General features: G+C 36.3%; 1 protein-coding gene, 2 long non-coding RNA genes and 2 pseudogenes across 3 annotated transcripts; 2 read left to right on the plus strand and 3 right to left on the minus strand.

Moving 5' to 3' along the window:
* Positions 1–5,429: 5,429 nt before the first annotated feature.
* Positions 5,430–108,325, plus strand: LOC129250045 (zwei Ig domain protein zig-8-like). The gene is made up of 5 exons (XM_054889691.1): positions 5,430–5,490; positions 66,752–66,935; positions 104,691–104,806; positions 105,443–105,653; positions 107,933–108,325. The coding sequence occupies exons 2-5, from the start codon at positions 66,824–66,826 to the stop codon at positions 107,989–107,991; spliced, it is 498 nt and encodes a 165-aa protein (XP_054745666.1). The 5' UTR covers positions 5,430–5,490; positions 66,752–66,823; the 3' UTR covers positions 107,992–108,325.
* LOC129250569 (uncharacterized) lies at positions 53,095–53,749 on the minus strand (annotated as a pseudogene).
* On the plus strand, positions 88,192–88,680 carry LOC129250046 (uncharacterized). The gene is made up of 2 exons (XR_008582800.1): positions 88,192–88,320; positions 88,380–88,680. It is a non-coding gene; the product is annotated as an uncharacterized LOC129250046 (long non-coding RNA).
* LOC129250047 (uncharacterized) lies at positions 93,197–93,609 on the minus strand. The gene is made up of 2 exons (XR_008582801.1): positions 93,557–93,609; positions 93,197–93,497 (listed from the first exon to the last, which is right to left on the minus strand). It is a non-coding gene; the product is annotated as an uncharacterized LOC129250047 (long non-coding RNA).
* Positions 108,326–112,228: 3,903 nt separating the features above from the next.
* Positions 112,229–114,573, minus strand: LOC129250570 (uncharacterized; annotated as a pseudogene).
* Positions 114,574–144,179: the final 29,606 nt, after the last annotated feature.

Genomic DNA, 144,179 nt, shown 5'->3' on the forward strand with positions numbered 1-144,179 from the left:
TGTGGTTACTAGTCGCCAACAAGATCCTCACCAAATAAACCGAAAGGGAATTATAGTGGTGGCGTACGCGGACGACATAGTGCTTATGGTTTCAGGAATGTTTCCAACCACAATCAGTGAGATTATGGAAGGAGCTCTGGTATTACTCAGCAATTGAGCCACGGACTGTGGTTTAAGTGTAAACCCGAGAAAAACTGAACTGATGCTATTCACCAAGAAAACCAAGGTGCCAAACTTTAATCTCCCAAAACTAAACAGCGTCAGCCTCACGCTAACCAAACAGGCAAAATGCCTAGGGTTTATCCTGGACCCCAAACTCAGCTGGAAGTCCAACGTAGAGTACAGGGTAAAGAAAGCAAATATAGCACTTTACACGTGTAAGAGAATGTTGGGAAAAAAATGGGGTCTCCAACCAAAACTATCCAACTGGTCCTACACAGCCATTGTAAGGCCAATACTAACATATGCGGCACTAGTTTGGTGGCCTGCAACAGAAAGGAAATACAACAAAACTAAGCTGAACAAGATACAAAGAACAGCGTGTATCCTAACTACAGAAGCGCTTAGCACCAGTCCTACTGAAGCGCTCAATGTACTAACACATCTATTGCCATTAGATCTACACATTAAAACAATAGCTACTTGCAGCGCTGTGAGACTCAGAGACATAGGAAACTGGACAATAAGGCCGTACGGTCACAGTAAGATCCTCCTACAGGGACCCCTCGCTGCTCAAAAACGGATCAGACTACACAGTCCCCGACCTCAACTTCAAGAAAGGCTTTACGGTATGCTTTCCACCGAGAGCCGAGTGGAGCAAAGGAGAGGTGATTGGAAGACACGATATCGAAATTTATACCGATGGTTCTAAGATGAGCTGTGGTGTGGGAGCTGGCTTCCATTCGAAGCCACTCAACCTATCTCAATCAATTCGTCTTCCTGATTATGCCATCGTGTTCCAGGCAGAACTTTTAGCGATCAGAGAAGCATGCAAATCTCTAAAACTCTACAAGGAAGTTGGTGCAAGAGTAGCTATCTTCTTAGACAGTGAAGCAGCTATTAAGGCCTTAGACTCCAACTACATTTCATCCAAGCTGGTCCTACAGTGTAGAGAGGAGCTAAAACTGCTCAGCCATTGGCTTGAAATTACCCTGATATGGGTTCCCGGTCACAGGAACATACGGGGCAATGAGATAGCGGATGAGCCAGCAAGAAAGGGCTCGACACTAGACATAGCAGAGGCGGTGGTAGTCTCCACCCCACTGAACACACTAAAAGCATCCATTGCTTCATACTATCATGCTTTAGCCGAAAGAAGATGGAAGCAAATACCTACATGTATTACAACAAAAAACACATGGCCGTCATACAAAATCCAAAGGACGAATGACCTGCTAGGATGTTCTCGGCCAAACATTTCACGTATCACTGCAACCCTTACAGGACATTGGAAAGTAGGGGATCATACAGCTAGACTCAATCTACCCTTCAATCCTATCTGTAGAAGCTGTCAAGCGGAAGGGGCGAAGGAAAGTCTGTTCCACTATTTATGTGAATGTCCGGGACTAGCCAGGGCACGACTCCGATTCTTCGGTAAGCCTTTCTTACAGCAAATTAAAGAAATCTCAGACATAGAGATAAAGGATTTGCTGCTATACTTGGACCTCACTAAATGGATCTGACTTGGAAACAAAAAAAAAAAAAAAAAAAAAAATACCAACATCATCTTCACACGAGATAGTGGTAGTAAAACGGTGCTGGTCACTAATTAGGAGCATTTTCAGCTCAGAAATGTTCAACCACCTCAACAACAACAACAACAACAGGCGCGTGAGGGAAGATGTGGTGCCCTCATTTTATGAATAAACAAGTCTTGCTTTAAGAAATATGCGCTTGCGTTTATGAATGAAATAGCTTTTGTTGTATTAAAGGACATTTTATAATGCTGCTTCTTCGCCTATGAAGGTATTAGGTGTTTGTAAATACAATATGTGGAATATCAACTGGCGGACCGAAAATTTCAGTGTATAAGTAATAAAAAAAGGTCATACATTTTTCTTACCATAACTTTTATAAATAGATAAATACAAATATGTATGTATGTACATGTACATATATGTGTATATAAGTCAGGTGTTACCGGCTCCGATAGCAGCACCGCATTAATCTTTTTCTCCGTCAGCAATTGGTCTAAAAGGCCCTTGCCGTATTGCAGTGGTTGATATTAAGGGGGAAGTCTACTGTGACAAGGGAAAAAACAGGCTTATTTTCCGGATTTTATTTCTAACAAAATATTGCTCGTACATAAAATCTATTTAAACTCTTATCTTTATTATATATTTAAGTTTTTGAAAAAAAAATTTTAGTATAGGACTATGAATAAGTTCGTGTGGTTTTTTTTCGAAATTTGAAACTTTATTGACGTAAAATGGTTACAAATTTAATATTCAAAGTATTGTCCATCGCTTACTACTACTTTTTCCCATCTTTCTGGCAATTCACGGATTCCCTTTGTGAAAAATTCGGTCGGTTTTGCCGCAATCCACGAATCGATCCATTTTTTGACTTCATCGTAATTACGGAAGTGCTGGTCAGCCAGGCCATGTTGCATCGATCGGAAGAGATAGTAATCGGATGGCGCAAGGTCTGGACTATACGGCGGGTGGGGTAGGACATCCCATTTGAGCGTTTCTAAGTATGTTTTGACCACTTGTGCAACATGTGGCCGAGCATTGTCATGTTGCAAAATAACTTTGTCGTGTCTATCGGCGTATTGCGGCCGTTTTTCTCGCAGTGCTCGGCTCAAACGCATCAATTGTCGTCGGTAGACATCCCCCGTAATCGTTTCATTCGGTTTCAGTAGCTCATAATACACAACACCCAGCTGGTCCCACCAGATACACAGCATAACCTTCAGGCCATGAATATTCTGCGCCGACGTCGATGTTGAAGCATGGCCAGGGTATCCATACGTTGCCCGACGTTTTGGATTGTCGTAATGGACCCACTTTTCATCGCCAGTCACAATTCGATGCAAAAAACCCTTTCTTTTGTGCCGTTGAAGCAGTTGTTCGCATGCCATAAAACGGCGTTCAACGTCTCTTGGCTTCAATTCATACGGCACCCAATGGCCTACCTTTCGGATCATTCCCATGGCTTTTAAACGTTTGGAAATGGTTGATTGATCAACTCCCAAAGTTTTTGCAACCTCTTCTTGCGTTTGAGCCGGATCTTAATCGAGCAATTCCTCCAATTCGGTATCCATGAACTTTGGCGGCGCACCCTCGCGTTCTTCGTCTTCCAAGCCAAAATCACCACTTTTAAAGCGTGCAAACCACTTCTGGCACGTTCGCTCAGCTAGAGCATGCTCACCATAAACTTCCACCAAGATACGATGACTTTCGGCTGCTTTTTTCTTCATATTAAAATAATGAAGAAGAATTCCCCGCAAAAACACATTATTTGGCACGAAATTCGACATTTTCAAGTGTGGTAAAAATATTGTTGTTTACGCTTCAAATAAAAAACTTATACTGACGTTTGTGCCTTACGACAGTAGCTCTCCAATGAATGTTTGGAAATGTGGATCGATGGAATAATAATCAAGTTACGCCATCTGTTGTAAAACCGCACGAACTTATTCATAGTCCTATTAAAAATATTCAAAATGGCCGCTGTGGCACTTCTGCAAGCGCAGGTCCGCTTTTCTTAGGTGCCTAAACGGTGTACATGAAATCTTACGTTTCGGTGATCTAAAACAAAAAACAAAATATTGTTATTATATACATAGTATTGACTCTCGTCTGACGTAGGATTATGTCGATAAAAAATTTTGGCGTTGAAAAAAAAATTCTTGAATTTTTTTTCTTTTTTTTGCCTAAAATTGATGTTACTATTGTTTATAACAATTTAACAAATAACGATATCAAAAAAATCCTATGTCAGACGAGAGACACTATTACAGAGAATATATAATTAAATTTTTAAGCTGATTCATTTATCAGAACTCGAGATATCGTGTACACCGTATACAAAAACTTAGTTTCGAGAAAAATGCGTTGAAAGTTTCATGTGCCGCAGGTACGCGCTTTGGAGCGCTTCGGGAAAAGGTCGAAATTTCAACGAAGAAAAATTTAGCCAGCTGTAACACATATTGTACCTTATTTAAGGGGGTTAAAAGTATTTTTTAAGCTAAGAAAAAAAAAATCGATTTTTTGAAAAATTCACAGTAGACTTCCCCCTTAAGCTGTAGTAGTGTCATGGTCTTCGCGTTAGTTAATATCATTTGGTGATGTTTGAGAAAAAATAATATATTTTGATTACATCGAAATGTGCACCCTTTATTCATAATCTTTAGACTGACTAGTTTACATAAATCTTAGTGCTATTGGTACTATTGAAACGCGTCGGTCGTTATCTGTTTACTAGTAGGTAACTATTGTTTGCCTTAGTGACAAGTTCTGTTGCTTTGGTGTTGTGTACATTGTTATCATACAAGGTTAAAGGGCATATTGTCGTTTATCGACATTTTGTTTGTAAACAATAATCATGTGTATATATATGCTGTGTATATATGTATGTATGTGGTGGATAAATTTATATACATACATATGTGCCTTTGAACTGACGTCGTTAGCTCTCCTCCCTCTTAAAACGGAGTGCTATGCTATGCTGAAGACGGTTCATTTCGATTTCATATAATTTGTCATTTGTCTTTGCCTGTGAAGCATTCTTCTATTTTCATAGTACAGTCGTAACCGAACTGTTAACCCGTACGGTCGCATTTTTCCCGCTTGTGTTATTTTGTATTATTCGCACACTAACGTTTCGCGCAAACTAACAAAGCATCGTGTTTGATCACTCGAAGTTTACTATTTGTGCCTGGCCGCATTCTTTTGTTTATCGCACGCGCTTCACACACATATACCATACACACTCACTTACAACTAACAACAACTTCAATGCCCCCCGGGGTCAACAAACTTGGAGACAATAGGTTCGCCCTATTGTCCCCAGTCCAGAGAACGAAAAGGAAAAAACCCAAATATTCAACGCTGGATCTCTTCCCGGAACTACCGATAACAAAAAAGGATGACCCGAAGTACCTTATATTCAAGTCTCTGCACGCCAACAAAACACTTGCATCCGCCTCCTGCTTTGTTGTATACAAAGGTATACAAGCTATTAGCAAAGAGGTAAACAACATTTCGACACTACGCGATGGTAGTCTTCTACTGCGCGTAAGAAACCACAAAATCGCTGAAAAGTTCTTGGCAACAAAATATCTTCTCGGTGCAGGTGAGGTCGAAGTTACTCTTCACGCCACACTAAACTCCGTTAAGGGCACGATATACGCTCCCTTCATCTGCCACCTTCCGGATGATGAAATAATTGATGGCCTCAAAGAACAAGGTGTATCCGCTGTGCACAAATTTACACGACTAGAAAAAGGGTCCCGTGTAAGTACCGGTGCAGTGCTACTAACATTCGGTAAGTATACACTTCCTAGCCGAATAGAAGTCGCCTGGCGTACCCTTGACGTTGGCGCTGCAAAAATTGTAGTCTGTTAGGACACACAGCCAAACGGTGCAACAATACTCCAGCTTGCGTGGTTTGTAGCCTCTCTCCCAACCACTCCTCCCCTGTAGAATGCTCTAGAGTATACTGTGCTAACTGCGCAGGGGAACCTCCCTCATCATCGAATACTTGTCCCAAGTTTATTGAATCAAAAGAAATACTTAAAATTAAAACTATACATAAATGTACCATAAGAGAAGCCATCACCACTTACAAAAAACAACTTCCCAGCAAATCTGCCTCCTCCACTTCGCCCGAGTGGCAAATACTGGTATAAAGAACGACAACACCTCAAATATAAAAAAACCCAATAGTACATCTGCCACTCCCACTTTTGCCAGAGTGGCTAATACACCATCCAACAACGATAACATATCAAATATAAACAAAATTAATAACAAAGAAAAAATCTCAAACACAAAAAATTCAAAAACAAATTCTACAAAATCATCCTCCAAGAATAATTCATTATCCCATGAATAACTTCTTGAAAACTCAAAGCAGACTGCTCTTTCCACCTCTCACAACTTGAATCCTTCCCCTTCTACTCCTTTCTCACCCATTTCTCTCAATTAATGCCTTGAGCCCCCTTGGAGGATCTCCCTCAGCTAATTCTTGAGGGGGATTAATTGAAGATGATATACTCAGTTCCAACTGCGTTATTCTTAAAGATGGTTCCCCCACCCACTTCGCCACCCACGTTACTTTCGCACATATTGACCTTTCACTCTGCTTTGCATCACTCTGCCCCACAACCGATTGGCACCGCATCGATGACTTACACGGTAGCGATCACTTTCCCATCCATATTTAAATATCCTCTCCCCGACGCTCACCCGTCCATAAACACAGAATAGTCTTCAAAGCAGACTTAGCGGACTGGACCAAATTCGAAAACTACTGCCTTCTCTACTCCGAATCCTTCCCCTTTTCATCCAACATCAACCAGGAAACCTCCAGACTACAAAAAATCGTTCGTACCACAGCTCACCAAACTATCCCTCAATCCTCCGTCAAACTACTCAAACCATTCCCTTTCTGGTGAAACAGCGAACTCTCGGCACTAAGGCTAAATAAGCAACGAAAACGGCAACAGTTTAAACGAAATGACTTACCGATAAACCTAGTCACCTATAAGAAACCAAACGCGCTTTTCGGACGCAAAGCCAAAATTGCCAAAACCGATTGTTACCAGAAATTCACTAGCAGCATCAACTCCTCTTCCGAACCGAAAAAAGTGTGGGCTTATATAAAAAGGCTATCTGGTTTGCCCTAGACTTTCCTGGTATCTTCATTCTAACAATCTAATCCATCCAAATCAGGTAGCCTTCAAAAAGGGCCAAAGCACTATCGATGCTCTCTTACATCTAGACCAATTCATATCGCCTTATCCAACAAAAATCATGTTTCGTTACTTTCACTCGACTTTGAAAAGGCCTTCAATCGTATTGGCTTACAGGTCATCCTAAGGCAACTCATCAAATGAAAGGTTGGGCGTCGCATCTACAACTTTGTTAAATCCTTTCTTTCCAAAGTTCTTATTTCCAATATTTCCCACCCACTCTACCTCTTGATAACGGCACTCCTCAGGGCTCACCCCTATCGGTCCTTCTCGTCACAATAGCATTTGACGAAATAAGCTCTATCCTGTCTAATTTCCCCAATATCCGGCATCAAACATATGCCGATGACATTCTCCTGTTTTCAAAATTTTCTGACCTTAACTCGACAGTTTCTACTTTCGAGGAAATTCTCTCCATTTTATCCTCATGGTCCTCTTCCTCCGACGCTTCCATTTCCTTTACTAAGTCCAAGTTACTACATATTTGCAAAAAACATAATTGTAGTTTCCCAATACTCACATTCAGCAATACAAATATGCCATGCTCACATACTCTCAAGTTTCTTGGAATTGTACTAGACAGCAAATACTCATTTAAATACCATTGCCAGTACCTCAGAGATAGACTGATAACGATTTCAAACATTGTAAAATACTTGTCCTCCAAGCGTTCATTTATTGTCCCAGCTTTACTGGTCAACGTTGTAAGAGCTCTTATCAGTGATGGTAAATGATTTTTTGAAAAATCCCTACACAGCCCAAAAAAATTGCCTACTTTTCCCTACGCTTACAAAAAATTTTCCGTACAAAATTCCCTACATTTTTTTCTCTTGTGTTTACACTATAATCAGACACTTGCAACGTCAAAATTGAATTATTTGCATAAGTTTTGGACTTGGTGCTGATTTGCCACTTTATAATAAAAACAAATTTTATTTCAAATATATATAAATACACATATTCATCATATTATAAACACTAGACCGGGTCGATTTGTGGGGAGGCAAAAAAATCGCCCATTGCTCTGTGAAAATCATATTCTAGGGATCAAAATAAGAAACTTTGCCGAAGGGACCATACCTCTAAAACGAATTCTGATGTCCCCCAATCTGGGTCGAACTTTTCAGTTTCTTTTCTCATGTAAAGGACAAAAATGGTGATATTTTGAAATGATTCTATGGAAAACCCCCCAGGGGAGTTCCAGGTGGTGTGCCACTGGCATTGGTGGATCGGCCGTCCAAAGTTAGGGGGGGTCGGTCATACATTTGGACTCGATTGGATCACTCTAAATGGGTCAAAGTGGGATTTTTAGTTCGACCCAAATTGGGGGACATCAGAATTCGTTTTAGAGTTATGGTTCCTTCGGTAAAGTTTCTTATTTTGATCCCTAGAATACGATTTTTACAGAGCAATGACCGATTTTTAAATCGACCCGCCCTAATAAACACATATACATACATATAAAAAAAGCTCAGCAAAAAGACTAAAAATTAGACTTTTTCATTACATTTAGTTTTGTTTAAAATAAGACAAACTTAAAAAGAAAACATAACAGAGTTTTTATACTAAGATCACAAAAATTAGTTTCAGTTCGTTTTCTAAAGCTAAGTTACTAATCAAAACAATACAAAGGTTTGTATTTTGTACTCATTTGCTTTTCGCTAAGGAACATAGTGTCAATATTAAGAATTCCTGAGTTCTGCAGATACCATTTTCTTGAAATGAGATTCATTGCATTGAAATTTGCAGCAATCTTGACTTTCGTCTTGCAAAAAAGAACGAATAATGCAAACCGGAGTTAAAACTTGATGACTGAGCTTATTCCTTTTTTTGGTGCGAACATCTGTTACGATAGAAAAAATTCTCTCGGAGTCTGCATTACCATAAGGTAAAGATAAAACGAACTTCGCTACTTTAGCCAAAATAGGAAAAACAAAATTGTAATTGAAATTTTTAAGTTTACAGACTTCGCTCCAAAACTTTTCAACTCCCATCTTTAAAAGGTGAGATTCTTCGTCTTCAGAGAAATTGAACTCAAACGTTCTCCACTCTTGTAGGAGAGAGTTGGCATACTATTTTACAAAAGTTCTCAAATGTGAGATCATTTTTGTTTCCTTTTACTGCCATTGCAACTTCTGGATTTAAAAACTCAATTTCTTTGAATAGCTCAGTTTTGAGCGGTAATCTCCTTTGTATCTCTTCCAAAGCAGTAATAGACAATCAGTTCTAATTTTGTTTGCAGCCGTTTTTGGAACAGTTTTTAGGAGCTCGTTACATGCATATCCGAGAAAAACTTCCTCAAGCGGTAGAGAAATATGTGGCGATCTAACAGCACAAGTAATGTTAAGTTCAGACTTTTTAATAAAATTTTGACCTAAGCCTAAAAATATTTTGATTGATTCTCGTTGGAGTACCTGTATTAAAGGTGCTTTCGACTGAAAAAGTGCGTTTAGAGTATTGAAGTAATTGAGTACATACTTGAGAAAAAATAAATATAATAAACCTTATTGCATTGGTAGTTGAGCTCAAATAAAATCGCCTCTGTTGATTTTAATTTGTCTTGCGTGACAGCTTGGTTAAAAAATGCCAATAATACACTTTCGACGCATTTGTGATGAGAGAGCCACCTGGTTGTACAAGTCCGAATGATTTTCTTTTTCTTCTCGTTTAGCATTTCCTACAGAGCTTCTAATTGCGCGCATCTTTTGGAACTTCCCGAAACGTACGAACCGATTTGCCGCAAAAGATCTTCAGGTCCTCTGGGTAGCGTTAAACAAGTCTTACTTGCAATAATTGCAGCAGAATGACTGATGCACTTTACAACTATATCATTTGGTATGTCCCTAATTAATCTTGATGCAAGGGAATTATGCTGTCCGATCATTACACTGGCACCATCGCTGCACATACCTCGCTTTCCTCGTCGAAAAAACTCACCAGGAGACACATATGCTTATTGAGTCCGATGTCTGTGCTCTCATCGACCATTATGGAAAATTTGTTTACTTTTAATTTTTTTACTAATAGGACTATGAATAAGTTCCTTGCGGTTTTACAACAGATGGCGTAACTTGATTATTATTCCATCGATCCACATTTCCAAACATTCATTGGAGAGCTACTGTCGTAAGGCACAAACGTCAGTATAAGTTTTTTATTTGAAGCGTAAACAACAATATTTTTACCACACTTGAAAATGTCGAATTTCGTGCCAAATAATGTGTTTTTGCGGGGAATTTTTTAATATGAAGAAAAAAGCAGCGGAAAGTCATCGTATCTTGGTGGAAGTTTATGGTGAGCATGCTCTAGCTGAGCGAACGTGCCAGAAGTGGTTTGCACGCTTTAAAAGTGGTGATTTTGGCTTGGAAGACGAAGAACGCGAGGGTGCGCCGCCAAAGTTCATGGATACCGAATTGGAAGAATTGCTCGATCAAGATCCGGCTCAAACGCAAGAAGAGGTTGCAAAAACTTTGGGAGTTGATCAATCAACCATTTCCAAACGTTTAAAAGCCATGGGAATGATCCGAAAGGTAGGCCATTGGGTGCCGTATGAATTGAAGCCAAGAGACGTTGAACGCCGTTTTATGGCATGCGAACAACTGCTTCAACGGCACAAAAGAAAGGGTTTTTTGCATCGAATTGTGACTGGCGATGAAAAGTGGGTCCATTACGACAATCCAAAACGTCGGGCAACGTATGGATACCCTGGCCATGCTTCAACATCGACGTCGGCGCAGAATATTCATGGCCTGAAGGTTATGCTGTGTATCTGGTGGGACCAGCTGGGTGTTGTGTATTATGAGCTACTGAAACCGAATGAAACGATTACGGGGGATGTCTACCGACGACAATTGATGCGTTTGAGCCGAGCACTGCGAGAAAAACGGCCACAATACGCCGATAGACACGACAAAGTTATTTTGCAACATGACAATGCTCGGCCACATGTTGCACAAGTGGTCAAAACATACTTAGAAACGCTCAAATGGGATGTCCTACCCCCCCGCCGTATAGTCCAGACCTTGCGCCATCCGATTACTATCTCTTCCGATCGATGCAACATGGCCTGGCTGACCAGCACTTCCGTAATTACGATGAAGTCAAAAAATGGATCGATTCGTGGATTGCGGCAAAACCGACCGAATTTTTCACAAAGGGAATCCGTGAATTGCCAGAAAGATGGGAAAAAGTAGTAGTAAGCGATGGACAATACTTTGAATATTAAATTTGTAACCATTTTACGTCAATAAAGTTTCAAATTTCGAAAAAAACCGCACGAACTTATTCATAGTCCTATTAAATTGTCTTTTTCTTCTTTTGCCAATACATTTTTTACTATGCTGGTGCACTTCTTTCCTCCGAGTTCACAATTTTTTATTATTTCCGAATTCGGCACGATTTCTTTTAATAGTGGGATTAAATGGTCCACCACTTTCAACGCGACATTATGCTCAGCGAAGAACATGCTAAGTCTTATTTCGAAATTTTTTGAACCATTTGGTTTACTCGGATTTTTCTTAAAAAAACTGTTTATTTTAGGCATCTTTTTTATTGCCTTCAATTTTTTTTTGTGCATTTTTGTTTCAGCGTGCTTCTGCAAATCAGACTTGCCGCAGTTCAAAACTTTGTCGCACGCAGCGCATTTGCATATAAATACATCGTTAGCCACAGCTTCCAACCAGCCACTGAAATTGTCGTCGTCAAGCCACTTGTTTTTGAATTTATGTTTTCTATGTTTGCATTGCTTTTCTTGGTGTTCCTCCGAAGAGTCAGTCGAAGAGAAGCAGCTCATTTCTGTAAAATATATGCATTTTAAATATAAAAATAGCTAAAATTAAAATAATTGCAAACTTACTTTAAAGAAAACGTAGGACAACTAACAATTATCGCGCGAAGAAAAAATTCCGTTAGCGTTAACGAAGAAAAAAATGGCAATGCTGCCGTATTAACGCTTTTAAAAGTATGCTGCCATAAGGAAAAAAGTCCGGCATGAAATCTTACTGCGGATTTTTATTTTAAATGAACTTTTTTAATTTTTTCCGCAATTTTAAATTTTTTTCTGTTCTTCTTGAAAATTCCCTACATTTACAGAATTTAAAAAAATCTGTCCTTCTTTTCCCTACACCCACATTTTTCGACAACAATCCCTACATGTAGGGAATTTTCCCTACATTTACCATCACTGGCTCTTATCCTTTCTGTCATCAACTACGCTCTTGAAATCTACGGTCATCACGTAAAAAAAAATCTAAAAATGCTTGCGGCGCCATATCACACTGCTATTCGCAGAATGAAAGACAACATGGAGGAGAGTATCTGCAAACTTTACCCTAAGCTCACCCTCGGCACCAACTTGACGCTTCGTAATGCTTTCTACTCAGCTACATCTCGTAACCGTGTTCCAGAGAACGTTAATGTATAGAGAAGTCTCAATGACAGGAACGTATGGAATTTCGAGGGGTACTCGTCTTGCGAAGGCTAATCACCACAGACACAATTTTCACTAAAAGTTAACTGTAAGGGGCTGAATTATATAAATTTAGCAACAGTCGATAAGAATTTGTTGGTGATTAGAAGCAAAAAATGTAAGGTAGCTTTTTAATATGACCTATATATTTGAATTTTTTCCAAATCATCCAAAATTATAGTATATATGTACATAATTATTTCTGTCTAAAGGTAAGAAGGGTGCTCTGTAAAACTTTGTTGAATTCCCTTCAACCAAATCTAAATCCTCAATAGAAAACGCTTCATTACCAGGCACACAGAAATATGACATATGGGCATTTCTCCAATGTCGAATGCGACATTCGTACGCATTCAAAGTGAAAAAAAACATATACCAAAACATTATTTTATTTTGACAAAAGGCGAAAGCTATAGCACTTGATTAGCACTATGAATAGCATGCGACATTTTGTTCCATCATACTTTTTATGTTTATTTTTTTACTTTTTATGTAATTAGACATGCAAAAGATGATTATAAATGATTTTTAATATCGTCCCCTTAGTATTAAAATAGCCTATAAATTTTTTGATGTTTTGAGAAAATGAATTTCAAACTTTTTGTCGAAAGTAGCTCTCACTCAAATCTCGTTATGTCTGTAAATATTTATTATTTTTTTACTGACGTTTTGACCCACTTTGTGGAACTAGAATTTGACAAAATTTTGACCACATATAAAATCGACGATGGAGAATCCAAAAATTCAATAAAAAAATATAAGCCTATGAGCACATAGGCTATTGTTATACTACGGGGACGATATATTCAATATATTTATTTTCACAACCAAAATTATAAACTTAACAAAATATCTTCAATAAAGAAAAACAAAAATAAGTATATTAATCTTATATACTATGTAAAAACAAAGAACGGAAACTAACTTAACTGAGAATAGTATTACTAATGTCAAATAAAATTCTTTTAATGGAATATGCAGTCCTAGCTGCTCCTAACTGTTGGCCATCGCAACAAAACGAATGCAACTGGGATATACCTGGAATATTTTTCACTTCCTTCCATTTTTCGTCCAACTTATAATAAAGAGACAAATTTTCAATTTGAGCAGATGGCATAAAATACATTTTAATTCCATTTGTGTTGTTTTGTGCGCATTGATATAACGATAGTACATCTGGTAAAACAACGTTTTTAGATTTTGTTATTTGCCACACTTTTCTTTTAATGACGGCTCCAACTCCATCAACGGCTCCCTTTCCGTGAGAACTGGCATTACTAGTCATTAACATAAAGCGCTTAGCTACTAATTTGCCTTCAATTATAATGGCGTCTTTCTTTCCCGAAGCTTGCACACTAATATTATCATTCTGATAAAAAGCATTGATGGCAATAATTAGGCTTTCTGGTACGGTTCTGCTGGATTGGTTAACGTTTTTCTTTTCTTCAAACTGCTTATATTTTTTTACCAGGACTTCAAGAACTTTTAGCCTTCTGTGCATGTCTTTTGGCATCGCTTTCTCCACTTTTTTAACAGCTTTCGCCAAGGTTTGTCTACATTTGTAAGATGCGTTTTGGCTTTGACGTGCATATAACATTCCATTTTCTAAGAGTTTTTGGCGCCTCTCTCGTTGTCGTATGCGATTATATTTCCGTTTTTCTTGAATTATATCTTCTTTGCCTTCACCCAGTGCTCTCCACGTCTGTCTAGCTTTCCGCATTCTTTCCTTGTTTCTTAATTTGTAGTTTTGTAATTTTGTTTCATCATCCTTTAACCTTTCTCTCCACCGTTTACAGTTCGCCTTATTTTTCTCGCCGCCGTTTTTACTCATCTACATTCAAAAATTTTATATTTTGTATTTACATATGCTAATAAAGATATTTTCGAACGAAAATTTATTTTGAATCTGTACATTTTACACTTACGATGTCGCACGATACAAGCTTTAAATAAGTAAAAAGAGCAAAGCGCTGATTATTTTCCAGCAAAGTTTTGTTTATTTAATTAGCAAAAAAAATATCTATTTGCTCCTAATAATACTGATAACAAATGTTCTTTTTCAATGTCGCACGAATTTTGTATTTTACTCAAGCGGCAGAGAAAAAAAATAAATGAAAGAATAAAGACAACTTTTTGCTTGAAGGGCTTCTCAACAACTGATTTATTATAATTTCAATTATTAATATACATTTAGACTTAAACTAACGTACATATATATTTGCTTATTCTGCATTTAATATTTATTTTTACAAAATTGTTGTCAATATCTTATTCCGCATTTCCTGTCCCACACTTTTTCAAGTAAGTCAAACTGTTGCAAAACAGGAAATGCTTTTCCAATTACATTTACTTATTGTTCATTATTTTATTTACAAAGTCATCAATTTCGTCTGTTTTACAATGTGAATTTAATTTTGAAATTGAATATGTAACTTCTCCCCCCTTTAGATTAGAATTCTCCTGAATTCTTTTGTTTAGATTTATTTTAATATATTTTAGTTTTGTTCTCCAAATGACAATTATTAATATTATTGTTAAAATTAGAAAGAAATTACACCCGTATATGATTTTGTTATGAATTTTCAAATTAGATATATTTTTGAAATTTATTTTATTCTCTTCATCTATTTGTTCGAATGTAAGTTTTTCTGTAAAATTTTTTATATTGTCATATTGCAATCTCATAATATTTCCTTCGAATTTTTCAATCCAATTAGAGTAATAATAATCATTAATTTTTATTGAACAATTGTTAAATTGGATTGCGTAATTTCCGTTCAAAACAGTGTCATTTATGTTACATGTGTTATTTACAAATAAATTGAATGCATTTTTAACTAGAACTGTTTTTTCGTCTAGTGCTATAATTTCTAATTCTTTACTTGATATTAATTTACAATTTTTTGTTATTATACAATGAGTGCTGGGTTTTAGTTGTCTGAAATGTTTATTTTCTTCAAATTTCATAATTTTATCTTTATAAGTAAAAACTTCCTCTATTTCTGCTTCTATTTCTTTTTTTCTTATTTTTATTTGTAAGAATGATTTTGGAATTTTAATGCTTAATATTAGATAGGTATTATTAAAAGTTGCTATTCCTAGTTGTAAATATTTTAATTTATTGAAATCAATATCATAATTGGTAATTTCCTCATTTGTTAGAATATTTGGGTGAACTATACCATATTTAGCTGCGACTACATTGTCTTGGATTTGTTCTATTTTACTTTTTATTAACTGAATTTTTGTCATCTGTTGTAAGTACATATGTTGTTGATTTTCTTCGTCTATGAATTTATTTATACTGTTAAGTACTTTTTCAATTTCTTTCCTATCATCTTGTACAATATTTCTTATTTGTTTCATTGCCAAATTAAAATGTTCATTTATGTGTATTTGTTGATTCAACATTTCGCCCGTTTGTGTTAAATGTTTTTGAATTGTCTGTCTGACGTCATCGTCCATTGTGCCAAATGTCCATTTAGCTACAGTACCTATTGCGTTTACAAGTCCTCTCTTATGTCTTTTTTCTATTGGTATTAATGTCATTAACTTATTTCTCGCTTCTAATAATTCTGTTTGTAATACATTTTTGTTAATTGTCTTTACTTGTAAAATATTTTCTGTCATTTCATTAATAATATCTTCTATTTGTTTAACGTCAATTATATGGAGTACTATATCTGTATCCTTAACTATTTCCTGAAGTCCTAACTGAATGTGCGTGAATCCTGTTTGGTCTTTTAACTCAATTGTGGTCAGTTCTCCTTTAATTGTCGGTGTCGAGGTCATTATTAGTATCAGTATGGTCATTATCTGTAAATTTATATTGTCTTTTAATGTTGCATGGATGAATATTTTCTAACAGTCCTTTTTTATATTTAGGTTGTTCTTTGTGCCTAACCGCTTTGTAGTTCTTTATGAATCCCTCACGTCTTTTTTCTTTATAGTCCTCTCTTTTTAAATTAAGTTTATCAATTTTCTTTCTTTTGCATTCTTCTAAGTTTTGTTTAATTTTTCCTAGATCTAAACGTCCTTCCTGAACGTCTTTTGGTGCACATTTAATACTCGAATGATACCTTTCGTTATAATTTCTGATTGTTCGTTGAATTAATTGTTGGATAGGTAAATTTTTATTAGTTTGGTACAAAATCCTAAACTTTTCTGCCATCGTATTATGAAATCTTTCTATATCGGCATTTCCTGTATGGCTGTTGGGCTTAGATAAATGTAATTCGATTCCTTGTTCTGTTAGAAATTCCCTTATCCTTATTGTCTTAAATTCATTGTCTGCTATTATTTTATCTGGTTTTCCTATTTTAGTGATATGTTCTTCTAGTTTTTCTATTATAGTCATGTGATTTCTGTCATTCAATGGATACGCTGCGCCAAATTTTGAAAATTTATCTATAGTCGTCAAAAAGGTAAATCCTTTGATTACGTATGTATCCATATGTATGATTTGGTTTTTATCTGAAGGAGTTTCTGTGTAATGAAATTTATTTTTAATCGGATGTCGTTCATACTTTACTTCTTGGCAAATGTCACATTGATTAATTACCACTTGGATGAGTTCCATGAGTTTTGGAAAATATATTATATTTTTGATTTTATTATAAGTTTCTTGTATGCCAGAGTGCATACTCTCTCTTACATGATACAGTGATATTTGTTTTACTGCTTCCACTTCAGTTTCAATGTCCTGTGCTCTCATGGTGCACTTAGTAAAATTAATCTGGCTATCGTTTGAATACATATCTATAAGCTTCTCTTGTACTATATTATAGTTGTGTTCGGATAGTTCCGAAAATATCCCTATTTTCCCTTTTGAAATGTATCTTCTAAAAATGTCTCCCATTAGGTTAAAGTCACTTTCTGCAATAAAAATAATTCTTTTCCCATGTACTTCCTTAAATTCTTCCGTTTTATTATTTGTTAATATTATTTGGGTTTTGTACTTATTCACAATTTCTTCTTTTATAAAAAAATGATCACCCAATTCTTCCTCGGCTGAATGTACTGTTGCCATTGTAACATCATCTTCTATATTGTTAACTGAAAAAAAATTTAAAATATTGGTATTTTCTACCATGGTATTTTCACTCCCCGCTTTTTCTGAAATAGTGTCCTCACTATTTTCTAGTCTACTTAAAAAATCTGCCACTTTATTTTTTATAATTTCACCACGTTCTTCATTAATTAAATGATTTAATTGAAACCTTTCGAATTTAGGATCACCAGTTTCAAGCATGTAAATTTGGTTAAATTTATGTGGGTTATTAATAAAATAAGATATTTTTCCATTTAGTGTTATTCGTCCTTTTTCTATATTTATTTGGGCATTTAAAAAGTTTAATATATCGATACCTATAACGAAATCATAAGTTCTCCCTTTTAATGGGGTGATCTTCCAACGAATCCTGGCATTGTTAGGTAAATTAAATTGCTCCGGGCTTTTTGTGTATACTTCATAATTTATTGTATCTTTATTTGTTAATGTACTAAATGTTATGGGATATTTTAATTTATGTATATCAAAATCATTTATTTCCTTATTAATTAAACTAAAACTGGCACCTGTATCTATTAGTGCTACGTATTCTTTATTTACGATCTTTAATGTTATCTTTGGCAGGCATTCAGTGGCTGCCTCGTAAAAAAAATGGTATTATTAATTTCAGGTCCTTCTGGGCTTTGCCTACCTAAATTTAAGCGATCTTGGCCAAACTTATGATTAGGGTGTCCTGCCACTCGAGGATTGTTATAACACCTTTCAATATTGTCCACTTCCATGGGTTCCATGCGGTTTTGTCTAGGCGGTTGCCAGCGAACTTGGTTGGAATACGGCCTAGCGTGTCCCATTTGTGGTACACGTTGGAACTGTCTTGGGGTGTTATTATTTCTTGCGTCATTTTGGAATCTGAATCTTCCCGAATTATTTAAAGGATTATTAAAAGCGTTTTGCTCTTCGCGCCTATACAAATCATTAGTCCACTTATTTCTTTCTTGAAATTGTCGGTTATTTCTTTCATCCCTATTTTGATTATTATATGTCCTATTCTGATTATTATACGATGTTTTATTATGAAATTGTCCCCTATGTTTTTCTTCTCTTCCGAATCTCTTGTATTCGGGTCTTATGCATGTGTCTTCAAACCTTCTTTGATTCATTATATACAAAATATCTTTTAATTGTCTTTGTTCGTAAATTTTGTCGAGTAATGTCCCTTGAGTCATCTCTTTTATAGTATTCACTAACAAGCTGTCTATGTTTGTCAAGTCTATGCCAAGTTCACCATTATAATATACAATTAACTCGTCACTTTTATACTTAATATTCTGAATTACAGTAATTAACTCACTCACCGTATTGACTCGTAGATTGGCAACTTGCTTGTAGATTTCATGAGGCTCCGTGTCTGGTTTATACCTCAATTTCAGTGTGTCTTTAATTAATTTCCAGTTGTCCGGTTCCGGGAAGTTGATGATTGCGTTTTTGGCTTCTCCTTGGATTGTTTTGTAGTATATGGTTCGTACTGTTTCTTTTCTCTGTCCTTCATCTTCGAGCGTTGATATTAAATATTCCACGCTGCTGAAGAATGAATTTATTGTAATGTCTCCATGTCCTGTAAATACTGGTAGGTGATTGATGGTCTTCAGTATTCTGTCCAGTTTGTGTTGGTCTTGTTGCTGCCTTTGTTGAAGATCTAGATAGGCCAATCTAAGCTGCTCGAGTTGTTGCTCCCTTCGTGCGAGCTGCTCTACTAGATCTACCGGTGCCATTTCCTGTTGGGCCTGCTCCATCCTTCTTTTATCGAATTCCTTCTGCCTGGCTTGTCTAATTTTGTACTTTTCTTGTAGCTTTTCACTTGATTATCGTTTGGTGGCTAGTACACGAATTTCTGTGTATTCACTGCACTATTGAATAACCCTATATTTTGTGGTGTCCACTGTTCTTTGTAATGAAGAATTGTTCACTGCACTTTTATCGTTAGTGGTGTTCAATTTTTCTTTTTATTGAATCAATGTTCACTGCACTTTATTTTTTAGTGGTGTTCACTTTTTCTTTTTATTGAATCAATGTTCACTGCACTTTATTTTTTTAGTGGTGTTCACTTTTTCTTTTTATTGAATTAAGTTATACCCTGGAGGGTCCGGTCAACTTCTGAGTTGGCTACGGATTCGCAGGATTAGGATTTGGGTGTTATAAAAAATTTTGTTTATTCACCGCACGTAATTCGTTTCACTGGATCCTTTTACTTATTAAAGGATCCTACCGACTGCGCCAATTTTGTATTTTACTCAAGCGGCAGAGAAAAAAAATAAATGAAAGAATAAAGACAACTTTTTGCTTGAAGGGCTTCTCAACAACTGATTTATTATAATTTCAATTATTACATTTAGACTTAAACTAACGTACATATATATTTGCTTATTCTGCATTTAATATTTATTTTTACAAAATTGTTGTCAATATCTTATTCCGCATTTCCTGTCCCTCACTTTTTCAAGTAAGTCAAACTGTTGCAAAACAGGAAATGCGTTTCCAATTACATTTACTTATTGTTCATTATTTTATTTACAAAGTCATCAATTTCGTCTGTTTTACAATGTGAATTTAATTTTGAAATTGAATATGTAACTCACGCGACATCGAGTTATACGGTAAATCAAAGAAAAAATTTACCGTAATTGGCAATCGCATCGTTCCTTTTACATTTTTCTTACATTCTTTACATATAAACCGAGATTTAAAAAAGCAAATGTTACGGCATAATATATCTCATCAAGATCATTAATCAAAACAAAACATACAACAGAAATGTTTAAAACGGAACTTTTGCACTGGTTCGACTTTGCATTTGAATATTTCAAAATGTGGTCTGTACAAATGTAAAATTTGTTTACATTAGTTACATTTGATAGATTCCCTATAAAAATATGTTAAAACAACATAATTTTATAGACTTGAAATTTTTTGGCTTCGGTTGACATTTCTGTCGAAATGCCCATATGCAAATACAAATATGTGAATATATATTCATATGCGCATATATATATGCTGTGTATATGTACATATGTGCACTTACCACAGCAAAAAATATTACGGTAAAATTTCTCAAGAAATCCTGCGCGCATTCATGGGCACAGCATTGTATGTACAGTAACCTTGAAATGTTTACAGGCATCTTCAAATGCTCTAATTTCAGAGTAAGTTTCTAACTTTGCAGATATATGCATATGTTTTTGTGCACTTTTTATCAATTCAAGAACTACATACGTAAAGTAATCTACTAATTAAATATTCATCTATGAGAGAATATAAAATAATTGTTTGGAAATTTTTGCCCTAGTATTGCAATGTCCGACACAGAACATTTTCATACTACTTATGTAGTTCTTTGCAAGTTACTGTATGCTGTATGCGCACTTCACGCACAGCAGCCGCGGTTGTCGAGCATTTAGAAAAACATATTTACATATAATACATATATTGATGCATACATACATATGTATATACGAAACCGCGGGCACTCGACTTGACAAAAATTCAAGATTTACCAAATATTGGCAAATAATTCTACGCGAAATATTCCAATATTGACTATTTTCGAATGGTCGAGAAAATTGGCATATGGGCGGCTCGTTTTATGAATGAAAGTACTTTGCTCGTAGATATACATATGAGCTCGAATTTATCAATGAATTTTTTTATGATGAGTTTTTGTTGAAACTGTTCGGCGCCGCTGCGACTATTTTAGGCTGTTCAGCACCATGGCAACTAGAATGATGGCCGCTACACCTGCGCCTATGAATGCATTTTGTTCTTGTAGTCGCTAGGCATATAATTTTAGCTTTGAACGACATTCGGAATTAAAGAAATAAAGTGAGTGCCCTGCGTGTGCGGTTGTATGTACATGCATATGTGTATGGCTATGTTCAGAAACGCATTATAATGCGCAGTACTTGCAGCGCTGGCAGCACTGTCAATGTGACAATTCATGCAACTGATAGATTTGTTGAAAAATTGCAAATAGATTTGTTGCATTTATGAACGCGCTGTGCAGTAAAATGGAATTGTTACTAAGTTTGGTCATGGACGATGTATGTATGTGAGGAAAAAACCGATAGTCTTTTATTAAATGTAAGAAAAAAAACCGTGTAAAGCTTTTTTTTATTCGCTTATATGTGATGAGTAAATTAGAAAATTTTCGCTGGGCGATGTTTCTATCTATTTTTAAATCTTTATTAACTTTTTTTACTTCATCTACGACCTTAGCCCAGAGCACGCTCTTTTTCCTCCTTCCCGACGTGAACTCGTTCTCCATGCTCAGTCGGACTCTGAGCAGTAATTTTATCTCCGATGTACTAAAGTAATCACTAAAACCAAGAAAAGTATAATAAAATAAAGTTTAAATATCGTATTTTTCATCAATTTTTGTATTAAAAGCTAAAATAAATAATTAAATACCCACTTTTCATCAGACATTGTACTAGCGTATTTATTGGCAGTGTGAAAATTTTTGCTGCAAATAATGCACGACTTTTGATACAAAAATGACGTTTAAGAACGCGTTGCATTTGCAGTACTGCCATATTTGCATTTTTGAACGCACTGCTCACTCTTAAATGGTATGTTGCGCATTATAATGCATTGTTGAACATACCCTATATTAATAAGCCTTGTTTTGCTTGAATTCAATTCACATATTTATATTTGCATATGCCATCTTCCTGTGTGCCTTGTAATGAAGCGTTTTCTATAAAGAATTGGTTTGGTTTGATCAATTATATATGTATATGTCAAAACACATATATGTATGTACGTACATAGGCTAGGGCATCAAATGTGCATACAGTGCGCTCGGGAAAACGTCAACTAATTAAAACCACGAGTGTTGACGTTTAACAAATTGTTGACGATTATGAATGTAGAAACTTTTAATAAAAAAACATATTGATAGTGTGCTTTAAACGTTTTTATTGACTATAAACTTAAACAAAACATAAACAAATACAAAAAAGGAACAAAAAAAGGTTTCAGCCTAACTAAAACTAAAGGAACGCATTTCAAAAGAGATCACATTTCACATACATACTTATGCATCTAAAAAAATCGGTTTTTTTTTCTGTTGTTTTTTCCTTTCCAATACTTGGAGGAGAGCTTTCTCTCGTAAACGTCTTAATACATTTAGGTCATTTTGCTCAACATTCTTGCATTAAGCCCAATCCAAAGCCCGGTTAAATATTTCGACAGCTTCGTTTGGTTTTATTGTCTTTACATTTGTACTCGTATCTAAATCGTTGTCATCATCATCGGTCACTTCTAACTCCTCAGCTTCACACGAATTAGAAACATTACCCAGTAGAAAATCTTCATTCCACTTTTGAATGGATGATACTGTATAGTCAACCTTAAAAAATGTATAAAGTTACTGGTCGTGTCGTTAAAATAATTTTAAAAAGCGACAAACCTGAGGGTAACAGCTTTCATAGAATCTACTAGATCTGATTTTTTTGCTGTTACCATGATAGAAGACTGTTTCTATAATACAGCTTCGTTATTTTAATTGCGTTTTGATCCATTGGTTGGATAAGTGGGGTTACATTCGGAGGAAAGAACATTGCAACTATGTTTCCATCTTCTGTTTTAAGCTCTAATTCACTTGGATGAGATGGAGCATTGTCTATCAGAAGGAGCGCTTTAACTGGCAAGTCCTTTTTTAAAAGAAAATCTGTTACCTAAAATTAGAAAATCTTAGCTATTAAAAGCGATATTTTTTCTGTGGCAGAACAAATATTAACCTGTGGCACAAAGGATTTGTGGAACCAATCGTAGAAAATAGCTGATATCATCCATGAGGACTTGGAACTCTTGTACTCAGTTGGGCAGTTAAAGTTTTTGAAAATGCGTGAATTTTTTGCCTTCCTAATCACCAACAATTTAAGCTTATGATTTCCGGAAGCATTAGCACAACATAAAAAAGTAACGCGTTGTTTTTCTGTCTTTACGCCCGGAGCAGTTTTTTCGGCACTTGATACGTAAGACTTTTCTGGCAAAATTTTCCTCTTTAGCCTTTTGTTTGAGCGCTAATGCATTAACCGGATAATGCTCTTCTCTCTGCTTTACAAACCATTGATACAGGCGCTTTTCCATTTTCGGCAACTCTGATGCTCTTAATGTCTTTCTTTTTCCCGGGCCGGAAAGCGTATTATTGACACAGTCCAAAATTTTATTTTTTTTCATTTTCATCTTGCTAATTGTTGATTTTGAGATACCATATTGTTTTGCGAAAGCTACCGCACTTGCAGCCTTTTCTAATAAAACCAAAATATTTGCCTTTTCTTGTAATTTAAGCACTTTCGGTTGTTTTGAACACATTTTGGTAATGTGGCACTTACGAGAACAAAAAATCAACTGAACATAAAAAAGACAACACATTGAGATGGAATTATTATTATTAATTATAAGGGGAATACCCGAATTCTGAACTAATTTCATGAAATAAATGTGTGTGTGTGATCAAAACTGTGTATTTTAACTGTTGCTTAATTCAAAATCTTGATTTATTTAAAGTTGACGTTTTAGAGCTTTGTGGTTTGGTTGACGTTTTAGAGTAGACAATGTAAAAAATTAAGGGTTGACGTTTTGGGATGTTGACGTAAACTAGTGTTGACGTAAACTAGTGTTGACGTTTTCCCGAGTGCACTGTATACGCACATGCAAATATGTAGATGCATATGCAGAAGAGAATTGTTTTAGCATTTGTTAGGCATATCGATCGGATATTACTCCCTAATTATTGCATGATATATGAGGTAGGTCATGGTTGCTTCAGTGCATACATATGCGTGCAACACTATATTTACTAAAGATGCAATAGAACTTAGTTGTCCCATACAAATACTATTCTTTAAAGTTTTCTTTTATTTATTTTAAATTTCATAGTTTTATACTATCTATAAAATGCATACATATGTATATTATTCCCTGTAAGAAATGTAAATTGAAAAAAAAATTCGTTTGGCAAAGGAACAAATGAATGTGTCAAGAATAGCCAATTTGTCTTTATTCTGTTTTAAAATTTATATTTTATAAAACTTTTACAAACCCAAACCGAAAACTTATAATTAATTAAAAAATGAGTATACGGGTGTCAGGAATATCCAACCTGCACATTCAACGAACCGACGACTACTCCCCTCCTTTTGAACGTCAACCAGCGAATGCCCTCTCACAAGCAAACTGTCGGTGACAGCTCGGCTTTTCCTGACATGGACGAATCATCGTCGTCGTCGATACCATCAAGTTCAGGAATTAATGCACATCACGGTTTTATGTGATCCACACTACATATGTTGCAATAACGTCTTTGTGTATGCGTTGAGTCTGGTAGATCTTCGATAATTATCTGTCGTAGTTAAGTACTTTCATAACAATATATGGTCCTTTAAATGCGGAATCCAGCTTATGGGGGAGACCTGTTGCATTTGGAACATGATCAATGACCTCTAAGTCGCCAACATCATATTTTTTTTGGAGTTTTAAGTCTTTTGTCATAACGCTCTTTCCACTTATTTCTCGCTGCCATGATATGGTTTGCTACTTCATCACGTTTCACCTCGATATCTGGATTACCTTTATCATCATCGTTTATAGCTTGTATCATTCGGTTGTATGTTCATCTCTAGGATTGAAATAAAACACAAGTTCATTAGGCGTGTATTTTATTACCTCATTACGTTGGGAATTAATCGTCCATTGGATGTTTGGAAGCATTTTATCCCATGTTTTGGCCATTTCGCTCATACATTTCAAAGCGTTGATAACTGTTTTATTTACGCGTTCGGCCTGTCCGTTAGCCCTCGGTGTTCGTACTGCAGTTCGAAGTGAACGCCGCACCTCGATCTGACGTTATTTTAAGTGGTTGATCAAAAATGGCCATGATTTCTTCTAATGCTTTTATGACTGGTTCAGTTTTCGTAGTTCTGACTGCCTTTAGTATTACGTACTTACTGAATCCGCATACAACTATTAATATGTACGAAAACCTTGATTTGCTGCCTTGGAATGGACCCACATGATCAATAAAGATGTGCCTAAATGGGATCGGCAACACATCGCTTACGTGCATTTGGCTTTGAGTTTTACCTCCCTTCATTTTATTTAAGCAACACTCTTCGCAAGCTGCTATGTATAATATGATTTGACATACCTCCTCATACGTGGAAACCAAAAATATTTGCATAGGCGCTGTAATGTTTTTTCTAAAGAAAAATGTCCAGAGTCATCATGACATGACTTAACAACTCGCCATCTTACTGCCTTTGGTACTGCTAGTTTCATTTCATTTTTAGCCTTTCTAAATAATCGACTGTTATGCATCGTATAACCGGTTTTCATTTGCTTAATTGTAGCTTCATCTGCCGTTTCTTTCCCTGTAATTATATCGCTTATTCGTTTTAAATTTTCATTTTGGAGTTGCATTCAGTAAATCCAATCATCTGTTGTGCCTCGGTTAAGTTTCAGTTTTCTGCAACAGTGTTTGTACTTTTCGATATTTCAACAGGCGCTCGATTAAGTGAGTCTGCGTGCTGCATCTTAGACCCACGTCGATATTTACATGTAAAATCAAATTCTTGTAGTCTTAGCCACCACCTGGCAGTGCGCGGCTTCAATGCTGTAGTGGACTTAGTTATTGCATTTGCATTGCAGTCCGTTCGTGCAACAAATGGTGTGCCGACTAATTAAACTCGTAATCGTTCAAGTGTCTCTACGATCGCCAATACTTCTAATTCATGTGATGGATAGGTAGACTCAGCAGCATTACATCGTCTGCTGTAATAGTGTACCGGTTTCCAATTCTCGCCTTCTAGCTGTAACAACACTCCAGATAGCCCTACGGAACTAGCGTCGGTGTGTACTTCGTGGCTCTTTGTTACGTCAAACAAAACTATCCCCCGCTGAGTGCAAAGGGCATGTTTTAATTTTTCAAAAGCTGTGGCATGTTCGTCTGTCCACACGAATGTTTGTGCCTTCTTTAGTAACGTTGTTAGCGGCGTAGCGGTACTACCATAATCTGGTATAAACTTCCTGAAAAAACCTGTTAAGCCAAGGATCGACGGACTTCACTTACATTAGTGGGTTGAGGAAAAGCTTTAATTGATTTTGTTTTCTCCTCACCAGGCTTAATACCCTCTTGGCTTACGACATGGCCTAAGAATTTAACATGTCTTGACATAAAAGTACATTTACTTGGTTTTAGCGTGAGACCAGTATTTCGTACTGCCTCTAAAAACTCGGCTAGGACATCAAACCTTCACTAACATTCTTTGTTTGTCTCGGTTTCTCAAACCACGTACAAGATGAATAATCATCTGATGAAATACCATTGGCGCATTTCGAAGTCCAAATGGCATTACATTATACTCGTATAACTCCTCAGGCGTCAAAAACGCTGTGAACTTCTTGCTCTCCTCATATAATGGAATTTGATAATATAATATGCTGCAGTCATATCAAGGGTGGTGAAAAACGTTTTACCTCCAAGCTTTGACAACTGCTCTTCTACTATTGGCATTGGAAATTGTTTTTTTATCGTGACCGCATTAAGTGCCCTAAAGTCAACGCACATTCTATCTTCCCCGTTTGACTTCTTCGCTATTACAACTGGAGCTGCGTAAGGCGATGAGCTCTGACGAATTATTTTGTGCTTAAGCAAGTCGTCAATTATCGTGGAAAGTACAGGTCTTTCATGCATTTCATCTTTGCTTAACGATACGTCAATATTAAAACCGTTTGCAGTATTTTTCTGTATTTGCATATTTCCCGACTGTATAACTAATGAACAATCTTTTTGACACAAAACATCTCGTCCAATGAACAGATCGCATGGCATAAACACATCGGGTACTATCTGCAATTTCGTATTCAGTGCGCCGCCTTCTATAACTAATTTTACTTCAATTTCTTCTTTGCTTTCAACGCTTGCACCCCCAAATCCCTCTAACTTTCTAACACATGCTTTCTTTTCCGCATTGGTTGGTACTTTGGATTCGGATATGATTGATGTCGCGCTGCCAGTATCGATAAACGCCGAATACTGGTCGCCATTCAGCAAAATACTTTACATTAACGGTAGATATAAATTTTCTCTAACTACCTTCGCAACCGTTTATTTTTCATAGCGGCAAGACTTAGAATCGTGTCCCACCTTGTTACATTTTGCGCATCTTTCCTTTCTTGGAGGCTTTGGACATTTTGCTGCAATGTGTCCATACTCGTTGCAATTAAAACATTTTGCAGATTTTTTCTCTGGAGTAACATTTCGTGTTACCTCGTTTGCATTTCTATTACCACTATCTGTACCTTTGAACGCACAATATATGTACATCTGCTAAACTATCAAGGCATCGCAATAAATCGTTACACGTTAATAATTTCATTGCCATAAGGGTGCGTGTTAAATTACTGTCATTTAACCCCCGAATAATATATGTGTAATACCAGCCAAATAAAACACGCTTTTGAGTCTATAAATTTAACTTTTATTTCCACACTTTGTAAGCTACATTTCACAAATCATATGTCAACTCAACTGTCCAAAATGTCATTATTGCTCTCAATCGTGGCGCTCTCAGTTCTGCTCGAACAGGGTTGCCACATCCCTCCTTTGTTCACCAGCTTGAGCTTTAACCTTTGGCCCGAAGAAATAGTTCCGTCAAACCCAGGGGGATCAGATTGTTCAGAGTTTTGTGTACCTGTGGAAGAAATAGAGTCCGGAGGAGCGGCTACCGAAACAGGTGCTTCGGGAGATAATGAAGAACTGTGAGACTGGGTCCCCGTGGTGGGTGGAATTGGTGGTATTTTCTTTAAGTGTGCTACATTTCTCATCAGTGTTCGACCTCCACCAAACAACTTTACTACGTTTCCCTTCCTTTCTATAACCTCATATTCTGTGGTGTCGAAATTAGGACGAAATTGTGTGGAAACACGACATTTTTCAAGTAAACTTTGTTTCCAACTTCTGTATCTATTTCTTTGGCTCCTCGCTTCCTATCAGCAGTTTCTTTTCCTTTCTGTTTACTCACGCAATCTCTGTCTCTCTCTACCGAATCCGAAACCTCTCCCATTAAATCCTGGATACTTGGTATTTTATCACGGATTACCCGGCCGAACATTAATTCAGATGGAGAAGTACCTGTGCTGCCATGAGGTGTCACATTGTACATAAGCATGAAATTTTGTATTGCTTCTTTATAATTTTCTTTATTTAGGTGGGCTATTTTCAGTCGCTTAACAAGATTTTTATTCATATTTTCTACCTCGCCATTTGCCTGTGGCCAATATGGAGGCGTTTTGATTTGTTGGATGCCACACGTCTTACAATACTGCTGAAATTCCATGCTTATGTACTGCCTTCCATTGTCGGTTCGTAAATATTTAGGAAACCCAAGTCTACTGAAAATTTCTTTCATTGAGTCGATAATGATCGACCGCAGAAATTTAATCTCCATATATCTGGAGTAGCAATCTATTAAGACAAGTATATATTCACTATTCGGAAAGGGGCCCAAAAGGTCTGTGGCTACACAAATCCATGGTCCTGTAGGAAACTGAGCTCTACTCATTGGGGCTGGCTTTAAATCTCTTGATACTAAAATGCAATCACGGCAATTCTTTACAAATTTTTCTACCTCGCGATCTATTAGTGGCCACCATACCTTCGATCGTAACCAACGTTTCCTAACAGACTCCCCCGGGTGGCCTTCATGTGCCAATTCAAGAACTTTCTGACGCAATGTGACGGGAATAATAATGCGTGTCCCCCTCAAAAGAATCTGGCCTACAGTTGAAAGCTCAAATCTAAGCGGATACAAGTTATTTGAAGATGCTGCTTCCCAAGAATTATTATCCATACATGACATTGCGTCGATAATTTCTTCATCGCGCGTGCTTTCCTCTGCCACTTCTGAGATGGACATCGACACAGGAATAGAATTTTCAATAACTCGCAAGATGTTGTGTTCTCCCTCTAAGTCAAAACATTGCGATTCTGCTGGTTGACAAAGCCGGGATAAAACGTCCGATATGTTTTCTTTTCCAGTTTTATAAATTACTTTAAATTTGTATGCTTGCAAACGCAGAAGCCACCTCTCGATCCGGGCTGGTGGTTTTGATGTGGGCTTAAATATTGCTTCCAGTGGTTTGTGGTCGGTGACTAGTTCAAATTCGAGGCCTGCTAGGTAGAAGTAGAATTTTTCAACTCTCTGCTTGGAAGTATCGCTGCTCTACTTTTGATAAGCTCCTACTAGCAAATGATATAATGTTTGGCTTCGTTTCTTCTTGCAATTGGACCAGTACAGCTCCTAATGCCACTTTACTAGCATCAGCGATCAAACGTGTCTTTTTGTTTGGATCAAAGTACGACAACTTAGTGACTTCCACCAACCTCAGTTTAATATCTTCAAACGTCTTCTTCTCGACCATGCCCCACACAAACTTTTCTTTGATGAGAAGACGTCTCAGCGGCTCGGTGCGACTGGCTAAATCCGGGATGAACTTGCCTACATATGTAACAAGGCCTGGAAAACTCCGAACTTCTTCCTTAGTGACCGGGTCACGAAATGTGGTTATCGTTGTTATCTTCTCTGGGTCTACTTCAATTCCCTTGTCGGATAAAATGTGACCAAGGAATTTTAATTTCTTTGTTTTCCAAATACATTTCTGATGGTTTAGCAGAACGTTGTTTGCTTTGAAAATTTCGCAGACTTCATTAACATTTTTGTCATGTTCCTTCTCATCACTACCGAAAATAATGACGTCGTCTATATAGTTCATAACGTTTGCACAAGGTGATAATAGCTGTTCTAGCCTTCTTTGGAAGATTTCTGGCGCTGAATTAATTCCAAACATTAATCGTTTATAGCGAAAAAGTCCTCGAGGCGTAATAAATGTTGTAATTTCTCTACTGGTATCATGAAGCTCGAGTTGGTGATAAGCGTGTTTAAGATCCTACCGAGAGAAAAATTTGGCGTTTCTCAATTTCGGATAATTTTCGCGTAAAATTGCTCTGTTTGCCAAACGCATGTCCAAACATAGTCTAATGTCGCCGTTTTCTTTAAAAGCTAATACCATCGGTGATATCCAGGGGCTGTAACCTATCACCGGTTCGATTACGTCTAGGCTTAGCGCTTCATCAAGTTTAGCCAACACTTTTTCTTCCAAAGCTACCGGAATACGTCTCATTGGCTGTTGTACAGGTTTTATCTCTGGGTTAATAGAAAGTTTGAGTACAACTTCTTTCCATTTCGGAAATGGTTTCAAAGGCTCAATATGGTTTAGGTTGGAACCAAGTCGTAACACGTTCAGTTTAATTGCCGTCTCTCGGCCAAGCAGTGATTGTTTCCCATTCTCAATAACGAAGAATGAGGCAATCATCTCGGGATTGTTATCAACAGATATAGGAGCCTCAAAAACGCACATTACCTTAAGCAATTTGTCCGAGGCGTAGCTTCTGAATTGGTTATGAGTATTTGAGCGAACGTTGAAAAGCGTAGCCTTTGCTTTTTGTAAATGCAACCAGTCAGTTTGACTTACCAGATTAAACCGAGACCCAGAATCAATTATTACAGAGATCGAATGACCCCCAATTTTCACTTGTATTGTTTCTTCTTCATCGTCGCTTAATATGTTAAAACAGTGACTTTCGAGTTTAGGTTTATCTGCGTCGGAACCGTCATCACTAACCAACCGAATGTTATTATATTTACGTTTTGAGTTTTTAAAGTAAGATTGAATAGAATGTCGTTTTAAATTTGTCCTGCATTTCCGTGCGAAATGCCCTATGCGACCACATTTATTACATTTTATTAGTTTAGCTGAGCACAACGAGCTATTATCAGTATGGCTATTTTGACCACATCTACCACATTCACTACCTTGGGCAAACGAAGCCCGTGCCTGGTATTTAACTTTGTTAACTGAACTAATTCCATCTGTGTCAGATTTCATGGTTTCTGATTGTTGATTTATTTGTTCATCTACTTGACACGCCGCAATGACTTCGTCCAAAGTACGTTCTTTTTCAAGAAGTTTCTTTTTGAGCTTTTTTGATGCCCATGCATCAATAATTTTATCTTTAAGGCAGATTTCTTCAATTTCATGTTTTGTAGTGCCAAAAGAACATTTATTTATCTGCTGACGTAATTTTACAACAAATTTTGCAAAAGTTTCACCTTCGGTGCGGCATATAGTTCTAAACAAATGTCTTTCGAAAATAGAATTTTGCTTTGGAGAAAAATCTAAATGCTTAAATGCTAAAACTTGATAGACATCGTTCTTAGCTGTCTCATTATATGCTTCGATCGCACCTGGCAAAGAGTAAGCTACGGATTGTACTTGCGTACCTGCCAAATGTAAAACTTTGTTTTTCTTTTGCCTTACTGAAACGATATCTTCAGATTCTAAATAAATTTCAAACGCTCGAAGTCATTTTTCCCATTCAATACGCAACGATGATTTTTCTATTCCTTCGCAAAGAAACGGCTTTATATTTAGTTAGCTCTGTCATTCTGTGTGCCTGCCTGAAAAGTAAACAAATTGACATTTCTTATGATTTAATTAATTTAAAAAAAGGAATAACTTTGTTTTGATCATCCCGCCAGTGACTACAAAATGTAACTTATGTATGCGCGCCCTACGGGTACACAATAAACATTGGTGCCGATATATTTTTTTTTCAATAAACAATACTATGTATGTTATCAGCACCTTAATGCTTTTGGCATTTGCCGACTAACTACAATTTACATATCGTTTATGTGTATGTGCAGCCCGCACTTTAGCGCAGCCTCTGACTTTTGTCAGATAATTTTCTACAGCTCGCAATTTAGCGCAGCTTCTGACTTTCGTCAGATAATTTTCCACAGCTCGCAATTTAGCGCAGCTTCTGACTTTTGTCAGATAATATAATTCTCTTTCCACTATTTAATTACAATGATTTTTCCCAATCACACTATACCTTTTTCCCTTGTTTGTTTTGCTTAACTCTCTTTTTTTTCCAACCGGGTCGACGTCACGATAACAATGCAAAGAAAAATAAAACACGAAGCAACTGAATAGCGGCAGCACACACACACAGCAAAAATTAATGCGTGCACGCAAAATAGTTATAGCAATGCTTTTCGCATATACATATTTCACTTTATTTACCAAATTATTTTCTTAAATTACAGTTATATTTCGTTTTTCACTCGTCGCCAATGTAATACCAGCCAAATAAAACACGCTTTTGAGTCTATAAATTTAACTTTTATTTCCACACTTTGTAAGCTACATTTCACAAATCATATGTCAACTCAACTGTCCAAAATGTCATTATTGCTCTCAATCGTGGCGCTCTCAGTTCTGCTCGAACAGGGTTGCCACAATATGTATTGAATAATTCTTCATCAACCTTACCTCGCCTACCAATATTTAACATAGCGTAATAATATTGACAAAAAATTTCACTCGTTAGCCTCTTTCTTCGTGATAATTCCATGTACACTTCTGCCGTACACATTGGGAAAGGAAAATCTGTTTGAAATGCTGATACAAAAGCTGACCATCGTTGATATACGTTTTGTGCATCGAGTCATTCTTTGGCCACCCCTTTCAACTTTGATTGAGCGGCTAACAAAATTTCTTGCTCAGACCATCCTTATGCTTCTCGTAGCTGTATAACTTTATCAAGAAACTGTCGATGTTAAATTCCCCTTTAATGGATCAAAATAAGGTAATAATGCGATGATGTCGTGTACTGCGCTTCTTTTCCATTCACGTTGCGTCATTGTGACTAACAATGGACGATCTACTGCTATTGGTGTACTATTAATATCATGTTCTGATGAACTCCTTGGTATTTCAGCGTGAACCTCTGTTGTGGCAGTTGAATGATTATCGTGGCAACTAACTTCTGCTGGAATCGTTGTGGCGTTCGACGGTGTTATCGTTTGCCTGGTCTGTACTGTCACCAAATCGTTTACAGACTTAGCTAGCCCCGCAATAATGCCACGCATTTCTTCCATTTGCTTCTGCATAGCTGTAACTTCGCTGCTTACCTACAACTCTTCAGCATCAACTTCATCATCACAGTAAATTTCTGTCAATTTCAGAATTTTTTGCTGCTTTATTGCCCATTACCGTCGCACGTTGGTTTTGTAGCAATTTGTTGATTTGATCAACCCTTAAAGTGTTTAATTTGATAATTTTTCTCACATTATAGTGTAATTAACTTTTCTGCATGCAATTGTCATCCAAAAAAAATGAAAAACTGGCTTGCTTTAAATTCTGCAGAAATTCACTTGTAATCACGTTGGTTTTTCTTGAACGTCTACTCGTTGTTCAGCCCGTATAGCTCACAATAAGTCCCCTCAATAGAATTCCAGAACGTTCTTCAATATTGCACCACTACACGTTGTACGTTGCTCTAAAGCCGTTGCAAAAACACGAAACAAAAAAAACTACTCTTGCTTTTTGTTTTTGCGTTCTCGTCGTTTTATTTGTATTGAAGTCGTTGCAAACACACAAACGAAACTTCTGCTTGTGTTTTTACTTTCGTTACTTCGATCGTTGATTCGTTTGCGTTTCCCTTTTGTTGTGTACGTATACAAAGTCAATCGTCGTTGTAACTTTTCGTATGTAACTGTTGCAAATGATCTCTTAAATTTGTTAAGAGACGTTTGAAGCAAGTTCGTTTGCTCTTTTACATTTTGTTCGTTGATTCGCTCTACCCACATAAGATAAAGATAATGTGGGTACCAAGCCACACCGGCATCGACGGTAATACCTACGCAGACAAAATGGCCAAAGACACCACTTTCATCCCGACAGTCACATCCAGCCTCTTCATCAAGAGCGACATATATCGCCTAGTTAACCAAAACAGATGCACCCAGCTGGCTCTTGACTGGATAGATTACAACCATCATTACTCCAGAATCAACCCAACCCAACCCGGACCAAACCTCACTACCCTTCATCCATACCAACAAACATGGTCACACCTTTTATACGGCTCCGAATCGCACATACCATACTCACACATGCTCATCTCCTAGAAAGGGGCCGGACCAACGAATGTCCCTTCTGTATTGCCCCAACAAGCGTTCTCCATCTAATTGGTTTCTGACCAGGACTCGATGCCAAAAGACAACAGAATTTCGCTGGAACTGACCCCACCGCACTTCTTATGAACCCATCTGAAAAAAACATAAGAACAATGTATGGATTCCTAAAAGACGCCGACCTACTCCGAAGGATTTAAAACCGTTCATACTTCCCGGACAGCTGATAGCCTCTGATGCTAGTGCTGCATGACAACCCAGTTTATATAATAGTTATTAACATTGTATGAGCTTAATTAAAATCAAATAAAAAAAAATTTGTTCATAGTATCGGCAGAGATGTACCATACCATAAGATGACTACTGAAATAAGGAAACCCATTATGATAAAGAACGTAAAATGTACTGGGTTTTCTTCAATAGGTATCAAAAATGTTAAAAGATTTTGGATATTGCTGAATTTGTAGATTAAGTTTAAGTAAAGGATGCGGAGTACTTCAAGTTGTTCGCTATGTTGATTGTGTATGATTTCTCTGAGTTGTCGTTCAGGCTTGTAATATGTGATATTATCGATGGTTGTAGATTCATTAAAGTGTATTAATTTAGGGCCTGATATATGCATGTTTTTCCAAGTGTGCTGGTAATCTGTAAAAATGTATCCATTCTCTAGGATGCGGAGTGGAGCATTATTTTCATGGATTGTTTCGCATTGGGCTGATTTGTCCTCTAATATTTTTATAGTACAATTGTCAAAGGGTTCAGTCTTACAAATAAAGTTACTCATATAATTTTTGCATTTGGATATTCTTTGATATTTGTTACATTTTGCGATCTTAGGGTCTAAATTAATTTTACCAGGCTTATGTGCTAAAGGATATACATACATTAAATAGGCTACATTTAGTTTCGAGGTAGGATAGTTGTATATTGTTATAATTGCTTCTTGTAGGTAACAGGTATGAATGTCGGCATATTCTAATATAATATATTAATTATTGGAAGATCTAGAAATCGTACACATCTTTCAAATTTAATGTGCCAAAATAAAAATTATTAGTTTTCGCTAAATTTATAGTGTGGAGTTCATTATAAACTTCTGTTATAACAATGTTTTCGGTTATTGTTTTGGGATCAAGGGTTTCGAGTATTCTTTCGAACTGTGAGTTAATTGTCCTTTGCTTGTAATTATTTTCTATTAGCATATTAAGTGAAACTTTTAGTTCAGGTTGGTTTTCTAGATGATCATTTCATTATACATACTTTCGTGTGGCGCTAGTATTTTTAAAAGGTTAGCTATAAGAAAGCTGTATCTGGATAAATGTGAACAAGGTCGGTTTCCACTAGAACATATTTCCTATTAGTTAAATCCATTATATTGTAGCAAAGTGCGATAGAGAAGAGTAAGGTAAACACTATTCCATACTTTTACATACATTTACTTTAATATTGTCCTTATAGATAATGACTTTTTTATTTGTCGTTACTGTTTCGCCGTTGTCTTTTTGACTTGTCTTGCGTATTTTTGTACGTTTTGTTCCGTATATGCGTCTTCGAATAAATTACGTCTCCTTCTTCGTAGTTGAGTTTTTTGCGATTGCAGTTGTGGTATCGCAAAACTTTATCTTGGGTTTGTTGAAGACGCTCTTTGATGTCATGATACCTCCTTTGATTGAAGAACACGTCCTCGGGTTTATCGTTGGTTAGCGAATGGATAGTTTTGTTGTACTGTCGGACTGCTTCAAATATCTGTTAATCCGGTTCCGAACTGTGTTGATGTGCTAAAACTTTCGCGAGTTCTATGTATAATGGTACAGTGCGTTTGTTCAACTTAACTCTTTGTTGTCGAATGATAGGCTAGAGTTTTGGTATGCGTTATTTGTAGTCGCTTGTATATTTGTTGTGCACATATTCCAGTTAATGTTGACTCGTTATCAGTCATTACAAACTTTGCGTTTGGCTATATTTGTGATAGTATCTCGTCTACGTAATTGTATGGGTCCTTCTTTGATGGTATTTGTCTCAAATGGCAGAATTTTGAGTATTTGTAGGTTGAACTCATGTACAAGTTATTCTTTTGCCGTTCCATGTGATATATTTTTTTTGATCTCTTTGGTTAAACTTCACTTGGAACTGCAGCTAGATTAAAACACTTTTAATTTTTTTGATAGTTATTATTAACACTTCATTAACACTTCACTTATAGAACTATTTAAACTTACAATCCCCCTATCCTGAAAACTAACCGCGCTTAAGTACTTTTTTAATGACGACTCTTTCAGCTGTATCGTGCGCACGATTTGTTTCTGCAAAATGCGAAGCGTCGGCATACAGAAAAAGTACTTAAGCAAGGTGTGGGATAGTCACAGCGGCAATTTGATTTGAATATTTATGTAATGCGAATTCATATGTGGGTATGTTTACCATTATTATTTTCCTTACTAATATATTTATAAGTTTCTGTATAGTTTGTTTGATACTGCTGATACAATATATATGTATTTGTTTTAAGCAATTTATTGCTTCGCGAGATTCTTATTTTATAAAATATAGCCTATACATTATATGTATTTGATTAGGGCAAAGTTTATATTTCCTGCGTGTGAAATTTTCTTATTATATTAAATTTTTTTATTAAAAAAAAAAATCCTGTTACAACAAATATTTCTATACCTACAATTATTTTCTGAAGTATCGTCTAGACATTATATTTATTTCCTTTAGGCAAAATTATACCCCTTATTTTAAAAAAATTGTACATTTTGCTGTTCTTCTTATAGGTGAAAAATTTGGTTTGAAACGATTTGCAAATTCTTTTAAACTTTCACATTTTTTTTTTTTGATAGTATTACTATTAAGATTAATTAATGTCAATGTACATTGTTGATTTTTTCAACTTACATTTAATAAAAACATATAGTTAGCGAATGTTGTCTTTGTGGATTTTTCTACCATTTATCATTACGGCCGTGCCCAAATCTTTTTAAACTATGTTCTGAATGTAAACTTTATTCAGTTTAGTACCCAATCGTTTATTACGTCGGACGAAAACTACGTCACCTTCTTCGAAAAATCGTTTATCATTGTTACCGCGTTTTAGAACTTTATTTTTAGCGGAGATTAGTTTTGACTTAATTTGGTTTACATGAAGTTCTGAAAAAGTATTGATTATATTTATTGGTTTGGCTTCAACAGTGGAATGTATCGTGTTGTTACATTTATAAGTTGCAAGCAGTATGAGTTCAGTAGTGTCAGTTATGGTTTGCTCTGATTTTATGCAGCGAGCTATCTCTATTATGGTGGAATGAAAACGTTCCACTTGGCCATTGCTCTTGCTGTGCAATGGCGGTACGAAAAATTGCTCTATTTGGAAATAATCTCTAAGCATGTGAAATATTGTGTTTGATTGGAAAGATTTCACGTTATCCGATACCAGAATTCTGGTTTTTTTTAAAGTGGTTGAGTAAAATTAGCAATGCATTTTTTATGTCTATTGTACCCCTTGATGATATTGGAAGTGTTATTGCAAGTTTGGAAAATTTGCATATGCATGTTAGGAAATGTTCTTTGTCGACTGAAAAAATATCGATGTATAGAATATCGCCTGGGTATTCCGGAATAGGAGTTTTTCCGATATCCGGTTTGCGTGGATGTCGTCTATATTTATTTTCTAAACATATTTTAGAGTGTTTTGATATCGTCGTAAGGGTTTTCTTTATTTCGGGAAAGTAATATTCATTAATTATTTGTTTATAATTTTCATTACTTGAACGGTGAGCTCTGTTGTGCTCGGTGGTTGCAGTTCTCTATTTGGTCATCCTTATTAACCCTAGAACACACACCCGGGTACAAATGTATCCACTTCAACTTTGAAGTGTTGTAACTTTTGAACCGCTATACCTCTATACCGCTAACTTCGGATCTAGGAAGATTATTTAGTTTTGAGTTCAAATTCAAAATTTCAACCAGATCGGACCATTGGTTCAGGAGCTACAGCCTTCCAAACACATTATATACGTAAACACACACCCGGGATACGTTTGTACCCCAATAGTAAAAATCCTCATAATAATCAAAAAAAAAAACATTTTTTATATTATTTTTTTATTTGAAAAATTAAAAATATTCATTTCACACATTATATTATTGACTTTTATTATAAAAATTATAAAAATGCATCTTATATCTAAGGAAAATCATGGCAAATAGAGCAATTTGTTGATGTGACCGAATGTTCAAGACACATTGGCTTCTTACATTAGGCGCACAGCTTTCTGGTTTTTCTACGGCGTTTTTCCTCTTGTGCGTAACATAAATAGCAAGATCCGGACACAGGTTTTGGCGTGCGCGCTGCGGCAGATGTTGATGCTGGTGTTGACACCATTGATTCCAGCTGTCGGTTGAAATATGCTTCAATAGCAATTTTAGTCGAAAAATTTCGCGTCACTTGACGATTTATGGCTCTTTCTTCAATAATGGGCATACACAATGCTTCAGCCAAGCTGCGCAGGATCTGCTTAGGCTTGTTGTTTGTTCTCCAAGGCAACATAGGGTTATTCAAATCGTAGACAATGTAGGCTGCAAGAGCTGTAATGTCCAACATGTTGAAGAACATCGCTAGTGGCCATCGTTTTGTTTGTCTTTGTGTTGGATATTCCGCAAACATTTGGTCCATTCGATCAACACCACCTTTGGTACGATTATAATATTCAATTATTTCAGGCTTCCCACTGTCAGCTATTTCAGCATCATTATGCATGGTCGAAAGCAAAATTACTGCTTTATTTTTTTTGGGAACATAAGAGCACATTGTCACATTATTTTTGAAGCCAAATGTCGTTGAACCAATTGTCCTGTTTTTGTTCTGCTTCATTTCTTGAGGAATATATGATTTGTTTTTGCACAAAGTTCCAACGATCGTGAGTTTCCAGGTGAGAAGCAGTTCTGCAACTGGCAAGGTCATAAAAAAATTATCCATTGTAATGTTTCGGCCACTTCCTTGGTATTTGGCAGACAAATCCTTCACCACTCGTTCGCTTCCCTACCAGTTTCTGCTTGGCTGTATATATTTGTCCATGCAGTGGATATGCATTTGTGGCATCGCAAATCCACCAAACCTTGACACCATATTTAGCAGGTTTTGACGGTATATACTGCGTAAACCGTGTGCGTCCACGGTAAGGAAATAATTGTTCATCAACGGTCAAGCATGAGCTGGGCTTGTAATGTGCAGCAAGATTATTGTTCATCATCGTCCACAACTCACTGATCGGTGCTGCTTTATCAGTTAGTAAGCGTGTTGCACGAGTGTTTTTATCGTCAAATCTTAGGAACCGCAATATCGAACAGAAACGGTTGACTCCCATTGTGGCGCGATATAAAGGATAGTTTTTGACGCTCCATAAATCTCGAACATGTTCTCCATTGCTATGGTTCGCACTAGTCATAATAAGTATGCCAAAAAATGCATACAGCTCTGTTATTGACACAGGCGTCCATGACTTAGGAGTTGTGTTTGGATGCGCATTCTTGTAAGCATTATAAGTTTCTTTTCCTAACTTATTTGTGTGGCGCATAATTATATCAGCCATTTCAACGTTCATGAAACATTTGAATGTTTGCTCTATTGACAACATTTCAGTGCATCTAGCTGGTCCAGAACGTTCTCTTATAATATTTTGTCTGAGTACCTGACGACTTACATTTGGTTCTTTCATCCACTCAGTACCATCACGTGCAACAAATTTTTCGCCACTAGCAGGTAGTTCATTATTTTCTTCTACTTCTTCTTCTTCATCATCCTCATAGTCCGCATAATTAGGTAATACTTCTGCGGCACTTTGCGAAACTTCAGCATCGTCATCAGCAATTTCAATGTCATTGAATTGAATTTCTTCTTCATCTTCTGAGTCAAAGTCATAGGGAGCGTCATTGTCACAAATTTCATCAAATAAAGATTGTATATATGATTCTCGCTGTTCTTCAATTAGCCTGCATAATAAAAAAAATTAGTACAGTAGATTCTGTTTTTATCCGGTAGATACGTTCCGCAAGAAACAGCATTAAAAAAGCTACTAGTTCTATAGTAAAACTATATCTATAGTAAAACTATAGATACGTTTCAAAAGTGCTAAGAACCGCATAAATCTGAAATAATGTAATAAAATCGCATAAAAAAGGGTACTAGTCCCATATTATAACTATAGATACGTTCCATAGACCGCATGAATCTGAAATAATTAAATAAAATCGCACAAACAAAATATTGTATTTTTGAAAATTATATCTTTATTTAAGAAACGTCAGAATCGAAAAATAAATTTACGTCAGAAATATAATCAGACAATACCCACATGTTGCGCATTCGTTTAGGATTTGGCGTAAAATCACTTTCGTCACTTGGGGAAATGTACACGTCTGATCTAGATAATATAGTTGTGCAGGCGGTTCCATACTTGTAGGGTTAGCATCTCTGATGTAATCTGTGATTGGTTTTTGCTTAGCTGGTTTAGAATCTTGTTTATATGTACAATTCCCGATAGGTCGACATGCATTTTGTAATTTTAAAATAAACCGCACTATTTCAAAACCGCATAAAAACAGAACCTACTATATATGTTTACATTGTTGCTTATTTTACATTTTTTACCTTCTATATGCTGCACTTGATAAATATTCGTTTCTTCTTGAAGTCATTTCGTATCCAGTTATTTATAGTTTCAGTTATATTTATTTTCACTTATATTTTCACTTCTTACACTTTTGAGCACCAAAACAATAAGGAAAATATCAACAGGCAGCCTTATAACAACACCTCGTGTGAAAACAACCCTTGCAGCTGCATATAAAATACAAAAACCAGTTATACCAGTGTATTTGCTACCTACGTACCCATACCTTGCGCGACCTTTTTGCACATATCTTTTGAACCAGGTAGAATATTTCAATGAAATAAAAACCAAAATGTGTATCCGTTGTTACTCTACAAGTATATTATTATAAATTATATTATGTTTTTTTGGAATTAATCAGGACAACAACAAAAACAAAAATCCACTGTTGCATATCCTGACTTTATTTGCCCATATCGCTGGAACCAGTAGGAATATTCGAATGAAACAAAAGACAAAATACTTGTTATATATTAAAATATACATTTCAAAAACAAAAAATCATAGAAATCGGTTGAATAAGCATTAAAAAAAGCGCAAAATAAGGTCCCGGGTACAAACGTATCCCGGGTGTGTGTTTACGTGGTATTTTCTGGGTGTGTGTTCTAGGGTTAACAAAGTCAATTACAAGCTTTTCCGTGTGCAAACATTTAATGCCTGGGAAGTTAGATATTATTAGGGATTGAACTTTTGCTAGTGTATCAAGGTCACAAAATATTCCATTTACGCCATCCGGGTTAATGCAGTTACGAAGAGTTTGTAGAAGATATTCAGGAGAATTAAATCTAATTGTGTGTCTGAGAAATTTTTTAAATAATATCTTTGTGCTTTTGCTATTAAACTCAGAATGAGAAAGTAAAAGTTGCTTTTTAAATTGGTTAACCGGGCACTTGACTGTATTTATAGCCTCACTGGAAGATATTTCACTATGAGCTGTATCGCCAGAAAAGTTGTGCATATATTGCCGTGACAGGGCATCAGCTACAATATTTTCTTTACCTGGTTTATAATGGTACGTAGGAGATTAAGAATTAATAAAAGCAGTCCATCGTTTCAGCTTCGAATTAGGATTTTTTTCAGATATTGCATATGTTAGCTGTTGATGGTCTGTATAGATATGAATATTTTTTACACCGTAAAGATAGTGTCTCAGTTTTTGGAATGCCCATACTATCGCAAGTAACTCTCGCTCATTGGTCCCATAATGCTACTCGGCTTTCGAGAGTGTGCGAGAAATCATCGTTATTGGCTTGCCAGCCTGTGATAGTACAGCACCTAAAGCCACGGATGAAGCGTCTGTGGTAATTTCGAAGGGTTTGGAATAATCCGAATGAAATCGAAATGTTTTTCGAGTGTTTGCTTTTAACATGACCGTTTTCATCCCTCAAATATTTGGTAAGAGGCTTGGATATTTGGGCGTAGTCTTTAATGAACCTTCTGTAGTAACCAGAAAGGCCAAGAAAAGAACGCAATGCTCTAAGGGACTTAGGCTCCTGGTAGTTTGCTATAGCCTCGATTTTGTCGGAGCATGTACTTATTCCTTTTTGTGATACAACAAAGCCAAGGAACTCTACTTTTCTTTCAAAAAATTTTGATTTGTCAAACGAGACCCGCATGCCTACTTCTCCTATTCTTTTCAATATTAAGTCAACGTGTTTCAAATGGGATGTTTCATGAGGGGAAAAGACAATTATGTCGTCCACGTAGACGTGGCATATTTTGCCAATATATTCCCTTAATACGTCGTCGATTGCCCTTTGAAAGATGCTAGGGGCATTCTTAAGCCCAAAGAGTAATCGGCAAAATTCGTATTTACCATTATTCACACTAAACGCTGTTTTGCACCTGTCTTTTTCCGAGAGGAGTATCTGGTGGAAACCTGACTTAAGGTCAAGTGTGGTAAAAATTTTTGATTTTCCCAAGTATCCGGGATAGGATATTTATCAGAAGAGGTTTTTTCGTTCAACTTTTTAAAATCTAATATAATTACTACCATTCTTAACCGTTGGTCCCCTCGTCATCGAATCCCTTTTTTGTAACTATATGTATTGGTGAATTATACGACGGGTAGGACTTTTGAATTATACCGTCTCTGAGTAAATCTGATATTTCCTTGTTAACAAACCCTGCTACAGACATAGGATACGGATAGCTTCGTGAATATATAGGTGTATCAGATGTTGTATCTATGGTTGCTGTTACTCGCGTGTTGAAGGGAAGGGCTCTATCTGGATTAGCAAATGATTTTGAGTTATATTTGATTAGCTCTTGGATATTAATAAGCACGTCTTTCCGATTGGTTATGATAGTATTTACTTCTTGGCAGCAGAAGTGATAAAGTTCTTCTTTTCCTTTTTGTGGAAAAGAAGGTTATCCTTAGTATCTATTTGGGCTTCGATTGCTTTTAAGAAATCATAACCGATGATTCCATCGAAAATTTTAAGTTGGGGTAAAATATAAAAGGTATCTACTTCTCCCAATAAAAAAACCTGACATTTTTCGTCTTTATTTAAACCGTTTATAGACCTTACTTGAAATGCCTTATCTAATTTTGTGATACCTTTAAAGAAATTGAGTCTTTTTACGTAATTTTTAGAAGTGCCTGTATCTATGAGGAATTGAAGAACTTGCCCATCCGAAAGGGTACGTTTGAGCAGTGGCAAGTTCGAATTTACTCTAAAAAATTAACTTCTTCGACTAATTGGTTTTCAAAGGTTTCGGAATAATATGGCTCGTTTTCCATTGTATTTATTCGCTGTATTTTGTTGTACGGTAGCTGCGTAGAATTATTGTAGAATTATGTGTTCTTTTAGGATTATTGGGTAGTTGCAGTTATTGCTGCCCGTATGTGACTTGGTCAGTGCGAGGTTGAGCTTGATTCGAAATGTCTTTGGACTGTGGTTGGCTAAATTGGTTTGGTTTATTTTTAAAATCAGTATGTTTCCTAAACTGTGAGCTCCCGTAATCCACATCCATTGGTGTTGGCTTAGACTGAAAAGTTCGAGAAGGTTGGGCGTAATCGTTATACCTCGAAGGCTGTGTACTGGATATAATTCGGCTATTGTTGTATTGGCTAGCTGAAGCGTATGTTTGCGCGAAATCATACCTTGCTCGGTTGTGTTGCAACTCTTGCGCTATAGCAAGTGCAGATGGTAAATCCGATGGATTTGCGGAAATTAAGTGTCGCAAAGTGGGCGCCTCAAGCCAGATATGAATACTCTAAGGGCATTGTCCCTAGCTCGTTCGTTAAATGCGTTGGTTAATGTTTCGTTACCGCTATGTGTCATGATATTTTTGTTAATAACACTAGTTTACAGCCAAAATGCACCAGAGACGCCGTTATGAAATTCCTATGTAAAATCACCGTCTGATTCCGAAAATCAAGGTTATTTTTTATTCTATGGTAACGTTTTTGAGATATTTACGAATTACCGTTATTTCAAAAAAAAAAAAAATTCGGCTCACTTAATCATATATATCTCGAAAACGAATTGAGCGATTCCAAAACCGTTGAAAGCTTTTAAAAGGTAATAAAATTTGCTATAAACTGTGTGTAAAACACTTTTTGCTAGGCCCTGCAGATTTAAAGATAACGAGCTATCATAACGGATTTTTTTAATTTTTTTTGTAAAAATATAAAAAAATTTGTAGTTTGAGAGAAAGGATCTCGAAAACTTTTTACTTTTTCGTATATTTTTTGTTTTCACTCTAAGCTCCGTTTTATTACAAAAAAAATAAACTTTGATTAAACAAAATCGATGAACTAATACAAAAGTTACAAGCATTCAAGTAAATATATCCATTTAATACTTAAGTACCCTACAAATAATACCATATGTACATATGATTCTGTCTTAACTCTATGATCTTATTTTATAATTGAAAAAGTTATGTGTCTTGTTTTGACGCTTATTTATAGAAGGATCGGTTTCTCTTATGAGAAACCAACAGTAATCACCCATCATAGCGACATCCCAGAATCCTTGATACCTACTTTCAATCATTTGCATTTGCTGGTGAAACCTTTCGCCATGCTCATCACTTTCGTCGCCAAGATTTTGCGGGAAAAAATTTAAATGGGAGTGCAGAAAATGAATTTTTAAAGACATATTTACTCCTGAAAGAAAATTAAAAAGGGAATTAGATAAATACATAAGTGACACATTAGCATATAATTTTCTTAGGCTGGATTAATCTTCCAATTCAGAACAAATTTTGGTGGTTCTTGTTTGTTCGGAGCAGGGCAATAAATTCAGATTAAGGGCTATATGTTCTCATGTAAATTTAAAAATTTGCTTTCAAACTTTTTGTTTAGTTTTAAAGTTAACTGAGAAAATGGTCTTATATGTGTTTTTTATTTACCCATTTCCGCATAGTTTTTGATTAAATCGTTTACTATCAGCTCGAAGTTAGGACTTTTGTGTTTGCCTAAAAAAGAAGTAACGACCTTTTCAAAAGAGTCCCACGCCGCTGCCTCCACTGGTGACAATAATTCTTTGAAATGGGTATTGGCCATTATTTTCCTTATTTGCGGCCCCACAAAAATCCCTTCCTTTATTTTTGCTTCTGAAATCTGTGGAAAGATTGTTTTCAAATAATGAAAAGCTTCGCCTTCTTTGTCCAAAGCCTTGACAAAGTTTTTGATAAGGCCGAGCTTGATGTGGAGCGGAGGTAGAATTATTTTTTCCTTCTTTATAAGTGGTGAGTATTTTATGTTATCCACCCCAACTTGAAACTCGATTCGTTCTGGCCAATCCTTTATGATGTAGTGGTCTTGACGTGCCCGGCTATCCCATTTGCATAGAAAGCAACAGTATTTTGTGTATCCAGATTGTAGACCACATAGCATTCCAACGACTTTTAGATCGGCACATATTTTCCAATCATGTTCTTCGTATTTAATTAATTTAAGCAATTTTTGCATTGTCTCATATGTTTCCTTCGTATTTACTGCATGCGCGATCGGGATAGATGGCTTTTGGTTGCCAATATGCAATAATACGGCCTTTAAACTTAATTTATTGGCGTCTATGAACAATCGCCACTCTTTTGAATCATATGGTTCACCAAACTATTTAAATAGACCAGCAATGTTTTTGCAATAACAAATACTGTCCTTCTTCGTATAGTACTGGGAGAATTGTTCGTGACGAGTCCTATAATATGTTACCTTAACATCGGATGAAACAAATTTAAATTGTTGCATACGAGAGGCGTGTAGTTCGGCCTTTTCTTTTGACAATTCCAAATCCCTTATCCAATCATTGAGTTGTGCTTGTGACAAAGGGTTTCTTTCGTTTTCCGTTTGCAATTCAGTACAACATGATGCCGCGTAATCAGATACTGCTGTTGACAATGAAACTGGAGCCGGAACTAAAGTTAAATTTGATGCTGGCAATCTAGCTTCCGTTGAATTTAGTTCTGGTAATGACACTGTAGATACGCTCGCATAGGTTACTTTTCTTGACTTTCCAACCCCAAATACTTTTGTAGTACAAATATAGCAGTCCGTTGAATGGCAAGTTGGTTCCCTCCACTTCATTGGTGTAATAAATTTCATATGTCGTCTAAATAGATAGTTTAAGAAACTTGTCAGATATGCATTAAAAGAGAGCAAACTTCTAATTTTTATGATGTACCTTTTGGTTCCGGTTTCCGAAAATATCAATTCGACTCGACATGTGGTGCACACAGTATTCGGTGTCCATGGTTTTTCATTGTTTCTAGGCTCAATTCCATAACACTTATGGTATGCAAATTTCAAAGGATTTGAAAACACACGTCGCATCCTTTTAACGATAAACTCCCCGCAGATGAAACAGAACATATCTGGATCATTTTTACACTCAAATTCTCGCGCCCTTTTATTCATATTATATTTTTAAGCAAATGACGGATTATAAACTGCAATTAAAAAATGAACAGTATCCGGCGATCCTTGCAGAAATTATGAAGGAACGAGGCACATGTACTATTATTTATACTTACATAGATCACCTACCTATACAAAAAGGTTCCCTAGTTATACATAGAAAACACTACCTGCCTTAAACATATGATCTTGCTTGAAATGTGTCTGTGCTTGAGATAACGACACTAACAATTTTTTGTATCTAATAACCCTTCCAAAATCTACCTGAAACTAACTGATCTGCGAATACTAACACATATTACCAGTAGGGTACTTAACACGTTCCCTGTCCGCTGAGCCACATATGGTTCAGGAAACGTGCGCCTGATAAGCACTGATACGTTCCTGAGCCATATGTGTGTCAGCATAGAAAAAATTCCCTGAACCACATGTGTTTCATGAACATGCAGAAGCAAAAATGGACCATATGTGTTTCAGGTAGAAATACCCTACATCCGTTTTTTTTTTAGTTATTATTATTACTAAAGCTATCCTATGACTACAGAAAAAACCTTGTTGGACTTGACGGTCAATTTTGCATTTTTGTATTGGGACAGGGAACGTGTTAAGTATTAAATGGATATATTTACTTGAATGCTTGTAACTTTTGTATTAGTTCATCGATTTTGTTTAATCAAAGTTTATTTTTTTTGTAATAAAACGGAGCTTAGAGTGAAAACAAAAAATATACGAAAAAGTAAAAAGTTTTCGAGATCCTTTCTCTCAAAGTACAAATTTTTTTATATTTTTACAAAAAAAATTAAAAAAATCCGTTATGATAGCTCGTTATCTTTAAATCTGCAGGGCCTAGCAAAAAGTGTTTTACACACAGTTTATAGCAAATTTTATTACCTTTTAAAAGCTTTCAACGGTTTTGGAATCGCTCAATTCGTTTTCGAGATATATATGATTAAGTGAGCCGAATTTTTTTTTTTTTTGAAATAACGGTAATTCGTAAATATCTCAAAAACGTTACCATAGAATAAAAAATAACCTTGATTTTCGGAATCAGACGGTGATTTTACATAGGAATTTCATAACGGCGTCTCTGGTGCAGAAAAAAAGCTGAAATTTGTGATCCAGTGTAATTAGAGTCAATTGCTTATCGACCGCCGAATAATATTCATCTATGCTCATACGTCCCTGTCGTAGAGTGTTAAGTTCGTTTTCTAAAATGTAAAGAGGTCGCTTGTCAGCATACAGTTGGTCAAATCTAAAACTTATTGCATTAAAGTTAAGGGGTGTATTAAATGAACTTAAGTTTTCATTAGCGGTCTGCGTAATTTTGTTACGAAGAATTCCAATCGCAACATAATATGCCTCGGATCCTTCGACGTAAAAATTTATTGCAAATTTCGCGGCGACCCTCCATGCTGGGTATTCTCTTATGTTGCCTTTGAACTCTGGCAACGACTTAATTAGATTGAGATCGGTATGTGTGCTTTGCACACAAGGGACTATTGTAACAGGTGGGTAACTATCTATTTTTGTAGGAGAAAGATTTTCGAAAGCTTTAGTTACTTCTTTAATTTTGTTATTCAATTCTTCTTTCGTGTTTTCAACCACGGATTCTATTAAGGATAACACTGCATTGCGGTCCATATTGAATTAAATCAAAACCTCCTAATATTTTACACAAAAATGTTTCTGTTAGTATCTATAATAAACGATTGTTTACGCAAAAGTTGGGCTGATTGTTTTTAGAACTAGATGGATAATGGAATTATTAACGAATCTCAGTATACATAGATCTATATTAAACGATTATTTACACATAAATTGCTGCGATTGATTGTAGAATTTTAGACCTAAATATGGATAAATCTCTATAGACTGTCCTTTCAATATACTTTAATGTTTATCTAACGGCGATAATGGCATTGTTATCCAACTTACGATCTCCTGGCAGGGCTGTACTTTATTCTCGCTTGTTCGATCACTCGGTGCAGATTAGATCCCCACAAATGTTTTGCATTTAAGTAAAGAATGTCTTGAATTGAGTGTTTTTTCCCCCCTCTTCTTCATGTATTTACGTTCGCGGACCACGTGTTTAAATGTCTCAATTTTGGTATTGGCGCATGAAACGATTTTTTGTATAATGTTTTTACATTAGTTTATCACTTATTTATTTTATAGTGAATAGTTGAATATGTTGATGTTCAGATTTTAGTACTTGTTGTATGCTTATAACAACTTGCGATGCGTTTTCGTTAGTTCACGCTTACTCAAATATTTCGATTTTCAAAAAAGAATTTTTTGTTTAACACATTTTTATTGTGTAATTTTGTAATATAATGTTTACAGTGAATAATTCAACTAGCTTCAACGGTGTGGTTCTCAACACATTTTAATAACGCGACTCGAATTATTTTATGCTCCACGAAGTATCGGCGAAAATATTTTATTATTTGTTCTTTTATTCATCCTATATTATGGTTTCGGTTCATGATGGAACGAATAATGAGATGGCGCCTATCGTTGTCCCGTTACTTTGCTCTCAGCGAATTTGACAACGAGTTACGTGATTTTAGCTCCAGTATGGCCAGATTACCATTTTCGTAACTTGATTTAGCATTTTTTTTTTTTTGTTATTTAGTCTGAGAGTTTTAGTTCTTTCTTCATGACATTTTTCTAGCCTGTTCTAATTAAAAGTTATGTTTATAATTTTGTAAAATATACATTTTTTTTTTAATTAGTTCAATAATTCACTTAGTTTTATTTAGCTTTACTTTTTTTAAAATCTGGTGGCATTGCTCGCGATTGCAGGTGTTGTTGGTGTTCTTCTGCTTTCGGCAGTCAAATCTCTCTCTCGCTCCTGCAGTGTTGCCTACCTTTGGATATAAAAACGCACGAAAATTCCCATTCAAAGAAAATAACACCGCAAATTTTTATTGAATCATTTAAAGAACTTTGTATGTGTGACAAATTGTCTTTAGAATGTGCGTTTTGTTTTAATAAATGTGTTGTGCTTATGTACAATTTTTGTAAAGCGAGACTCTTTTGTTAAGGGAACGACTTATTTGCTATATTTGAGGTTATGTAACTAGATAAGGTACTCTTTTTGTAAAAATGTCAGTATAGTTTCTTCAGTATTTTCTGTTATTTTGTTGCTTATTTTTATAATGAATACACCTCTTAATGCCCTATGTCCCACTAAGGATTGATGGCTGGAAGAAACGATTACACCTCTATGGTTTTAATCCGCCTTCAGTAAATTCAAACGCCTTTTAAAACGTGTAAAAAGTTTTCAATCTTAAGAAGAGTTGAGAGAGGGTTATTTAATATTCTTGCATAACCTTAAATGGAGCAAAAAAGTAAATTCACACTTTCAAAATATCAAATTTTATAAAAACCAACTAATTTTCATTAGCACTAAAATCTTCTCAGAGTGGCCTTTTTTAACCTTCTTTTGTATAATAATACAGTTTTTTTTTACCTAAAGTTTCGGTAGCTTTAAATTAAAAGAAAAAGAAACAAACACGAAACTTCAAAATTTTTGCATTTTCGGTATATAAAAGCACTAAATTTATTGCGAAGAGCAAATGGTTGGCAATACTGCACAACTCAGCAAACGTGACGTCACGTACTCTCTGATGGGCGCAATCTTCTTTCTATCATTCTTGGTTTCAGTTCATATGGAGAGTTTTTTGTCCAATTATCGTATTAGTTGTGCAATTTTTTTAGCACACATATACGTTTGTGTTGTGGGATCACTTAAGCCACTTGAGTTGGGCGCCAGTCATTCTTATGTATTCACCTATGTACCTTGTTCGGTACTGGTTGTTTATTTGGACGGCGTTCATATTTGTTTGTGAGGCAAATTTCGTAGTCCTGTACTTCCTCTTTACAAGCGTCACGCATGTTCGGCCAGTAATATTTGAGCGAAGTTTCCTGTGCGTTATTTTTGTTTGTAGTTTCTGTGAGCACGTTTGTTTGTGTCTTGTATGATTTGTTCTTGTTGTTCGATGTCGTCAAACAATTTTTGCGCCAGTACAATCGCTACGGTTGGAAATGTGTCGATAATGTCATTTTCGAAGTAAAATATTATAATATTTCCTTGTCTATTTGTAGGGCATTAGTTACTTTTGGTCTAATTGTATTTTTTAGTCTGTCTAGCAATTCAGTTTTGGCGTTAAAAAAATCGTATGTCGGCTGTTAGAAAATATGTTTTGTGAGGATATTTCGATGGGATTCTAATCTGAATGTCTTACAATAACTTGATTTTTAAATGCGTTTAGCTTTACTCGTTTGAGTTTTTGTGTTGGGGAGCTTTGTGCTGAATGTTGGGAGTCACCAGAGTTTACAGTGAAGTTTATTTGCTGGCGAGAAAGTGCATCAGCGACAACGTTCTGATGTTCAGGTATGTAAACGAGCTCTGGGCCGTATTCTTCGATGAAATTTTTCCATCTTTTCAATTTTGTACTGGGGTTTTTTCTGATATAGAGAATATTAAAGATTGATGGTCAGTGTAAATTGTTAAATCTGCTATACCATACAAGTAATCACGTAGTTTCTGTAGTGGCCATACAATTGCGAATAACTCTTTCTGTGTGATTCTGTTCTGTTTCGCTGAGCGTTCGTGAAATTAATGATATGGGTTTTTGGTTTTGAGATAATACGGCTCCTATAGCGTAGTTACTAGCTGGTTTGCTAAAATTTGGTTGGAGGAGTTCAACTTAGGATTGCAGTTCCTCTTTTATTTTATTCAGTGCTTCTAGTACAAGTTTATCTAAGGTGATTTTTATTTTTGCGCTTTGATTCTTTGAGTGTTTTGACGATGGCTGCAAAATTCTGTTTAAACTTTCTATAATAACTAGCGATACCTAGGAAGGATCTGAGTTCCATCAGTGTTGCGGGAATAGGAAAATCTTTAATAGTTTGCATTTTTATAGGGTCAACTGTGATCCTGTTGTATTACTTAGGTCATATAAAGTATTCCACAGAATCTTGGAAGATGTGAGATTTCTCGTTGGAAATCTTCATGTTCGCTTGGCGGATATGTACATGTTATTATGCGGATATGTACGATATTTTCTTCGGGAGAGGAAGAATAAATGAGAACATCGTCTATATAAACGTACGCGAACTTCCCGATATATGGTCTAAGAATATCATCCACGCAACTTTGAAAAATGGATGGGGCATTTTTCAGGCCGAATGACATACGAAGGAATTCATACTTAGCTCCATTTACACTAAATGCCGTTTTTTCCCTGTCAGATTCATTAATAAGGATCTGATGGAAGCCAGACTCTAAATCTAAAGTAAGAAACACCTTTGCATTACCTAAATTCTGTATGGTCATAGTCACATCAGGTATGGGGTATCTATCTGTGATAGTTTGAGCTTTTAGCTTCTGAAAGTCTACGACCATTGTGTGCTTAGGTTTCTCTTATTCATCGGTACCTTTTTAGCAACCTTCCAAATAGGAGAGTTGTACGGCCTTTTGCTGGGTTGAATTATTTCATTTTCTAAGAGTTTGTTAATTTCTTTGTGAATAAAGTCATTATCCGATATAGGGTACAGATATTGCTTGGTCCAAACAGGATCTTCGGATTTCGTTCTAATGGTAGCTTGTACCGTGTATGGTAGTATGTACTTCTTTGTACATAATTTCTTCGATTTCTGCCTTTTATTTTTCACTAAATATTTACCGTGTAATTAATTTTTTGCGCAGATTTTCTTTCTTTCTTGACCCTATATTTATAACTGAGCTTGTACTCGAAAAGATTGATCTCTGCTTTCGTTTTTCTAAGTACCTGTTCACCCAGAATCATATCAAATTCTTCGAATGCATCTGTTTCAAAAATTGTGTGATTATGCTCTAACAATGTTATTATTTTTTTTTTATTTAGTTATTGAGTAACCATGAACGGTTTTTACTTTAACTGGCTTGATTGCTATAGGCTTACCGATTTTGCATTTTTCACTAAAATAATTTTTGTTGCTCCGGTGTTGATCAGGAAGTTGATGACTTGGCCTGTACTCCTGCAGTGGCGTGGCAGACACGGCAAATCGTTCATACGCCTAAAAAAACACTGCCTGTTTCACATTCCTCATTTTCCGGTGAAAGTGATTGTATTTCTTCGTCTCGTGTTTGATTGACTCGTTGTACCTTCTGTTGTATGTTGAAATTACGAGATGAAGGATTTCGTTCCCGCGAAATGGGGTAGTCCTTGGCTGTGGCGGTCATAGCTGTTTTGTGGTGCGGAATGGTTCCTATTATAATTTGTGGATCTCGTGTATTTTTGAGACAGATATATTTCTATTGGTTGGTGCTCTTGCCTGGGTGCAGTTTGGTTATATTGCACCTGCACGTTAGGTCTGTACCTTTGTGGTTCCTCGTATCTTCTACTTGGCGAAGCATTGTAATGTCTGTGGTTGTATTGCGGAAAGTCGAACTGTAAGTTCACGTTGTCGTGATGCATAGTGCTTGCGATTGCGTAAGCGGTTTCTAAGTCCCTTGGACTGTGGCTATAGAGGGTGCCGCTGGTGTATTTGCCGTTCAGACCGAGAATGAATGTCCGTGCAGCTTCCTGATTTACGTATTCTTTCATGGCTGAGGAATTGCCTGAGCTATCCATCTCAACTTTAGTGAGTGCAAGGTTAAGCGATTTACTAACTTCGCTATGGAACTCCGCCGACGTCCTTTTTCCTTGTTTTATTATTTTCATTGCTTCGAGCAACACATACAGGGGTCTCTGGTCCGCATAGGTATAATCGAGATGGTTAATTATAGAGTAAAAATTAAACTTTGTGTTCTAGTTAATAAGAATATCGGCCGCCTCTCCTTGAATTTTTGAATGAACGATCGAGAGCGCCGTATAATACGTGGGTGTAGTAGCGTAATTCGTGATGGTTACCACGTGTGTCCGGCACGTTTTCTCCACGATCTATAATGGTTCGTGTCGCCTGTGAATATTGGTAACATTTTTAAAATTTCCAAGTTAATTTGCGACGCATCACTAATGTTGAGTGCACAGTCTTGGTATTGATCTGTAACTGTAACTGTGACTGTTGGGTTGGTTTCTCTTTCTGCGTCCGTTGATCAACGTGTTGAATAAAAAATATACATATTGTCGCTTTTTTTCGCGATTCCAGTTTTATGTTGTATCCTTAGCTGTAAGGAGTCTACTTTTTATAACTTCACTTTCCGTTATTTGAACTTAACTGTTTCACTTTGTTTGAATTTTTTAAACAGTTTTTTCTTTTCATTAATTATTTATGCACTTTTTTCAAATGTTAGTGCTGGAAATCTTATTTCCCGTGGAATTAGTTTTTTTATAACTTTCACGTTTAGTTATAAAAATGGCTTAAAAACGGTTGAGCCCCCCTCATTTGGTGATATTTGAAACAAAAAGAATATTTTTTGGTTACACAGAAATGTGCAAGACGTAAACTTGTTTTAAGCTAACGCCGGTTTTTCTTACATCATTAGTGTGTGTTACTGCAGGCACTTGACACACAGCAGCTAAACAAACACCATTCGCTACAACTGCCGCCATTCTGTCGCGCATTTAGAATACATATTTACATACATATGGATATGCGGGCATATGTATATTAGACCGGAGTGAAATACGTAAATTTTTTCAAATCATATCGTAATAGCAGGGAAAAGTTGCTACATATCAATACAAATTCAGGAAAAAAAAGAAATTTCAAATCGGTTAATATCTTCCGTTCGCGCATTGCATTTAAAATTTACAAATTTTATCCCAAATCTAGCTGATTTACGAAAACTTGTAGAAGTGGTAAATGATTAAAGATCGAGCTCCCTTTTTATACATAGCACTTTTAGCATTGAGTAGTAGATTTTTAATTTACTAATCTATCCATTTCTGTGGTTCTGAGCGATTAACTTTTACCAATTTTACACCAAATCTACTAAGGAAGCCTATGCCAAATGAGGCTTGCGTGAAAGCGGCTTACGGCTACTACAACACGTCTGTGCTTTAGATCGTCTTCCACTTGGTTACTTGTATTCCATCGTCTTTCTTTTCATTTTGCTTTTGATTCTGGCATACCGATAAACGAAGTGCACGGAAGAGCTAGTACTCTCTGGTCATTACCAGTTCTGCTTTCACTCTTGTCGAACAGCGCTGTTTGGTCAAAAAAAATTCTATTCGATGTTCTTTTGAATTACATAGTTTACACAATTACTTAACATTAAATCTCTTGAAACATTTTATTCATGTCTCTTACTCGTAAGGACATACACTGCCCATTTTTTGGTGCACCTAAACCACTGCTGTCATCGGTCCTTCCCACTAATACCGACATTATACAATGTTGGCAAGAAGTGAGGTACAAAATGTCAGTAGAATCTTCTGCTGCCAGTTCTGGTCAGAAGTTAAGCTTCACAGTTGTAGCAGATACTGTAGCTCATCAGACTGAGTCCCTTTATTCCAAGGCTTCGATTCCAATAGTTTCCCACACAAGAGTTGTACAAAAGATTAAACATCTACATAATCGATACTACACTCTTCGTAAATCTTATTCAAGGGACAAAGATACACCTGAGAAACAAAAGAAGTACAATGATTTTATTGAACAATCTTCAAGTACATTATTTGACATTTCGTCCTGCAAGTGCGAGATGACACTCAATTGCTTTTGTCAAAGAAGCTTTGACAAGTGTATTTGTCCCAGGCCGGTAACTATCAACTGCACATGCCCTAAAGATAGAAAGATACCACCATTAGAAATCAAATTTCTATATGCTCAAAGATATCTCGGACAAGGAAAGATTGGGACAGTAGATACCAAAGAAACTCAAAAGCTTACATTAAAATTGCAGAGAAAATCTCGTCACTTAAGTCAGACCAACTTACCTGGACCTTCTTGTAGTAGTATTGATTCTGAAACAGAGATAACTCCTGAAGTTGACAATGATAAGAATGATCCCGATTTTCAGACCCCACGCTCTATTTCCTCTCAGTCAGCAAGTTCCAAAAATGCACAGATGCGCTTATCACTTCCAGCAACGGCCTTAACAAGTGATCGTTTTGGAGTATCTGATAGAGCAGCAGCAGCTATTGTGTCTAGTGCATTTAAAGACGTTGGTCTTATAACGGACAAAGATACTTCTTTTGTTGTTGATCGAAGCAAAATGAGAAGAGAAAAAGAAAAATGTAGACTAAAACTTATCGAATCGGGGAATGCAATAGAGAAATTAAACGATCCGATGTGTGTGTATTTTGATGGCAGGATGGATGACACTTTAGTTTTAGTTGAAAAAGGAAACAAACGTTATCAATCTATAAAAAAAGAAGAGCACATTTCAGTAATAGCAGAACCAGGCTCAAAGTACCTTTGTCATTTAGTACCTACTTCAAAAAGTGGAAAGGACACAGCATACAGCATTGTAAATTATTTTGAAGAAAATGGTATAAATAAATCTAATGTTGTAGTGATTGGATGTGATGGTACGTCAACAAATACTGGGTGGAAGAATGGTGCAATAAAATTCATTGAAACGCGTTTAAAAAGACCAGTACAATGGGCTATCTGTCTCCTCCATTTTAATGAATTACCTATGAGGCATCTTCTGAAGATATCTTGCAATTAATTTCTGATAAAGAAAAACCTAAATTAACCATAGATTTAACAATTATTCCATGCCATACGCAAGCTGTGGAGAGTTGCGTAAAACTAGTAACTCAAGCGTCCTCAAAAGTGTATGGGAACGAGAGACGTGATGGGTTTATAAGAGCAGCACTCACTTCTCGTACAGTTATGCCTCAAGTTGACACTAAAGCAGACTTTGCCACTCCCGAATAAACAATTTTTCATCTTTGGTTGGTTGGTTGGGAAGGGAGTGGGTGGAACTCGTCGTACAGTAACCTTCACGCGGTGAGTTCTGAGTCGTCCAAAAAGGGCAGGCCAAGAGCTGTACAAAACTTCTTTAAGATAGTGTGGTCAGTGGGCGCGCTAAGAGGGGAATAATTTATTCTACTTATATACTCAAGAAGACTTATACAAAAATTAAAATAGAGAAACTAACCACCCGCAATTACGTAAATTTATACAAAAAATGGCATTTTCCACTTCTTTTCAGGGGCTGTAGGGGCTTTGATAGAGCGGTAGACGTTTTCCTTTTCAAACTATACCTGATGTTGTAATAGTCTACAAAAAATGAACTTTATCTAACATCATTTCCACCTCTTACAATTTTTCGAATATTTGTTCAATTTATTATAAAATTTGTAAATTTTAAATGCAATGCGCGAACGGAAGATATTAACCGATTTGAAATTTCTTTTTCTTCCTGAACTTGTATTGATATGTAGCAACTTTTCCCTGCTATTACGATATGATTTGAAAAAAATTTACGTATTTCACTCCGGTCTAATGTATATACGAAGATGCCTTCACTTGCACCGACAAAAATTGACGGTTCACCAAATATTTTTGTCTTGCTGAAGAAAAATAGGCTTATGGATTAGATGTGGTGGCCTCGTTTTATGAATAAACAAGCCTTGCTTTGAGAAATATGCGCTTGCGTTTATGAATGAAATAGCTTTTGTTGTATTAAAGAACATTTTATATAGCTACTTCTTCGCCTATGAAGGTATTTGGTTTTTGTAAATACAATATTTGGATTATCAACTGGGGGACCAAAAATTTCATTGAATAAGTAATAAATAAAGGTCTTATATTTTTATTAACCTTTATAGATAAATACAAATATGTATGTACATGTACATATATAAGTCAGGTGCTCCCGGCTCCGATGGCAGCATCGCATTAATCTTTTTCTCCGTCAGCAATTGGTCTAAAAGGCCCTGTGCCGTATTGCAGTGGTTGATATTAAGCGGTAGTAGTGTCATGGTCTTCGCATTAGTTAATATCATTTGGTGATATTTGAGAAAAAATAATATATTTTGGTTACACCGAAATGTGCACTCTTTATTCATAATCTTTAGACTTTTAAGGCGTGTCGTATTCATACAAAACTATAATAGTATCGCTCGTAATCGAAAATTCGACCAATACAAATTTTACTGCTAGCAGTATGATGTATCCAATTTCTAAACAACTATTTACTTTTCATCATAAGTGCGGTACACGAGTATACCGTTTATGCATTCGTGCCACGTTTTAGTTCTTTAGCCCTTTATAAGGCAGAAGGATTCAGAGTAATAAAATAACTTGCGAAAAGAAAAACACTAATTACTTCGGAAGTTTTGGAAAAATAGGTGGTAAAAATATTCCCACTGCCCGTCAACAGAGCCACATGCAAGCTGAATTTGAGACATTATTTTCTATGAAATTGTGCAAAACAAGGCGTGATACAAAGAGGGACATTACACTTGCTGCATTTTATTTTGCTACGCTTATCTTTGACCTTTGTGCTGCACAATTTACAGCGTCGGTAAGTCTCCAACTCTGCTGGCATATGGTCACCTACGTTTACAAACCGCAGTTCTTCAGGTACAGCATTTACAGTTTTTTGATATACCTCTGGGCATGCTATGCGTGATTTCTTGCAGATATATGTAGGCAAGCTTGATCTTCTTTTTCTGCTGCTATAGCCACTAATCAATCCTCTGGCAACAGCCACCCGAAATTCTAAGTTGGTAAGCTGTTCTACTCTCGACGTTAGGGAATATAAAATGAAAGAGTTTGTCAAACTTGCGTCCACCAAGAAGTAGAATATCCGCAACCACCAGCGTTTACTTCTCCTTCCGACAGCACACGTCCCCTTCACTTGGTCAAAACGGTCGACACCGCCCATTGTTTTGGTGTATTGTTTCACACCCATAGGACAACTTACAGCTTCCCTGGTGCCATTTTTTTGCGTTCTTTGTATAGTTGTTACTTCCACTTTAGGATGAAATGCAGTTGTCAACAATAAAACCTCTTTAGTATCTTGCCACACAGTAAATGCTACATGTTGTTTAGTTCTCCACTTGGATTCACTTTTTTTCAACTTTAGGCTTTTGTTTCTGCCGTTTCTTTTTGTGTTATTTTTTATTATGTTATGTAAAATTGCTCTATTTCTTCTTACTGTTCCAGTGGCATAAATATTTTTTTCATACAAGTTATCGAATGTAACATGAGACTTGAAATCTTCTTGTGCTAATTTATTTGACAATTTCTTTACGACATTAGCCCCTAGACCATCTTCTGTTCCTTGTCCTGTTTTACCTGTATAAATTTCATAGTTATACAACTACCCTGTGCTACTATCACAACAGCACTACACTTTATAGCCTTTTTTTATGCCGCTAAAGCATGTACTGCTTCAATCTGGACCTCCCTTTGAATAGTATCATGCTCTCATCGATACTTTGGGAAGAGGAATTGAAGGCATTGTTTTAAAATGATTGACTAAGTAAAGATATAAGAGGACGAATTTTATACAATTTATCAAAATTTAATCTTCTCTACTTGGTTGTTGACTATTATCGTTCAAATGCAAAGTCTCTAAAATTTTCTTGAAGCGGTTTACTGTCATAACTTCAGCTATTTCATTCACACGAAATCCAGGATCCGATGACCAATATAAACCGATATGTGGAAGAATATGATAACGCATTATAATGAGAATGCCTAAAAAAGCACCAATTTCCTGTGTGTCAACAGGCTGCCAATTTTTTATATTTTGCTGCTCCGCATACAAGTTTGTCTGAGTAACAATCAAATCGAAGACTTCATCACTAAAAAACTTTTGGAAATGCGCTACTGGACGTGCTTTCCTATTCAATAAATACCGAGGTTTTATTGTCACCTTATCAAATTCATCGGGATCTGGCCTGGATGTCCAGAAAACCTTCCCCCATGACTCATCTTCACATTCAGATTCATCAGTCAATTCTTGTTCTAAGGGTGATTTTTTTTTTTTTTTTTTTTTTTTGGTGGGTGAGGTAGGGTTCAAAATGCCTTCGCACTTACAGCGACCGTCGTCTACTGCGTCGTGTGGTGTGACCACTAAAACAGTCCCTCCTCCTCTCCTGGGGAGACTCCCTCCCGGAACTGATTTGTACATTACTTCGGGAGGGCCCAGAACGGCGTCCATGAAAAGGACCAAATTCTAATTCACCCACGTCTGGGTCCACCATATTTGTAGCCAGCGTTCATGCTATAGGCTCGTCTTCTTTTGTCTCTATCTGCGGGGATTCATGTTGTCGGTTTATCTTCTAGTCAAATATATCAGGACCTCTGTCCATGTCAAGTTTTTTGGCACGTAGAACTCGCTCTATATACGTGCGAATAATTTCCCAATTTTCTGCGCTTTCTATCATTTTATCAGTGATGTTGTCAGCTCTTAAGGGGCCTAGTCTGCCTTCGACAGCTGTGCGATCTGGTTTCCATCTCTCACATTTGAAGAAAGTGTGATCTGCGTCGTCAATAAGTGCATATCCGTAGATGCATTTAGTGGTTTCTGACTTACCTATGTTGTTAAGGTATTTGTAAAAGTATCCATGTCCAGATAGCATCTGGGTGGTATAATAGTTTACCTCGCCGAACTGTCTGTTATACCATTTGTCTATGTTTGGTATAAGTCTCTTCGTCCATCGGCCTTTCGTCTCTGACTCCCATCGCTCTTGCCATATTTGCAGTGTATGTGCTCTAATTTGCTGTTTTGCGCTCGTTTTGGTGCGGGCGCGTGTGTGGTCTCCTATGGCGTTTGTCTCGCTCTTTTTGAAGTTCCATAGTTCTTTTCGCTCTCTCGCTAGCAGATCTATAGGTATAGTGCCGCTAATAATGAGTACTGCTGCTTCTGATACCGTACGGTAAGCTGAAGCAACGCGGAGGGCGGCGGTTCTTTGGGCCTTGGCCAGGATCTTGCGGCGACACTCAGTTTTAAGTGTGTCCGCCCATACTTCACATCCGTATAGTAGAATGGATACCGTCGTGTCCACGAGCAGTTTCCGCCTGCTTGCGATGGGTCCTCCGATGTTTGCCATTAGTCTTGATAGCCTTGATATTGTTTTGGTGGATTTTTCAGCAGCGTACTGGATTTGTGCCCAGTATGTCAGTTTGTTGTCGAGTTTGATGCCCAGATATTTCACTACTTTTGAGGTTGTTTTGTTTTCTGTGTAGACTGGCATTGTCACTTCTACAGGTATGCGCGCTCTCGTGAATAGGATCAGTTCTGTTTTTTCCGGAGCTAAACTCAGGTCTTGCGAGTCGAGCCATGTCTTGATTCTTGTCATCGTTTGTGTAAGTTTCCGCCTTGCTGCGTCTACATCCCGTGCGGTAATTACTGCTGCGACATCGTCAGCGTATCCTACTAGGTAGCAGTCGTCGGGCATGTCGGTGGTGAGGATGCCGTCATAGCTGACGTTCCAGAGATCGGGGCCTAGTATGGACCCTTGGGCCGCGCCAGAGGTTATCATTTTTGTCCGTTGTCCTTTTCTTGTGTCGTAGATGAGTACGCGGTCTTTGAGGTAGCTGCGGATCATCTTCATCAGGTGTTGGGGTATTTTGAATCGCTTCTCCAATGCGTCTATCATATTTTTCCACTTTGCGCTGTTGAAAGCGTTCTTTACATCGATTGTAGCGAGGAGCACGATTGGTCGAGGAGAACGATTTATGCTCCGTGCTTTTGCTATGCTCTTTACTACATCTTCAATTGCTCCAATTGTGGACCTTCGCGGTCTAAAGCCGTGTTGCCTATCCGAGAGGCCTCCCGATTCGTTTATCGCTGCTGCCATTCGTGGTTTCAGCATTTTTTCTAGCAGCTTTCCTGCCGTGTCGAGCATGCACAGAGGGCGATACGCTGATGGGGTTTCAGGGTCTCCTTTCCCTTTGCTTATGAGGACTAACTTTTGTCTCTTCCAAATTTCTGGAAAAGTTCCTTCATATAAGCAGGCATTGTAAATGTGGAGAAGCGTTTGTGGGCGCTCAACTGCGATAATTTTCAAAACCTCCGATGGAATCCCGTCAGGACCTGGCGCTTTGTTATTTTTGAGGGTTGCAGCTGCGTCTCTCAGTTCCTCTACCGTGAAAAGCGGGGGTGGGTCGGTATTTTCCTCGTCAACTCTATCTGCCATGAGGTCATGTGTGGGGAAGAGTGTGTTCACTATGTTTTCCATAGTGGCTTCGCTTAGTTCAGGAGGTGGCTGCCTTGCTCCGAGCTTGTTAAGCACGAGTTTATATCCTAAGCCCCAGGGATTTTGGTTTATATCGCGCCGAAGTTCCTCCCATTTTTCTTTCTTGCTTTCCAGGATGGCCGTCTTTAGGGTGCTTTTTGCGGCTTTGTATTCGGCGTGCTCTGTTGTGGCGAGGCTGGTTCTTCGTGCTCTTGTATACTTTCTTCTTTTGCTGATGCACGTATGCCTCAGATCGCGGATTTCGTTTGTCCACCAGTACACGGACTTCTTTGGGTGTGCGCTTTTGATCTTGGGCATTGCTGCTGAGCACGCTTGCGTTATCCTTCTCAGCGTCATCTCTACTTTGTGTCTGGCGCTACTTGGCTCTTCGTGGTGTGGTTGCTCCTCGTCAATTTTAGCTATAAGTTTTGCTTTGTCAAGTTTTGATGTATTCCACTTCCGCGAGCTTTTGATGCATTTCGTTGCGTTAGCGTTTGTCTCTCCGGCGCAGTAGGTAATGTACTGGTGGTCACTGCCATTGTAATCTTCCAGAACTGTCCATTCACGTATTTTGTTTGCGTAGCTTTCAGACACTAGAGTTATATCCGGAATTGTGCCTTCACACCCTGGTCTTCGAAAGGTAGCTTTATTGCCCACGTTTGCAACGGCGAGTCCTAGTCTAGCGGCCATGTCTATTATTCGTTGACCTCTCGGGTTTGTTGTTCGACTACCCCATTCCATGGCCTTAGAGTTAAAGTCTCCGGCGATGATGGTGTGCCCGCTTATTTGGCGAGCTGTGTCTTCAATATTGTCCAATTTAGCTTGGAAGTCAGCGATACTATCGCTTGGTGTAAGGTAGCAGCTAATAATTGTGAGACATTTGCTCCTCACCCAGATGTACCCGTTTCCGGTTCCACTGTTCGTCACTTGGAGTTTCGTGTTATCCTTGCACCATATTGCTGCTGTAGAAGAGGGATCTTCTATAAACCATTCAACACTTGGAGAGGCGTACTGTTCGCTTAGAACCGCTATGTCTGCTTCCTGTTCCAGCATAATTTGCGGTAGGAGTAAGTGTGCCGTAGTGCTCCTGTGCATGTTTCCTTGTAGAATCTTTATCATTTCGACATGATTTCATTGTAGGCCGCACATCGTACTGAGCCTAGCATATGTCCTGTGTCAGAAACACCTTTACTTCGACATATACAACAATCCAGTGGGCTGCTGCATTCTTTAATTTTGTGTCCTGGCTTCCCGCATCGTATACACAGTCCTTTGCCCTTTCTATCAGGCCCTTTACACTGCCATTGTAAGTGTCCGGTTTCGAAGCACCGGTAGCATTTCTTTTTGTCAATGCAGAGTCTCATTTTGCAGTTGATCCATCCTATTTTAACGCGTTCCTTCTGGAGAATTTTGTTTGCGCCTTCTGACGATAGCGTCACATACGCTTTTAGCTGTTCTCGGCTGTTTGGTGCTGATAGTTTAACAGTGATTTCCTCGTTGGTCTCGCCTAATAGCTGGTTAATGGCCGTTGCAACTTCGTCTGCTGTAGTCAGTGCGTCTAGGTCCCGTATCTCAATTGTTGTTTTGTTTTTCAGCTCGCTTACGGAAGCGATATCTTTCATCTTGCTCCTCAGAGCTTCATGGAACTCTGGTCCTAGTTTTATACCTTTGTCTAGTTCAAGGAGGAGTGCGCCCGATTTGGTTTTCCTTATTGCCCGAACTTCCACACGGTTCTCGTCTGATTTAACGTATTGGCGGAGGTTTTGCAGAACTTCGGCGTAACTTCGTCCTTCCGCCGGTTTGAAGAGTACTGCTTCCGACCGCTGTTTGGGTTTTCTTTCGTCTTTTTTTGTCTGAGGTCTCTGCTTGATTTGTGTTTCTGCGTCTTGTTTTTTCGTCTTTTTTCTAGTCACTGTTTTCCAATCAGTTTTGCCACTCTCGCATACTCTTTTCCCCGTCCCTTGCTCTGCCGGGCTCGAGGCCGCCCGTTTCGATGATACAGCCGTCGGAGTGATCAAATTACTTGGGTCACTTTGGGCTTCTGCTGGTTTCACCGGCCTTACTTTTTTGGCTTCGTGTTCCGCTTTAATCCAGTTTCGTCTCAGGCTTTCAATAATGTCGAAGAGCTCGTCTAGTTCGGATACGCCGTTTTTTACGTCGATACTTATATTTTTCCGCTTCAGCATTGCCAGTTTCATTTTCCCTAGCGTGAGGCGGCACTTCATGAGAGCTTCCTCTTCTCCCGTCCTCATCTTTGCTATGAACTCCTGCTTTGGTGAACTTTTCTCGGAGGGCAGGCCCTGTTCATCAGTAGGGGTGTTTAGCGCATCTTTCTTGTTTATCTCTGGTAAGGATGGTGTCAGAGAGGCGTCAGCCCTCTCGTTGAGTCCCGATTTTTCTCCCAGAGTTCGCGGCGGCGAATGTTGAATCTTACTTCTTCTTCTGAAAGCTTCCAGGCCTTCGTAACCAGGTGATCCTCTCTGTTGCAATGGCGTCTGTAGCTTGCTTATCTGTTGAGTCTGTTGTGTTTGTTGTGTTTTTGTTTGTGCGTTCATGTTTATAAGGGTCCTCGCTTCAAGCCGCTATCTCTGCTCGATGTACAGTTGCCGCTTTTTCCCCGCGGTTATCTATGCATTGCAGGGAGGCCGCGCAAAGGGTTGACGCAAAACCTTATGGGCTGTTGCGTTCAGAGCCAGGATGGCATTAGTCAGGAATTTCTCATCTGAGCCTGTACCGCCAACTTAATGGCGACGTAGCTTCGAACGTACTTGAAGACCCGCCACGGGTTTAACAGGACGGAGGCGGTCTGCAACATTTACCTGAGAGCCGTTTCCACAGGATTTCACTCCTGTGTACTAAGGTAAAAGACTGTTGCAACCGTCAGCCCAAAATCATCAAATCCAAAACGTTTGTTAAAATCTATATCCGTTTGATTGCCAGGTTCGTTTGTTTCATCACAGTTTCTGTGTGATGATGTTGAGGCAGCCGCTCTACTTTGGAGAGCAGACGCTGACCAGGGAGCCGCTCGCTTTGAGTCATATGCTTCTGGTTTTTTGTATGTTCATCATGCCCACGCATAATGAAGGGGACACATAATTTTGGAAAGGCGGTGTCTATTCGCCTTTGTCACTGAAACTTCATCGGACTAGCTAGCTTTTGTACCGCGTCCTCTGTTCCAGCCGCTCCTTGTCGGGGGTTGCTTATTTGTTAAAACTTATTCACAACTACCCTGCAAACTTGTTAAAACTTATTCACAACTACCCTGCAATTGCAGGCCTTCCGGCGATCCGCAACCTGCCGACCCCCCCGGTGGCTTGGAGCCCAGCTTAGCCGCCCGATCCAGAAGGAGCGTGGACCTCCGGGGTGATGATGACTGTACTATCAAAGGCTCTTCTGGCTGCGAGTTATCTAATTGTGAACATAGTGCTATTGTAGATGTACCTGACTCGGAACAACTGTTAGGTGTAGAATTCAAATGAGTGGGAGAATTTTGTAAAAGGTCACTTGAATCATCAGGTGCTTGAAGTATCCGTTGTGTTGTATACACGTTGAACTCTTCTGCCTCATCAGACTCAAATCCGTCTTCTGAGCCATCATCGGGCATGTCCAACATCTGCTCAGTATCATTTTCATTCAAATAGCGCGGTATTTTTCATGAAAATCTGAGAAAAGAAGGAACTAGTTCAACAAATGTACATAACACGCCACGGGCAGCGGGTAAAAAGTCTTCTCACATCTAAATACGATAGTAACTTGTAAGGTATAGCAAACAACTTGTAGAATAAACATAAATACATAATAAAAAAACAGTTTCTTACCTCTTTTCAAATAAAAAATATGAAGATTCACGGAGTAACACATTTTCTTTCAAAATTACCGCAATTTTAGACAGCTAGTGGCGCCAAGAAAAAATATGTCACACAAACGTCATCTTTTTTTATAATAATAAACCAGACCTCCTTAGTTGCCAGTGCAACAAATTAGGACTCCTTTGATAACTTACATAAAAAGATAAACAAAGTTTTTGTTGGTGGTAAATATATCGCCTCTGCCTTAAAAAGGGTTAGCTTATTTAATTTTAGAGATGATGCTTTCCATTTCAATTCAACCGGGCTATTCGGGTCATGTTCTTCGATTTCGATGTAATTAAAATATGTTGCTCTCTGGTCAAAATAATGAGACACGTATTTTTTGTTCGCCCGAAAAATTTTTTTTTTCAAGATTTATCGGCAATTTTGTTTTTCGGCTCAAAATTGATTTTTTTGTAATTATATAAGAAATTTTTTTTTAAATGCTCATAACTGAGTCAAAAGAGAACCGATTTTAATGATTCCGGGTTCAAAATGATCGTCATTACTTGCACGAGCAACTTCATGTAGAAACAATTGCAAAAAAGTAGTTGAAAATTTTTTATTTTTTACTATTTTATGTAGCGGGATATATCAGGGCTAACATTTCCACACTAGAAAATGTTATTTCCATCAAATCGGTGCAATTTCCCTTGAAATTGGACTAACTGTACACTCAAAAAGGGGTTTAAATATTTTTGTCTGGCCTATTTATATAATAATGATGATGATAATATACCATAATAATAATATTACATTATTTCTTTAAATTTAATTATTGCAGCTTCGCAAGCGACGGACATGAAAAGGTTGTCCTAAATGTGGGTGCATAGTAGGATACGTCTAAATCGACAGCATGATAAGTGTAGTAGCGAAGACTAATCGATTACAACCATTTCTATATCTAATTTTGCACTTCAATATTTTCTTCAATCATATTAATTCCACGCCTCATAGCGGTTTGAATGGTATGTATTATAATTAATTCTAATAACCAATTAAATCATATATACAAGGTGAAGTCCAAAATAAACAAGACTGAGCTAAAATAGAAACGACAGGAAGTTTGTTCTGATAACTTCGAGTTTATTTATTCAAAATACATAGTCCGCTTTGGATTCCACACACTGTTTTGCGTGATCTAAAAGCTTTTCGAAAGAGTGTTTCTGGATGTCGGTGTGTCGAAATGTCCTTCAGGATGTCGGTACAAGCCTTTACTTTCATGGCCAAATGTTGAGTTCTATGCAATTTTTGGTCTTCAGTTAACTTGTGCGGAACGAAACGTGCAGACCTTTCGTAAGCCCAAATGATCAGTTAAAATGCGATAGATCGATATTTTGAAAATATTCAACTCCGATTCATGAATTTCAAAGATGATTTCGGTTCTTTTTTGATAAAATTACTAAGAATTTTGATGCAGTTTTCGGTGGTTACTGATTTTGGCCTGTATATTCTTTGTCATTTATGTCCTCACAACCATCTCTAAAACGTGTAAACCACTCATGAACTCTGGCACGAGATAGACAATCATCGCCATAAATTTTTTTCATCAATTAAAGTGTTTCGGTAAACGTTTTACCAATTTTAAAACAAAACTTGATATTAGCACTTTGTTCGAAACTCATTTTTGTACCGATGACACAAACATACTGACACTTCAGACGCAATAACTTCAGTTCCACTGAACGTAATGTCACCAAGCTTCCACTGGAAGTCAGCTAGGGACGTAACTTCCAACGCACTAACTCAATAAAAAGATGGCGACATCAAAACACTTTTATGACGCCAGTCTTGTTTATTTTGGACTTCTCCTTGTAGAGGCACAACAAATAGAAACCAATATAATAATATGTACTTAAAACTTGCCCATCAAACATAACATTGTATAAGTAAACGGGCAAAATCTAAAGTTTTCGGGACCATACAAGGGTACACTATATATTAACCCTCTATCCAGCAGTCTATAAATAATCGTCAAAACATCATGTAAAGTTCATATAACGTTAATTTTGGTACGCTAAAAACGAACATTTTTATTCACTTTTACTGTACCAAAAAACGCATAAAAAATATCACATGTGTATATGAAAAATTAGCCGTAATGCGGAATAACCGTCTGTAGACGGTCAATAAAAACTTCACAAAAATCACTTTTATTTTTTCAGTTTCACTATAACTAATAGTTGCATTGAAAAATATACAGAAAAACATACCTGTTTTGAATTTTTGAAGAAATTTCGGCAATGTTTGGTCACTTTTTCACAAACGAAAAGATGAAATTTGTCAACTGTAATTTTTTTTCGACTGATTTCAACAACGGCATTACTAAACTGACGATAAACATCAAAACGAAACAAATGAACACTATAAACGATTTGGAATGGTTCCGTCATAGTCGTTTCAAGGCAGCCATGCCAGCTCACACGAAAAAAAATTGCATATAAAACTCAGGAGGGTTTTATGATGACCGTCTATACACGGTCTTACTGGATAGAGGGTTAAGTGCATTACAAACAGCAGTAATTACTAAAATCTTGTAATAACATACAGGGTGGGCCATATCTTCTTCTTAATTGGCGCGATAACCACTTACGCGATTTTGGCCGAGTTTAACAAAGCGCGCCAGTCGTTTCTTTCTCGTGCTAGCCGGCGCCAATTGGACACACCAAGTGAAGCCAAGTCCTTCTCCACCTGATCTTTCCAACGCAGAGGAGGCCTTCCTCTTCCTCTACTACCACCAGCCGGTACCGCATCGAATACTTTCAGTGCCGGAGCGTTTGTATCCATTCGGACGACATGACCCAGCCAACGTAGCCGCTGGATCTTTATTCGCTGCGCTATGTCTATATCGTCGTAAATCTCACACAGCTCATCGTTCCATCGTCTGCGATATTCGCCGTTGCCAACGTGCAAAGGTCCAAAAATCTTACGCAGAATCTTTCTCTCAAACACTCCAAGCGTCGCTTCATCGGATGTTGTCATGGTCCACGCTTCTGCGCCATACGTTAGGACGGGCATGATGAGAGTCTTGTAGAGTGTTAGTTTTGTTCGTCGAGAGAGTTGCCTACTTAGTCCAAAGTAGCACTTGTTGGCAAGAGAGATTCTACGTTGGATTTCAAGGCTGACATTGTTATCGGTGTTAATGCTGGTTCCTAAATATACGAAGTCTTTTACAACCTCAAAATCATAACTGTCAACAGTGACGTGGGTGCCGATACGCGAGTGCGCCGACTGTTTGTTTGATGACAGGAGGTACTTCGTTTTGTCCTCGTTCACCACCAGACCCATTCGCTTTGCCTCTTTATCCAGCTTGGAGAAGGCAGAACTAACAGCGCGGTTGTTAAGGCCGATGATGTCAATATCATCGGCATACGCCAGCAATTGTACGCTCTTATAGGAAAGTGTGCCTGAGCGATTAAGTTCTGCGGCTCGTACGATGCTCTCCAACATCAGGTTAAAGAAGTCACACGACAGCGAGTCGTCGGCGAAAAGATGGTGTGTGTCGATTTTCCTTTCATGGGTCTTTTCCAAGATTTGGTGTATTGTGAATATTTGGTCGATGGTAGACTTTCCAGGTCGTTAGCCACACTGATAAGGTCCAATCAGTTGGTTGACGGTGGGCCTCAGCCTTCTAACACAATACGCTCGCTAGAACCTTATAGGCGATATTTAGTAGACTAATCCCGCGGTAATTGGCACAAATTGCAGGATCTCCCTTCTTATGGATTGGGCAGAGCACACTTAAATTCCAATCGGCAGGCATGCTTTCATCCGACCATATTTTGCATAGGAGCCTTACCAGCTCCTCGCCGCCATGTTTGAATAGCTCAGCCGGCAGTCCGTCGGCGCCCGCGGCTTTATTGTTTTTTAGCCGCGTTATCGCTATTCTCACCTCGTCATGGTCGGGTAGCGGAACGTCAATTCCGTCGTCGACGATTGGGGTATCGGGATCTTCACATTCTCTGTGACATGCGCAGCTATCACTATTAAGTAGGTTCGAGAAGTGTTCCCTCCATAGCTTCAGTATGCTCTGGATGTCAGTCACCAGATCGCCGTCTTTGTTCTCACAGGAAAACGCCCCGGTCTTGAAACCTTCTGTAAGCCGCCGAACTTTCTGGTAGAATTTTCGGGCGTTGTTGCTATTGGCCAGCATCTCCTCGCACTGACGTATTTCGGCCTCTCGTTTTTTCTGTCGAATAATACGTCTCTCTTCTTTTATTAGCTCTCTGTAGCGATCCCACTTGGCTCGCGTTGCGCCCGGTCGCAGCGTGGCTCTATAGGCAGCATCTTTTCTTGCGGCGGCAGCATGACATTCCTCGTCGTACCAATTGTTTTTTCGGGCTCGCCGGAATCCGATTTCTTCTTCGGCGGCGGTACGTAGAGAGCGAGAAATATTGCTCCATTGCTCGTGCATGCCGGTTTGTTGGGCTATCTATCTGAGAGCAAGAGTGAGAGTCGAGTGGCGAATCTTCTGTCTGTCTGTTGTGATTGCAGCTTTTCGATGTCGAACATTCTTTGCGTAGTTAGATGGACCCTTTTCGCTGCACAGAGGCGTGTGCGCAGTTTGGCTGCAACAAGGTAATGATTCGAGTCGATGTTGGGTCCTCGGATCGTACGTACATCTAATACACTAGAAGCGTGTCTTCCATCTATCACAACATGATCGATCTGGTTTCGCGTTTTTCGATCAGGAGACAGCCAGGTAGCTTGGTGTATATTTTTATACTGGAATTTTGTGCTGCAGACTACCATGTTTCGGGCCCCGGCGAAGCCGATCAGCCTCTGTCCGTTACCGGATGTTTCGTTGTGTAGGCTGAATTTTCCGACTGTGGGACCAAAATTTCCCTCCTTGCCCACCCTGGCGTTGAAGTCGCCAAGCACGCTTTTTATGTCGTGGCGGGGGCAGCGCTCATAGGAACGTTCCAGGCGCTCAAAGAAGGAATCTTTGGTCGCATCGTCCTTCTCTTCCGTCGGGGCGTGGGTGCAAATCAGCGATATGTTAAAAAAACGGGCTTTGATGCGGATTGTTGCGAGACGCTCGTCCACCGGAGTGAACGACAGTACTTGGCGACGAAGTCTCTCTCCCACAACAAATCCGAATTTGCGCTCCTTTACATGGCAGCAGTAGCAGACGTCGCAAGGTCCTATGGTTTTCTTTCCTTGCCCCGTCCATCGCATCTCTTGGATGGCAGTGATGTCGGCCTTTACTATCACGAGGGCATCAACCAGCCGGGCAGGGGCACCTTCCCCATTAAGGGACCGGACATTCCAGGTGCATGCCCTCAAATCATAGTCCTTAGTTCGTTTGCAGTGATGGAAGTTCTCATCCGAGGCTTTGTATATGTTTTCATTGGGGGAGGTTTTTAAGTGGCGGGTCCCAAACCCAGTGCACAACCAGCTATCCTGGAATGTTTCGCCTTCTCATTTTAGCTCACTCCCGAACGGGTGTTCGGAAGCTACCCAGAGGATACTTGGGCTAATCCCGGCAGTTGTGGGCTGCTTGAACCATATGCAGAAGAATCGTCCTGGCCTCTCCCAAGTGAATGGCGATCAGTAACTTTCCCCACTTGCGCGGACTTCTACATATGGTTTGCTTTTAACCACCTATTTTTTTGAGAATGGTAACACAAATGACATGTCAAATGTGTTCATAATTTACTTAAAGGTTTGACATTTACGAAATGGGACGCTATACGCTTGAACAAAATTGGGAAATATTGAAAACCTATTTCCAATGTGGTGAGTCTTCTTCCTCTGTTCGGATTTTCACATCGGTGGCTACGTCAATAAGCAAAATTGTCGGATTTGGGGCTCAGAATCCGCAATCCGCAAATGCATCCACAACGAGTCACTGTTTGGTGCGGTTTTTGGTCTGGCGGCATCATCGGCCCATTTTTTTTCGAAAATGAGCGAGGAGCCGCGGTTACAGTATATGGCGAGCGTTACCGTGACATGCTCAACGAGTTGTTTCCAAAAATTGAAGAGGATGACATGGACGACATTTGGTTTCAACAGGACGGTGCAACTTGACACACTGCCAAAGTTACACTCGAACTTTTGGCTACCGTTTTTGAAAACCGAATAATCACCCGAAATTCTGATATCAATTGGCCGCCTCGGAGCTGTGATTTAAGCCCGTTGGACTATTTTTTGTGGGGAGCCGTTAAAGGCAAATGCTATGCGAACCATCCAGAGACGATTGATGCTTTAAAACTCGAAACCGAAGTTGCATTCATGGAATTGGAGCCCAAACAATCGAAAATGTGCTTAGAAATTGGTCGAATGGCCTACTGTAAAGCCAGTCGTGACAGTCATTTGAACGATATTATTTTTTATTCATAAATGACAATGTTCAATCTTCAAAATAAAAAAAAAGTTTGAAAAAATATTGATTAGTTTTTTTTATAGCCGATTCAAAAAGCAAATCTTACATGGTAAAAGCTAACTTTTTACTTTTATCGAGAAATATTTATTTATTTATCAAAGTAGTCCTCCTGAGATACAATACTTGTGTCAACGATGCGGACTTGATCTCCATAATTGTTTCAAATCTCCGTCTTTCCAAAATTCAGAAATTTTTTATCAACTTATAGATATCGGAAATTGCTGAGCACACTTAAACACGTCTAACTTCTGTATCTGTCAAAAGCAAACTAAAAGTGGTATAGTATAATTGCAAATGTACACATATGATGGGAATACGTGTCAACACAACAAAAAAAAATCGAAAATCGAAATGAACGCTATTCGCGAAATTTGAAATGTCACTTTACTTTTTGGACACATCTCGTAAATGTAGCTTATCTAAAAATGGAATACTTTATCATTTACTTCGTAACTGTACCTCACCTCATATTTTATCGGAGCGAAATTGTATAAAAAGCATAGAGAAATCATATGATGTGCAAAAAACAGTGCAATAAGTATTGGTTATACCCTGCACATTTGTGTGGTTGGCTGTAACACCTAAAACGACTGATGATAACATATTTGGAATTATACGATATTTTTTAACTCATCGGTAAATCAGCTTGCGGTTTTTTCAATATTCAGTAAAAATTCACTGGTTATATAAGTTAGTGGAACGTGTTAACTTCCCCAACTTATTAATTCATTCAGAGAATAGTAGGAGTGATAACAACAAGAGTTGAAGGAGAACGAAGCTACCTACAACCAGAGAATGTTAATGCAATGAGAAGGAGCAAATGTTAAATGAGCTTTTTTCGAGTTCTAATTTGTAGATTCAAACTAAGGTAATTTCAAATTCAACTTTCCTCACGAGTGGGGAATTGCAGATATTTACCACGCGAGTGACGCGAGTGGAGGGTTTCTATATTTACTTACCACGCTAGGACAGGAATTCAGATATTTTCTGCGTTTACCAAACTACTGAGGAAGTTCATAAGATTTTTCGGCACACTACTAAGGAAATCGAAGCGAATAAATTTGCGATTAAGAAGGCCGCGTGGCAGTTAGTTTGTGGTGCAGAAGCTAAAGTCGGCGGAATTATTCGTTTTGTTTTTTGGCACGTATTTAATTCAGGTTCAAGTCCTGAAGTCATATTTTTTTTCTTGCACATTTTTTTTACAATTCAAACCAGGAAAATTTGGTAAAATTTTTGTTTTTATTTTAATTAAAATTTTTTTAAAATACTGTTTTTTTTGTATTTCATAAATTTCTTTTCGGTATTAAATAGTTCATACTGGATATGACCTGATTTTTATATAAATCAATCAAAACAGAAAATATGTACATATGTCTTTAATCTCTTTCATCAAATCCAAATTATATTGATGAGAAAATATCATTCTAATATCCGTCCAGAAAGACAAACGCGCATACACACATACATATGCATATAATTACGCATACAAACTTTCAACTAACGCAGAATATGTGCATTTAAAACTGCGAATCGAATAAATGAGTGATTTAGAAAAGTTCATTAGTAATTATAGTTTAGCGCAATCGTGAAAGACGCGTCGTGTATGCAGTACATTGTCCCACATTTGACTCAGGTTCAAATCCTGTACCCACTTTTCTTTGTTCGATATTTTTATTTCATTTTTTATATTTGGTTTTATTAGAATTGATTTAAAATAGCGTATTCAGCTTTTCTAATACCTGTTTTTTATAAATTTATTTTCTATATAACATTACTAATACTTCATTTGAATTAATTTATATGTAAAACAGCCATAATGGCAATCATATGAATATGCATTCCTATATGTAATCTCTTCAGTCAAATCTGAACTGCTTACATACACATATTGATGAGAAAATATTCTAATATCCATGGATGCATCCAGAAAGTCAAACGCGCATACACGCAAAATGTATGCATATAAAAAACAACAACTGCGACCGTCTTCTTGTCCGTCAGTGAAAAGATGGGATATGTATACCCTATGAGCAAAAAGAACCGGAAAGGTGATGTTTACTGTTTTCTTCGATTGCCAAGGCATAGTCCACCATGAGTACCTTCCATCGGGCCAGACAGACAATAAAGAATATTATTTATCCGTTTTGAAACCTTAGAGAGATGCTGTGTGTTGCAAACCGCCGGAAATGTGAGCAAACAATTCTCAGATTTTGCATGATGATAACGCGCCATCGCACTGATCAAAGAGAATACAAATCGGCCTGCCGGGGGTGTTTGGAGGACTGTGTTAAACGTTGGCACATGTGTGTTGCTTCAGACGGGTCATATTTTGAAGGAGATAATATAATATAAATTTGCCTTAAATTTAACTCTGTTTTGTTTAATTTAAACATTCCCGGTACTTTCTGATCATAAGGTACATATATGCGGCTTTGCGGACAGCAATGTGTGATTCGCTGGAAGTCGCATTAACTCGCGACTGTCGCACAGTTAGAAGACATATTTACATACATACATACGGAGCCGCGGCCACTCGACATGACAAAAATTTAAGATTTATCAAATATTGGCAAATAATTCCACGCGAAATATTCCAATATTGACTATTTTCGAATGGTCGCGAAAATTGGCATATGGGCGGCTCGTTTTATGAATGAAATTGAAATATGAGCTCCAACTTATGAATGAACTTTTTGTTTTTGTTCTAAATTGTCAGCGCCGTCGCTGATAGAATCATGGCCGCTGCGACTGCGTCTACGAATGTATTTTGTTTTTGTAGTCGCTAGGCTTAGATTTTAGCTTTGGGCGACATGCGCATGTGAGGTATGTGTTTTTGTTGTGGTCTAGAACATTTTAGAATGTGTGGTGGCAAAGCGGCCATCGCGTTGCGCTTGCTGTTGCTTTTGCGTCTATCAAAGTATTGTGTTTTTGTAAGTATAATATTAGGAATATCGACTGGTGAAAGACAAAAGTACACGGAAGCAAGAAGGGAGCGCTGTGCTCGCGCATATATGCATGAATGTATGAACGTGCATGGATGTTGTAACACATGAATACAATTATTTTGTAGGAAGTTTAGAACGCAAGTAGGTATACTCGTATATGTATACATATATGCTAGGGCATAAAGTGGGTATATATACATACACAGAGCAGAATTGTTTTTGCACTTGTTAGGAAGAAACTCGTTCACTAGTGCGTATGTGTATTTGATTTCTTGTAAGAATGTGATTTTTTTTTTTTTTTTTTTGTTTTTACGAGGAGGAAGCATCGAAAGCCTGTACCCCGTCAGTGTAGGACTTTAACCCCAACTAAACCTCCTACCGTCCATGTACCGATCCCCTCCCGGTACTACCGTTAAGTAAATCGTCGGGAAGGCGGTTGAACTCTAGGCTCTACGTCAGTTACACTTCACATGCAGTCCGTCAAAAGTTGCATGTACTTTAATCCTCCCCCAGTTTTGTTTGTTACCGAAGCAAACCACCCCAGTTGGGCCTGTCCACCCCCTCCCACCATACTTGTCACACGTCGACTTAAGAGTTCGTTTCTTTGTCAAGTATCGTCTGTTTATCTGCCGCTGACCTCGGATGTGTCTGCGAGCTTTAATGCATAAATTATTTGGCTAATTGCGGCCGAGATCTTATCCCACGCATACTTTGAAGACATCATGATGTCCACTATGTTTTCTGGTACTATCGGATCATCTGATAGTGAAGCTAAATCCTTTCTGATAGTCACAAATAGCGGGCATACAAAAAATACATGTCTTGCATCTTCCTCTTCATGGCATATTCGACATAAAGGCGAATCACGTATCCTAAGGCGATGTAGATACTTCTGGTAGCAACCATGGCTTGTCAAAAATTGCGTCAGCTGGAAATTAGGCTCACCATAGCTTCTATTTAGCCATTTTTCGATTTTTGGGATTAGTGTATAAGTCCACCTTCCCTTTGTCGCGTTTTCCCAACGCTCCTGCCATTTCAGCATGGATGTAGCCTTCTCTCTTTTTATGATCGCGGATATGTTACTGTGGTCCTGTTCTTTCTGCACGAACACTCTCGCTCTTTCTTCCGCCAATATATCTATCGGAATCATGCCTGCGATCACCATTGCCGCTTCGTCAGAGGTGGTTTTATATGCGCTTATCACCCTCAGTGCGCAAAGTCTGTTCAGGGATTTTGCCCATACTGGTGCTGCATATAGCAGGGTGCATGCGATGACGCTAGATAATAGCTTGCGTTTGCTGCTTCTCGGCCCACCCACATTCGGGAGCATTCTAGAGAGCGCACTGAACATCCTTGATGCTTTGTGGGTTATATATTCCGCATGTGGGACAAAACTGAGCCGGTCGTCAATTATAACACCCAGATATTTGAGCTGACGAGACGATTTAAATTTATGTGTGCCTATGCTGAAAGAGGCTATCTCTGGTTTCTTGTGGGTACTGATGAGGACCGCTTCCGTTTTCTCCGCTGCAATGGATAAACCTACGCTATCCAGCCAGTTTGTTACGGTAGCAATTGCAGTGTTTGCTTTGACTTCGATATCGCTCACCAGTTTAGCTACAATTACGAGAGCTATGTCATCCGCAAAGCCAACGATGTGTACATCTGTTGGAAATGGGAGTCGGAACACTTCATCATACATAATATTCCAAAGCGTGGGGCCTAGCACTGAGCCCTGTGGCACACCTGCTGTAATCTTATACTTTTTTATTCCACCTTCTGTGTCGTATTCTAAAACTCGATCGCTCAGATAGTTTCTGACAATATTATATATGTATGCCGGAACAGATAGCTTTTTAAGTGCCTTCAGAAGGTGCCCCCAGTCTGCTGAGTTGAAGGCGTTTTTCACATCTAAAGTCACTACTGCGCAGTATTGCTTATCACCGCCTCTTCATCGTTTGCCTGCGATCGCGTCTGTAGCAATCGTGACCACCTTTTGTATTGCCGCTGTAGTAGACCTTCGCTTTCGGAAACCATACTGGTACGGGGATAGTCCCGCCTCGCATTCAGTGTACGGCTGTATTCTGTTGTTAATAAGCCGCTCTAAAAGCTTGCCCATCGTGTCAAGGAGGCATAGGGGACGGTAGGATCCTGGTATACCTGGTGGCTTCCCTGGCTTCGGGAGCAGCACTAGTCTTTGCCTCTTCCAGAAATTCGGGAACACGCCTTGCTCGAGACACAATTGCATCACCCTAGCAAATGTCTGGGGATTTTCCAGGATGACTGTTTTTAATGCTATGTTCGGAATACCATCCGGGCCGGGCGCTTTGCGATCTCCAATCATTTTTGCTGCTTGTACCACTTCTTCAGGTGTTATATCATCAACGTCATTTATAGATGCTGAGATGTATGCATTGGATCTGTTTTGCGGTGAGGAAACAGGGTCCGAACTATATTATTTAGCAAGTTAGGGCATTTTACTTGCGGCGCTTTAACAATTTTAGACATTACTACTCTGTATGCATTACCCCATATGTTTTTGTCTGCCTCGTTGAATAGCTGATTAAATGAGGCTGCTTTACTTCGCCGGATCTCATTTTTTAGCTGCTTTCGAAAATTTTTAGAATTTGCCAGCCTAATTTAATGCTCCGCAGTATTCCGTAGTCTTTGGCAGATCCTTCTCTCTCTGAAGCATTTCGCCCTTAGTTCTTTGATTGTGTCATTCCACCAGTATACTTGCTTCCGATGACAGCCTTTTACTTTCCGGGCCATCGATGCTTCGCAGGCTACTATAATGTCTTGCACAAGCCTATTTGCTGTCCTTGCTGCTGATTTCTCTTCTTGTACGCGCTCTATGACCTCGTTTAATACAAAGTTGAATAGAGGTTTGTCCAGTGTTGTCAGTCTCCATGCTTGGTGCAGAGAATTACTAGCAGAGATATAATTGTTGTCTTCTTTTCCTTCCGGGATGTCTATAATTAGGGCTTGATGATCGCTGTGAGTATAATGCTCGCTGACCTTCCATTTGACGCATCTAGCCAAGGAGCCACTAGTAAAAGTGATGTCTATTATGGACTCCTTACTATCTCTTTGAAAGGTGGCTGTTCTTCCATCGTTGGCTATGACCAAATCTAGCGGAGCGAACGCCTCCAATAAAGCCGCGCCTCTGGCGTTCGTTCTTCTACTGCCCCATTCCACTGCCCATGCATTAAAGTCGCCGGCTATGACGACCGGGTGACGACCTCTCGCAGTCTCTACAATATGATCTAGGAACTCCCGGAACTCCTGAATCGTCCAGCTAGGGGGTGCATAGCAACTGCAAATATGGCAACCCTTGACAAGGACCCAAACGAAGCCCTTTCTCGCATCTACTGGATCCGCTTTCTGGAACGGGTGGGTACCACAAGTCCATATTGCTGCTTTTCGTGTTCTATCTGCTACCCAATCGTTGCGCGAAGGAATCTTGTAGGGCTCTGAGATTATTGCTACGTCAACCTTCATCTCTATCACCGTCTGCTTCAATAAATCTTGAGCCGCCTCACAATGATTTAAATTTAATTGCATACTCCTCATGTTGATGCTTTGGCTACAGCTCTTTTGTAGGCTGGACACCTACTACTACCAGATATGTGGTCGGATAGCTCTTCCTTGGCTAGTTGACATAGAAGACATTTTGGTGCATTTGTGCAGTCTTTTGCTACATGTCCTTCATTTCCGCATCTCCTACACATCTTGGATCTATCGCAATTCGTACAGTTTTTCGATATATGGCCAAAATCTAGACAACGGAAACATCGCGTTGGACGAATAATCCTCCGCAGGCGGCAGACCACCCATCCAACTTTCAATTTCCCTTTAGAAAGGAGCAAATTTGCAGCGCTTACCGGAAGATTTAGTGTCGCTATTTGCGTATTCCCGTATGATTTACGTAAACTTTTCACTGCCGCTACGTTGATGTTTGGTAAATTGAATTGATTTACTATGGCTTGTACTACATCTTCCCTTGTAGACACTTCATCAAGATCCCTGCACTCTATTGTTAATTCATGAGTCAGAACTCTAACTTCGGCTTTATCGCCAAGAACTTTTTCTACCAAGCCCTGGTATTGCGCATTGTCTGCCTCGCCCCGCGTTTTTAGTTGGAATAACATTTCACCTTTTTGCGTTTTCCTAATTTTTGTCACCATAACGCCGAGTTGTGAGAGGCTTGGCTCCGATTTAATTACACGGAGAATGTCCGCATAAGACCCCTCGCCTTTATTAGAAATAATAAAAGCGTCTGGTCTGGCCCTAATTCGCTGCTTTTCGCCCCCTTGACACACTATCTCCGAGAAGGTACCGCCGCTTCTGCTTTCTGCCGCTGCCAAAGTCTGCGTAGGTGTTGTGCGACGCTTAGCTCGACGTACTTCCACCCACCCTTCATTCTCATTGGATGTGGGTTTATTTCCTCTTGGCAGCCTATCATTGGTTCCTTGCTTGCATGTGCCCTCCAAATGTGAAGCCTGCACACTAAGTGAAATGCTTCTCGTACGCTTTCCTATTGGCTGCGGGGAATTTTCAGGAGAGGAATTCCCTCTATATTGAGCCCTTGTCCTCTTCCCATTGGCTTTAGCATTTTCTGCAAAAGGTGTTTGAGTGGCCTTCTCGACACCTGATTTGGCTTTATTATGCGAAGCTAATTTATTCTGCTCTTGCTTTACTTTTTTGTGTAATGCAGAGATTGATGAGACAACACCTCTCATCTGTTGATTTACATGTCTCTGCAGTACCATCATTTTTGCTAGCTCTTCTATCTTTGCTCCCAGCATGGTAAGAGCGTCGCCATTAGCCGGAGAGGCGAATGCAGGGAGAAAGAGCGACTCACTTAATGTTTCCCTTTGCTTCACAGGGGAACCGCCATCCATCGTCTGCTTATCACCTCCTTCTAAGCTACCAGTAACAGATTTGACAACGTGTGGTGAGGTTGTGCGCTCGGGTGATCTCGCTGTTTTGGAGCAACGCATAAACGGATTCACATTCTCCATTGCACTTACACCTTTTGGTGTGAAGCTCACCGCACTGAACCGTACTCAACGTAGCTGTTTAAATGTTTGTTTTTCTGCTATTCTCTCAATGTTCTCTATTTTCACTTATTCACTGTACAAGTACAAACCACTTTGCTGAACTCACCCGCTATCAACGTAGCTGTTTAAATTTTTAGTTTTGCTACTTCTCTCTTTTTTTCCACTTATTCACTTTTGCTTATCTCGCTCGAAAACAAAACAAAGTTTCCAGCCCAAGAAGCGAAAAAGACTCACCTGTAGGAGCATAATCGCCCACTTCCAGTGCGCGATCGACTGCTACAGTGGTTATGAGCGTTGTTTCCACTTTCGGTTGAAATTCATTTTGTTAATTTCACTATATTTGGCACTTTTGACGAGCTGTCCGACAACACGTCTACACTTGACAAAAAGAGCAAGAGCTGTATACATGTGCTGTGACATGTGTACATACACAGAGAACGTTAAATATAGAGAAGTCTCACGAGCTACGAATGGTGTGAATTGTCAAAAATGAAGTCTAACCGCGGCCGGGGTTTAACAGAGCTGATTGCAGTGAATTATCTCTTCCTATATTGGCTCTGCACACAGAGAACGTTTTCTGTATATCATAACGTTCTCTGCTTTTGCTTCTGTAGAAAATCAAATTGACGATTAGCCGACGGCATTTTGCAAAGAATTTGCTTGTTCATTTCTACATATGTTCCCTTGATGAATGAAAATTTATTCAACTAAATGATTATTGATGAATAATTTGAATATTTATTATATGCGCCAACATTTCAAATCAAAGTAACTTTAATATTTTGATTTAATTTAAAAAAATGCACTATAAAACGACCTCTCACATCTTGGTATGTGCATTTTAGTAAATTGAAAACTATACAAATTTGATGAAAGTTTTTACATACAAGTGCTTTGGTATTTTGACATATGTATTATATGTAAATATATGTATATCAATATATACATACATATGTATATGTATTATGTTAGCTATGCTTGTGCAAAAGTTCAATTGGATCTTCAATTCTTATAGTGTTACATATGTATCATATTTACATTTGAATATGCATTCATTTGTTCCTTTGCAAACGAAATTTTTTTCAATTTAGATTTATTACTTGGAATAATATATGTACATATGCATATTATAGATGGTATAAAACTTTGAAATTTAAAATAAATAAAAGAAAACTTCAAAGAAACGTATGTATTTGCATATATATTACATATATATTTGTTATTTTTGGACAAAAAGAAATTGGGCATTGTTATACATACATACATTTGTTTGAAATAAAATTGACCGACAGCATTTTGCAAGGCATTTGAGGCATTACGTTTTTATTTCCGTTCTGTAATTTTTCATCCACATCCTATTGCAGGAGGTATACAAGCATGGTTTGTATACAAGTTTTGATATTCAAAATAAATAAAAGAATAATTTTAACAAACCCAAGATATCCTCCATATTTACATATTTTATAGGATAAAAAAGCATATTCGTATGTTACCGTACGTATGTATATTTGGATTAGTAACAAAATCTGTTTAAACTGTTTCTTACTACAAACATATGTATGTACATGTATGCATACACATGTAAGAAACAATTAAGCAAAAGTTCAATGTACTAAAGCAACCATGACCTACCTCACGTATTGGCATATTGATGCCCTATTGTATGTATGTCCGTACATACATATACATATATTCTCGACTCCCAGCAAAACTATGCTTATTAGTATATACATACATATGTATGTACATACAACAGCACACACAAAGCACTGGCTTTATGCCTCTGCACGCGTATGTTTCCAAAGCTAAAATTATAAGCCGAGCGACTGCAAGAACAAAATACATTCATAGGCGCAGTCGCAGCGGTCAGATTTTTTTAGTCGCAACGACGCTGAAAAATCCAAAATATTCTATAACACTAAGTTCGAGCTCATATGCTCATATGCCCATATGCCAATTTTCTCGCCAATTCGAAAATAGTCAATATTGTAATATTTCGCGTTGAATTATTTGCCAATATTTGGTAAATCTTCAATTTTTGTGAAGTCGAGTGGGCGCGGCTCCGTACATATGTATGCATCAATATATGTATGTAAATATGTGTTCTAAATTCTCGACAGCAATAGCAAATCGAAATATTCTGTCGCAAGTGCTCGCAGCCTCATATGTATGTATGGCTATGGCAGTTTGTATGCATGTATTTATGTACTATATATGTGTGTTTGCTTTTGCACGTCCATAGGAACGATTTTTCATATGCAGATATTTATTTTATTGAGCTGAACGAATATATTGATATTGTAATGAAATCCTGTCGAATTATATTATTGGTATACGTTTCTTTAAGTTCCTCTTACCAAATAAATATTATTATCCTTAAGAAAATGAAATACTAGTTTTTTTAATTTTAATTTTTTATTTTTATTCACAGAAATTTAAGTAATCTTATATGTATATGTATATGTATATATATTACAATGCTATAAATAATAGGTATTTACATTTCCTGAAATGAAAAAAAAATATATATAAAATTGTTAAAGCACGAATTACGAAATTGTTCTCATACTACAACAATTTCTCACACGACTTCGATATTGACATCGATTAAGTCATTGCGATTTACCTGATTTTTAAAACACTACTCTCAATCCATCATGATTAAGAAAAAATTGTAGTGCTTTAAAAATCTAGGCTCGGATGCTAGCTGAAAGAGAAGAAAAAATAAAAAAGAAACCTGTAAAATAGACTAAAAAATAGAAAAAACCTGAAACGGGAAAATACCTGTAAAATATATAAATATAAAAAAAAACCTGAAATATAGAAAAGTGGAAAACCCTGAAATAAAAGAATAGGTATCATCATATGCAAAAGATAGCTAATAGATTATTAATTACCTGTGTGAACGGCGAATCTCTTTTCGTGGGGCCCTGGCTTACAACCTACTTACAACCTACAGCTTTTTAAATTTATTTTGTAGTTTTCTTTCTTTGACTTTATTGACCTCATTTCGCAAGAGCTACTACTACTATTTTTACTTTACTTTCCTTTTAATACTTTATCTTTACTACTATCTGTAATTTTAATTTTAATTTTGATTTTACTGTTAATCTTTTTATGTAAACTATTCTTAAGGTCAATCATTGTAAAAATAACCTACGGTTGTATGTTTTGACTTTAGTAATAATAAATAATAATAAATAAATAATATTTGCTTAAATTTAATCTAAAAACTCTTAGTTTTCCCTATTTCCCACTATTTATAGCACACTCTAGACTTCATAATCCGCATAAGCTGTTCAAATGCAAAGTTCAAAAACGGTTTGAGATAAAAAATTAATAAAAACAATTTTGCTTGATATTTTTCTGATTGGTTGTTTTGATTTTATTCAACAAGGCATAGCAACGGGTATTGTAATATTATGGTTATTAATAAAAAATTATTTTCTATGAAATATATGCACATACACATTCAAAAATAATTTAAATTTCTTAACTTCCTCCACTTTCCTGCCTCAAAACTCTAATGCTAACAGTTAGCAAACCTCACCCTCAATAAAACCTATCCACCCTAATATTATATCAAATGAATTTTCATGCAAATAAAGAGACAAAAAGCACCTGTAACCTAACTTTGGCACAAAACGGAAAGTTTCCAAAAAAAAGCTCTTAATTCTCAAAAGTTGTTAAATTTCTGCAGTTGAGCATATTTCTGTTAACGTTCTGTGAAAAATGTCGCTGTTATGTACCACGCGCGCAAAACGAGTACCCCTGAAAAGTGCTGCCATTTAAGTCATTGAGACTTCTCTATATTTAACGTTCTCTGTGTATGCAGACATTTTTCACAGAACGTTAACAGAAATATGCTCAACTGCAGAAATTTAACAGCTTTTGAGAATTAAGAGCTTTTTTTTTGGAAACTTTCCGTTTTGTGCCAAAGTTAGGTTACAGGTGCTTTTTGTCTCTTTATTTGCATGAAAATTCATTTTTGAATTTGAATTGATTTTGCGTAATTTGCGCCAAAATTTCCATGTCAAACCAAAAGAGTCTAATGAACTTTAGTTTGAGAAAAACTTTTGATTGACGTCGCGCAATTTTCAAACGCTTTCGATTTTCCGAATTTTTTTAAACTTTTTCGATTTAAAAATGAGCAGAACGTGTCGTGTGCGCGGGTGTTATTTAAAAAACAGTGAAGTGAAATTATTTTCTTTCCCACAGGACCCCATATTAGCAGACAAATGGAGGCAGAATTTGCATATTGCCAGGACGGAACATCTTCCACCCCACAACTCATTTGTGTGTGTAAAACACTTTGAGGCATGTGTTGTGGGGGGACAATGTTTGAAAAAGGGTGCCATCCCCACCCTTCGTTTAGGTAAGTTTTTGCGCAATACATAAGTAGGTATGTGTGTTTTTATATTTCGCTAAAGCGAACCTACAATAATATCAAACACACATACCTACTGATGTATTGCATTCATTTGATATAATATTAGGGTGGATAGGTTTTATTGCATACATTTGATATAATATTAGGGTGGATAGGTTTTATTGAGGGTGAGGTTTGCTAACTGGTAGCATTAGAGTTTTGAGGCAGGAAAGTGGAGGAAGTTAAGAAATTTAAATTATTTTTGAATGTGTATGTGCATATATTTCATAGAAAATAATTTTTTATTAATAACCATAATATTACAATACCCGGCATCCGTTACTATGCCTTATTGAATAAAATCAAAACAACCAATCAGAAAAATATCAAGCAAAATTATTTTTATTAATTTTCTATCTCAAACCGTTTTTGAACTTTGCATTTGAACAGCTTATGCGGATTGTGAAGTCTAGAGTGTGCTATAAATAGTGGGAAATAGGGAAAACTAAGAGTTTTTAGATTAAATTTAAGCAAATATTATTTATTTATTATTATTTATTATTACTAAGTCAAAACATACAACCATAGGTTATTTTTACAATGATTGACCTTAAGAATAGTTTACATAAAAAGATAAACAGTAAAATCAAAATTAAAATTAAAATTACAGATAGTAGTAAAGATAAAGTATTAAAAGGAAAGTAAGGTAAAAATAGTAGTAGTAGGAGTAGGGACTAATAGGAAGAGATTTAAAGTACATTCAACAATATTCGATTATTAGTGATGAATGAGAGTGGTGGCGCGGCCTGGGGGCTGTGGGAAGGGAGTTCCATCATAAAAACATGCCTATAACCTTCTTTGAATTATTATACGTTTATATTATATTATAAAATAAATTTTCTTAATAGGGCACGACGATGACCCTACATACAGCTGTACAATTCCAAAAAAGCAACGGAGCTGTTGCGTGGTAGGATGCGTGGTGGAAAAGGGTCATACGTTGTATGAATTTCCTCGACGAGGAGAGGCTCGAATTAGTTGGGCCCTGGCTTGCAACGTGCAACCAGCAGATTCTGACAAGCTATATGTTTGTAAGCGCCACTTTAGTCCAGAGCAAGTAACTCGTTATAAAGTTTTAGATGGGGCTGTTCCATCTTTAAGATTAGAGCCAGTTACTAGAAGTCGCTCACCTAGTACTGGCTCTGATTGGGTTTGCCCGCCCGTTACTAAAGTGTACGTAAATCGTACAGTAGGTGTAGGTGTAGCAAATGATCTCACGTTAGAAGAATTCGAAAAATATTCTATGCTAGAGGAAACAAGGCAGGTACCCAAAAACAAAAACATCTGTGAGGACTTAGAAATCACAAGCAGTAGCGAACGATTTGCTCAGGCTGCTCGTTATTATCGGAGCAATGAAATAAAATTAAAAAAAAGAATTCAAGAGTTAGAAGCAGAAAATGAGAAGCTACTGCAAAAATATAAATATTTGTGTACTCGTGCAGTTCTTGCGGAAGAAACTTCAAGCAGTGATGCTGTAACTTTCGCAAGAATGATCGTCAGTGGCCAAAAAAATCGTTATAGCGAGGAGGAAAAGACATTGGCCCAAAACATCAATTATATGTCCTCCAAAGCATATACGTTTATGCGTGACGATCTAGGTTTTGCTTTGCCCCATAAATCATCCCTTTCGCGTTGGCGCCCCATCAAATATGTTGTTCCGGGGTTCGATGCCAATGTCTGTGATAATTTAGAAAAAATTGTTTCAAATATGTCCGACACCGAACGCATAAGCGTTCTATTATTCGATGAAATTATCATCAAGTCGGACTTGAGCTATAATAAAGCTAGAGATGTTATCGATGGGTTTGTAGACCATGGGGAAGGTCAACGCGAAAACAAAATTGGGAATAAATGTTTATTTTTTATGGTTAAGGGATTGTGCTCCAAATGGAAATACGTGTTTTCGTATTATATCTCCAGTGGTGGTATACGTACGGAGACATTGATGTCCATTTTGGACAAAAATGTCGCACAACTAAAAAAAATGGGGTTAAATTTGAAAGGTATAGTTTGCGATCAAGGGCCCTCCAACAGTAGTATCTTTAAATCTTTGGGGATTTATGAGGATAGCCCCTTTTACGTGCACGAAGGCACAAACATTTTTTGCATGTTCGATTACTGTCACTTGATAAAGTCCGTCCGAAATACCTTGATGAAATATGACATCTTAACATCAGATGGAGTGACAAGCTTCAAGGTGATTGAAAAATTGTTTGATATAGATCAAATAAATCCCCATTTTAAAATTTGTCCGAAACTAACGGAGGCCCATATATATCCCAATTTTATGGATAAAATGAGCGTTTCACGCGCGACTCAGGTCCTGAGCAATTCGGTAGCCTCTGGTATCGACATGGCCTTGTCCCAAAATTTATTAGGCAGTGACGAGAACGTGATAAAATGCGCTAAGCCCACACAGATGTTCGTTAAAAAAATGAATGATCTGTTCGATGAATTGGATGCAAAAAGATTCCAGTCGAAAAATCCTTCAAAATGTCCGATTAGGCGGGGTGACAGCAAAAAAATTGATAGATTGAATGAACATCTAGATTTTTTGCGGTCATTCCAGTTGCCGGAAAACGCACGCGTGCAGTGCATCGAAGGTTTCCGCATAACGATTTCAGCGATGCAAATGTTATGCGAGGAACTTTTCATTGAGCACAGCTCCCTCAAATTTATTTTCACCGGGAAAATGAATCAAGATGCGTTAGAAAACTTTTTCTATCGCATACGAGCTAGTCAGGGTATGAATACCCATCCCTCAGCTCACGAAATTCTATACATAGTTGCGCGACTGATCTCAATGAAAATTTTACGCCAGAGATTTGAGAAGAAAGGTTCTAATTGTACAGATGATGACGATTTAAATTTAGATTGGTATATAGGCCCCGAGGATCGTCATCTTGAGACAGAGGTAGGAGACCAGCGAAATGAGGATCTCGTTTTAGAAGAGATTGATGTGGAAGACATACATTTTGCTGAAGAAAGTAATGAAGCTGAGGTACAAGTGCAGCGTTACTTCACAGGCTATGGTATTTACCAGAAAATGCTGTGCAAGTTAAAATGTGAAAAGTGCACGAACGCCATGACGAAAACAAAAGGGGAGCTGAAGTTGCATTCAGAAGCCCTGATAAGATCAAAAAACTTCACGGATGACAGCGATTTAAGGCTTGTCAATCCTGAAGACAGGGTTTTCGAAGTGTGTCGACTCCAAATGGTGTGGTACCGTCAGCTCTTCGCAAAATATGCCCACATTGCAGGTCTTAGGTGTTTAATGTTGTCCGCTCTAAAAGAAAAAACACAAAAAGTGTTTCCCGACTGGTTTGTAGGATCTGGCGAGTGTAGAGATCATCGCGAGAAGCTATTAGATTTTCTCTTAACTGTCCTTTTACTCAAGAATGCAAAGTGGCTCTTGCGAAATGAGGTTAATAAAGTCAAAGAAAGAAAACTACAAAATAAATTAAAAAAGCTGTAGGTTATAAGTAGGTTGTAAGCCAGGGCCCCACGAAAAGAGATTCGCCGTTCACACAGGTAATTAATAATCTATTAGCTATCTTTTGCATATGATGATACCTATTCTTTTATTTCAGGGTTTTCCACTTTTCTATATTTCAGGTTTTTTTTATTTATATATTTTACAGGTATTTTCCCGTTTCAGGTTTTTTCTATTTTTTAGTCTATTTTACAGGTTTCTTTTTTATTTTTTCTTCTCTTTCAGCTAGCACCCGAGCCTAGATTTTTAAAGCACTACAATTTTTTCTTAATCATGATGGATTGAGAGTAGTGTTTTAAAAATCAGGTAAATCGCAATGACTTAATCGATGTCAATATCGAAGTCGTGTGAGAAATTGTTATAGTATGAGAACAATTTCGTAATTCGTGCTTTCAAAATTTTATATTTTTTTTTTTCATTTCAGGAAATGTAAATACCTATTATTTATAGCATTGTAATATATATACATATACATATAAGAATACTTAAATTACTTGTGAATAAAAATAATTATATTTTTTTTCATTTCAGGAAATGCAATTACCTATTATTTAGACCATTGTAATATATATACATATACATAAATTTCTGTGAATAAAAATAAAAAATTAAAATTAAAAAAACTAGTATTTCATTTTCTTAAGGTAATAATATTTATTTGGTAAGAGGATCTTAAAGAAACATATACCAATAATACAATTCGACAGGATTTCATTAGAATATCAATACACATATTCGTTCAGCTCAATAAAATAAATATCTGCATATGAAAAATTGTTCCTATGGACGTGCAAAAGCAAAACACTCATATATAGTACATAAATACATGCATACAAACTGCCATAGCCATACATACATATGAGGCTGCGAGCACTTGCGACAGAATATTTCGATTTGCTATTGCTGTCGAGAATTTAGAACACATATTTACATACATATATTGATGCATACATATGTACGGAGCCGCGGCCACTCGACTTCACAAAAATTGAAGATTTACCAAATATTGGCAAATAATTCAACGCGAAATATTACAATATTGACTATTTTCGAATTGGCGAGAAAATTGGCATATGGTCATATGGGCATATGAGCTCGAACTTAGTGTTATAGAATATTTTGGATTTTTCAACCTCGTTGCGACTAAAAAAATCTGACCGCTGCGACTGCGCCTATGAATGTATTTTGTTCTTGCAGTCGCTCGACTTATAATTTTAGCTTTGGAAACATACGCGTGCAGAGGCATAAAGCCAGTGCTTTGTGTGTGCTGTTGTATGTACATACATATGTATGTATATACTAATAAGCATAGTTTTGCTTGGAGTCGAGAATGTATGTATATGTATGTACGGACATACATACATACAATAGGGCATCAATATGCCAATACGTGAGGTAGGTCATGGTTGCTTCAGTACATTGAACTTTTGCTTAATTGTTTCTTACATGTGTATACATACATGTACATACATATGTTTGTAGTAAGAAACAGTTTAAACAGATTTTGTTACTAATCCAAATATACATACTTACGGTAACATACGAATATGCTTTTTTATCCTATAAAATATGTAAATATGGAGGATATCTTGGGTTTGTTAAAATTATTCTTTTATTTATTTTGAATATCAAAACTTGTATACAAACCATGCTTGTATACCTCCTGCAATAGGATGTGGATGAAAAATTACAGAACAGAAATAAAAACGTAATGCCTCAAATGCCTTGCAAAATGCTGTCGGTCAATTTTATTTCAAACAAATGTATGTATAACAATGCCCAATTTCTTTTTGTCCAAAAATAACAAATATATATGTACATATATGCAAATACATACGTTTCTTTGAAGTTTTCTTTTATTTATTTTAAATTTCAAAGTTTTATACTATCTATAAAATGCATACATATATTATTCCAAGTAATAAATCTAAATTGATAAAAATTTCGTTTGCAAAGGAACAAATGAATGCATATTCAAATGTAAATATAATATATACATACATATGTAACACTATAAGAATTGAAGATCCAATTGAACTTTTGCACAAACATAGCTAACATAATACATATACATATGTATGTATATATTGATATACATATATTTACATACATATGTCAAAATACCAAAGCACTTGTATGTAAAAATTTTCATCAAATTTGTATAGTTTTCAATTTACTAAAATGCACATACCAAGATGTGAGAGGTCGTTTTATAGTGCATTTTTTTAAATTAAATCAAAATATTAAAGTTACTTTGATTTGAAATGTTGGCGCATATAATAAATATTCAAATTATTCATTAATAATCATTTAGTTGAATAAATTTTCATTCGTCAAGGGAACATATGTAGAAATGAACAAGCAAATTCTTTGCAAAATGCCGTCGGCTAATCGTCAATTTGATTTTCTACAGAAGCAAAAGCAGAGAACGTTATGATATACAGAGAACGTTCTCTGTGTGCAGAGCCAATATAGGAAGAGAGAATTCACTGCAATCAGCTCTGTTAAACCCCGGCCGCGGTTAGACTTAGCTCTGTTAAACCCCGGCCGCGGTTAGACTTCATTTTTGACAATTCACACCATTCGTAGCTCGTGAGACTTCTCTATATTTAACGTTCTCTGGCATACACAGAGCGGTTAGACTTCATTTTTGACAATTCACACCATTCGTAGCTCGTGAGACTTCTCTATATTTAACGTTCTCTGTGTATGCCAGAGAACGTTAAATATAGAGAAGTCTCACGAGCTACGAATGGTGTGAATTGTCAAAAATGAAGTCTAACCGCGGCCGGGGTTTAACAGAGCTAAGTCTAACCGCGGCCGGGGTTTAACAGAGCTGATTGCAGTGAATTCTCTCTTCCTATATTGGCTCTGCACACAGAGAACGTTCTCTGCTTTTGCTTCTGTAGAAAATCAAATTGACGATTAGCCGACGGCATTTTGCAAAGAATTTGCTTGTTCATTTCTACATATGTTCCCTTGATGAATGAAAATTTATTCAACTAAATGATTATTGATGAATAATTTGAATATTTATTATATGCGCCAACATTTCAAATCAAAGTAACTTTACTATTTTGATTTAATTTAAAACAATGCACTATAAAACGACCTCTCACATCTTGGTATGTGCATTTTAGTAAATTGAAAACTATACAAATTTGATGAAAATTTTTACATACAAGTGTTTTGGTATTTTGACATATGTATGTAAATATATGTATATCAATATATACATACATATGTATATGTATTATGTTAGCTATGTTTGTGCAAAAGTTCAATTGGATCTTCAATTCTTATAGTGTTACATATGTATGTATATATTATATTTACATTTGAATATGCATTCATTTGTTCCTTTGCAAACGAAATTTTTATCAATTTAGATTTATTACTTGGAATAATATATGTATGCATTTTATAGATAGTATAAAACTTTGAAATTTAAAATAAATAAAAGAAAACTTCAAAGAAACGTATGTATTTGCATATACATATATATTTGTTATTTTTGGACAAAAAGAAATTGGGCATTGTTATACATACATTTGTTTGAAATAAAATTGACCGACAGCATTTTGCAAGGCATTTGAGGCATTACGTTTTTATTTCTGTTCTGTAATTTTTCATCCACATCCTATTGCAGGAGGTATACAAGCATGGTTTGTATACAAGTTTTGATATTCAAAATAAATAAAAGAATAATTTTAACAAACCCAAGATATCCTCCATATTTACATATTTTATAAAAAAAAGCATATTCGTATGTTACCGTAAGTATGTATATTTGGATTAGTAACAAAATCTATTTAAACTGTTTCTTACTACAAACATATGTATGTACATGTATGTATACACATGTAAGAAACAATTAAGCAAAAGTTCAATGTACTGAAGCAACCATGACCTACCTCACGTATTGGCATATTGATGCCCTATTGTATGTATGTCCGTACATACATGTACATACATTCTCGACTCCAAGCAAAACTATGCTTATTAGTATATACATACATATGTATGTACATACAACAGCACACACAAAGCACTGGCTTTATGCCTCTGCACGCGTATGTTTCCAAAGCTAAAATTATAAGCCGAGCGACTGCAAGAACAAAATACATTCATAGGCGCAGTCGCAGCGGTCAGATTTTTTTAGTCGCAACGACGCTGAAAAATCCAAAATATTCTATAACACTAAGTTCGAGCTCATATGCCCATATGCCCATATGCCAATTTTCTCGCCAATTCGAAAATAGTCAATATTGTAATATTTCGCGTTGAATTATTTGCCAATATTTGGTAAATCTTCAATTTTTGTGAAGTCGAGTGGCCGCGGCTCCGTACATATGTATGCATCAATATATGTATGTAAATATGTGTTCTAAATTCTCGACTGCAATAGCAAATCGAAATATTCTGTCGCAAGTGCTCGCAGCCTCATATGTATGTATGGCTATGGCAGTTTGTATGCATGTATTTATGTACTATATATGAGTGTTTTGCTTTTGCACGTCCATAGGAACAATTTTTCATATGCAGATATTTATTTTATTGAGCTGAACGAATATGTGTATTGATATTCTAATGAAATCCTGTCGAATTGTATTATTGGTATATGTTTCTTTAAGATCCTCTTACCAAATAAATATTATTACCTTAAGAAAATGAAATACTAGTTTTTTTTATTTTAATTTTTTATTTTTATTCACAGAAATTTATGTATATGTATATATTATGTATATTACAATGGTCTAAATAATAGGTAATTACATTTCCTGAAATGAAAAAAAAATATAATTATTTTTATTCACAAGTAATTTAAGTATTCTTATATGTGTATGTATATATATTACAATGCTATAAATAATAGGTATTTACATTTCCTGAAATGAAAAAAAAAATATAAAATTTTGAAAGCACGAATTACGAAATTGTTCTCATACTATAACAATTTCTCACACGACTTCGATATTGACATCGATTAAGTCATTGCGATTTACCTGATTTTTAAAACACTACTCTCAATCCATCATGATTAAGAAAAAATTGTAGTGCTTTAAAAATCTAGGCTCGGGTGCTAGCTGAAAGAGAAGAAAAAATAAAAAAGAAACCTGTAAAATAGACTAAAAAATAGAAAAAACCTGAAACGGGAAAATACCTGTAAAATATATAAATAAAAAAAACCTGAAATATAGAAAAGTGGAAAACCCTGAAATAAAAGAATAGGTATCATCATATGCAAAAGATAGCTAATAGATTATTAATTACCTGTGTGAACGGCGAATCTCTTTTCGTGGGGCCCTGGCTTACAACCTACTTATAACCTACAGCTTTTTTACACTCTAGACTTCACAATCCGCATAAGCTGTTCAAATGCAAAGTTCAAAAACGGTTTGAGATAGAAAATTAATAAAAATAATTTTGCTTGATATTTTTCTGATTGGTTGTTTTGATTTTATTCAACAAGGCATAGTAACGGATGCCGGGTATTGTAATATTATGGTTATTAATAAAAAATTATTTTCTATGAAATATATGCACATACACATTCAAAAATAATTTAAATTTCTTAACTTCCTCCACTTTCCTGCCTCAAAACTCTAATGCTACCAGTTAGCAAACCTCACCCTCAATAAAACCTATCCACCCTAATATTATATCAAATGTATGCAATAAAACCTATCCACCCTAATATTATATCAAATGCATGCAATACATATGTAGGTATGTGTGTTTGATATTCTTGTAGGTTCGCTTTAGCGAAATATAAAAACACACATACCTACTTATGTATTGCGCAAAAACTTACCTAAACGAAGGGTGGGGATGGCACCCTTTTTCAAACATTGTCCCCCCACAACACATGCCTCAAAGTGTTTTACACACACAAATGAGTTGTGGGGTGGAAGATGGTCTGTCCTGGCAATATGCAAATTCTGCCTCCATTTGTCTGCTAATATGGGGTCCTGTGGGAAAGAAAATAATTTCACTTCACTGTTTTTTAAATAACACCCGCGCACACGACACGTTCTGCTCATTTTTAAAACGAAAAAGTTTAAAAAAATTCGGAAAATCGAAAGCGGCACCGCCTATTTTTCCTCGCCACATGTTAGACTTGAGTTCAATTCCCGGCTCAATTTTTTTTTATAAATTTTTTTTTTTTAATCGTTTTTTTTTTTACTGTAATCGTAAAAAAATTTGTAATAAATTTTATGTATCCGCTTATCATTTCAAAAGTAACAAAATGGTAAAAAAATAAGCAGTCGAAGAAATAAACGCACCACCTATTTTTCCTCGCCACATGTTAGACTCGAGTTCAATTCCCGGCGCAAACTTGTTTTTATAAATTTTATTTTTTAAAATCGTTTTTTTTTTTTTTAATGTATTATAATTGAAAAAAAAAATTATGTAATAAATTATTTCAAAAAAAAAGAAAATAGTACAAATTTAATTGGTTTAATGTCGAGGTGAGAAATGTGTTGTGTGTTGAGGTGAAAGATGTGTGGTGTTTCTAATTTTTGTGTGGGCAAAAGTCAGTGAGGTATCTATAAACTCGGTGTGCTAAATGACCTTATTACGAATCTTTCAAATCTCAATTGTACTAAAAAAAGCTCACAGTAACATTTGCACCTTCTCATTGCATTAACATTCTCTGCTATAACCACGCTTATGATCTTCATTCATTTGCACACGGCACGCTAAGCGACAGATAAGTAGTAAGAGCGAATGAGAACGAAGCTTCAACTACAACTATATGAATGATCTTCATTGATTGCAAAGGACAAATTGCGGGAATGGAAAAGGTTTTGCACACGGCACGCTAAAGCGGTAGATAAATTCCTGGAAAATGTTATTTGATGGAATTAGCAAAAACATATTTTCGATTAACGGTTAGCAAAATTGGATAGGCTTAGCTTAAGTAAAATATTGTAAAAGAAGTACAGAAGAAGATCGGCTTTGAAAGTGATCGGTTCATAAAAATAAAATTTTCAAATAAATTGAATTGTTTAATTGGCGCCCAACGTGGGGCCTGTCGCAAAAAATTTTCAACCGTAAGAGGACTACATAAAAGTACAGTTCCAAATCGAGAAACAGCCGGCAGGATAAGGACCTCACTTGCTGAAGGATATAAAAATTAAACGGACCAGAACTTTGCAAGAGATCAACTCCAAGAATTATCAAAAAGAATTTTTGTAAGTAAATATTCAAGATTATTTCTTGTTGTGATTTTTTTGTGATGTGATTTGGATTTCAATTTGAAAATAAATTTTTGATATTTAATATAAATTTGAACTACAAAGTGATTTTACCAATAAATTTTGGAAGAAACAAATAACTAGATACGCTTTTAGAATACTAATACTTTTGTAATTTTCGAAAAACTTTGGTTTAAGTTGTAATTTGAATACTAAAAAAATACCTAAGTAACATTTTTGGTTATATTATTTTTCGTTTTCGTTTATGTGCTCAGAATCTTGTAAAATCGCGTAACTTTTCTAAAAATTTTTTTTTCATTGACCCACATATATCGCTTAAGCCATAAGGTTTTGGTGCTTTAAAAAGAATTAATAGTAAGCATAAAGGAAGTAAGCTAAAATGAGTGTTACACGTGAACAAGTGTTAGAAATAGTAAGGAATTGTTATGAGGAGGCTAGGAACGGATTTTCAGAGGAAATTAATCGCCTCTCCGAAGCTCTCAATCGTTTAGCTCCACCCAGCGTAGAAACTTATTTGCCGGTCGCCATTGATCCTAGTGTTAGTTCAGATAATACGAGCTTAGATTTAATAAAGTCTCTTCCGGAATTCAAGGGTGATACTTCTGCATACCCTGCTTGGCGATCTGCGGCTCATTTCGCTATGAATTACTATAAGCCAAATTCTGAAAAATATTATGTAGCTATGGGAATATTCAGAAACAAAGTGCTTAATTTTAAAGCTATAATCGCAAGATTAGATCAAACCTATGCCGACAAAAGACCGCTGTACGTGTTAGAAAATGAAATGAGTATTTTGAGACAGCGTAATTTACAAATAACGGAGTATTTCGATAAAGTTGACAAGCAATTGACGCTTATTACAATATTAATAAGCAAATCATGTCACATAGCGGAAATTCCCAGGTTATCAATGCACTTAACGATAGGGCAAGAGAAAATGCACTTCGTGTATTTATTTCGGGTCTTCGTAGGCCATTATGTGACATACTTTTTTCCACTAGGCCAAAGGATCTTACCACTGCCCTTGCAGTTGCCCAAGAGCATGAAACCAGCCATAAGAGGTACGACTTTGCCAGCACATTTGCTGCGGGAACGTCGGTAAAGCCGAATATCTCAGTTACTCCTCAATATCGGCAGCCATTTCATTCTAATCAGCAAAATTTTCGCGCTTATTCTAATGATAAGCCAACGTCAATGGAAGTTGATCGTAGTTTACCTTCTTCTCGACAACAAGCTAATCTGCCAACCAATAACGGTTTCCAAAAACAATTTAACTCAAACAATTTCACATATGTTTCACGCCCCCAACATAATTCAAACTCTTTTCAGCCTGTGGCTTTTAAACGTAATCGCGAGCAAACATATTCCAATCGATCACCTTTTCCCAAAGTGCAAAAAGTCAACTATATGTCACATGAAATAGGAAGCAATCTCAACAAGGGAGAGTTCGAAGAATACATCCCTAATTCTGATCAGGATGAATATGGTTGCGATTATCCTGAAACAGATAGGAATGCTTATGAAAGTCTGGGAGATATTGATGGTAATTTTACAGATGAAATTCACCTTTTAGTACTAAATTCGCTCCTGCCATTTGTTAAGAAGAAAGCAACAAACGGACAGGAGCTACGCATTTTAATAGATACCGGTACCTCCAAAAATTATATCAAAAACTTTGAATTTCTGAAAGGCGTAAAAAATATGGATAAGCCATTTAACCTAAAATCTATTAATAGGGTTAACGTTATTAATAAAAAGTGTCTAGTAAATATTTTAGATAATACGACAACTTTTTATTTGCTCGAGAATTTAAAAACATTCGATGGTATCGTTGGATATGACTTTTTAAAAAAAATCAACGCAAGCATTGACATAGAAAAAGGGTATTTGTTGTACCACAACGGGCAGACAAGACTTGAGCATCTTCCTTGTAGTCAAGTGAATTTGATAACAATAGAAGACTCTGTTCCAGTTAGTATTGAAAACGAGTTCAATGATATGATTAATATCAACATTAATGCGTTTGCCGAGGTAAATAGGGCATTGCCCTATAACACCAAAGTACAGGGCAGAATTCGTATGACCACAAATGAGCCAATTTATACCAAAAGCTATCCCTACCATGTTTCCGCTGCAGAATTCATAAATTCTGAAATATCGACTTTCCTAAAAGATGGAATAATCCGCAAATCGTTTTCCGCTTACAACTCTCCCGTTCATGTAGTTTCCAAAAAAGGACTAGATGAAAATGGTAGAGGAAAATTACGAATGGTGATAGACTTTAGAAAAATAAATGAATACACAATTTCGGATAGGTATCCTATCCCAGACACATCAGTAATTTTTGCGAACTTAGGAAATTCGAAATATTACACTACTCTTGACCTTAAATCTGGATTTCACCAGATTCTTTTGTGTGAAGAGGATCGACCAAAAACAGCTTTCAGTGTCAACAATGGAAAGTATGAGTTCTGCCGCCTCCCGTTTGGCCTAAAAAATGGCCCTAGCATTTTTCAACGAGCCATCGATGATGTTCTTCGTGAAACATAGGAAAATGTTGTCATGTTTATATGGATGACATTATCATTTTTTCACCGAATGAACAAACACATTTAGAACACATAAATACGATTTTGCAAGGTTTAGAAAAGGCAGGAATGAGGGTGTCATCGGAAAAATCCAGATTTTTTAAAACTGAGGTTGAATTTCTGGGATTCTTAATTTCACGAAATGGCATTCGGACATGCCCAAGTAAAGTAAATGACATCCTCAATTATAAAACCCCAAATACTCTCCGAGCATTACGTTCATTCCTCGGGTTAGCGGGGTACTATCGGAGATTTGTGAAGGACTACGCCGGCATTGTAAAACCGCTTACGAAATTTCTTAGGGGTGAAAATGGGAATATTGGCGCGAATAAGTCCAAAAGTGTTTCTATAACTTTTGACTCCGAGGCTATAAATGCATTTCAAAAAATAAAAAAAATATTGGCATCGGAGGATGTTCTCCTCCAACACCCAGACTACAGTAAACCATTTGAACTTACCACAGATGCATCTTCGAGCGCCTTAGGAGCAGTTTTATCACAAAATGATAGGCCTATTACTATGATTTCTCGTACGTTATCTAGTACAGAACAAAACTACGCTACCAACGAACGAGAACTCCTTGCGATTGTGTGGGCATTAAAAAGTTTGCGCCATTATTTGTACGGTGTTACTAAAATTAACATTTTTACTGATCATCAGCCACTAATTTTTGCTATGTCGGATAAAAATCCAAACACAAAAATGAAAAGATGGCGCGCTTTCATCGAAGAATTCTCACCGAACCTACACTATAAGCCAGGCAAGGACAATAAAGTAGCCGATGCATTGTCCACGCAATACATCCACAGCCTGAGTCAATCAAATGAAGTTGAAACCGTTCATAGTGAGAAGTCTTCTAGTAAAGTAATTAAAACAATCAAATACCCTGTCAACCAATTCAAAAACCAGTTAGTGATATCTATGTCTGACCACTTCAGCAAAATAACAAAAATCCTTTTCCAACGATTACGACGACATATCATTTGTTTTGACACCATCGAAAGGCTAATCGAATGTCTGAAAGATGTTATAAATCCAACAGTTACAAACGGCCTGCACTGTGAACTTGAAGTCCTAGCCAAAATCCAGAATGACCTAACAAAGCATTTCGCCGGGACAAAATTTGTTCACACCGAAAAGTTTGTGATGGATTTAGTCAATAAAAACGATCAATTAGAAACGATAGCCACAAAGCATAACAGGGCTCATAGGTGTCTCCATGAAAATTTTCAACAGATTTCGAATGAATATTTTTTTCCAAATATGAGAAAAATGTTAAAGTCTTTAATTTCCAACTGCAAAATTTGTATGGAAAACAAATACCAGAGGAAGCCACCTAACCCGGAGATAGGGAAAACCCCGATACCAAATTACCCTGGGGAAATACTCCACATCGACATATTTATTACAGGAAAACAATATTTTTTAAGTTGTATTGACAAATTTTCTAAGTTTGCCATTGTCAAGCCAATAGCTTCACGTTCTACCATCGACATTAAGGATGCTATGCTAGAAATACTTTTAACATTTAAAAATACAAAAATCATAGTGTCTGACAATGAAAAAGCCTTCCATTCTAACTTAATAAAAACAATTCTAAGGGACAATTTTTCAATTGAACAATTTTTCATCCCTACACTTCATAGAGAGAGTAATGGACAGGTCGAAAGGTTCCAGTCCACACTGCTAGAGATAGCTCGTTGTATCAAGGAACAACAACAAATATCTGAGACTAATGACCTAATCTTAATAGCTACACATAAGTACAATAATAATATCCATTCAACTATTAAATCTAAACCCGTTGATGTTTTTCACAGCCCATCGATAGATACACTAGAAATTATTAAAAACGAATTAATGTTAGCCCAAGAAAAAACTTTAGAAAAATTTAACAAGAAGAAAAGCACTAAAACCTATCAGCCTGGTGAAAAGGTGTTTCTTAGACGAAATAGAAGATTGGGAAATAAATTTGACAAAGTGTTTGTGGAAAAGGTAATTGAAAAAGATTTAGGATCTACTGTTTTGATAGATGGCACTAGAATTCACAAAAGCAATTTACGTTAAAAAATTATACAGAAATGTATTGTTGCCTCGATGAAAGGGGACTATCTGAGAAAGGCTAAGCAAGTGATTGATTTCGAAGCAAAACCAACAAGCATTTAAACTTGAATATTTACCATTATGGTTTAATACCTATGTATGAAAAAATGTATAAAAAATTTAAATGTTGTTTAAGCTAATTTAATATTTTTAAATCAAATTCTGTAAGTGTTAAAAGCCAATCTTAAATGCCTAAGTGTGACCGCTCACGCAAACTTGTTGATAAAAGGAAGTATGCATTGTGACAACCAAAACTTACGTGTACCTGCATTACATACATGCCAATAACCGCTTTTACCTAAAGATTTCACTACGCACACAATCTCGCTATCGAACCGCGGACGTTCCGATATTGAAAGGGGGGATAGTTAGTGGAACGTGTTAACTTCCCCAACTTATTAATTCATTCAGTGAATAGTAGGAGTGATAACAACAAGAGTTGAAGGAGAACGAAGCTACCTACAACTATAACCACGCTTATGATCTTCATTCATTTGCACACGGCACGCTAAGCGACAGATAAGTAGTAAGAGCGAATGAGAACGAAGCTGCAACTACAACTATATGAATGATCTTCATTGATTGCAAAGGACAAATTGCGGGAATGGAAAAGGTTTTGCACACGGCACGCTAAAGCGGTAGATAAATTCCTGGAAAATGTTATTTGATGGAATTAGCAAAACCATATTTTCGATTAACGGTTAGCAAAATTGGATAGGCTTAGCTTAAGTAAAATATTGTAAAAGAAGTACAGAAGAAGATCGGCTTTGAAAGTGATCGGTTCATAAAAATAAAATTTTCAAATAAATTGAATTGTTTAATTTATATATACAGTGAAACCTCCCCTTGCGGACACTTTCAATAAGCGGACACTCCCCATAACCGGACAAAAACTAATTTTTCTCATTTTTTTTTGTTCTCATAACCTCTCGAAAGCGGACGCGGACCTTTCGGTAACGGACAAGCAAAATATATCACTGAACAAATGTGTAAAGAAAACAATAAAAACCTCTCATAAGCGGACGCAATACTCTAATCCGCGGACAACAAAGATAGTAGATAGACAATAGTTGAAATAAAAAGAGAATACATAACTAAACTAAACACACGAATCTACATGCTGAAACATGTGAACGAGTAACGGGATCTATGTGTAACAATGTGTAGCTGTTAGCATGAAAGAACAGAAATTTTTGAATAATTTGATTTGTATTTTGCAAAACTTTTATATTGTGTCAATAGTGAAAATGTCACAGGAAAAGAAAATGCTTTCCATTAGGGAAAAAATTAAAGTTTTAAATGTGGTTGATAAGGAAAATTTATCTGTTCGTGCTCTAGCAAAGAGGTTAGTACTACACAAAATTGTTTTTTTTTAATATCTTTTCAACAGGTTTTCTTTTGTTTTGCTTTTAAAGGTTCAATATTGGAAAAACCCAAGCTGCCACTCTCGTGAAACAAAAGGAAGATATTAAAAGAATATGCATGGGCGGTGATAACGTCAACAAAAAGAAAAAGTTCTTAAACGCGGATGGCTCAAAAATTGACCATTTGAGTTTCGAATGGTTCGTTAAGTCCAGAAGCCAAAATATACCAATATCGGGTATTATTATAAAGGAAAAAGCAAAAGAAATCGCTGGCCGATTAGGTATTCAAAATTTGTCTGCGTCAGATGGATGGTTGGAGAAATGGCGTAGGCGACATAATGTGACTTTCAAAAGAATATGTGGGGAATCTTCCGAGGTTAATTTCGAGGATGTGCAGCAATTTAAACAAAAACTACCAAATATTTTATTAGGCTACAGCCCAAAAGATATTTACAACGCGGATGAAACTGGACTATTTTTCAGTTCTTTGCCCAATAAAACTCTTGCTCTGAAGAATGAAAAATGCGTGGGCGGTAAGTTATCAAAAGAAATATTAACTGTGCAATTGTGTGCCAATTGGTTGGAGATAAAGAAAAGCCATTGGTTATCGGAAAAGCAGCATGCCCACGCGCCTTTAAAAGAGGCTATATAGGAAGTTTGCCAGTGGAATGGAAGTTAAACCGGAAAGCTTGGATGTCTCGTGAAATTATGTGCGAGTGGCTAGAAATGCTTGATAAATAAATGGGCTGCCAGAAGAGAAAAATTTTATTATTTTTGGACAATACTACAACTCACCCTCGAGATATTAAACTAGATAACATAATTAAGTTGATCTTTTTACCTGCTAATACAACATCCGTTCGTCAGCCCCTCGATCAGGGTGTAATACAAAATTTTAAGTGTCATTACAGATGCCATATAATCAAACATATTTTGACAAAATTAGGAGACATTCCAATGCACATGCTTTCAAAAACTTTTGACATTTTGGAGGCTGTTTTCTTTATTAAATCTTCATGGGACAACGTAACGGCAGAAACAATTAAGAATTGTTTTTCGAAAGCCGGGTTTCAAAAAGCTCCGCTTGAATGTTTTGACTTCGAGGCAGAGGATGATATTCCCATATCGACACTAGCGGCTTTGATAAAGATTTTAAATGAAAATCAGCAAGATCAGTATACAGAAGAGTTTTTGTTAATCGACGAAGTTGTTAATACAGAAGACAATAATATTGACGTTGTCATTGACGAAATTAATACTGAGGAATTATCTGACGGAGAAAGCGAAGACTCAAATCATGTATGTGTCCAGGATGAATGTCAGATCAAGTCATATCCTGTAGCATTAGAACAACTGCGTCGCATTAAACAATTTCCAAGAGACCATATTACTGGATTCCAATACGCCAAGACTTTAGAATGTCATCTTCAAAACCTTTTTCTGAAACATAAACAGGAAAATCTACGACAGACTACGGTATATGAATTTTTGAAGCCTAAAATATAAATATGTTCAATCAAATATGTATATTCAAATGTGTAAATATATTCATTGTTCCCAATATAAAAATGTGCATACATACATACATATTTTTCAATAAATATGAAAAAAAAACTGAACGTACCATAAAAAAACATAAAAAAATTGTTTAAAGAGGTGGGATAGTAATTTTTACTTAGATTTTTTTTTCAACCCCTATTATTTTCAGTAATCAGGTAAAATTAATTTTTACAACAATTGTATTGGAATGCAAAGTGACTATCAGAGTTTACTTGTCCTCTCCGGCTGCAAGTCAAAGATTAAAAAACAAGTGTTTTCTAATAGCAGTCAAATCTTGACAAACATTAGCAAACTTTAGAGTGTATATATGTCTTAAGAAAGCTTAAAGTCACCTGATTGAGGACGGAATAATGTCATAGACTTCACCATTTACAAAACAGCACCAGGTCAAGTTTCATAAATTGAAAGATAAGCTAAGCTTTAACACTAGATTAGGCTAGGTTAACCAACGATTTGAATGACTATGTTGTTGAATGAGTATATGGATGCACGGCCTTAGTAGATTGCTCATCCTCTGTTCTATCAAGTCTATCTATCAAATTATGAATATAAAGAAACTACCACACCTTTATCCATTTTACATCCGTCTGTAATGAAATTGGAAGATGTGATAATGGAACCAAATTCCTTTTATCTACACTTCTAGCGTGAAGAAAAATTGAGCTGCTGTTGAATACGTGCGCCCAAATGGCTGCTTTGTTAATTTCCTGTTGCTCTTGGTCTAGGGCACGATTTCGCCGATGAGTTTTTTGCAACTAGCCTTGCATAGCCTTTAAAGTGATATTTTGGGAATGCATAGTGCTCCAGTTATACACAGACTTATGTGCATATATACACCCCTCACTTTTCTTGCATACATACATACGCCTTTTTGCCTACTGCCATCCAGAGTATTTTAGAGCAAACGAAAGCCATTTAACCTACTGCCGTCCACCATATTAAGATATCAGGTTAAGATTAATGATAACCATTTAACCACGATCCAATGTGAGAGTCGGGTGGATAATCGATCCTCTTCCGGGTGTTGTGTAAGGCGTTGGAAACTTTCTCTATTTTTTCTCTATATTCATTCTTCAAGTCCGCTTTCTGCTTTCCAGGTAATTAGTATATGATTTTGGAGTAAGTGTGGTATTTCCTATTCTGGGAGGATACACCTTGTGAATCCTTCAGCGTCCGGCAATTCAAGAGCTTGCCAATCCAGTAATGTATGGAATTGCTTAAAGAAATAAACAAATAAAGTGCATTTTCTACATGAATGAAGTGCTTCATTAGAAAAACCACTATCTTTGGACTCCCCTTCGTACAGGCGTGCAGTATGCTTGAAATTAAGTAAAGTTCATCCTTTCTTTAATATATGAATCGGTTAATATTTAAAGGGTTTTTAATGTAAACGAAATTAATTTAATCCTATTTGTACAGTTAGTTCATACACATTCATATGACACATTCTTGTATAATGTACATGTTATGTGATGTTATGTTATGTTGCATAAAAATATAAATTAGCTCTCCCAAATATAATATATAAAGTCTACCAATAATGGCTTCTATTTTATTCTACTTACATTAGAATTCACAGGTATGGAACGCCCATATTTTGATGATGATAGCCCTCGTAACGTATCGACAGTAGCTGATGAGCCTGCGATACTAAAATGTCGCGTTAAGAACAAAGGCAACCGTACGGTAAGTGAATGAGTTCTTCTATTACCAAATACTATAACCGATAATAAACTATGCAGATATCTACATTTAAGCATGCCTTGACGCTCTTGGCACGTTTATGCGTACAAAAGTGTGAAACGATTTAATATTTCTAATACTTATAATATTTCACTTAGATAAATTATATCGGAAGGGCGGGTAGCTCTGAATATTAACGTGAATTACGAATAAAAAGAACTGTAAGCATAAGGCTTTCGTGATTTTTATCGCAAGTTGGACTAGGAAATTATTCCATCACATTACCAAAAAATTGCTTTTATTTTTTATTTTTATTTTATTATCACTGATTTTATCCACCCATTTAAGCAAACATTACTTTTACAGCATTAACATGTTTCTTCTGACAATAGTTGGCCTAGATAAGGGGGTGGGCCACGTAGCCGGCGTATCTATTTTGGTCTGCTTGTACAAAGGGTATCAGGTTCAACCTGGGAATTTTCGCTAACTATTAAGTTAATTCAACTGTTATCCTTTTCAAGATCAAGTGATTAAAATAACCGTAAATGTGGCAGGCAGTTTATATATAATATTATGGAGTGGCAGGCACATAAATAATCTGAAATGAATTAAAAACATGTGTATACATTAATTTTTAAGGTTTCATGGATGCGTAAGCGAGATCTTCATATACTGACAACTAACATCTATACTTATACTGGCGATCAGCGTTTCTCTGTTCTGCATCCTCCCGGCAGCGATTATTGGGACTTAAAAATCGAATATGCGCAGCAGAGAGATAGTGGAATTTACGAATGCCAAGTAAATACGGAGCCGAAAATTAATTTAGCCGTATCACTAGAAGTTAATGGTGAGCAGATTGGTTTATAATATGATTTGAACTTATAATATGTTTTTACGTCGTTAAAGTTTCGTAACTATTGGCTTGATAGAACTAATAAAGCATTTTGGTTTTAAAAGTAAAGGGTTATCTAGTAAGAGGTGTTATTTGGATATTCAAAGAAAAATGCTATTTTTTAATATAAATGATCGGATGTTTATTTCATTATAAAGAGGAAGGTATGCCGTTAATAGTGGAAAACAACATCAGGCAAATGCCCACCATGACCACGCTTACAGGACAATATCCTTTTCATGAAATTTTCCATACCCAAATTGCAAAGTGGCTGCCCTATGCCCTCGATAGCCCCACGAATTCCATATTTTAGGTCTTGAATCGACCCTGGGCTGGTGGTGTAGACCTTCTCTTTCACGTGGCCTCAAAGAAAAAAGTCACTAAGTGTTAAACCACAAGATCTCGGTGGCCAATTGTGATCACCTCTTCGAGAGATAACACGGTCCGAAACTTTTCCCGTAAAAGATCAATGGTTTCCTTGCTTGTGTGGCACGTAGCGCAGTCTTGTTGAAAACCCTTTACATAGAGAATGAGTATATGAATGATGTAACAGAACTATTTATATTCCGGATAAATTTTCATAAATTTATTCAATAAAAATCAGCAGTAGCATTTCAGATCTTAAAACCTACTTACAACACTGTTTTTGTCTTACTTGAATATTATTCATTTATAACGATTATCGAACGAAATTATAAAATAAATGAATCCGTTAACAAGCAAGATTACACATCCTTGACAATTTTTTTACGTTGTATTGCTGTTTGTTAATTGATGATTGCTTTCAGTTAAATATATAAATATACATATAATTAAAAAAATATAGAAACACACCAAGTATTTTATTATAATGATTTCCAAAACTTTGCGTAATTCAGGCAGGCTGATAGAAAATACGACAAAAGAGTAATAATACGTTCACATATGCATTAATCACCTATAAATCCACCAAATTAGTCTACCCGTTCACATATGGCAGATTACCTGCAAAATCTACAATCAGCTGTCAATACTGCTTTCAGAGGTTTTTCTTCATAGAAATTATTTTGGTGGAATATTTCGGTGTTTTTGACTTCTTTAATTATTATTAATGATATGAAGAAAATACAAGGAGAAGGAATAGCTAATTTAATTGCACAATTGGCTGCTAATAATAAACAGTTGGAGGAAATCCGTAAACGACGTTTACTGAGGTTTCAAAAAATTATGGCAGCAGTACGCATTCGAAATTCGACATTTCATTTTATAATAAGTAATAAGAGGACAAAACGTTTATGGACACACGCTTTTTTCTATAAAATGAATCCATAATTAATAATATTTAACAAAAAATTGATTAGAATTATGTTTACAGACCTGTTTGCTTTGCCGGCATCCATTTCATTAAATTTTTATTTTGATGTTTCTCCTTACATTCGTAATAATAATTATCGACAACACAGAAAACGCAGGGTTGTATGTCAATAAGTATCGTTATTATCTGGGATTATTTTATAATCTGAGATTTTGGGAGAGTAATTTTATATGGGAAATCGCGCTTTTTAATTACGAATTTTGAGTTAAGCGCAAAAAAGTGGATCATCTACTTATATGTGAACGTATTATAAGGTACTATATACTTATATGTACTATATATACATATACACAGAGTGGCGACTGCAAACTTATTGGAGAACTGAGCGCTAAAATTAATACTAATCTAAAAAAGTAGAGCTGATGCAGTCGAATTTATAATATGTATATTCATTGTAATTAATTGTACATTATATATTCAGATATACATACATGGAAAAATTAGTAATAAAATCCGTACCAAGAAATTGGTAATTTGTATAACTCATCCTGGGGATCAGCAAAATAGTCATGTTGACGAAATGAAGAAATTTAGGGAAAAAATATTTTTATAGCTGGCATATTTATTGGAAGTTTGCTATGAACTTTTATATTCTTAAAATGAAAAATGAAATGAAAATTTTCAAATGAATAAAACAATAACCGAAGACAGAAGTGATACTTTTCTATGAGTAATATAGTATTAATAATTATATAATTTTGTAACTGCTATGACAAAACATAATCTTTTCGTTGTATTAAATTTTCCGATACATAATTTTATAAATTTTACATATGCTTGCGCGATTAAAATAATATATGTGTATTAAAGATAATTGTACAAATAAAATAAATAGTTCTAATATTACAATGATATTATTAATTTTTTCTTACCTTTACAGCCGAGGCCGATATTAGAGATAAGATTACCGAACCCCAATACTACGATGCGAAAGGTTAGATCCGCAGTTAATAATTCAATATTTTCTTTGATTTTCAGAAAAAAAGATCAAAGTGCTTGGGTGCTAAAGATTTTTGATCACTAAATGTAGTTTATGCATTATATGTATATAACTTTATTCATAGAAACCTACAATTTATTTCAAATTGGCTTTAAAAAGTATACCATATACATGAAAAGTGTATACCAAACGCTTAGTAGGTAAAAAATATACGATGTATCACACAACATTTTTTCTATTTTTTTGAATAAAGATGACATATTTTTAAGATTAATTAAGGTATAATATATTTGAGATTAGAACGAATTTGTTAGGATTAGTATTTCAATGTATTAAAACTTCGTTTTCAATTATATAATACGTCATGCAAATGTCCAATTTTCGGTAAATGCGCTTTATGTTAGCTCTTATTGAGAAATGCCCAACTACTTCAGAGTTAATGAAAAGTACGGAATATCACAGGAAAAATAAGAACATCTTAAGTCTTGTTTTTTAATCTTTAGAAAAATGTCTCTGATGTGACCAACTCTCTGGAGACCAAATATCAGACTCATATTTCTATCAGTGAATTTTCTAAGCAGGTAATCATGAATGTGTTTCTCCTATAAAAATGTTCACACCTAAATTCTAAAGCTTATTAGCTTTCAGTATGCGAAGCCACACAGAAAAAGTCGAAAAAGTAGATGAAAATGTAAAGCATGATTATCTATATATTAATACGGAGAGCAAAATTTTGTCGTACCTTTTTTTAGTATTTATAGTCAGAGAAAAAAGTTGAACAATATACCGATGGATAGCACATGTTGAGACGGTTTGCACAATGTATTAAAATAGATACATAAGTAAATAGGTGCAGTTAAATTAATCACACTATTTTACTTGTATTATGATATATCATGTTATAATATGTATCATGATATAAAAGTTGATGAAACAACTGGAAGCTTATATATTGTGAATCAATACTATTATAAATTTGATTCAGAAATAATGATGGTCATGGATTAATTAATGATTGTTTTTATTATGGTTTTTCTAAAAAAAATAAATATTTTTTTCCGTAATACATGAAATTAAATGTTTCCATATTTAATTTTATTATACTACATCTATTCACATATGTCATGTAAAAAGTTTAAATATAAGCTATCCATTTATATATGTTTCAACTTTTTTCTATGACTATAAATACTAAAACAAGGTATGACTAAATTTTGCTCTCCGTATTTATATAACGTCGAAATTTCGACGTACGGGCGATCCTAGTATGATAAAAAACCATGCCCTATGTGCCTTATAATTATGATACAAACTATTATAATTACTTACATACTACTTACTTATATGAGAGATCATAAACTTTACTTTCGAGATACCCATAGGGGTACGATTGCACGACCTGGGTGTCCAGGATATGCCACTAAACCTGTTAATCAGTTTGTGAGGGAAGAAATCGTGCAGGATCGCTATAGCTTCCCTGCCCGTGTGAGGCGTGACGCCGTCTTACTGAAATCTTGAGTATATACTGAAAGAATGATGTTTTCTCATTATTGGCAGAAAATAATCGTTCAGAATGTCTCGGGATACCCTGTCCACAGAAACTTTTTTCCTTCGGAATGGAGCAAATTTTCCACTGCTTGTCAATGCACTCCACATCGTCGCTCTCTTTCGCGCGGATTGAAGTGGATTAACCTGTAAACTTGAGGTGAAGAGTTCAATATTTTCATTTGCTCTTGATGCCTGGCTGAGCTTCGGCTGTGTTCTGTTTGCCACCGAACTTGTTGCTCGGAACCCTTGCACCCATAAGCGTATCACCTAAGTGAGTATACACTAGACCGGACCGAAAAAATTTTGTAAAAGTCCATTCCAGTATTTAAAGCTTACGTTGAAAGAATTTCGCCACCTTGTTCTTTTAAAAACCACCGAAAAAGTTTTTTTTATTATAAATTGGTTATTTTCCATTCGATTTACAAAAACAAAATATCCGAAGTCGTTTCCACATAGTTAGGTGAGTTACCCAGAGTTGTACCCCCTTTTTGTTTCGTCAATCTCTTTTTAACATTCATTAAAAGTTTTCTTTTAACTTGTTTTCATAATGTACATAAACGTGTACCATTATGTACGTATATTATTTAACCCCTTTGTTAAAACATCTACTTTTCTATATGTGTTGATTTAATTTTTTATGCAACTAAGATAAAATAAAAAAATTGAGATATATTTCAAGAAAACATGTTCGTTCTTGATTTTATAAACACTTAAACACTTTGCATTTTAAACCTTCCAAAATTTGTACAAATCTCTAATACAAACATACATATGTATATGCTATGACTATTTGTACCTAGTGTGTAGGTTAGGTTTTTGTGGTAGTCGAATTGGAGTAGCCAACTCACTTAGACCATATAGGTCCGTTGTGGTACCATGGTGTAACATGGGAATCTTACTGTCTACTTTTCATGGAACCAGTTACACTCTCTTATGAAGCGTAGGATAGGTTTTAACCCAACACCGCATAGTTCTGTAAGAGAGTCAAAATGGTATTTTCCTCACAACCTTGCTCTACTCCTAGCTAAGGCTGGACAATAACACAGGAAGTGTTCTACTGTTTCTTCCTCTTCCTCGTCTCTACAACTTCTGCAGTATTCATGCGAAAATATTCTTAGCCTAGAACAGTGCATACCTAACAGCCAAATTGTCAGCGTTAGGTCAAGCATGACGGCGAGGAGCTGGTAAGGTGCATGTATCAGCTTCTATGCAAAATATGGTCGGATGAAAGCACGCCTGCGGATTGGAATTTAAGTGTGCTCTGCCCAATCCATAAGAAGGGTGATCCTGCAGTCTGTGCCAATTACTGGGGGATTAGTCTTCTAAACATCGCCTATAAGGTTCTAGCGAGCATATTGTGTAAAAGGCTCAAGCCCCCCATCAACCAACTCATTGGACCTTATCAGTGTGGCTTTAGAACTGGAAAGTTTACCATCGATCACAATACGCTAAATGAAAAGATCCATGAAAGGAGAATCGACACACACCATCTTTTATTCGACTTCAAAGCTGCATTCGAAAGTACGAAAAGGAGTTATCTGTATGCCGCGATGTCGGAATTTGGTATCCCCACAAAACTAATACGGCTTTGCAAGATGACGTTGTTCAATACCAGCAGCGCCGTCAGAATTGGGAAGGACCTCTTCGAGCCGTTTGATACCAAACAAGGTTTCAGACAGGGTGACTCGCTATCGTGTGACTTCTTAACCCTGATGTTGGAGAGGATCGTACGAGCCACAGTATTTTGTTATAAGAACGTACAATTGTTGGCGTATGCCGATGATATTGACAGCATCGGCCGTAACAACCGCGCCGTTAGTTCTGCCTTCTCCACACTGGATAAAGAGGCAAAGCAAATTGATCTGGTAGTGAACAAGGACAAAACGAAGTACCTCCTGTCCCCAAACAAACAGTGGGCGCACACGCGTATTGGCACCCACGTCACTGTTGAAAGTTATGATTTCGAGGTTGTAAAAGACTTCGTTTATTTAGGAACCAGCATTAACACCGATAAAAATGTCAACAAGTGCTACTTTGGACTAAGTAGGCAACTGAGCAGTAAAGTCCTCTCTGGATGAACATTTGCCTGCACGCCACTTTTAACTTGACTCTTACGGCTTTGAATATTTTTGTTGTAGTTTTTGTTTACTCTTCGAAACAATGCCAAATCACAGACTTGCGGTCGTCTTCTCCCCTCTCTACTTTTGCCCATTGTACAGCAGTGCCGACGCTTTCATCAATTAAAGCTAATTATGTTGAAATAGTTGTTTTTCCCAAACCATAGCTTTTTAGCATTTTGCGGAGCCAGTTAAGGAATGATTTCATTCCCAAATAATAAATTAAAATAGTTAAGTGAATTCTAAGTGTAATCATGCAGGGCTGAACAAAGCCAAACATATTTTGGGAATACCAAAAGGTAAAAAAGGTAAGAATAACAAAAGATAAACATATGTTAAGAATAACACAAGATAGGCATGTTTTTCCTAAACAGCAAACAAAGAAACTAATATACAAGTCGTGTACCTAAAACAGTGAGATGAGGTATAAGTACAAATACGACTGTCAAATATGTTGGCAGTCAGTTCAGTATTAACATAGTGTTAAGAACTACCTTAAAATTAAATTCATAAAAATAGTTTTTTATATATTTTCCAAAGACAAGCATGTCTTTAACTATCTTCTAAGCCTTTAACTAACCTGCATTGAGTAAGTAATAAGAAAGAGTCACAATCACTCAATTTTTGGCAAACGGGCATATTGATGCGGTCGGTCGGGTGAAAAGACGAGGAAGGGCAAATCGTTGCAACAAGGCTCTAGAGCCGAGAAACTATGTCTTTGCTAGTATACACAAAAATAAATCCACAGGAAGTACATACATGCAAATGCGTCGATTTGCCTTTGCCTAAGCACTGAGCAAACCGTCCCCTTAGTATTAAAATAGCCTATAAATTTTTCGATGTTTTAAGAAAATGAATTTCAAACTTTTTGTCGAAAGTAGCTCTCACTCAAATCTCGTTATGTCTGTAAATATTTATTATTTTCGACGTGTTTGTTTTAAGACTGTATAAAAATGAGTCTATTTTGTTAACTGACCAATTTTTATTATTATAATCATCCTTTTAGTGAACAAAAAAGAGGTGTAAACTACAAATACATCAGATAGGCTATTTTATTTTTTAATGTTTTCTATTAAGTTTCTGATACGTTATTTTATTTTGTATGGTATGCACTATTTTATTCAAGAAATACACCAGAATAATAAGTAAATTTAAAATGAATTTTTATTACTATAAAATTATGTTTTAATAACAGTAAGATCGTAAATTATTAGCATGGTCTTTATTTATTGTCGTCTTCGTCCTCTTCTTCGAATCTGTCTGGTTCATCTAAACAAACGCGATTATTCCCTCCTTGTAAATTCAAAAAAAATGTCTGTGAGCCGGGAGGAATTACATTTTTTTGCATAAATCTTTGAGATCCTTCAATTTTCTGTCAGAAATTGGTAGTTCTTTTTTATATTAGTGAGTTAATTTAAAATTTGTGACTCTTTTCTTTTTCATTCTCGAGCCATCTATATCAATCACTTTGAAGTCTTCGTTCCATTGTTCCTTGTATAACAACTGTCTCTTTTCACTTCTTATTACTTGGAGAACCTTAATTTTAAGCCAATTTACCGATTCATTGTTGACATTTTTCTTCAAGTTATGATTCAATTTTGAGAACGCCGTTTTGGGATCAATAATATCACTGTAGTTAAGCCTTTCTATAGCGTACGGATTTTTTCGTCTTGCCAGTCTAAGTATAGTTGGCCATTCTTCTGGTGAATATTTCTCTTAGCTCGTTCTATAGCCGAATGCATGGAATCTGCTTCCATTTGTGGGTGCCCACTTTGAAGATATTTAATCGTTATTGAATTAAAATGCAATGAGTGATTCATATGAAGCAATAATGGGGCAATTAATCTGTTTCTATTCCGTCCTCCACAGCAGTCTGAATACAGAATAACATCCGTTACTGATTCGGGTAAATTGTTCAGCATTTTTAATAAAGTGGTTCCAATTTCCTCTGACCCACGGTGGCCATGGTTTTCATCCCACAGGCAACAATATCCAGCTCCATTAGCTAAATCGTAAAATGTGTTGTTGTATGTGGCGAACTTTCGACTGTAATACAAGGTGCTTACATTGCTACATGGTGTCAATAGCACTGATTGTAAGTCAGAAGTAAATACTTTTATATTGCTGTTATTTTTAGATAACTCCTCCTCAGCATCTTTGTGGAGTCTTGCCTGGGCTTTATTTGCTAAGTGTTCATCATATGATTTCTGTGTTGAAGCCTTGTCCTCTGTATTTTTGAACATTTCGCATGTTGAGCATGTGTCCTTTTTTGGATGATGGAATGAATAATTGTAATTATTACAAAATATGTGGCGATACATATGTTCTTTAACTGAGAGGTCTGGGTGGCGTTCTTTAAATAAGTTATACATTTTTGTAATTGTTAGGTCTGAGCTCAGATAAAGGCGTTGGGACTTTGCTCGAGAATAGTGGCTTTCTACTGCTGGAAATGACTCTATGTGCTCTTTAATAAGAGTTGCTATCTCCGCGTCTACTTTTCTTTGCATTCCATGTTTACCCCTTATGTTAACAAATTCTCTTTGATTCTTTCTTTTTGGCTAATACAGATATCGCGCAGTCTGACACGTGTAAAGTATTTAAAAATAACTTTTTACAGACCTGTTTGTCATTTAGAAAGTATTTTAGAGTGTTCGACCACCGTGATTCTCTCGTTAATGTCCTCTTGCACTTTTCCACTTTTATTTTATTACTAAGGAATAGACGTTGCTTGCAGTAATCGCCCAAACTCCAATAGTCTGCTTTGATTTTCTTACGATCTTCTTCAGAGAAGTGTTCTGGGCATTTGTGATGACAGCTGCAATCAGCGGGCTTTGGTAAACGTTCCTTAATTACTTTACCACTCTTTGTAACATAAGCCTTTCCTTGACTCCTGTCACTCTTTCTTTTGTTCTGCATCTAAAGCTGGCTCTTACGCTATTGAATACAACAAATCCATAATTGTAGGAGACATCTTCTTAAATTACCTTTTAATTAACTCGCCTTTCTTTTTCGTGTTACTGTCAATTCTACATTTCCATTATTGCTTTCTTCTGCGATTACGCAGAGCACTTCATGTTGCTTTACCGAAGATTTTTCTCTCGAGATTATCCTCCTCTTCATCCGTTTCTGGAATATAATAATCTGACGGTTCTGCTGAAAACTCTCCCTCTTCGTCATTTTCCGATATATTTTAATCCACTGGTTCCACAGATAATCCAACAGAGTTTGGAGCAAGTTTCACACATAGGGCTCCTGTTGATTCCGTCGCAAATTCTGTTGACAATTAATATACCTAAATATTCTTTCCTGCAATTTAAGATAGCAGATACTCACCAGAGCTTGACAAATCCATGATTAAATGAATGATTGGGAACGAATGAACGACTAAATGATTATGAACGAGCGAATTTCAACAACGAACTGAAATCCTAAATTGCACAAATTATTTCTATTGCATTTACATACATGATAAAACAACGTAAGCATTGCATAGGCTACTTTTGTTTTTTGTAATTTTAAAACACATGTTAATTGTTCTGAGAATATAACGGCCTATTAGATTCATACAAATGAACAAATTGAAAATATTTGTTGAACAACAACGTATAACATTATACGTCATTTTAGGTGTTTGTGTCATGACAAAATTGATTTTTTTCCTAAAAGTTAAAATAGAGTATGTGAGTGTACATTACCATTCTATTGAATAAACAGAAAATTTAGTTTATGTAAAAATAGCGTATATGCATCTACATGATTTTTGAGGAAAATAATTTAATACATACCTATTTATACTATATTTTTTTGACTGACGTTTTGACCCACTTTGTGGAACTAGAATTTGACAAAATTTTGACCACATATAAAATCGACGATGGAGAATCCAAAAATTCAATAAAAAAATAATAGCCTATGAGCACATAGGCTATTGTTATACTAAGGGGACGAAACGTAGGGTAAACGTATGTACATACATTCGTATATATTTATATGCATGCATACATTTGTATGTATGCACTAATGTATCATATTTGGTGCTATGGCAAAATTTTGATTTGCCTACTTTTGTTCTTTGTACGATTTTTATATAAAATATTGTTACGAATTTTCTTATGACAGAATCCAAATATATCTTTATAATTACTGCTCCAATTCGATCACTGGCATGTTGAATAAAACACACAAATTAATGGAAACACACTCAGTCTTTTACTTTTCGTTTATTCGCTTAGAAGTTTAATTTTCAACTGAATACACCATGCGCATGCATCTCGGCTTATATACATGTTCTTAATAACGATCAAAATTTCTAGATCTGGCAGCTCTTATCTTCTGGCGAGTTATGTCACTATTAAGGCTAACTCATGTTTTCGTTTTGGCCTCTAGTTCGCTATTGTTACCAGTCGGTTCGCGAAACTTCGCGATTGTAACTACCTTACGCTTATGTCCGATCGTTCCCGACGAGATATTAAATTTTTCGATCTAAATAGAGTCATTCTTACCAGATGTACCACTTGGACTTTTCCCTGTCCAGTTTTGCATTGCTATATACTATACACCACATCATTCAAACTTTTGATCAGCATGTATGTATCTTCCCACGACGCTTGCAGTTTTAGAGAAATCCTTTTTTTTCTTTGCGGATTATAAAGAAGTACCAAACGTCCTTCGCTGAATCCTTAAATCGTTTCCAAAAATAGGGGTTGTCCAGCAGTTTCATGTACAGATGAGCGATAGGCCAACAGGAACGTTTGGATGTGTTTATCCCAGTTTCGTTCGCATTTGCACCTACCTTTCGCAAGTGCTCCTACAGAATGCGTTTGAATCCTTCAACCATTCCATCTAACTGGCGGTGCCAGGGTGTTGTACGTCTTTTCTTATTTTCCAAAAGGCAACACATTTCCTTGAATACTTCGGATTCGAAGTTCCTTGCTTGGTCTGAATGTAATTCAATAGGTACTCTAAACCGAGTAACCCAATTCTTCACAAAAACCTCAGCAATGGTTTTGGCATCTTGGTTTGGTAGACCGTACACTTCTGGCCGCTCACTGAAGTAGTCCACAACACCGAGCACTTATTTATAGCCGGAATCACTTGTTGGAAACGAGCCTGCAACATCCATGGCCACTCGCTCAAATGGTGAACCTGTAATCTGCCACGATTTATCTACTCTGGACCTTTCGCTGCCATACACTCCGCGCAATTTCGAATCCATTCGACTACTGATTCTCTGCAACTTACCCAGCAAAATCGCTGTTTAATCTTCTCCAGCGTTTTAGTGATACTCAGATGACCTCTACTTGGCCCATTGTGGAATTCTTCTAACACAGGTGCAATTCTGGATTAGGAACTATAATGGTTTCCATCATCACTTTCTGATACGCGATGCATAACTCCATCAATTATTTTAAGATTAGTTCACTGTACCTTATACGACTTAGCTACAGGACTTTCTTTCGCCGTTTCATATTTAGATAGTCTCTCAACAGCCTCTTTCGCATCCATGATCTTTCCCAGGTCAGCATCATTCAATTGACTTCTTCTTACTGCACTTGGTTCCCACTCATTATCGGGTTGCAACTGCATTAGTTTTATATCAACTATCCCTTCAGATGTCTCGACATTAAAACAATGCTCTATAGCACAAGATCGTCGAGATAGAGCATCAGTATTTCCATGGTGTTCCTCTTTTTGAAGCTCGATCTCAAAGTCGTACAATAATTTTGCAGTCTTCCGATCCACCGTGCGATTTGTCCTTCAGGATGCTTGAACTGGAGTAACCATCGCAATGCTGCATGGTCGGTTCTTAACTGGAATCGTGGAAATGTTTTACGCACTCAACCACAGCTAACAGTTCTCGTCTGGTGACACAGGAATTCATCTTTGGCTTTCCGAGAACTCTGCTACAGGGGTGATTGATGATTTGTGACAGCACTCCACTTGTTCCGTATGCGCTAGAATCTGTATCCACAACGAACTTTTCATCCCCAACCGGATACGCTAACATAGGCGCAGTACAAAGTAGCTCTGTTCAATTGTTGGAACGTTTTATACCTGTTCTTAATGTTTCGAACTTCGTGCACACTTCTTTATGTCCAAGATACATAACTTCTGTTATGTACAAGGCACATTTCTTCGGATTCAATCGTAGTCCAGCGGAAGGACTTCTTCCAAATTTTTCAGACAGTCGTTAAAATTGTTACCTATGATGATGATATCATGCAGATAGACCAAACATGGTTTTCAGTGGTGTTCCCTCAGCATATGCTCCATCAGGCGCTCAATCCGGAAGGCTTCACAGAAAATTGCCATAAATTCTCGCAATGCTTTTTTTTCACCTGCCAGTAACCACTTTTTAAATCAAGCTTGGAAAACCGTTTTGCGCCTCATAAAGTATCGAGAGTGTCATTTATTCGTGGTAATGGGTAACTTCATATAGCTTTCTATAATCCACACAAAATCGGGTTCTTCCACCTTTTTTCTTAACCAACATAACTGATGAGTTCCAATAACTCCACTTTGCTACACATCCTGAATTATCTGATTGACTTCTTCGCGCTTGGATAGTGGAACTTTACGTGGAACTTGGCGAATTCGCTTTGCATCTCCTGTATTTATTGGATGTTTCTCGATGGCAGAGTTTCCAAAATCGCCGTTGAATAAGTAGCCGTATTTCTCTAGCAGTCTCTCAGCTTTCGTCCTCTCTAGCCCTCTTATTTTCGGTAACCTAGTTGTTATGAAATCGGAGGTTTTTCTTGGTGATCCCTCGAGTTCTTTCCTTTCCTGTTGCGGTCCATAGCAGTGCACTTTGGTTTCTACGGCCTGACATTTCTCAATTACAGCTCCTTTATGCAAAATAACTGGTAACTTAAACTTATTTAGGTCCCTTAATGGAACCCTCCTGTCTTTTTCTATCTTCACTAGTGTACTTCCCACGATTATGTTTGACGTCTTCTTAGCAGCTTCTATGATCCATACTTCGCCTGTCCCGTAGCCTTCCACATTAGCCCATATGACAGCTTCAGATTTTGGTGGAATCTGTTGACGGTGCCTTAGGGTTACGTTTCTAGACTGTATACTTGGCTCATACCCAATGCTCTGCGGTATCTCCATATTCTGAATCGACAGAACCCTTTTACCCAAATCCAAGATAAAGCCGTGCGGCTACAGGAAATATTGGCCACTTAATACTTTTTCCGTAATTTCAACAAGTAAAAATGTGTGAGCTACCGACAAAACTCCAATAATGACTTCGCAAACTACCTTTCGGGAAATCGTAGCACTCTTTCCTGTAGCTGTCTGGAGCTTGTAGCCAACCAGGGGTTCCATATTACCCTTTACCAAATCTGACGGAATGATCGAGTTCGTTGCACCGGTTACAGTACACCGTATCGTCAAGTTGTTGCTTTCCGTCAAATTTCCGAGACAGAAACTGCGGGGAATTCACTTGTGGGAGCCAGCTCTCGCCCTCTAGAGCAGGTTCGTTTCAGTTTAACGGCTCCTGTGCATGGGGACTGCTATTGCCAGTTTCAGCGCTTCGTTTTCTTCCTCCTGGATTCGTCTTGGGTTGGCTGCGAGCCATATGTTTAACCTTACCGCAGTTGTAACACTTTAAATCCGAGCTTCTTCGAGTTAACTGAGGAAAGGACTCCCTTATTGCATTCCTCATAGTTTCCCCATCGAAGTGGGCTCTTCAACATCAACCCTATGGACTCTGTGGACTAGCTTGGTCAAGAGAGCTGCAGTTTTTTGTGTCAGCGCAAATGATACTGTTTCTGCAAACCTCCCCTTCGGTGTTGAGTATGCTGCCCGTTTTGTGTCCGGATCTCGTATGCCTTTTATGAATGCCTGGAATTTCATCTTCTCAACGATCCGCTGTTTATTTCCCATATGCCAAATGTGCCAACCGCTCAATCTCTGTCGCGTATTCCTGCAAGCTCTCATTTGTCTTCTGATAGCGGTTCATCAGTTCGATCTGGAATATTTACTGCCTGTGGTCACTACCGTAACGTCTCCTTATTACTGCCCTCAGACATTCACAGACAACCAATGCAACATATTTGTTTGCAGTACTCCAGGGATTTGTTGTTGCTGCTGTTTCGAACTGAAGCTTAAATATCTGGAATGGTGCATTGCCGTCGAATGATGGTGATTTTACTTCCGGGCCACTGGATAAAGTTTTCAAACGATGTAGTTGTAGTTCACAGAGGCGAGCCTTCGCCGTATCTACCTCCGCCTCAATCGTTTCCAGTTGCGACGTCAAATGTGCCTTCTCTGATTCCAATTTGAATTTGGATATACGCGTATCCTGTTTCGCCAGCGGCTTATCCATCTTGGGCGAAAATTCCCCTGACATTTATGACATCTGTACTGAGATTTGTGAAATTTGCGATTGCGTTTGTGCTGGCATTTGCTATAATGCAGTCATGCAGCCACTCCCATGTCTATACTTGGTGAAGGTCCTGTAGGTTCTGCCTTCTCCTCCATTTGTGTCGATTACTCCTCAGCTTCTGTCTGTAACACATCCCCGTCTACATCGACGCCCTTTGCCTCTATAGCCTCGCCCAAGCATACTTGTAACTCTGACGCGTTCCCAGTAGTTAAAAAGGCACGCTCGTTTCAATTCTTTCTTAAGCTGCTGAACCTTGAATTCGCTCAACTTTAACATTTTCAGGATCCTGCTCTTGGGACTTTATTCAACAATCCCACTTCTCATACCAATTGTTAGGAATTTTCTTCCGTTAAAATCCAATTAAATCTGTTGCAATAATTTCCTGAGTTCGATCATTGGATTGTCGGACAAAAAACACAAATTAATGGCAACGCACTTGCTTTACTTTATTTCCAACACTTTTCTTCTAAATGTACACGCTCAGCTTAAGACTGAATCAGTCCATTATTCGCTTATAAATTCACTTTCCAACTGAATACCCCATACGCTTGCACCTCGGCTTATAAACATGAGTTTAATAACTAATGTAATTTCTAGATCTTCTGGCGAGCTCTGTTGTAGCAGCAGCTTACTAGTCACCTATCGTCTTCGTCTAACTCATATAGCGGTAGACCCAGAAAGCGCGCACTGTCTCGTTATCTGCTGTCGCTATCACGGCTAACAAATGTACAGGGTTGGCCATATTAAACTGACCCATTGAGTAACCCTATAACTTTTTACTGTAATTTGAAATCTAAGGTTTACGTCAACAAGCCAAAGACACTAGGCGCACTTAAGGTTAATATCCGACGGGAAATAGCCGCCATATCGGCCGAGACGCTGGCCAAAACTATGGAAAACGCCGAAAAACGGGCACATTACGCTATACGAGCTAAGGGCGACCACTTGCGCGATATCATATTCAAAAAGTGATGTAAACGAATCTCCTTGAACTAAATTAAATGTTTTTCACAATGAAACACAAAAAAATGTTTCTTTTTCCATATTTTTTTAATAATCACATGGGTCAGTTTAATATGGCCAACCCTGTATATATCCAAATACGTGCTAAGGGCGACCACTTGCGCGATATCATATTCAAAAAGTGATGTAAACGAATCTCCTTGAACTAAATTAAATGTTTTTCACAATGAAACACAAAAAAATGTTTCTTTTTCCATATTTTTTTAATAATCACATGGGTCAGTTTAATATGGCCAACCCTGTATTTGGTTTAGCCTCTCGCTCGCTATTGTTGCCAGTCGGTTCGCGAAACTTCCTGATTGTAACAATATTTTATATATTGGTATGGGAATAAGTTTTCGTCCTAGCCAAAGTTACGAGTTATTTAAACAATTAAATACAGGGTCTGGCATTCGAAGTGTAACTAACTTCACGGGCATCAGCTGTCTGTTAGTTGGCTAAATTACAGTCCAGAGTATTGTTTACAAGCGCGCGGAAGCATTTTGCTAAGAGTAAACGCGAAAAAAGAAAATCTCTAGCGATTGTTCGTGAGACCTTAAAATAAATAAAGTTTTGGGTTATCGCACCATTACTCGTTACAATTATACTGGTAGCATCGCGAAACGTCATGGAGGTGGTCATTAAAATATTGCGGTTGTCATGATATGGCGAAAGAACTGAAAATATCTGACATACTGAAAAAATGATCTCAAAGTCAAGCCTTAAGATCCAAAAGACGCATGATCTCACACAAAAGCAGGAACACGTCAGACAAGAGAGAGCGAAGGAGTTGCTTCGCTTGGCCGAAAGCAGTCAATTTCCGAACATGGTATAAACTCCCAAAACGAAAAGGGTTTATTTGATCGACCGTTTGTACCAGAATTTGAGTCATCGATTGGCCTTCAGTAGGCAGCACCCGCCTCAAGTAATGGTTTGGGCTGCTGTAACCGCGGGTAGGCGCTCTCCACCAGTTTTCATCGAGTCTGGCGTCAAGGTAAATGCGAAATATTATCGGGAAAGTATTCTGGAGGTTGCTCTGAAGCCGTGGGCAGACAAACATGCGGATTCCTCTTGCGAAAAATTCGAGTTCTTTTGACTTGATCCATTCTTCGAGCCAGTTTGCGATGCTCTCGTAAGAAATGAACCGCTCTCCAATAAGGGCTGACTGCATTGATCAGAACAGATGGACGGAGCATGATTTCCCAATTCAGTCCCTCTAAATTCTGGACCGATTTAACAACGTGTGGCCTGGCGTTGTCCTGCAACAAAATCAGTTTGTCATGTCTACCGTCCCACTCCGGCAGCTTTTCTTTTAGAGCTCGATTCAAACGCATTAGCTGCAGTCGGTAACGATCGCCACTGACGGTTTCAGATGGTTTAAGAAGTTCTTAATAGATGACACTCTTCTGATCCCACCAGATGCACAACACAACCTTTGGAGAATGCATATTTTTTTCGCTGCCGATGGGCCCAGATCACCTGGCAGGCTCCAACATTTTCGACGCTTAGGATTATCATAATAGAACCATTTTTCATCGCCAGTGACGATACGATGCAGAAAACCTATTCATTTCTGCCGTTCAAGAAGCATCTCACTCGTCTCCAAACGTCTCTCGATATCCCTTTCCTTCAACTGATGTGGCACCCAGTTACCTGCTTTCTGGACCATTCTCATAGTGTGCAAACGTTTTCCGATGGTTCATCTGTCAACATCCAACTCTTTCGACATATGAATAAGGGTTTAACATGCGTCGTCACCCAATAATTGTTGTAGTTGAGTATCTTCGAATTTTTTCGGGGCCCTTTCGCGATCTTTATCACTCAAGTCAAAATGACCACTTTGGAAATGTCGAAAACACTCACACAAGTTTTATTTGATGGAGCGTGATTACCATAAATAATTATCAATATAAGACACGTTTCAGCTGCACTTTTCCTTAAAAGGTAATAATGAAGCATGACTTCCTGCAAAGGTTTATTTTTGACGTCAGATACAAAGGGATCTTTACGCTTCAAACGAATGTCAACTACTGCGATCGAGACCTGACATATACACCTTTAAATCACCCGTATATTACTAGAGCGAACATAAAAATAGTATCAGCCCCGACACGTCTTTTCCGAGGGCGGAAACGTATTCCCATACCAATAAATATTTATGTCGTATGAAAGTAGATAATTGTATACCTACCATACATTACCATTAAACTTTCTATGCTCCAACTAGGAGATAGATAAACTTGTATAATAAGAGAGCAAAGATCATGTACATACATATTTGACTTTATCTATAAAGGTTAACAAAATATATGCCCTTTATTTATGTATTATTTACTTAATGCCGTCACCCAGTCTATATTCCAAATATTGTACTTCCAAAAACAAAATATCTTCATAGGCGCAGAACCAGCATTCTAAAATGTTCTTTAATACAACAAAAACTATTTCATTCGTAAATACAAGCGCATATTTTTCAAAACGAGCCCACCCCATCTTCCTTCACGCGCCTGAGCTGTCCATAAGCCTATTTTTCTTCAGGAAGACAAAAATATTTGGTGAACAATCAATTTTTGTCGTGGCAAGTGCCGGCATCTTCGTATATTCGTATGTATATATATCCATATGTAAGTAAATACGTCTTCTTGCTTACAGCGATGCAGCGTACAGTGTCTTCTTCGCGGCCACAAATAAAATATTATTATAAATAATAATAATGTATACAAGCAAAGCCATCATTAGTCGACTTTATTACTCGGCACAATGATTTGCGTATCTTTATGTATTGAGTAAGTAATATTAAAATATTATGATATTACCACGGAGTCGAACCAACACGCATTGTAATTCGAATTAAATACGATCCAATACGAAAACATTACTTGGTTCATCGAACTTTTTCAACGGCCCAGAAGCAGTGCTTTCGCAGAAGCACTAGGACGAAAAAGTTTAATAGTTGAATCCCATGTTCTCTACACTCACCAGTAAACCAGCTAGTTGTACATAAAACATATTTATTAATTATATATATGTATGTATACAATTGGCGCGCACACTTTTTTTGGGTGTTTGGCCGAGCTCCTTCTCCTATTTGTGGTTTGCGTCTTGTTGTTGTTCCACAAATGAAAGGACCTACAGTTTCAAGCCGACTCCGAACGGTAGATATTTTTATGAGGAGATTTATCATGGCAGAAATACACTCGGCGGTTTGCATTTGCCTGCCGAGGGGCGACCGCTATTAGAAAAATGTTTTTCTTAATTTTGGTGTTTCACCGAGACTCGAACCTACGTTCTCTCTGTGAATTCCGAATGGTAGTCACGCACCAACCCATTCGGCTACGGCGGCCGCCAGATTTATGAATTATCAGTCTCTTAATTCTAAGTTCCTCTGGTTCAGATATTGTAAAGAAATGTATTGATTTAAATAATAAAATAAAATAATAAAATTGAAATATATTAATTTATTTTATTTATCGTTTCAAGCTAGACATCCAGCTTGTAAAACGATTGTTTTCTTTCTTGTCTCTTACATACTACGTACAAGCGTTTTTATAGTAATTTTTGTCAATGCAAGCCAATAACAATTTTTCGGAGTTTACTTATGTAATATGATTCTAGCATTCACGCGCCGCACATAAAATAATTACGTTAGCTATGTTTGCGTTTAATTTCAAGTGTAATGAACCTTTTAAGAAATATGATACTCTATTTAAACGGCACAGCAAAGTGAATGCATAAGTGGACAATAAAATAAAAACCAAAACAAAATGTTTATGAATATTAATGTTAAGGCATATCCGACTTATAATCATACTACACCTCCCTTCTTCGGAAGAATGCTCATACAACTTTTTTTTGTATGAACATTCTTTTACATTGAATTGTTAAAATAAAAATATGTACATAAGAGTAATCTTAATTTTATATATATGTATATATTGTATTAATTTTCTAAGTTTAGACGCGTCTTTAAAACTACTTATTGTTGATAAATCTTAAGCCTATTTTTGTGAACTATTTGTTCTTTTAAAGATAACTTATCGACTATAGTAACATTATTTTTACTATCTATTGCTTTAATGGTATAAGGCCCACAATATTGGGGTTCCAGTTTATGGGCCACTTCATTCCTAAGTAAAACTAAATTGCCTATGCTAAAATTGTGATCTAAACTATTTTTATCATAAAATGTTTTTTGCTTAATTTTAGCTATGTCTATCATATTGCGAGCTCTTTTATGTGCTACTTCTAGCCTAAATCTTACTTCTCTAGCGTAGTTATCTATGTTATATAATGGAGTAATCTGGTCTACATTTTTGAACTGCTGAAACATGTTTGGTGTTTTTCCAAAAACTAATTTATACGGACAATAGTCATGTACTGTAGAAGGAGTGGTGTTAAAACAGTATGTGAGGTATTGTAGCCACTCATCCCAGTCGTTTTTGTCAATCGATATGTAAGATCTTACGTATTGATTGAAATTGTTATGTGATCTTTCTATTACTCCTAGTGTTTGGTGGTGCTAAGCAGTTGAATTAATTTTCTCTATTTTTAGCAATTCACATAGCTCTGTTAGTATTGAATTTTTGTATTCTGTACCCATGTCCGAAATGAACGTCTTCATTGGACCGTAGGTAAGAATAAACTTTTCAAATATTGCTTTCGCCACTGTCTTGGCGTTTTTGTCTTGGATGGGTATCGTGACTAAATATTTTGTCATGTCGCATATTATTGTGACTGCATAAGTATTGCCATCAATTGTTGTAGGTAGTGGGCCTATTGTGTCTACAATAACTGTATCAAATGTACCTGTAGGTGTTGGTGTTATAGTCATGGGGCTTTTTAAATGCTTTGTTATTTTGGTTTTTTGGCATTTTTCGCAAGTTTTTACGTACTTAGCAACATCTTTTGACATTTTATTCCAGAAGTAATGTCTTTTAATTTTCATAAGTGTTCTGAAAATTCCGCAATGACCGCCTTCTATAGGGTCGTCGTGGTATCTTTTTAGAATGTCCATTACAGTTTAAGCATCATTAATGTGGGTCACCTCATTCAGTAGCGCTACTTTTACTTTATTTAATATCATATTGCCCTTATTTTTAAAATCATTAATCGAAACAAATTCGAAAATTTTCTCGCTAGGTGCCACTTGTAAATTATTAATGCCATATTTGTCGGCCACTTCGTCGAGCCTAGAGAAGAATTGTCCTAAGTCAATTTTCCCATTAACAAATAAGTCATCAATTTTTATATATGCCATTATAGTTTTTCCTCGTTTGACTTAACATCGCGTGGGTGTAATCTTTAATTTATTGTATTTCCTGACGTCAGTGTTATTAATTGGGACATATATTTTGGGCTTATCATATGTTTTAATGTGCTGTTGTGTAGTTGGACTGCTGTTATTTTTCGACATTGATGTAGTCACTATTTTGTATAAATTTTGATTCTTTTCATTTATTTCTTTTAAGTCATTGATTGTAATGCGAGACAAAGCGTCCGCGACGTAATTATCTTTTCCTCTAAGATATTCTACTACGAAATCATACTCTTCTAAATCAAGTCTCATTCGTGTTAGTTTTGAACTTGGATTCTTCATTGAGAACAGGTAAGACAGGGGTCTGTGATCGGTTCTAACTAAAAACTTTGTACCATAGATATAAGGTCTGAAATGAGTTATTGCCCAGTGAATGGCAGCTAACTCTTGTTCAATTGTCGACTTGTTGCTTTCTCCTTTTGTGAAACTTTTGGAGGCATATGCTACTGGTAAATGTTTTCCTTCATATTCCTGAGTAAGTACTGCACCGCACGCGTATTTGCTTGCGTCTGTTGTTAAGCAAAATGGTTTCTTAAAGTCGGGATATTGTAACAATGTAGGACTCATTAATGCTCTTTTGAGGTACACAAATGCATCATTGCATTCTTTTGTCCATTCGAAAGCAACTCCCTTTTTTGATAACCTTGTTAGGTGTCTTGAATATTCAGCGAAGTTTTTAATAAACCTTCGGTAGTAGTTGCAAAAGGTGACGAACCTTTTTGTACTATCTCCGTCTGTGGGTGTAGGATAATTTTTTATTACCGAGTACTTATTGTCGTCTGGAAGTATCCCCTTGTTTGTACATTTATGCCCGAGGTAGGTTACTTCATGCATAAAAAATGAACATTTTTCAGGGTGTAATTTTAGATTATGTGTTCTACATAAATCGAAAACATTTTTCAAGTTTGAAAGCATATGTTTTTCAGAGCAACCAAGAACTACTAAGTCATCCATATATAAGAAAGCTTGCTCTGGTTTTAAACCACTGAAAGCAATTGTCATCATTCTTTGGAATGAATTAGGTGCTACCTTTAAGCCATATGGTAGTCTAGTAAATCTGTATGAACCGTTGTTGGTTGAAAAAGATGTGAAATTTCTTGAATTTTTATCAAGTTCTATTTGATGAAATCCAGTCATTAAATCGAGACATGAAAAATACTTTGCCCTTCCGAGTTGGTCTAAAATGTCATCTATTCTCGGTAACGGGAATTTATCTGCAATTAATTTTTTGTTGATTTGTCTGTAATCGATTACTAATCTCCATCTTTTTTCAACTGAGTTCTGTAGAGACTTTTTTGGTACCAATAGTATTGGACTATTGTATTCTGAAAATGATGGTTCGACTATTTTGTTTTCTATAAGTTTGTTTACTTGTCTCTCAATTTCATCCTTATGTGTGTGGGGTATACGGTAGTTCTTTATGTATACCGGCTGTTTGTCTTTAACCATTAACTTTTGCTTATAAAAATTATTTGTTGTTATTGTTTCTGTTTCTAACCCAAATATGTCACTGTATTCGGAACATAGGTTTGTCAATTGTTTTTCATATGTTTTAGGAAAATTTTTTCTCAATTTGTTGAGAATATCCGTTTTTCTTTGTGCATTTCGTGTGTCATTGTTTATTATGTCGTAATCAGAAACATTTTCAGTTAAAATATTGCTTTGCTTTAAAGATACTGTATTATAATTTGTATTTAAAATGCGGATATAGGCGTTGTCAGGTTTTACCAAGGTATTGGCTAGAAATATTCCAGGGTGTGCTTCTTGATTTGGAATCAGTGCTTCATCCAAGGTATTAGGTAAGTTTATTTTTCGTATAACTTCTGACCTTGCGGGAATGATTATTTCGTCGTTACAAGTTGTTGTTATTGGTATTTCTATAATTTGTGTTAAATTATCTGGTCTCAGAATTAGAGCATCGTAATTTTGAGTAAAGTCTAATACACAATTGAAATTTTTCATGAAATCCATGCCTATTATACCATCACATGGAATTGGAAAGTTATCTGGGATTACGTGAAATTTATGTGGAATTAAAAATTTCGTAAATTTTAAATCAAAAAATATTGTACCAATAGAACTGATTTTGCCTTGCCCTATACCGCTTAATGCTGTAATGTGTTTTGTGTTTATTTTTTGAAAAGTGGATTTATTGAATTTTAAGAGTGATATATCTGCGCCAGTATCTACAAGTAGTGTAATGTTTGTATTTAAATCTGCTATTTTAAGTTGTACAAAAATGCTAAAGTTAAGGTTAAGCGTATGTATCTTAGAGGAATAGATTAGTTTTCCGAGTTGTTTTCGTCCGATTGGGCAACTCGTACATTGTGTGTCATGTTCCGGTTGAAATTTGGTCTGCCTTGTCGGTGACGATTTCTATTTTGATTATTATTTCCTAAATTGTCAAAATTTGAACGATTTTGATTTCTAGGGAAGTTGTTTCTTCTTTGAAACCTTCCATTTCTTGCAAATCGTCCATTGAATGGTCGTAGTCCAAAATGTAGTATTGTGTTTTGTTGTCCTGTAGCTTCAGTACAGCTACCAATGAATTTGCTTATCGCATCGTTCATATTTGTAAAATGGCCAGCTTCCATTATTAATTTGACTTTTTCAATGTTGCAGTTTTTGGTCAATGCTTTTACTGCAGTTTGTGTCGAGTATTTGCTTGCGAGTTCTGCCGACAACCCATCTGTGATATAGGCATTTTCTAATATAAGTTTTTTGTAAGAGCTTCTATCTCATTACAATAACTATTAGCTGGTTTGTTGTTCTGTCTGATACTCATTATTTTTGCAGCTAATACTTCTACCGATTCTCCTTTAACTGACTTGTTAAGTTTTGTGATTATTTCAGAGATTGTTGTTTCTGTGTCTATGAGATTTCTGGCATTCCCTTTTAATTTTGTTTTTATGAGTGAAACATCAACAGTTTCGTGCTCACCCATGATCACTTCAACTAATTCTAAGGAATCTAAGAATGACCGTAGATTTTCTGGTTTACCATCGAATTCAGTCATTAGCTTTGCAGCCGTGCTGAGAAACTCCACAACTGTTTGTGTCATTTCGCCTTCTTCTTCTGACTCTATTTTTGAATTAGTAATTGGACAATCTGTTTTTGAGGAAACTGCTTCAAGCTTTGTTAATAGATTAGCTGGTGGGTTTTCAATAATATTTATTGAAATTTTCTCATTAATCGAATGAGATACTTCCTGTTGGATGTTGTATTTGGCTAATACTTTTACTAATTGATCTCGTAGTTGCCAAAATATGTCAAGAGCTTCTTTTTGATGATCCGAAATTTATATAAGTTAAATTTCTAATTGATTCTAATGCTAATACTAAATTTTCTAAATGTTTTTTAACTGTTTCCTGTTTTATTTGTATATTTTTATTGATACATTTAAACGAATTTTTGAAATTTTCCTTTTCTATCAGTAAAGTTTTATGAATTTCGGACCATTTGTTCATATTTTGTCTAACTCATTAGATCTACTCATATACTTTTTCTTTAGTTTTTTATTATGCATAGCATATAATTTTAATGCTAATATCAATAAGTTTATGACTGTGATTATAATTAAGCAAATTTCTATTAAATTTAAGCCAGTTTTAACGACTACTTCGTTTACTACATTGGCATTGGGTTTATCAACTTTTGATAAGGTTTTTCCCATTTCTGAAAGACTATCTATTGGGGACCTTATACCGTAAATCAAATAATTTATGCAATGTAATAATTTATAATGTAAGGATATATATTTTGTTTTTTACATTGGATTTATGTATTTTTTTTTTTTTTTTTTTTCAAGTTAATTCATTCATTAAGTAAACACATTATATTTAACATATTATAACAATTCAAACATTTTCATAAAATGACCTTCTGAGTAAATTTTATTCATTTACAGTCAAATTTTTATAAGGCAAACATATAATCGACAGAAGCCAAAGTTGTTTAACTTTGCCATGTAAAGAAATAAATGAAAATTATTTTTGTCTCGAGCGGTTAACGCTTACAGACTCTAACTGTCTGCATTCAATCATGCACAGTGTTTTATGTATATTTACTTAATTTCTTTTCTCTGCTGGAGCAGGAATTCCAGTTGGGTTACGCGCTCCCAGATTGCGCTAGCTTTTTCCCAGGATGGTGGTGGCTGCTGGTTTACCTCCCTGATGAGTATGCTTATTTCCCTCTTTATTCTGGTGGTGTAGCCTCCTCTTCTTTTTGGCTTGCTCACCTTTGGGATGGAAACTTCTTTTGGTTTTTTGTTAAGGCCGTTCCGTCTCCTGTATTCCTCCAAGGAGATTGGTTGCGGCCCTTGGGCTGGGTTGTTCATCTATTTTTATTTTTTGGTTGTAATGGCTTAACCAGGTTCTTCCTTCCGCAGCTGACGGATCGTTTTGGCTGATCACGTCAGGACTTAATATTTGGTGCTTTTTAGGGCACTTGCAAATATATTGAAATTTTTGGTGCAGATATTGTCAGCACTCATGCAACATTTTGCACTTTGGTTGTGCAAGAAACTTGCATTTAATAGCTTAGCAAAATCAATGCTCAAGCTGGCAGGATCGCAATGTAAAGAAATGTATTGATTTAAAGAAAGTATTGTTTGTTATTTGAAATATATTTATTTATTTTATTTATCGTTTCAAGCTAGACATCCAGCTTGTAAAACGATTGTTTTCTTTCTTGTCTCTTACATACTACGTACAAGCGTTTTTATAGTAATTTTTGTCAATGCAAGCCAATAACAATTTTTCGGAGTTTACTTATGTAATATGATTCTAGCATTCACGCGCCGCACATAAAATAATTACGTTAGCTATGTTTGCGTTTAATTTCAAGTGTAATGAACCTTTTAAGAAATATGATACTCTATTTAAACGGCACAGCAAAGTGAATGCATAAGTGGACAATAAAATAAAAACCAAAACAAAATGTTTATGAATATTAATGTTAAGGCATATCCGACTTATAATCATACTACACCTCCCTTCTTCGGAAGAATGCTCATACAACTTTTTTTTGTATGAACATTCTTTTACATTGAATTGTTAAAATAAAAATATGTACATAAGAGTAATCTTAATTTTATATATATGTATATATTGTATTAATTTTCTAAGTTTAGACGCGTCTTTAAAACTACTTATTGTTGATAAATCTTAAGCCTATTTTTGTGAACTATTTGTTCTTTTAAAGATAACTTATCGACTATAGTAACATTATTTTTACTATCTATTGCTTTAATGGTATAAGGCCCACAATATTGGGGTTCCAGTTTATGGGCCACTTCATTCCTAAGTAAAACTAAATTGCCTATGCTAAAATTGTGATCTAAACTATTTTTATCATAAAATGTTTTTTGCTTAATTTTAGCTATGTCTATCATATTGCGAGCTCTTTTATGTGCTACTTCTAGCCTAAGTCTTACTTCTCTAGCGTAGTTATCTATGTTATATAATGGAGTAATCTGGTCTACATTTTTGAACTGCTGAAACATGTTTGGTGTTTTTCCAAAAACTAATTCATACGGACAATAGTCATGTACTGTAGAAGGAGTGGTGTTAAAACAGTATGTGAAGTATTGTAGCCACTCATCCCAGTCGTTTTTGTCAATCGATATGTAAGATCTTACGTATTGATTGAAAGTGTTATGTGATCTTTCTATTACTCCTAGTGTTTGGTGGTGCTAAGCAGTTGAATTAATTTTCTCTATTTTTAGCAATTCACATAGCTCTGTTAGTATTGAATTTTTGTATTCTGTACCCATGTCCGAAATGAACGTCTTCATTGGACCGTAGGTAAGAATAAACTTTTCAAATATTGCTTTCGCCACTGTCTTGGCGTTTTTGTCTTGGATGGGTATCGTGACTAAATATTTTGTCATGTCGCATATTATTGTGACTGCATAAGTATTGCCATCAATTGTTGTAGGTAGTGGGCCTATTGTGTCTACAATAACTGTATCAAATGTACCTGTAGGTGTTGGTGTTATAGTCATGGGGCTTTTTAAATGCTTTGTTATTTTGGTTTTTTGGCATTTTTCGCAAGTTTTTACGTACTTAGCAACATCTTTTGACATTTTATTCCAGAAGTAATGTCTTTTAATTTTCATAAGTGTTCTGAAAATTCCGCAATGACCGCCTTCTATAGGGTCATCGTGGTATCTTTTTAGAATGTCCATTACAGTTTAAGCATCATTAATGTGGGTCACCTCATTCAGTAGCGCTACTTTTACTTTATTTAATATCATATTGCCCTTATTTTTAAAATCATTAATCGAGACAAATTCGAAAATTTTCTCGCTAGGTGCCACTTGTAAATTATTAATGCCATATTTGTCGGCCACTTCGTCGAGCCTAGAGAAGAATTGTCCTAAGTCAATTTTCCCATTAACAAATAAGTCATCAATTTTTATATATGCCATTATAGTTTTTCCTCGTTTGACTTAACATCGCGTGGGTGTAATCTTTAATTTATTGTATTTCCTGACGTCAGTGTTATTAATTGGGACATATATTTTGGGCTTATCATATGTTTTAATGTGCTGTTGTGTAGTTGGACTGCTGTTATTTTTCGACATTGATGTAGTCACTATTTTGTATAAATTTTGATTCTTTTCATTTATTTCTTTTAAGTCATTGATTGTAATGCGAGACAAAGCGTCCGCGACGTAATTATCTTTTCCTCTAAGATATTCTACTACGAAATCATACTCTTCTAAACCAAGTCTCATTCGTGTTAGTTTTGAACTTGGATTCTTCATTGAGAACAGGTAAGACAGGGGTCTGTGATCGGTTCTAACTAAAAACTTTGTACCATAGATATAAGGTCTGAAATGAGTTATTGCCCAGTGAATGGCAGCTAACTCTTGTTCAATTGTCGACTTGTTGCTTTCTCCTTTTGTGAAACTTTTGGAGGCATATGCTACTGGTAAATGTTTTCCTTCATATTCCTGAGTAAGTACTGCACCGCACGCGTATTTGCTTGCGTCTGTTGTTAAGCAAAATGGTTTCTTAAAGTCGGGATATTGTAACAATGTAGGACTCATTAATGCTCTTTTGAGGTACACAAATGCATCATTGCATTCTTTTGTCCATTCGAAAGCAACTCCCTTTTTTGATAACCTTGTTAGTTGTCTTGAATATTCAGCGAAGTTTTTAATAAACCTTCGGTAGTAGTTGCAAAAGGTGACGAACCTTTTTGCACTATCTCCGTCTGTGGGTGTAGGATAATTTTTTATTACCGAGTACTTATTGTCGTCTGGAAGTATCCCCTTGTTTGTACATTTATGCCCGAGGTAGGTTACTTCATGCATAAAAAATGAACATTTTTCAGGGTGTAATTTTAGATTATGTGTTCTACATAAATCGAAAACATTTTTCAAGTTTGAAAGCATATGTTTTTCAGAGCAACCAAGAACTACTAAGTCATCCATATATAAGAAAGCTTGCTCTGGTTTTAAACCACTGAAAGCAATTGTCATCATTCTTTGGAATGAATTAGGTGCTACCTTTAAGCCATATGGTAGTCTAGTAAATCTGTATGAACCGTTGTTGGTTGAAAAAGATGTGAAATTTCTTGAATTTTTATCAAGTTCTATTTGATGAAATCCAGTCATTAAATCGAGACATGAAAAATACTTTGCCCTTCCGAGTTGGTCTAAAATGTCATCTATTCTCGGTAACGGGAATTTATCTGCAATTAATTTTTTGTTGATTTGTCTGTAATCGATTACTAATCTCCATCTTTTTTCAACTGAGTTCTGTAGAGACTTTTTTGGTACCAATAGTATTGGACTATTGTATTCTGAAAATGATGGTTCGACTATTTTGTCTTCTATAAGTTTGTTTACTTGTCTCTCAATTTCATCCTTATGTGTGTGGGGTATACGGTAGTTCTTTATGTATACCGGCTGTTTGTCTTTAACCATTAACTTTTGCTTATAAAAATTATTTGTTGTTATTGTTTCTGTTTCTAACCCAAATATGTCACTGTATTCGGAACATAGGTTTGTCAATTGTTTTTCATATGTTTTAGGAAAATTTTTTCTCAATTTGTTGAGAATATCCGTTTTTCTTTGTGCATTTCCTGTGTCATTGTTTATTATGTCGTAATCAGAAACATTTTCAGTTAAAATATTGCTTTGCTTTAAAGATACTGTATTATAATTTGTATTTAAAATGCGGATATAGGCGTTGTCAGGTTTTACCAAGGTATTGGCTATAAATATTCCAGGGTGTGCTTCTTGATTTGGAATCAGTGCTTCATCCAAGGTATTAGGTAAGTTTATTTTTCGTATAACTTCTGACCTTGCGGGAATGATTATTTCGTCGTTACAAGTTGTTGTTATTGGTATTTCTATAATTTGTGTTAAATTATCTGGTCTCAGAATTAGAGCATCGTAATTTTGAGTAAAGTCTAATACACAATTGAAATTTTTCATGAAATCCATGCCTATTATACCATCACATGGAATTGGAAAGTTATCTGGGATTACGTGAAATTTATGTGGAATTAAAAATTTCGTAAATTTTAAATCAAAAAATATTGTACCAATAGAACTGATTTTGCCTTGCCCTATACCGCTTAATGCTGTAATGTGTTTTGTGTTTATTTTTTGAAAAGTGGATTTATTGAATTTTAAGAGTGATATATCTGCGCCAGTATCTACAAGTAGTGTAATGTTTGTATTTAAATCTGCTATTTTAAGTTGTACAAAAATGCTAAAGTTAAGGTTAAGCGTATGTATCTTAGAGGAATAGATTAGTTTTCCGAGTTGTTTTCGTCCGATTGGGCAACTCGTACATTGTGTGTCATGTTCCGGTTGAAATTTGGTCTGCCTTGTCGGTGACGATTTCTATTTTGATTATTATTTCCTAAATTGTCAAAATTTGAACGATTTTGATTTCTAGGGAAGTTGTTTCTTCTTTGAAACCTTCCATTTCTTGCAAATCGTCCATTGAATGGTCGTAGTCCAAAATGTAGTATTGTGTTTTGTTGTCCTGTAGCTTCAGTACAGCTACCAATGAATTTGCTTATCGCATCGTTCATATTTGTAAAATGGCCAGCTTCCATTATTAATTTGACTTTTTCAATGTTGCAGTTTTTGGTCAATGCTTTTACTGCAGTTTGTGTCGAGTATTTGCTTGCGAGTTCTGCCGACAACCCATCTGTGATATAGGCATTTTCTAAGTTTTTTGTAAGAGCTTCTATCTCATTACAATAACTATTAACTGGTTTGTTGTTCTGTCTGATACTCATTATTTTTGCAGCTAATACTTCTACCGATTCTCCTTTAACTGACTTGTTAAGTTTTGTGATTATTTCAGAGATTGTTGTTTCTGTGTCTATGAGATTTCTGGCATTCCCTTTTAATTTTGTTTTTATGAGTGAAACATCAACAGTTTCGTGCTCACCCATGATCACTTCAACTAATTCTAAGGAATCTAAGAATGACCGTAGATTTTCTGGTTTACCATCGAATTCAGTCACTAGCTTTGCAGCCGTGCTGAGAAACTCCACAACTGTTTGTGTCATTTCGCCTTCTTCTTCTGACTCTATTTTTGAATTAGTAATTGGACAATCTGTTTTTGAGGAAACTGCTTCAAGCTTTGTTAATAGATTAGCTGGTGGGTTTTCAATAATATTTATTGAAATTTTCTCATTAATCGAATGAGATACTTCTTGTTGGATGTTGTATTTGGCTAATACTTTTACTAATTGATCTCGTAGTTGCCAAAATATGTCAAGAGCTTCTTTTTGATGATCCTTTGTAAGTCGCTCGAAATTTATATAAGTTAAATTTCTAATTGATTCTAATGCTAATACTAAATTTTCTAAATGTTTTTTAACTGTTTCCTGTTTTATTTGTATATTTTTATTGATACATTTAAACGATTTTTTGAAATTTTCCTTTTCTATCAGTAAAGTTTTATGAATTTCGGACCATTTGTTCATATTTTGTCTAACTCATTAGATCTACTCATATACTTTTTCTTTAGTTTTTTATTATGCATAGCATATAATTTTAATGCTAATATCAATAAGTTTATGACTGTGATTATAATTAAGCAAATTTCTATTAAATTTAAGCCAGTTTTAACGACTACTTCGTTTACTACATTGGCATTGGGTTTATCAACTTTTGATAAGGTTTTTCCCATTTCTGAAAGACTATCTATTGGGGACCTTATACCGTAAGTCAAATAATTTATGCAATGTAATAATTTATAATGTAAGGATATATATTTTGTTTTTTACATTGGATTTATGTATTTTTTTTTTTTTTTCAAGTTAATTCATTCATTAAGAAACACATTATATTTAACATATTATAACAATTCAAACATTTTCATAAAATGACCTTCTGAGTAAATTTTATTCATTTACAGTCAAATTTTTATAAGGCAAACATATAATCGACAGAAGCCAAAGTTGTTTAACTTTGCCATGTAAAGAAATAAATGAAAATTATTTTTGTCTCGAGCGGTTAACGCTTACAGACTCTAACTGTCTGCATTCAATCATGCACAGTGTTTTATGTATATTTACTTAATTTCTTTTCTCTGCTGGAGCAGGAATTCCAGTTGGGTTACGCGCTCCCAGATTGCGCTAGCTTTTTCCCAGGATGGTGGTGGCTGCTGGTTTACCTCCCTGATGAGTATGCTTATTTCCCTCTTTATTCTGGTGGTGTAGCCTCCTCTTCTTTTTGGCTTGCTCACCTTTGGGATGGAAACTTCTTTTGGTTTTTTGTTAACGCCGTTCCGTCTCCTGTATTCCTCCAAGGAGATTGGTTGCGGCCCTTGAGCTGGGTTGTTCATCTATTTTTATTTTTTGGTTGTAATGGCTTAACCAGGTTCTTCCTTCCGCAGCTGACGGATCGTTTTGGCTGATCACGTCAGGACTTAATATTTGGTGCTTTTTAGGGCACTTGCAAATATATTGCAATTTTTGGTGCAGATATTGTCAGCACTCATGCAACATTTTGCACTTTGGTTGTGCAAGAAACTTGCATTTAATAGCTTAGCAAAATCAATGCTCAAGCTGGCAGGATCGCCATGTAAAGAAATGTATTGATTTAAAGAAAGTATTGTTTGTTATTTGAAATATATTTATTTATTTTATTTATCGTTTCAAGCTAGACATCCAGCTTGTAAAACGATTGTTTTCTTTCTTGTCTCTTACATACTACGTACAAGCGTTTTTATAGTAATTTTTGTCAATGCAAGCCAATAACAATTTTTCGGAGTTTACTTATGTAATATGATTCTAGCATTCACGCGCCGCACATAAAATAATTACGTTAGCTATGTTTGCGTTTAATTTCAAGTGTAATGAACCTTTTAAGAAATATGATACTCTATTTAAACGGCACAGCAAAGTGAATGCATAAGTGGACAATAAAATAAAAACCAAAACAAAATGTTTATGAATATTAATGTTAAGGCATATCCGACTTATAATCATACTACACCTCCCTTCTTCGGAAGAATGCTCATACAACTTTTTTTTGTATGAACATTCTTTTACATTGAATTGTTAAAATAAAAATATGTACATAAGAGTAATCTTAATTTTATATATATGTATATATTGTATTAATTTTCTAAGTTTAGACGCGTCTTTAAAACTACTTATTGTTGATAAATCTTAAGCCTATTTTTGTGAACTATTTGTTCTTTTAAAGATAACTTATCGACTATAGTAACATTATTTTTACTATCTATTGCTTTAATGGTATAAGGCCCACAATATTGGGGTTCCAGTTTATGGGCCACTTCATTCCTAAGTAAAACTAAATTGCCTATGCTAAAATTGTGATCTAAACTATTTTTATCATAAAATGTTTTTTGCTTAATTTTAGCTATGTCTATCATATTGCGAGCTCTTTTATGTGCTACTTCTAGCCTAAGTCTTACTTCTCTAGCGTAGTTATCTATGTTATATAATGGAGTAATCTGGTCTACATTTTTGAACTGCTGAAACATGTTTGGTGTTTTTCCAAAAACTAATTCATACGGACAATAGTCATGTACTGTAGAAGGAGTGGTGTTAAAACAGTATGTGAAGTATTGTAGCCACTCATCCCAGTCGTTTTTGTCAATCGATATGTAAGATCTTACGTATTGATTGAAAGTGTTATGTGATCTTTCTATTACTCCTAGTGTTTGGTGGTGCTAAGCAGTTGAATTAATTTTCTCTATTTTTAGCAATTCACATAGCTCTGTTAGTATTGAATTTTTGTATTCTGTACCCATGTCCGAAATGAACGTCTTCATTGGACCGTAGGTAAGAATAAACTTTTCAAATATTGCTTTCGCCACTGTCTTGGCGTTTTTGTCTTGGATGGGTATCGTGACTAAATATTTTGTCATGTCGCATATTATTGTGACTGCATAAGTATTGCCATCAATTGTTGTAGGTAGTGGGCCTATTGTGTCTACAATAACTGTATCAAATGTACCTGTAGGTGTTGGTGTTATAGTCATGGGGCTTTTTAAATGCTTTGTTATTTTGGTTTTTTGGCATTTTTCGCAAGTTTTTACGTACTTAGCAACATCTTTTGACATTTTATTCCAGAAGTAATGTCTTTTAATTTTCATAAGTGTTCTGAAAATTCCGCAATGACCGCCTTCTATAGGGTCATCGTGGTATCTTTTTAGAATGTCCATTACAGTTTAAGCATCATTAATGTGGGTCACCTCATTCAGTAGCGCTACTTTTACTTTATTTAATATCATATTGCCCTTATTTTTAAAATCATTAATCGAGACAAATTCGAAAATTTTCTCGCTAGGTGCCACTTGCAAATTATTAATGCCATATTTGTCGGCCACTTCGTCGAGCCTAGAGAAGAATTGTCCTAAGTCAATTTTCCCATTAACAAATAAGTCATCAATTTTTATATATGCCATTATAGTTTTTCCTCGTTTGACTTAACATCGCGTGGGTGTAATCTTTAATTTATTGTATTTCCTGACGTCAGTGTTATTAATTGGGACATATATTTTGGGCTTATCATATGTTTTAATGTGCTGTTGTGTAGTTGGACTGCTGTTATTTTTCGACATTGATGTAGTCACTATTTTGTATAAATTTTGATTCTTTTCATTTATTTCTTTTAAGTCATTGATTGTAATGCGAGACAAAGCGTCCGCGACGTAATTATCTTTTCCTCTAAGATATTCTACTACGAAATCATACTCTTCTAAATCAAGTCTCATTCGTGTTAGTTTTGAACTTGGATTCTTCATTGAGAACAGGTAAGACAGGGGTCTGTGATCGGTTCTAACTAAAAACTTTGTACCATAGATATAAGGTCTGAAATGAGTTATTGCCCAGTGAATGGCAGCTAACTCTTGTTCAATTGTCGACTTGTTGCTTTCTCCTTTTGTGAAACTTTTGGAGGCATATGCTACTGGTAAATGTTTTCCTTCATATTCCTGAGTAAGTACTGCACCGCACGCGTATTTGCTTGCGTCTGTTGTTAAGCAAAATGGTTTCTTAAAGTCGGGATATTGTAACAATGTAGGACTCATTAATGCTCTTTTGAGGTACACAAATGCATCATTGCATTCTTTTGTCCATTCGAAAGCAACTCCCTTTTTTGATAACCTTGTTAGTTGTCTTGAATATTCAGCGAAGTTTTTAATAAACCTTCGGTAGTAGTTGCAAAAGGTGACGAACCTTTTTGCACTATCTCCGTCTGTGGGTGTAGGATAATTTTTTATTACCGAGTACTTATTATCGTCTGGAAGTATCCCCTTGTTTGTACATTTATGCCCGAGGTAGGTTACTTCATGCATAAAAAATGAACATTTTTCAGGGTGTAATTTTAGATTATGTGTTCTACATAAATCGAAAACATTTTTCAAGTTTGAAAGCATATGTTTTTCAGAGCAACCAAGAACTACTAAGTCATCCATATATAAGAAAGCTTGCTCTGGTTTTAAACCACTGAAAGCAATTGTCATCATTCTTTGGAATGAATTAGGTGCTACCTTTAAGCCATATGGTAGTCTAGTAAATCTGTATGGACCGTTGTTGGTTGAAAAAGATGTGAAATTTCTTGAATTTTTATCAAGTTCTATTTGATGAAATCCAGTCATTAAATCGAGACATGAAAAATACTTTGCCCTTCCGAGTTGGTCTAAAATGTCATCTATTCTCGGTAACGGGAATTTATCTGCAATTAATTTTTTGTTGATTTGTCTGTAATCGATTACTAATCTCCATCTTTTTTCAACTGAGTTCTGTAGAGACTTTTTTGGTACCAATAGTATTGGACTATTGTATTCTGAAAATGATGGTTCGACTATTTTGTCTTCTATAAGTTTGTTTACTTGTCTCTCAATTTCATCCTTATGTGTGTGGGGTATACGGTAGTTCTTTATGTATACCGGCTGTTTGTCTTTAACCATTAACTTTTGCTTATAAAAATTATTTGTTGTTATTGTTTCTGTTTCTAACCCAAATATGTCACTGTATTCGGAACATAGGTTTGTCAATTGTTTTTCATATGTTTTAGGAAAATTTTTTCTCAATTTGTTGAGAATATCCGTTTTTCTTTGTGCATTTCGTGTGTCATTGTTTATTATGTCGTAATCAGAAACATTTTCAGTTAAAATATTGCTTTGCTTTAAAGATACTGTATTATAATTTGTATTTAAAATGCGGATATAGGCGTTGTCAGGTTTTACCAAGGTATTGGCTATAAATATTCCAGGGTGTGCTTCTTGATTTGGAATCAGTGCTTCATCCAAGGTATTAGGTAAGTTTATTTTTCGTATAACTTCTGACCTTGCGGGAATGATTATTTCGTCGTTACAAGTTGTTGTTATTGGTATTTCTATAATTTGTGTTAAATTATCTGGTCTCAGAATTAGAGCATCGTAATTTTGAGTAAAGTCTAATACACAATTGAAATTTTTCATGAAATCCATGCCTATTATACCATCACATGGAATTGGAAAGTTATCTGGGATTACGTGAAATTTATGTGGAATTAAAAATTTCGTAAATTTTAAATCAAAAAATATTGTACCAATAGAACTGATTTTGCCTTGCCCTATACCGCTTAATGCTGTAATGTGTTTTGTGTTTATTTTTTGAAAAGTGGATTTATTGAATTTTAAGAGTGATATATCTGCGCCAGTATCTACAAGTAGTGTAATGTTTGTATTTAAATCTGCTATTTTAAGTTGTACAAAAATGCTAAAGTTAAGGTTAAGCGTATGTATCTTAGAGGAATAGATTAGTTTTCCGAGTTGTTTTCGTCCGATTGGGCAACTCGTACATTGTGTGTCATGTTCCGGTTTAAATTTGGTCTGCCTTGTCGGTGACGATTTCTATTTTGATTATTATTTCCTAAATTGTCAAAATTTGAACGATTTTGATTTCTAGGGAAGTTGTTTCTTCTTTGAAACCTTCCATTTCTTGCAAATCGTCCATTGAATGGTCGTAGTCCAAAATGTAGTATTGTGTTTTGTTGTCCTGTAGCTTCAGTACAGCTACCAATGAATTTGCTTATCGCATCGTTCATATTTGTAAAATGGCCAGCTTCCATTATTAATTTGACTTTTTCAATGTTGCAGTTTTTGGTCAATGCTTTTACTGCAGTTTGTGTCGAGTATTTGCTTGCGAGTTCTGCCGACAACCCATCTGTGATATAGGCATTTTCTAAGTTTTTTGTAAGAGCTTCTATCTCATTACAATAACTATTAACTGGTTTGTTGTTCTGTCTGATACTCATTATTTTTGCAGCTAATACTTCTACCGATTCTCCTTTAACTGACTTGTTAAGTTTTGTGATTATTTCAGAGATTGTTGTTTCTGTGTCTATGAGATTTCTGGCATTCCCTTTTAATTTTGTTTTTATGAGTGAAACATCAACAGTTTCGTGCTCACCCATGATCACTTCAACTAATTCTAAGGAATCTAAGAATGACCGTAGATTTTCTGGTTTACCATCGAATTCAGTCACTAGCTTTGCAGCCGTGCTGAGAAACTCCACAACTGTTTGTGTCATTTCGCCTTCTTCTTCTGACTCTATTTTTGAATTAGTAATTGGACAATCTGTTTTTGAGGAAACTGCTTCAAGCTTTGTTAATAGATTAGCTGGTGGGTTTTCAATAATATTTATTGAAATTTTCTCATTAATCGAATGAGATACTTCCTGTTGGATGTTGTATTTGGCTAATACTTTTACTAATTGATCTCGTAGTTGCCAAAATATGTCAAGAGCTTCTTTTTGATGATCCTTTGTAAGTCGCTCGAAATTTATATAAGTTAAATTTCTAATTGATTCTAATGCTAATACTAAATTTTCTAAATGTTTTTTAACTGTTTCCTGTTTTATTTGTATATTTTTATTGATACATTTAAACGATTTTTTGAAATTTTCCTTTTCTATCAGTAAAGTTTTATGAATTTCGGACCATTTGTTCATATTTTGTCTAACTCATTAGATCTACTCATATACTTTTTCTTTAGTTTTTTATTATGCATAGCATATAATTTTAATGCTAATATCAATAAGTTTATGACTGTGATTATAATTAAGCAAATTTCTATTAAATTTAAGCCAGTTTTAACGACTACTTCGTTTACTACATTGGCATTGGGTTTATCAACTTTTGATAAGGTTTTTCCCATTTCTGAAAGACTATCTATTGGGGACCTTATACCGTAAATCAAATAATTTATGCAATGTAATAATTTATAATGTAAGGATATATATTTTGTTTTTTACATTGGATTTATGTATTTTTTTTTTTTTTTTCAAGTTAATTCATTCATTAAGTAAACACATTATATTTAACATATTATAACAATTCAAACATTTTCATAAAATGACCTTCTGAGTAAATTTTATTCATTTACAGTCAAATTTTTATAAGGCAAACATATAATCGACAGAAGCCAAAGTTGTTTAACTTTGCCATGTAAAGAAATAAATGAAAATAATTTTTGTCTCGAGCGGTTAACGCTTACAGACTCTAACTGTCTGCATTCAATCATGCACAGTGTTTTATGTATATTTACTTAATTTCTTTTCTCTGCTGGAGCAGGAATTCCAGTTGGGTTACGCGCTCCCAGATTGCGCTAGCTTTTTCCCAGGATGGTGGTGGCTGCTGGTTTACCTCCCTGATGAGTATGCTTATTTCCCTCTTTATTCTGGTGGTGTAGCCTCCTCTTCTTTTTGGCTTGCTCACCTTTGGGATGGAAACTTCTTTTGGTTTTTTGTTAAGGCCGTTCCGTCTCCTGTATTCCTCCAAGGAGATTGGTTGCGGCCCTTGAGCTGGGTTGTTCATTTATTTTTATTTTTTGGTTGTAATGGCTTAACCAGGTTCTTCCTTCCGCAGCTGACGGATCGTTTTGGCTGATCACGTCAGGACTTAATATTTGGTGCTTTTTAGGGCACTTGCAAATATATTGCAATTTTTGGTGCAGATATTGTCAGCACTCATGCAACATTTTGCACTTTGGTTGTGCAAGAAACTTGCATTTAATAGCTTAGCAAAATCAATGCTCAAGCTGGCAGGATCGCCATGTAAAGAAATGTATTGATTTAAAGAAAGTATTGTTTGTTATTTGAAATATATTTATTTATTTTATTTATCGTTTCAAGCTAGACATCCAGCTTGTAAAACGATTGTTTTCTTTCTTGTCTCTTACATACTACGTACAAGCGTTTTTATAGTAATTTTTGTCAATGCAAGCCAATAACAATTTTTCGGAGTTTACTTACGTAATATGATTCTAGCATTCACGCGCCGCACATAAAATAATTACGTTAGCTATGTTTGC

Source organism: Anastrepha obliqua, chromosome 6 (genome assembly GCF_027943255.1).
Source record: "Anastrepha obliqua isolate idAnaObli1 chromosome 6, idAnaObli1_1.0, whole genome shotgun sequence".
NCBI classification, from domain to species: Eukaryota; Metazoa; Arthropoda; class Insecta; order Diptera; family Tephritidae; genus Anastrepha; species Anastrepha obliqua.

Excerpts from the sequence above, each read along its gene's own strand:
- LOC129250045 (XM_054889691.1), top strand. The coding sequence starts at position 66,824 with ATGATAAGTGTAGTAGCGAAGACTAATCGATTACAACCATTTCTATAT. Across the intron at positions 104,807-105,442 it reads AGAACAAAGGCAACCGTACG|GTTTCATGGATGCGTAAGCG; the intron begins GTAAGTGAATGA and ends TTAATTTTTAAG. Across the intron at positions 105,654-107,932 it reads CGTATCACTAGAAGTTAATG|CCGAGGCCGATATTAGAGAT; the intron begins GTGAGCAGATTG and ends TTACCTTTACAG.